The sequence below is a fragment of the Urocitellus parryii genome, chromosome 1 (assembly GCF_045843805.1).
Source record: "Urocitellus parryii isolate mUroPar1 chromosome 1, mUroPar1.hap1, whole genome shotgun sequence".
NCBI classification, from domain to species: domain Eukaryota; kingdom Metazoa; phylum Chordata; class Mammalia; order Rodentia; family Sciuridae; genus Urocitellus; species Urocitellus parryii.
Window position 1 is genome coordinate 23,415,327 of NC_135531.1, and position 134,874 is coordinate 23,550,200.

At 36.7% G+C, this 134,874-nt stretch overlaps 1 protein-coding gene and 1 pseudogene across 3 annotated transcripts; both read left to right on the top strand.

The window, feature by feature from the left end:
* The first annotated feature begins 28,289 nt into the window (after nt 1–28,289).
* Nucleotides 28,290–29,536, top strand: LOC144253435 (dimethyladenosine transferase pseudogene; annotated as a pseudogene).
* Nucleotides 29,537–45,133: 15,597 nt separating this feature from the next.
* Nucleotides 45,134–121,522, top strand: Zfr (zinc finger RNA binding protein). 3 transcript variants are annotated; one of them, XM_026390128.2, is made up of 21 exons: nt 45,134–45,259; nt 45,550–45,649; nt 63,216–63,239; nt 64,508–64,790; nt 66,801–66,945; nt 69,006–69,224; nt 76,321–76,568; nt 79,485–79,676; nt 80,706–80,997; nt 83,312–83,508; nt 85,598–85,717; nt 86,990–87,135; nt 89,501–89,663; nt 90,383–90,588; nt 91,641–91,791; nt 94,314–94,455; nt 98,984–99,081; nt 99,936–100,031; nt 112,763–112,874; nt 112,988–113,085; nt 118,596–121,522. In XM_026390128.2, exons 1-21 carry the CDS (start codon nt 45,223–45,225, stop codon nt 118,773–118,775), a joined length of 3,249 nt encoding a protein of 1,082 aa, XP_026245913.2. In that variant the 5' UTR covers nt 45,134–45,222; the 3' UTR covers nt 118,776–121,522. The 3 variants fall into 3 exon arrangements, with proteins under 3 accessions (XP_026245913.2, XP_026245914.2, XP_026245915.2); XM_026390129.2 differs by lacking the exon at nt 63,216–63,239; XM_026390130.2 differs by lacking the exons at nt 45,550–45,649; nt 63,216–63,239.
* The last annotated feature ends 13,352 nt before the right edge of the window (nt 121,523–134,874 follow it).

Below are 134,874 nucleotides of genomic sequence, written 5' to 3' on the forward strand. Positions count from 1 at the left end.
TAAAAAGAAAGTACAGTTTTTGTCTGATCCACCTCTATACATTAACCCAAGCTATCCCACCAACCAGTTCATGATATAGAAAGCAGTCAATAAAAATAACCAAGAGTTAAATTTAATTTGTTGATTCATTGTCTTTATAAACTCAAGCACTTCAACCCCAAATTCGGCTTCAGCTCTCTGGCTCCACCAGCACCCACACTTCAATCCCAGTCCTGCCTGCCTAGTTTCCCCCCTCCTTTAGGACTGCTTTTCCAATCCAACACTTATTTCTCCTGACCCCAGAATCTGCACCTTGGGGGAGAGTATATTTACACTATGGCACCTGACCTTCACCTGTCTAGCATAGCCACCCCTTCCTTATCAACTCCCATTAGGGAATATCTCACAATTCTCAGCCTGGAACCAATATGAAAGGATCTCCGAACCCTCAGCCATGAGGCTGGACACAGGAACTTCTACCTGGTAATTATAGAAATGAAATCAAGTCGGGCAAGAGAACATACAGGCAAAGCTTTTGTTAGGGCTTCTCCTAAGAGAAGGGAGACACAGCACACACAGAGGAATGTCAGTCTGTTCCCCTCCACCACCCCGCCCCCAACAAAGGGAAAGAGTGAAAGGGGAATAAAGTTTAGGAATGTTAATTGGACTGTTTCAGAGGTGTTTTCTTTTCCTCTGAGGGCACTTTAACTCTGAGGAAGGCATGGTTACTGGTCATCCTGGAGCCAAATGTTGGCTTTTCCTATCAATGCAGCATTCTGTGCAAACATCTCATCTTGTGATAAGGATGAGTGGCTGCAGCTGAGAAACTCCTGGGTGGGAAAGGGAAGAGAACACAACTCATAGCAACTAACAAGTTAAGGACCCTAGGAATTTGCCATTTCTATGACTCCTCAACAGTTTTTATTCTTTATGCTGTTGGTCCTGAGAGTCATGGAAAGAACATCCTGGTCCCAATGATCTACTGGTCCCTTAAGATGACAAGGTTGTTTAAGAAAGATGGGTAAGGCACATATCAAGCTTTAATGCTTAACAAGCTATGAATCAAGGTGGGTGAGCAAAGAAGAAAAAGGAAACTATACTATCTTCTAATGGTCATCAGGCCATGAGTTAAAGCCCTGGAGTGCATTTGCCTTTTGTCTCTATGGCGCTCTGGGTCTTCGCCAGACACTACTCACACGCAAAATTTTACATTTTCAAATAAATTACATAGAAATATTCTATTGTCAAAAAAAATCAAATACCACATACAGAAGCCATCATTATTACTTTGCAGCATGTGTTTCCACAACTTCCTATGTGTATTCATATACATAAATGCACAAAGATATAGAACTTTGTGAGTCTGTGAAGATTTGGTTTTTTTAGTATAAATTGGGTCATACTGTTAGATAGAAGTTCAGGGACACCAAGACGGCAGAGACAGGGTATAAGAAAGAAACTGCTAGAGGACAAGGAGACAAGTCATGTCCCTGTTTACAATAAATCGCATTACCATGGCAACTTCTGCTACTGAAGGCTTATCACCATGACAACTCCCACCACCGATTCGAAATTTAAAATGACCTATGGGGGAAAGTGGAGAGAGGGATATTCATGTCTTTTCTGCCATTTAAAATGACCTATGGGGTAACGACCTGTGGGGTAAAGTGGGCAGCATTTAGGTTTTCTTAAGTAACTAATGGGAGGTGTTATGGTTTGTAGGTTGAGGTGTCTCCCAAAAGCTCACATGTGAGATAATGCAAGAAGGTTTAGAGAAGAAATGATTGGGTTGTGAGAGCCTTAACCCCATCAGTGAATTAATCCCCTGATAGGGATTAACTGAGTGGTAACTGAAGGCAGATGGAGTGTGGCTGGAGGAGGTGGAACAGAGGGCAGGGCAGGGCTTTGTATCTGGCCAGTGGAGTCTCTCTCTTGGCCATCTGATCATCATGTGAGCTGCTTCCCTTTGCCACAGTCTTCTGCCATGATGTCCTGCCTGGCCTTGAGCCCCGAGGAATGGAGCCAGCCACTTATGGACTGAGATCTCTGAAACTGTGAGCCCCTAAATAAGCCTTTCCTCCTCTACAGTTGTTCTGATCAAGTCTTTTGGTTGCTGCAGGAAAAAAAAAAAAACTGAGTAAAACTGGAAAATATTCTAATTAGGTATCATAAGGTTACCAATGGAAGCAAACAGGGTAAGGTCTTCAATCAGGTCCAGACAGGAGAAAGAACGCCTCATTTCCAGACATGGAGGTCTTGAGCCTCTCTCTCTCTGCTCAGCCTACTCTGCTCTACCTAACAGAGTGCTATTTTCACCTTCAGTACATCTGTACCTTGCCTGTTACTTCTGTGTGTCTTGCTCAGTTCTTTGTTTTAGACACCAAGGACATGAACTTATTGAGATGTCTCTCAACGGTAATAATACTCCTCCTAGAAGGGGAATACCCCCAAAGCTGGATCTTCTGTGTGATGTCATGAAGCCAAAAACTGGGACTGAATGCTGAACACTGACGGCATAAGTTTATTCAACAGCCAGAGAATGAAAAAGTAGGAGCCCAACTCCCAAGTCAGCTTCTCAAGCCTTGAGGGGTGGAAAAGTCATAAATATCGACTAAAATAAATGAGGGGGAGAGGTAGGCTTATAAGGTGAGGGATATTCATGTCTTTTCTGGGATGGGCAGAAATTTTCTGGGAATATGGGTACCACCTCTTCTCACTCCTTTTATGGTTCTTTCATTTTGTTGTGATGGCAATTGTAAAGTGTCCTGCACTGGGGGGGGGGTGTCACTTAGCACACAGATGAATTTAAAAATGGAGCTTGGGGTCTGGTACAGGTCATTTAAGTGGCTGTCTTCAGTTACACTGGACTCTTTGGCCATAAACACCCTTTCCTTAGAAATAAACAATGTTGTCACAAGAGGAAGTCTGAGGAGTTCCTGGAAAGGGGGACCTCAACTCAGGACAAAGAGGTTTTTTAAAACATTGCAGAAATGAATTTCAGGATTCATAAGTTAGAGTCACAGGAAAGCAAAGATACATTCAAGGGAGGATGTGGGCTGTCTCAAGAGTGAGATGCCTTTGGGGGCTCTCAAGCTCTTTTTTGTGGGTGGTGCTGGAGATGAAACCCACGGCCTTGTGCATGCAAGGCAAGCACTCTACCAACTGAGCTCTATCCCCAACTCCTCAAGCTCTTCTTTCAAAGGAAACTTGGTGAGGGGTGAGCTTGGGAAGATAAAAGGAGATGATAGCAGTCCGGATGAGGTCAGCTCATCCCATGACGGGTAAGGACCATATGTAGTATTGGACAACCTAAGGCAGGCACGGTCCCTAAGCCACATGCTGTTGTTTAAACAGAGAGGGGGAGATGTTGAGAGCCACAGGCAAAGGGGCCCCAGCAAACTTCCAGCTGCCAGCTAATGATTGGCTCACAGCGGCCACAGCAACATCTAGCTGATTGGCTTCTCTGCGGTGATGCTCATTGGGCTGTTTCCCTGCCCTTTCAGACCACGGAGCTGCTCACTGGGGGACTTCTTTGGCTCCGCCCATGCGACCCAGCCAATCGGCCTCAAGAGCAGGAGGATTGTGGGAGGTGGAGAGGCTGGGGTGGGGGTGAGAGGCTTGTGGGAAGCCAGTGGTGGCAGTTGGGCTCTGAGGGTTTTTTCCTGAGGAGCTGTTTTGTTTGGCGTTTTTGTAGTTCTAAAAATAAAGTTAGTTTCTTTTGACAAGTGGCTCCTGAATTGTGCCCAGCCAGACTTCGGCATTTGGTGGTGATCACAAGATGATTTATGCTGGTGTTGTGGTTTGGATGTGAGGTGTCCCCCAAAAGCTTACATGTGAGACAATGCAAGAAGGTTCAGAAGAGAAATGATTGGGTGGTAAGAGTTTTAAGCCAATCAGTAAATTAATCCCTTGATTAGGGATTAACTGAGTGTAGGTGGTAGGGTATGGCTGGAAGGGGGTGGGAATTAGGGTGTGGCTTTGGGGGATATATTTTGTATCTGGCAAGTGGAGACTTTTTGCTTCCTGATCACCACATAAGCTGCTTCCCTCTGCCACACTCTTCCGCCATCTTGTTCCTGTCTCACCTGGAGCCCTGAGGAATGGAGCCAGCTGCTATGGATTGAGACCTCTGAAACTATGAGCCCTGAAATTAACTTTTCCCTCTTTAGGTTAGATCTTTTAAGTCACAGCAGCAAAAAAAGCTGAGACTAATACAGGTGGTATGGAAATTCTCAGGATCCTTTGGTTGATGTCTTCTCCATTTTCTGACCAATAAATGATGTTAGAAAAGTACCCCATACTATAAGTTTTACATCTCCCTTTGCTCAACTATTCTAAAAATACATGTTAGTGGGCTAATTAATAATGCATTGGACAATTTTCATAAGTGGGTGAATTTCCAGTAATTTAAATATGATTGAAGATTTGTTGATTTCCCAGAAATTTGGGAGTGACAGGTCTGGGAAAGGGAGCTAAGTAGGTAGATATAAGGGACTTTAGCGTTGGCTTTCTGATTAAAGTTATAGTCACCTTGTCCTTTCTTTTGTACCCTTTCTTCCTATCTTTTGTTTCTTTTCTATCCTACCTCAGAGTTAGGGTTTGGACAAGAGTTCAATTAAGCTATCTAATTTTTATATCATGTAACAATATTGTACCTATCTTCTCTTTTTTCTTTTGTACCTTGATTTTTTAAATTAATAATAAGACTTTTGTTATAAACAAATCTTATGTGTGTACATACATATGGAGCCACTTCTTTTTTTGTTTTTGTTTTGTTTTGCATGGAAGCAATGCTAGAGATCAATCCAGAGTTTTGCACATGCTACACGAGCACTCTACCTTTGAGCGATATCCACAACCTTACTTAGTTCTTTTTAACTGCTGTGTACTATACCACAGGGTTTAGAAAGCCAAAATGATATTCTTTTACTCTATTGTGGCTCAGAAAATGATACCTTAAATATATGTCTTTCAGGCATACTGAGCAATTTTTTTTTATAATTTTAAAAATATCTTTATTTTGTTTATTTATTTTTATGTGGTGCTGAGGATCAAACCCAGTGCCTCATATGTAAGAGGCAAGAGGCAAGCGCTCTGCCACTGAGCCACAACTCCAGCCCTACCCTAAGCAATTTGATCCAAAGGAAACTAAAAGGTTTTAAAATCAAGCTTGGAATCAAAGTCCCCCTAAATGTGTCTTGCTTCTCCCTTCCCAAGCACAGGGAGAAGCTTTCTACAAAGTTCCCTGTGTGCCAAAATAGATACTTGCCAAAGAAGAAACAATTACCTCTAGTCCCCTCCCTGAGCTTTCATTAACTAAATTCATATTGCAGGAAGAAAAACTGAAATCTGCCAACACACATGGACAGACTTTTGTCACACATGTTTATCCTCTATTTTGGTCCCTAGAAAATCATTTACAATCCATTATCTATTCTGTGGGCAAAACAGACTTGGTCCTAGGCCATGGCACATTCTCCAAGTTCTCTGAGTTCCCCTAAAAATCACCTACTATTCCCCTGACATTCTCCCTTCCTTTTCTTTCCTATGGCAAAGGGGGATATAAGTTTCTGAATCATGTTGGGTTATCGAATAATCACACTCCTGTGTCTTCATGCTGTGATTTTTTTCCCTTTTAATAAACTTACTGTATGTTTAATCTGTCTACTTGTTAATTCAGCCTGGTGAACATTCAGAGGGCAAAGGCGAAATTTCCCTTAAATTCTACATTTCCTTTCCTAAGTTTAGAATCAATCAATAAATAAAACAATGGAGGCGGAAAGATAAAAATTGAAAGCTGACAGAAATAAATATGTGTTGTTAACAAACTAATTAGGAAAAATGGCCTAATGGTTAATCTAGAAAAAATTGCTAATATTTTGCCCCCAAATGAATACAGACTTACCTGTTGGGCCCCAGGCATTCCTGGACATCCACTCCCTGTGTGAAACAGGCTGCTATAGAGCAGGGCACAGGCTAAAATGCACCAAGCAGACACCTTGGAAGATGGCAGGTAAAGAGCTGAACCAGAGTGCCCAGCCCCTTGTAGCTAACTCAACAATCACGCAGACCCGTGATCTTCTCATAGGGATCAATGAATGGGTAAGGAGTAAAAAGAGGATAGAAATGTTCTTCTGGACTCTGACCAAGGCCAGGAAAATGAAGATTCCCTTAAACATTTTCCTAATCTTTTTTCTTATGGCCCTTTTTTAGAAGAAAATCTGCAGGAGCATAGATGATTTCCCTTCTTCCCATGTGAGAAAGAGATCAGGCATTTATCAGAATATTCTTTTTTTTTTTTTAAGAGAGAGGAGAGAGAGAGAGAGAGAGAGAGAGACAATTTTTAATATTTATTTTTTAGTTCTCGGCAGACACAACATCTTTCTTGGTATGTGGTGCTGAGGATCGAACCCGGGTCGCACGCATGCCAGGCGAGCGCGCTACCGCTTGAGCCACATCCCCAGCCCCCTATCAGAATATTCTTGACTCTGCTGGATATGGTGGCCTATGCCTTTAATCACAGTGATGTAAGAGGCTGAGACAGGAAAACTGCAAGCTCAATGCCAGCCTGGGCAACTTAGCAAGACCCTGCTTCAAAATATTAAAAAGGGGAGGGAGAGGACTGGGGATGTAGCTGCATGGTAGTACACCCTCAGTTCAAGTCCTAGTACCCCCTCCCCCCATGCACACACCAAAAAAAAAAAAAAGAAGGAAAAAAAGAATATCTACCGTTCTTTTGCAAATCTGCCTCTTGGGTCATTTATATTTTGACCTCAGAATATTCTAATATGAATCATGACAATCCACTAACTTCTAGACCATGACATTGCCCGTTAAGGTTTGGTCTGCAATATCCCCCAAAAGCTCATGTGTTGAAGCCTTGGTTCCCAAGGCAGCAATGTTTAGAGGCAGGGCTTTGGGAAGTGATTGGTCATGAGGCTCTGACTTCATCAGCAGATTAACCCATTCATGGGTTCATAACTGAATGGACTTTGTAGGTGATAGAACTATAAGAGATCTAGCTGGAAGAAGTAGATCACCTGGGGTGCTCCCTAGAAGGGTATATCTTTCTCCCCACCCTCTACTTCCTGGTCACCATGAGGTAAGGAGCTTTGCTCTCCCACACCCTCCCTGCCATGATGTTCTGCCTCCTTCTGGCTCACCACACACCACAGCAATGGGGCTGAGCAGCTATGGACTGAAACGTCTGAACTATGAACAACAACAACAAAATTCCTTCTGTAAGTTGCTTTTCTTGGGTATTTTGTCATGGCAACATAAAGAAGGACTGATAAATTGCCTAAGCCAAATAATGTTCCCCATATTCTGTTTTCCATTGAAAGCATGTTCCATCACATCATCCAATGGTTATACAATAAAATGACAGCAAAAAGTACGTTTCTTTGTAATAATTAAAATGTGCATATGGAAATCCCAGAGCTAACATCATACTCAGTAATAAAAGCTTGAAAGCTTTTCCTCTAAGATCCAGAAAAAGACCAAGACATGTTCTTTTGCCTATTTGACATAGTACTAGAAAGCCCTTGCCAGAATATCTAGGCAGGAAAAAGAATTAATGGCATTCAAACTGGAAAGAACCAAGGTATCTGTCCATAGATGACGTGATCTTATGTGTACAAAGCTCCCACCAAAAAAACATAAAAATAAAAAGACTGTTAGAATAAATAAATTCAAAGATACAGCTACAAAATCAAGACTCAACATCAATTGTATGTCTATACATTAACAATAAACAATATAAACAGGAAATTGATAGAATAATTAATTTCACAATAGCATTAAAAAATTAGGAATAAATTTAACCAATGAGGGCCAACACTTATATGTTCAAAACTATATAAAATTGCTGAAAGATTTAAAGACAAACATAAGTGGGAGAAGATTTTGTGCTCATGGATTGGAAGATTTACTATTGTTAAAACATCAGTGCTGCCCAAAGTAATCTACAGATTCAGTGCAAATCTTTTAGCAAAATCCCAACGATGTTTTTACAGAAATAGAAAAACACATTCTTAATTTCCAATTGAATCTCAAACCCAAAAAGAAACAACCTCCAAAAAGAACAAAACAACAACAACAACAAAAATTGGAAGTCTCACACTTCCTGATTTCAAAACTTAGTACAGGATTACAGTAATCAAAACAATATCCAACTGGCATAAACATAGATATACAGACCAATGGAATAGAATAGAGAGCTCAGAAATAAACTACAAACCCTAGCGTATGTGATCAAATGATCTTCCACAAAAATGCCATGACCACTCAATTGGAAAGGGACAGTCATCTTAACAAATTGTGCTGGAAAACTGGGCATCCGCAGACAATGAATTGAACCCTTAACTAACACCATATAAAAAATTAACTCAAAATGGATCAAAACCCTAAATATAAGAACTGAGACTATAAAACTCTTAATAGAAAGAAAGCCTAAGGGGGAAAGCTTAATGACAATGGATTTGTCCAAAATTTCTTGGTTATGACAACAAAAGCAAAAATAGACAAATGAAACTATGTCAAAATTTAAAACTTCTGGTCTGGAGCCCTAGCTTAGTGGTAGAGCACCTGCCTCACCTGTGTGAGGCACTGGGTTTGATCTTCAGCAGCATATAAAAATAAATAAATAAAGATATTATGTCCATTACAACTAAAAAAAAATTTAAAAAAAATGTTGAGAATAGGAAAAAACAATAAAAATAAATAAATAAATGATGAAACTTCTCTCCATCAAAGGAAATAATCAATAGAGTAAAAAAGCAGCCCATGGAATGCAAGGAAATATTTTCCAGTCATATATCTGATTAAGGTTATTATCCAAGTTATATGAAGAAATCCCACAGCCCAACAACAAAAACAAACAAACAACCCAATTAAAAATGAGTAGAGGATTTTAATGAATATTATTTCTAAAAAGATACACAAATATCAATAAACTCTTGAAAAGATTATCAACTTCACTAATTCTTAGGAAAATGCAAATCAAAACCTCTATAAAATACCCATTAGAATGGCTTTTGTTTAAAAAAAAAAAAAAAAAAAGAAAGAGAAAATAAATTCTGTCAGGATTGGGAGAAATTCGAACCCTTGTGTATTGATGGTAGGAACATAAGATGGTACAGCATTTATGGAAATGGGGTACTCAAAAATATTAAAATTGAACTGTCATAACATATAGCAGTTTCACTTATGGGCATGTACTCCAAAGAACTGAAAGCAAGGTCTTGAATAGACTTTTGTACACCCATGTTCATAGCAGCACTGTTCACAACGGCCAAAATGTAGAAACAAGCCTCATGTTCACCAGCAGATAGATAAACAAAATGAGGTTTATACACACAATGGACTATTATTCAGCCGAAAAATGAAGGAAATTGTGACACATGCTACTACATGGATGGGTCTGAAGACATGGTGCTAAGTGAAAGAAACCAGGCACTAACTGGCAAATGCAGTATGAGTTCACTTACCCGAGGACCTTGGAATAGTCATGAAGACTAGAAAGCGGCAATGGTGACTGACAGAGGCTACGAGGAAGGAAAGGGAAATGAGGAGTTCCTGTTTAACAGGTACCAAATTTCAGTTTGGAATGATGGTTCTACAGACGGATAAAAGTAATAGTTACACAACAACACGAATGGACTTAATGTCACCAACCTTTAAAACACTGAAGATGTTTATCCATTCATCTATCTCTAAGCAGTAGGATTTGTTTCCACATTTTGACTATTATAAATAATTTTAGTGATTAAAATAATAAATTTATATTGTGCATATTTTGACACAATTTTTTTAAGAATTAGTTACACAATTTTTTTAAAAATTAGAAAAATAGCCAGGCACAGTGATGCATGCCTGTAATCCCAATGATTTGGGAGTATGAGGCAGGACAATTGCAAGTTCAATGCCAGCTTCAGCAACTTAGCAAGGCCCTCAACAACACAGTGAGACCCTATCTCAATATAAAAAATAAAAAGAGCTGGAGATGTGGCTCAGTGGTAAAGTGTCTCTAGGTGCATTCCCCAGTACCAAGAGAAAAAAAAAATCAGGAAAGTAAACCTTCACATAACCAAAACATTATTAACTGAATGTTATTTGCTGTAGGTATAAATGGGTATTACCTTGCCCTAAAGGAACATGCCCAATGTATGTATAAAATTTGGTCTGTCTTAGTCTTTTTGGTGCTGCCATAAGAGAATGCCACAAACCGGGTAATTTATAATGAACAGAAACTTATTGGCTCATGGTTTTGTAAGCTAGGAAGTTCAAGATTCAGGGTTGGCATCTAGTGAAGGCCTTCATGGCAGAATGCAGGAGGGCAAGAGAGAGCAAGGTGTGGGGGAGCCTTATAAAGGTTCCCTTTAAGAGGAACTCACTCCCCTGACAATGGTATTTCTCATTATGAAGACAGAACCCTGTGACCTAAAGTTCCCATTTCCCAACACCTCCATGTTGGGGATCAAGTTTCCAACATATTCAAACTACAGTGGACTCCTGGGAGAGATCTAGGGACAAAGAAAATTAAAGGCAAACCATAAAGAATAATAATAAGCCAGGTCTAGTCTATGTTAAATGTTTTGAATTCAGAATAACTGTTCTGGTTTGAATATGGTTTGAGTGTTTTACCCAAAGCCTTATATACTGAAGGCCTGGTCTCCCTGTGGTGTTGTTGAGAGGATGGAACTTGTACCAGGTGGGGCCTAGTGGTAGTTAATTAGGTCACTGGAGGAATCACCCTCAGAAGAGATTAATGTAGTTCTTATGGGACCCTGGCTAGTTCCCACAAGAGTGAGTTATAATTAGAGCAAGTGTGACACCTGAATCTCTCTCTGGCTTTCTATTTGGTCTCTTCTGTTTGTACTCCCAGAATGGTGATGCCATCTATCATAAGGTCCTCACCAAAGCCAAGCCAATGCAGTGTCATGCTCTTGACTCTCCAGACCTGGGAGCTAAATAAACCTCTTTTATTTTTAAAATATCCAGCTTCGGGTATTTTGATATAGTAAGAGAAAATGGACTAATACCTGTCCCCAGGATGGAATTATTTGTTGCAGGAAGAGACATTAAAATTTGTTTGTGGCCATTGTTGTTTGTTTGGAAATAACTTTCAGAGAACCCATCACTCACTGCTTTTACTTCTGTCTCTGGGACCTCATGAAAAAAATTGTAGAGGATTATGGTAGAAAAATTAACACCTGCGCCCGGGGATGTACCTCAGTGGTAATTTACTTACCTAGCACAGGTGAGGTCATGTTCAATTCCCAGCTCAGCAGGAAAAAGAAAGAATGTGAGCCAGAAAGCAAAACATACACAGAACTAAAAGCACCCAGATGCAGTGAACCGTCAGAGAAGAGTAAACCACCGTAAATAGGTGGCTAAACCGCTCAGACCCCTTCTGAAGGACTATGGAACTGCAGGGGATGATTCCAATACTGCAGAAAAAGACACAGCAGAAGAAAGTCATGCGAGTCCTGAAATCAAAGACAGGATGTGAAAAATATGAAGAGCTGAAAAACAGCCTGGGATTTGCAGCTGAACAGATGGCATTGAATACAGCTTTCAAGAGACGCTTCAGTTCAGTAGGCTGAGGACGATTCCAGCTGAACCAAATGGGAGACGTGGGGAAACGGGGCATTACCAAGGCCCGGGGCGATTTCCAGTGGATACTGGTGGCAAACCATTGGAATGGCTTTCCTGGGGCATCTATGCAGACTCTCTGCCCAGGCCTGAGCTATTCTGTAACGAGAGGAGTATGAGACCAAGAGAGCCTGTTCAGGAGCGTTGGAGGCTGTGTCACCAGACAGAGTCCCGAGTTCCTCTGGAACACAGGGGGAAGTAGAATCAAGACATTTGAAACAGTTGGATGGCTAAGAAAAGGGTCTCAATTAAACACGGCGACTGCAAGAAGGCAGGAATGCCTAAGACTCCAGCTTCCAGAGGAGGAGACATTTTTCTTTGGGGATATATGAAATGTACGGTTCTCTAATTCACCTCTGGGCGAGATGAATGGTCTGCAAAAAGCTGACCTGGAACGACTAGCTTTCTGGTAGGGTTGGAAACAAAAGGATTTCTTTGCCTATTCCCCCTCTTTCATTCCACCGTCTTTTGGTAATCATGAATGTCTAGATGATTTGGTGATCATAAATGTCTAGATTAAGCTTTGTATATTTAGAAATATCATAGGGTGGGGTTGGATGGGGCAGGATTTGGAATTAAATTTAACAAGTTTCCAAATATGGTGGGTATGGGACTGGTGCTGTGACTGTCCTGTGGATCCTATTTATGCTTTGGAGTCTTAGAGAGGCACATCAGAATCTTATTGTTGAACGAATTCAATGTCTTCAGTTTTAAAAGAACAATACTCACTCAGTAGACTTCAGCAAGTGGGCATCTTTCTGAAGTAGACTTGACTCTACCAGGCACCAGTCTGAGAGCCCTCAGGAGGAAACAGAACATAAGGAAAAAGGAAAAATATTGAATTTTATCTAAAAGTTAATCTCAAAAGAGAAAAGGGGGATTCAACATTTGGACTTTGATTTTTCTACACAATGGTCATGATAGGATGGAAATGATGCTCAAATTCTGTTATAGATATATTACTTTTAAAATTGTGATGACATTATATATAACATAAAATTTGCCTTTTTAAGAGTACGGTTTAGACACATTAAGTACATTTACATCAAGGTGCGTATTACTCTTCTCCAAAGAATTAAAAACCAATAGGATATTTATTTATTGTGTTTATTATAAAAATTTACTATAGGAATTGGCTCCTACTGCAATGGGGGCCAAGAAGTCCCATAATCCGTCACCTGCAAGATGGAGAACCAAGAAAGCTGGCGGTATAATTCAGTCTAAGGCCAAAGGCCTCAAAATGAGAGAAGTGGAGTTGGCCATGGTAGAAGTTTGGAAGCCCAAATGTCTGAGAAGTACTTATATCCAAGGGCAGGTAAAGATGGATTCTCAGCCCAGAGAGAGTCAATTCACCTTTCTTCCACCTTTTCATTCGCTTCATGTCCTTCAAAGACTGGATGATGCCCAACCATACTGGGGAGGACAGTCTGCTTTTCTCAGTTTGCCAATTCAAATGCTGGTCTTTTCCAGAAACATCCTTACAGACATCCCTAGAAACTTCCAACTATCAACTATCTGGGATCTTTTACATGAGTCAAGTTTTCACATGAAATTGACCATCACACTGTGCATTCATCTGTACCACCTCCAAAACAGTTTTCCTCTCATTTCCCAAATGAAAATATCATAACCATTAAACAATAACTCCAACTCCCCCTTCCCTGATCTTCATATATAATTCCCCAGTTGTTTCCTCAACCTAGTTCCTCCTTTGAGATTTTATCTTTCCAAATCTTATTAGAGTGTCCTGCATCCCAAATAATCTTCCTGATCTAGTAATAATAAAAACAATTCCCTTTTTCAGTCTCTTCTTTAAAGACTATTTTTAAATAACTGTTAACAAGGAATACTGATATAAGGCAAGAAAAAAATGCAGTGCTGTGCATTAACAGACATAGGTAGACCCTAAGAAAGTATTGAATTTCTTTAGGACACTGTGATTTATAAAACCGGTAGTATGTTGTACATTTTAGAATAATTTTGGTTTTAAAAAATGGTTCGAATAAACACTTTTTCATTTGAGGGAACCATTTTCCATTACATGAAAATATAAGTTATGTTGAACCCTCACTCCTCTGCTGAGGGCCATTGCCAAGTAGGTATGACGATTCGAAATCCTTGCCAGCGTACCCCATGTTAAATGGACTTGCCTTTGAAATCCGCTGTGACCTTGCATGTGTGTTTGAGAAAGGCGACCCTGCTCAAGGTGATCGAGGGTGGATCCAGGTTTGAGGAAGTATCCTGCAGGTTTGAGGAAGTATCCGGGTTTAAGATAATTTGGGTTTAAGGTGTTCCCGGTTTAAGACAATAGGAGTTTTAGGGAAGTTGGAGGTTGAAGATTATTGCTGCTGGGATTAGGGTGTTCCTGCTGCTTGTTCCCGTTGAGTTCTTGTGAGATTCAAATGGGATTTGGAAAAAGCCTCGTGGGTTAGGTGATTTGGGGCGGCGGCATATTGGAGATTTCACCAGAACGTGTTTGTTGGAGGCCGGTGTGAGTTCGGGAATAAAGAATTGCTGTTTGAATCTACAAAGCTGTGAGTGCCTCCTGATCTTGTGCCCAAGCAAGACACTGGCACTCCTCCACAATGCTGGATAAACTAAACATTGTCAAAATTCTTAGACATGAAAAGTAGTCATCACAGAACCAAGCACTGTAAAGGTTAAATTTAAGTTTTTCTTTCCTGTTAAGTTTAAGTTTTGCTTTTCTGTAAGTTTAAGTTCTGTTTTCCTGGAACCCGAAACTTATGTTAAACACAGTTACTTATGTCAAAATGTACCCTGACCCAACACCCCCTGACAAAACGCATGATTATTCTGTAATGGTTATTTTGTAACAGTCCCACCCTCGCACCCTAACTGCCATATGAACTTCCCTGTTTAAGCACTGCATAAAAACTCTGCTTAAGCTGTACTCGGGGCTTCAGTTTCTCTCAGGAGAACTCTGAGCCCCAGCATGCTGGTTCCCCCCCCACCCAATAAACCCTTTGCTTTTGCATGAGACAAGTCTCTTGGTGGTCTCTTCCTCCGACGCTTGCCCGACCCTAACAGCACATAAACCCAGAGCAAAGAAAAGTCTATCCACCTGTTTTCTGTTACTGTAACAAAATACCTGAAGCTGGGTGATGTATCAAGAAAAGAGATTTACTTAGCTCAGAGGTTTGGAGGTCAAAAATCCAAACAGCATGGCTCTGGCTCTGGCAAAGATCCTCTTGGCTGCATCACATAGTGGGTGATGGCATTATGATGGGCGTATATGTGACAGAGATAGATCCCCTGAAGAGATAGGAAGCCAGAGAGATGGGGAGGAGCCAAGCTTTCTCTTTTATAACAAACTTCTCTTGAGAACGAAGCAGGATCCCACAAAAACTATATTAATTCCTTCTGAGGATAGTGACCCCAAGGACCCATCGCTAGGCCTCATCTCTTAAAGATCCCACTAACCTTTCAACATTACCATACTGGAACCAAGTCTCCGACACATAGACCCTGGTGGGGCACAATTAAGCCATATTCAAATCATAGCAAAGAACTAACTTTATCTATAAAGTCACACAAAACGGAAATAGAAAAATCATTTTTTGTTTTTTTTTTCCTCATGGAAAGCCTGGTTGGTGCATTTTGCTACACCAGTGTAGTCCTCTGGGTTGAAGTTTTAAATCACAAGCTCTGTGTGCTCAAGTTCTTGGCCTTGTTACTTCCTGCCAGAGATAGATGTTCACGGTCCTATAATTTGAGTTTCCCTAAACTCAAATGTAAGCCTGAAGGTAAAAATCAAGGAGGTTCAAATTTTAGCCTGGAGGATGAAAATCAAGGAATTCGCCTCAAAGTGACAGTAACAAAGGCTTCAGGACCCAACTGTTCAGTTTCTTTCTTCTCGTTGAAGATGTCTCCATGGTAACTCACTTGTACCTCCAAACAGCCATCATAGGCCCTGTGGGAGATTGGATCACTGCTCTCAATTCTGCACTCCCTTCCTGAAATAGAAATTAAACATCCACAGCCTGCTCTATGTGACTTTTCGGGCTCTCCCACTCGAACGGGCAGAGTATTTTCATGACCCACTGATATTGGGCTTGACTATGTGATGTGTTTGTCAGTGGAATATTAGTGGAGGCCATCTGAGCAGAGGTTTGGAATGTGCTTGCATGGTTTGGCTTGCCTTCTTGAACCTCTGCCATCTTCCTAAAGAAGCTATTGGTTCTTAGGTGAGAAACTTGTGGGATAGGTTTGAACCAAACAAAACCCCAGCCTGAAGCAAAACCACCACTGCTAACCTGAACATGTAGAGGTGAGTTACACAAATGTGGTGTTTATGTTCTTGGAAGCCACTGAATTTTTGGTGGTGTTTCTTGTGCTTTATCTTTGTTTTTATTTTTATATAGACTCATTGCAGCAAAACCTGATTGATCCAGTTTCCTTCTTTGGCTCATCCCCAGGGTTTACTGTGTCATTCCATCCAGTGAATTGATCCACTGATGAGGTTAGAGCCCTCATGAGCCAATTCTTTTCCAAATATTGACATCTGGGTCCTGCTGCACTGGGTACCTAACCTTTAACACCTGAGCTTTGGGAGGACAGGCCCAGTTTACAGTGAGAATCAAGAGTAAAAAACAGAGTTAAAAAGCCTTCCGTGTGGCTAGAGAAGGAACCCATTAAGTGTTGAGGCCAAGAAAGGTGTGGTTGCTGAAGAGATTAACACCATTAAAGAAACCAAGTACTTAGCCCAGAGACAATAGTAAACGTGCCTTGAGGACATCTCAGGAAACAGCAAGACACCACCATAAAAGACTCAAGAGTGTAAAAGTGCAAACTCTGAAAGATTTTTCTTTGAGAGTGCCAGGGGCACCCTGCTCTCACAGGGCCACCCAAGAAGATTTTTCCCTAGGAGTTGTTTTGCGTGCTCAGCCACCCAGGCATTCAGAGGCCTCTGCAGCCATGGTTCAAGGGAAGCAGGCTATTTCTGAGTTGGCAGCAGACCTTGGCCTCATCCACATGGTGCTGTACTGCAGGCATGAAGAATGTAAGAGTTTATGGGGTCATGGAGGCTTCCACCAAGATTTCAAAGGGAGGCCTGTGAGGCCAGGCAGTGTGTCCCAGGGCCAGAACCCCTGTGAGCATTCCTTGAGGGGCGATGCATGAAGTTATAAGAACAAACCCAAAGCTTCAGTGGAAACCCCAAGAAGTTAAAGATGCCAGGAATGTGCCACGTCCACCAAGAAAAGCTGCAGGCAATGAGCAGATCCAGCCCAAGAGACAGGACATGTGATCTGCAACCAGCAAGGGTGTTGGAGCAGCGCTGCCTAAGCCTCTGGGGCCCAAATCCCCACCCCCAGGTGTCCCAGATGCTGGATGTAGAGTTAAGGGCCAATGTTTACTCTGCTGGGCTTCTGTTGTGCTGTGGTCCCATCATTCCTTTCTATGTCCCCATTCCTGCCTTTTGGAATGGGAATGTTTATTCTATGCCATTGTATATCAGAAGCATATAACTTGCTTCTTTGATTTTTATAGAGGCTCACAGCTAAGTTTGCCTTGAATCTCAGAGGAGACTTTGGACCTGAACTTTTTTTTAAAATATATATATATATTTTTAGACGTTGATGGACCTTTATTTTATTCATTTATTTATATGCATTGCCTCACACATGCTAAGCAAGTGCTCTACCACTGAGAAGCAATGGACTTGAACTTTTGAGCCGTGCTGGAACTGTTAGGGTTATGGAAACTGTTGGAAGGGACTGAATTTTGAATTGTGTGAGGGGCATGAACTTTTGGAGTTCAGGGGTACAATGTTATTCTTTGGATCTAGAATGTCTCCCAAGGAGCTGCATTGAAGAATAGGTCCCCATTGCAAAAATATCCAGAGGTGGGGGTTTGGGAATGGGTTTGGCTCTTACATTATCAGTGATTAATTAATGGATTAATAATTTGAATGGACTGCTGGTAGATAGACACTGAAGGCAGGTGGGGCCAAACTGGAAGAAGTAGGTCACTGGTTGTGTGTCTTTGGGGATCACGTCTCGTCTCCAGCCCCCTCTTCTTTCTTTTTTTAAAAATACCTTTATTTATTTATTTTTATGGGGTTCTGAGGAGCGAACCCAGAGCCTTGCACGTGCTAGATGAGTGCTCTACTGCTGAGCCACAACCCCAGCCCATCTTCTTTCTCTATCTCTCTTTTTCCTGGCTGCTATGTGCTGAGCATCTTTCCTCTGCCGTGATTTTCTGCCTCATCTCAGGCTCAGAACAATGGAGCTGGCTGACCATGGACTAAAACTTCTGAAACCACAAGCCAAAATAAATCTTTTTTCCTCTAAGACATTTATGTCAGATATTTTGGTCACAGCGTGAAAAAGCTAACGTAGTTAATACCTCAGTCTTTAAAAAAAATTGTAATCAATACACAAAATTGTACATATTTAAGGGATACAATGTAATATTTCGATACCTGTATATGATATGCAATGATCAAATCATGATAATTAAGATTTGCTTCTCCTTAAACCTTGTGTGTGTATGTGTGTTTGTGTGTGTGTGTTAGAAAGCTTTGAACTCCTATCTTCTAGTTCTTCATAAAATACCTAATAAATTATTGTGAACTATTGATCCGTGTGCATGAGGGCAGAGGCCTCAAGTATCTTGGTGACCCTTCTAGATTTTGCATAAGCTCTGGTGCCTAGCCCATATCTCTATGGCAGAGAAAGCCTCAACTGAAACTACAGCTCAGAACCAGAAGGTACCAGCCAAATCACGGCTTAGTTGCAGCCAGAGACCCAAAGTGAGCTGACAATTAACTTTGTGTTATGCATGATTTCACACCAGTTCTGCAGCCAGGATGTCAATTATGTTGTGTGGTAGGAGGAAAAGAGGGATGACTGTTTCTTAGCATTTGAAACTATCTTCTCTGTGAAACTTTAAGTTTTTAAAATAAGTCTTTCACAGTTGTTAAGATAGAAATGATCACCTGCAATCAAATTGTATTGAATACATCGTGATTTTTAATCCTTTTATTTATGGAGAATTTCTATCTGACACAAAATAGACCAAATGGTAAAATGAGTGCCCCTGATATATCCATAACCTAACCCCCCAAAACCATCAATCCATGAACTATCCATACCCTCATTTATCTACTCTTCTCCAAAACTATTTTGAAGCAAATCTTAGAAATGACATCACATCATCCATAAATATTTTAGCATGCTTCTCTAAAAGATAAGGGTTGTTTTTCTTTGTTTTTTTTTTTTTTTTTGGTACCGGGAATTGAACACAGGGGTGCTTTACCACTGAGCTATATCTCTAGTCCTTTTAGATTTTTTATTTTAAGACAAGATCTTGCCAAGTTTCTTAGGGCCTTACTAAGCTGCTGAGGCTGGCTTCGAACTTGCTGTCCTCCTACCTCAGTCTCCTGAGTCTCTGGGATTCAGACATGTGCCAACACAGCTAGCTAAAAGATAGGTTTTTAAAACATAGCCATTGTGTTAGTCAGCTTTTTATTTCTGTGACCAAAATATCTGTCAAGAACAACTTAGAGGAGGAAAAGTTTATTTGGGCTCATGGTTTCAAAGATTTAGTCCCCACAGTTGGCCAAATCCATCGCTCTGAGCCCAAGGTAAAGCAGAACATCATGACGGAAGAAAGATGCTCACCTCATGGTAGCCAGGAAGCAGAGCAGGGAGGGCCACAGGAAGATAAACCCTTCCAGGGAAGTAACCCACCTCCTCCAGTCGTATCCCACCTACCTATAGGCACCACCCAGTTGTACATTCAAACTAGGATGAACTAATTAAGTTATAGCTCCCACAATCCTGCATTAACAAGGACACTCATATCCAAACCATAACAGTGCCTCATAATTTGATTGTTACCACTCTCATAATCTCATCATTTCTTCTCTGAATATTTCTGCTAATGCAGATAATTTGGGGGATACTTTATATCCAATCATGACATCCACGCACATGTTACAAACTTTTCTAACTTTGCTTTGTAGAGGTTGTTTGGTTTTTTTGGGGGGGGGGTGTGGGGAGAGGGAAATGGGGTCCAAATAATGTCCAAAAATTTCAAATGGTTACTATGTTGCTTAAATCTCTTTTAATCATTGGTCCTTCTTCCATTTCTTTTTATAACACTTGCAATTTATCTGTTGAAAAGACCAGATTATTTATCATATATATATAGTTTTTTTCTGCTGGGAAAACAAAAAGAAAATAAAACAGTATGTTTTTCCTGTGCGCTCACACCACAATAATCAGAACAGAAGACTTTTGTGACCTTGAAATGTATGGGGACTTCTCCCACCAGCAAATAAGCAGTGCTTCAGGTGCAGACACGGGCTGGGGGTCTAATTCGACACAGTTCTGACACTATCTACTGGAGATAGCATTAGATCCCCCAGGTTGAAGGTTCAGTCCCAAGATTGTACCACACCCCATTTCAGATGCCAATCACCAGCCGGATTGTTTTTACCTGTGCTTCTGACCAACCAAATATATATTAAGTTCCCCCCACCCCCCCTCTAAGTCATTTGCTTGAGCAGCTCACAGAACTCAGGGAAACACTTCCATTTACAGGTTTATTATAAAGGATATTTCAAAGGACACAGATTAAAAGGAATCTCCAGGTGTTCACATATCCAGAAGCTCTCTGACCCCTGTTTTTTGGATCCTTCTGGAGTTATGGAGACTTCATTGCATAGGTAATATTAACAGATTGGGTGGGAAACCCAGCAAGGCCTGCTTGCTTTAGTATTCCTGTTGACCTTTCTGTGAAGAACTCTTCTGGTATGAGGAGGGTTTTATGACCTACTAGCAGTATGGGGCAAGTCAGAGAATTTCTTTATGGCCAGCTCCAAGATGGAAAATAGGGGGTGATTAGAATTTCTAATTCTAATTTCTTGGAGAAGAGAAATTGCAGTTTCCATGACCTACCTTGGGGAGGGAGTTATAAACCAGGGACAGGGATGAAATCCAAATGTATCTTTCAACAATATCACAGTTTCTAACAGTCATGGATGTTGCCTATTGCATCATGTGACTTATTTAATCATGTTCCTCTCTCATCTTAATTTTCTATAAAGTAACAGTTGGAATTAGACTGGTATTTTTCAGTATAAAAGTTTGGAAAATTGAGAAACACACAGAATAAGAAAGCACAATTCATTCAAAGTTCCAGCCTTTTAATCCCCTTTTTGAACAATACAGAGTAAAACAAGAAACACTGCATTCCCCTCCAAAATCCCACCCTTCAAGAATAACCACAACTATCTGGCATGTTAGTGTATGCAAGTAATCTCAGCAATTTGAAAGGCTGAGGCAGGAGGATTGCAGATTCAAGAACAGTTTGGGCAACTTAGTGAGACCTCCATCTCAAAACAAAAAATAAAAAAAGATGTGGGGATATAGTTCAGTGGTAGTTCACCCCTGAGTTTAATCCCCAATACCACACATACACACACACACACACACACACACACACACACACACACACACAGTAATCACAGGTAACAATAATTTGGGGCTTAGAAGAAATAGTTCTAATTTTTTTAAAGTGATGTTATGATGGTATGGGTCAATTTGACTGGGCCATGGGGAACCCAAACATTTGGTCAAACATTATTCTGGGCACGTGTATAATAGTGTGTTTGGATGAGATTCACATTTGAATAGGTATACTTAGAAAAGTAGATTGCCCTTTCTAATGTAGGTGAGCTTTGTTCAATAGGCTGAGGATCTGAATAAAGCAAAAGGCTGACCTTCCCGCTGGAAAAAAAGAAATGCCTCCTACCTACATACCTACATTTATTATTTTCCAGTCTTTGGACTCTAACCAAAACATTGTCCCTTCTTGGGTCTCAAGACTGCTGGCTTTCAGAATGGCACTTACACCATAAGCTCTTCTGATTCTCAAGTCTTTAGATTTGGACTGAACTGCTTATTTTTTTTTGTAAGTCTCCAACTTGGCCTGTAGCCTATAGATCTTGGGACTCCTCAGCATCCATAATCACATGAGTCAATCTCTCTCTCTCTCTCTCTCTCTCTCTCTCTCACACACACACACACACACACACACACAAACAGAGAGAGAGAGAGAGAGAGAGAGAGAGAGAGAGAGAGAGAGAATTATTTCTCAGTACCCATGCAGAACTGGTTCCAGGACTTTCCTGGATACCAGAGTTTATGGATGCTCAAGTCCCTTTATAAAATGATGGTGTATTTGCATATAAACTCTGCACATACTTATAAATTATCTTTAGATTGCCCATAATACCTAATACAATGTAAATGCTATGTATAAAATAGTTGTTTTGCTGTGTTGTTTAGGGAATAATGAAATGACAAGGAAAAAGTCTGTACATGTTCATTATGGACAAAACTGGGTGTGTGTGTGTGATATTTTCAATCTGCAATTGGTTGAATCCATTGCTGTATGGCCTACAGATGTGAGGGCTGATAGTCCCCCACCCTCTCTATGTATACAGCTACATACATATATATGTCTATGAGATAGATAGATAGATATGTAAATATGTATATATGTGTGTATATCTATATCTAAATAGATGGATGGATAGATAGATAGATAGATAGATAGATAGATAGATAGATAGATAGAATTGGACATGTATTCTGGAAACCCCTGACTAATACGGAAGGCTAAGTGGAGGGGGTAGGATTTGAGCTGTGCCTTGAAGAATAGGTCACCCAGGTTAGAGACAAGGGTGTTCCAGGGAAACAAAGTGGAAGAGCCTGGAGTAAATCTACTATGTGGGACTCAGAGGGGAGGTTGGGAAGCCTACAGCTGAAACTTAGGGATTTTGAGTTATTCAAGGTTTTGGAGGCCATGGGAAGAAATATGTACATATTCCTAAGAGCAAAAAGAATCATTGATGAAATGAATTCAGCAAAGTAGCGGGATATAGAATCAATACCCATAAGTCAAATGCATTTCTATACACGAGTGATGAATCCACTGCAAGAGAAATTAGGAAAACCACCCCATTCATAATAGCCTCAAAAGAAAATAATACTTGGGAATCAATCTAACAAAAGAGGTGAAAGACCTCTTCAATGAAAACTACAGAACACTAAAGAAAGAAAATGACGAAGACCTTAGAGGATGGAAAGATCTCCCATGCTCTTGGATAGGCAGAATTAATATGGTCAAAATGCTCATACTTACAAAAACGTTGTACAGATTTAATGCAATACCTGTTAAAAATCTCAATGACATTCTTCATAGAACTAGAAAAAACAATCATGAAATTCATTTGGAAACATCAGACACTCGGTATTCTGAGCCAAAGCAATCTAAGCAAAAAGAGTGAAGCAGGAGGCCTCACAATACCAGACCTTAAACTATACTACAGAACTATAGTAAAAAAAAAAAATGGCATGATATTGGCTCGAAAATAGACGTGTAGACCAATGACGCAGAAAGAAGACACAGAGACAAACCCACATAAATACAGTTATCTCATTCTACACAAAAGTGCCAAAAACATTCACTGGAGAAAAGATAGCCTCTTCAACAAATGGTGCTGGGAAAACTGGAAATCCTTATGTAGCAAAATGAAATTAAATCTCTATCTCTCACCCTGCACAAAAATCAACTCAAAGTGGATCAGAGACTTAGGTACTAGAACAGAGACCCTGTGCCTAATAGAAGAAAAAGTAGGCCCAAATCTTCACCACATCTGTCTAGGATCTGAATTCCTTAACAAGACTCCTAAGGCACAAGAAGTAAAATCAAGAATCAATAAATGGGTCGGATTCAAATTAAAACACTTCTTCTCAGCAAAGAAAATAATCAATAACGTGATGAGAGAGACTACAGAATGGAAAAAAAATCTTTATCACATGCACATCAGATAGAGCACTAATCTCCAGGATATATAAAGAACTCAAAAAATTTAACACACACAAAAAAAGCCAAATAACCCAATCAATAAATGGGCTAAGGAACTGAACAGACACTTCACAGAAGAAGAAATACAATTGATCAACAAACATATGAAAAAAAAAGGTTCATCATCTCTAACAATTAGAGAAATTCAAATCAAAACTACTCTAAGATTTCATCTCACTCCAGTTAGGATGGCAATTATCAAGAATATAAGCAATAATAAGTATCAGCAAGGATGTGGGGAAAAAGATACACTCATCCATTGCTGATGGGACTGCAAACTGGTGCGACTACTATGGAAAGCAGTATGAAGAAAACTTGGAATGTATCCACCATTTGACCAAGCTATCTCTCTATCTAAAGGACTTAAAAACAGAATACTACAGTGATGCAGCCACATCAATGTTTATAGCAGCTCAATTCACAATAGCTAAACCATGGAACCAACGTAAAGCCCTTCAATAGATGAATGGATAAAGAAAATGTGGTACATTTACACAATGAAATATTACTTAGCCTTAAAGAAGGATGAAATTATGACATTTGCAGGTAAATGGATAGAACTAGAGGCTATCATTCTACATGAAATAAGCCAATTTCAAAAAAACAAAAGCCAAACGTTTTCTCTGATCAGCAGATGCTGATCCATAGTGGGATGCTGTGATAGGAAGCAATGAAGGAACTTTGGATTGTGCAGATGGGTGTGAGGGAGGGGTGGGGCTGTGGGTATGGGAAGGACGGTAGAATGAGACAGACATTTATTACCTATATACATGCATGATTACACTACTGGAGTGACCATGTACCATATACAGCCAGAGGAATGAGAAGTTTTGCTCCAGTTGTGTACAATGTGTCAAAATGCATTCTACTGTGAAAGAAAGAGAGAGAGACAGAGAGAGAGAGGAAGGAAGGAAGGAAGGTAGGTAGGTTGGTTGGATGGATCATTGACCAATTTTAGCAAGGCCAAAGTCATTTGTGTTGAAGAAGTTAGGTGTGCATGCAAAGTAGTTCAAGGCAGCAGGATTAGTCATTGAATCACTATTCACAATAGCTAAAATGTGGAAATAACCTAAATGTCCATCAATGGATGAAGGGGTACAAAAAATGTGGCACATACACAGTGGACTACTATTCAGCTTTAAAGAAAGAAGGAAATCCAACAATATGAAACATGAAGAAAACTTGAGGACATTATGCCAAGTGAAATAAGCCAGTTACAGAAATAAAAATACTTCATGCTGCCACTGATTTGGGGTACCTTAAAATATCCTAAAATGTAGAATCAAAGAATGGAATGGTGTTTACAGGGCTTGGGGAAAGGGGGCAATGAAGAGTTACTAACCAACAGGCATAACATTTCAGTTAAGCAATATGAGTAAGTTTTAGAAAGCTGCTAGACGTTGTCTTTATAGTTAACTGCATTGTAAACTTAATTTGTTAAAGCTGGGCATGTGGCCTGAACCTGTCATTCCAGCTGTCTTGGAGGTTTAAGCAAGATGATCACTTGAGCTCAGGGGTTCAAGGACAGCCAGGGCAACATAGCAACAGCTTGTTTCAAAAAAAAAAATGTTAACAGGGTACATTGCCCATTAATTAATTTTTCTTAACTCAATAAAATAAAAATAAATAAAATCTATTTTTAAAAGTAGCAAATTTTCTAGGCAAGTTCCATTGTGGAATTCTAAAGGAGCCCATGAGTCTCATTATCAATCTGGTGCTGGAAGTCCCACATGACACCTACAACCACATTCAGGTGTCCTCTAAGATTCAAGGTAAATGAAGGTCATACAAACTGTGCCTCCTCATAATCACATGCCCATACCCTAATGGCTTGACATGCCATTCTCCTCCTGTTTGGCTCCCTGTTTCTCATACTTGCAGTGCACTGGGATGTGTCTGCTTGACTTTGGATGCAACTCTGGTTGCCAGTTCTTGCTCAGAGTCAGTTTTGGAATCTATCTATGAGAGGCTTACTCTATATTGAGTGCTATTTTTAAGTGTTTCTGGAGTCATATTGCCAATGCTTAAATAGAAGCTGTGCCTCTTTAAATAGCTGTAACCTGAGGCAAGTGCCTTAAGCTTTCTGAGTCTCAGTTTCCTCATCTGTTAAATGGGGCAAGTCATAGTGATTCAAAATAGAGTTATTTAGAGGATTAAATAATATAGCACATGTAAACACCTGACATAATAGCATAATAGTGGGGGTTTTGTTTATTTGTTTTTTTTTTGTTTTACTAAAACAAAGCAAAAGATCTATTCTTCCACAACCCTATGCCTTACAGAGCTATTGAGGTCACTAATGGCCCCCAATGGTGGCTTCAGTATCTCGTGGCTGTGTGTTGCAGTTTCAAATAGCTTCTCTGGGAATACTGGATTTTTAACACGGCTAAATCCCCAGACTTGTCCCTAATCCATTGCCACCAGCCAGTTGTGTGTCTCCCATTCCCTAATCTGCTATGGGTCCTGAGGCCTTTTCCTGGGAGTCTGAGCTGAGATAGATCAAGAAGGAGGTGTATCATAGAAATCTAAGCCAGCCTGGGAAGGATCTGGAATCAGTTACACTGGGATGGGCCTAGAGTCTGCTGGGCTTGAGCTTCTCATGCCACAAGCCACGGGGATGTGCCAGCTTCTGAGTCTCTTTGCCCTACCCTGTTTCTGTTCCTGGTGTGAATGAGGAATTCTCCGTTCCACAAGCCTGGCTTTGTTTGGTGGGAGGTTTGCCCTGCCTGTCCTGCCCTCTCTGGCTCAAAAGTGCTCTCCTTGGTTTTCCTCTTAAGACTTCATTGATTTTCCTTTCACATTTAAATCTGCAATCCATCTGTAATGATTCTGTCTCTGGTTCCAGTGTTCTGAGAGAAAGAAATGAAAATGGTTGGTATCCATTCACTGGGCAGCGGTATCTGAGTCTGATTCTGAGTCTGATTCTCATATTTCCATGGCCTCCTCTAAACTCCTCTTTTCATCACACTGGTCAGAATTGGTTTCTATTCCTTCTATTCCAGAGATCCCTAATTTTTACAGTCCCAGAAAAGTAGATGGCTCAGATTTAGCTATCTGGGGCAAAGATGGTAAAAAAGGAAGACCTATTGGAAAATCAAACGAAGAAGTACATAGATTACCATTACTGGAATTTAATCTTTCATAGTCACTTAAACCTATTCCCAGATATTGCTCAGAAATTGGGCAACATAAATAGTTATGACATTGTTTATGGTACACATACTGAGCATTGGCAGCAAAGGTTGTACACCTGGGATACTCAGGGATCTGCTGGTAGGCTCCTGTACATCTTTGTATGTTCTAGACCGTTTGTCATAAACCAAGTCCTATTACAACAGAAGAAATGCCTCAGCCACACTCAGTCTGCACCATAATGGCTGAGATAATCAAGGAAATATTTTGTGGACCAAGCTGAATGTAATCTCAATGATGCAGGTGACCACAGGACTTCTCTCCAAGCAGACTGAATGCCAAAAAAAAAAAAAAAAAGGCATTTAGCCAATGGAGGAGTATACCATTTCTCTATGCCCAAGGGTGCTTTCCCACCTTGGAGGCAGAATGCCATAATGGATAAGCTCTATCTTTGCAACCATGTCCTTGGGTGCCAATCCTAGCTCATAGTTTATTAATTATGTGACCCTTGGAATGTTACTTAAGTTCTCTGTGCTTCAGCTTTCTCATCAAAACCTAGAAATAAGGTCCTTATCCTCTTTGAGAGGACCCACTGTCTCCCTTGAGAATGACCCCTTTCTCTTTTCCTATCCTTCAATAAACTCATGCCTGTAACTGAGAAAAAAAAATGAGTGAAATGTCTGAAAACATTCTGGCATGATTCCAAGATTCAGGGTTTGAAGAGGGGGCCCAGGCTCCCTCAGCTATGTGGTAGGCCTTCTGCCCTATAATAGGTGCACTACCATCTTATCATGGGCTACCCCAGTTATTTTCTGGTTACTGTCTCTGTTTAGCCTTTTCTGAACCTATATTCTCCACCTTTGATTCTTGGGGACTAGAAGAAAAATCTTGAAATCATAAAAGTGTCTTGGGCTAGAGCTCACTCTACTAAGGGAGAAAAGATGTCTTGATTGGAACTCTAATGTTGTAACCCTCAGGGGTCTAAATTGAGGCTTTCACCCACTGTCCTTTTGGGGGACAAACTTGCCCACTGACAATTGAAGGACTCTTTACAAGGACAAACTCTTAGAGAATCTAAAAGCCAGTGATCAGGAGACTCAGAATCCCAACTCCCATTAGGATAAAGAGACCTGTTTCTCTTTCTAGTACTTTCTTATCTGTATCTTCAGACCAACTAAACGTTGAAGGGCCCCACTCAAGACTCAAATCAGTGGGAACTCTAACTCACATCTAAGTACAGTCCCCTGCCCTATGTATGCCTCATCCCATCACCTGCCACCCGCCACCATAGACCTTTGAATTGTCCTGACGCTACATACCCTTTACTGACTATTCTCACCTAATAGAGAACAAGGATACTTTTCCCTAACTTCACCCTCTCTTAGCAGGAAGCAGCCAGAGGAATCAATGCTCAAATGCCAGAAAATAACTTAGGGACCCAAGTCCTTAGTGGGGTCAGGAGAGAAAAGACAATGAAGGGTGACTAAAAACCTCAGGGAGACTTATCTGATTAATAAGCATCTGTAAGAAGGGCATTTGGCCCCACGTCTGCGTACCGGTGACTGGCAGCGTCTCTCTAGTGCTGCAGAGACTACAGCTTTCAAGCTTTGGGACTTCGCGGGCCTAGGTTCCCGCTTTTTGCAGGGATGCCGAAGATCAAGTTAGGGGCGAGCGGCTGCCGCAAGCGACAGGAACAGCGCCCGGAGCTAAAAAGCTCCGGAGGACTCATGTTCAACACGGGAATTGGGCAACACATTTTGAAAAATCCTCTCATTGTTAACAGCATTATTGATAAGGCTGCCCTAAGACCAACTGATGTGGAAGTTGGACCTGGAACTGGCAACATGACTGTAAAGTTGTTAGAAAAGGCAAAAAAGGTAATTGCCTGTGAACTTGACACAAGGCTAGTAGCAGAACTGCACAAAAGAGTTCAGGGCACACCTCTGGCCAGCAAACTTCAAGTTATGGTGGGTGATGTGTTGAAAACAGACTTGCCATTCTTTGATACTTGTGTGGCAAATTTGCCTTATCAGATCTCTTCTCCTTTTGTCTTCAAGCTGTTGTTGCATCGACCTTTTTTCAGATGTGCTATATTTATGTTTCAAAGAGAATTTGCCCTCCGACTGGTTGCAAAACCTGGAGATAAGTTATACTGCAGACTCTCAATTAATACACAGCTATTAGCACGTGTGGACCATCTAATGAAAGTTGGAAAGAATAACTTCAGACCACCACCCAAGGTAGAATCCAGTGTTGTAAGGATAGAACCCAAGAATCCACCACCACCTATCAATTTTCAGGAATGGGATGGCCTAGTAAGGATCACTTTTGTAAGGAAAAACAAGACACTATCTGCTGCATTTAAATCAAGTGCAGTACAACAGCTGTTAGAAAAAAACTACAGAATTCACTGTTCACTCCATAATATTATAATACCAGAAGATTTCAGCATAGCAGATAAAATACAGCAAATCCTAACCAGCACAGGTTTTAGTGACAAACGGCCCGTTCCATGGACATAGATGACTTTATCAGATTGCTACATGGATTCAATGCAGAAAGTATCCATTTTTCCTAGCTATTTGGAAAATAATTTTGTCAAGCTCAAGAAAAATTAATTTTAGATTTCTAATATTTGAGAAGACAAATTCTGCTTTTGCTCAATTGGAACATTATTTGCTTGACTATTTTTGTACTGTTATTTTGTATTTTTAAGGCAGTAACAAGTCTTGTTTGTTTTGAATGTAATACACGTGGCAGGGTTCAATCTATACACAGTATCTTCAAGTTCAAGAGCCGCAGATACGCACAACCTTAAACTTACCATTTCTAGCAGTTTATCGTACATCTCTTTACCATGTTCTATACTGTAAAGACCTTTTAGGCCATCGGCTCTGTTCCTCAAGTTTAAGTGTGTTCAATTAGTCACATATTAACTATCCATTTCTTATTCACATGTACAATAAAATAGTTGTTTCTTAAAAAAGAAGGGAATTTGTTATGTTAACGATCTGCCCCCCCCCCCCATAATTACATTCTCTTATGCCGAAGTCTGGCTGGGCACAAAATCACCGAGCCACCACAAAACCTTGTAGATTCAAACAGCAACTCTTTATTCCCCAACTCTCACAGACACTCTACCCACACTTCCCGGAAACACACTGCCTCCACCGGGCTCCGCGTGCCAATTCTCTCAGAACCCCACGAGAACTCAAAGGGAACTCCAAAGGAGGCAGCAGGATATGCCCTAATCCCAGCAGGATCCACCCTAAACCCGGAGCCACCCTAATCCCTGAGCAGGGTCACCTTTCAACCCAAAATGCCATGCGTCATTCCTACTTGGCTATGGCTCTCAGCACTCTTAAGAAAAATTATTGTTTCAAGATCATGTCATACCCTACCAGGTGGCAGAGAGCCTCTCTCATCAGAAACTGTCACAACCTTCAATCACTCTGGAAACCAAAACATCAAGACCCTCTCAAAGAAAGCTTGCTAAACTATTCAAAGTGTAATAAGCCAATTAATGGGGCAGGAAACTGAAGTACTCAATTCCTTAATATCTCCAGCTCTGTAAACACCACACCATCTTTTGGAGGTAGTTCATGCAGTTCCTATGCCATCAATCAAGTCAAAAGGTGGACCTGAGCAGGATTCTGTAAACTTCCGTGGGAGCCCCAAATAAATTGGAGGCCAGGAGGGGCCTGCCATCCTTGTCCTCTCTGAGAAGGCTCACGCTCTCCCTTAAGAAGGTCTGTTTTCCCTTTTCCTATTCCTTCAATAAACTCATGCCTGTTACTGGGGGGAGCAGGGGAAACCCTAGGAATAATGATAGTACCTTGTGAGAGGATCTGGGTTCAAACTTAGTAATGATAATAATAATAACACCTACCTTGTAAGGTCTTCAGAATTAAGTGAGTCTAGAATCTAGCTCAGCTTTCACATATAAATACAAAGTATTTTTGCAGTTTTAACAGGCTCTGAACTTTAAGAGAATGTCATCATTGTGCACATGGAAATATGGTAGTGCTGTGATCTGTTTAGCATCTCAGCAGATTGTTTAACCATTTCAGAGAATTACATCATGGGTGCCTCCTTAATTAACTAGTATATCACCTGATTCAGTCTCCGCTTGCCGTTGTTGTATCCATGGAGATTTTTACAGAGGGGCAAGCACCTGATATACTCAGTATCTTCTGGAAAAGTTACCACCAAATCTTTTTTTTTTTTTTCATGTTAATGAGACTGGTTTAATCACCCTACATTGTATACATGTAAACATAATATATTTTACATGTGATACATATAACATAACATTGTAGCCCATAAATGTATATAATTATTACTTTTTAAATTTTTTACTTGTTTTAATTAGTTATACATGGCCGTAGAATGCATTTATGCACTTTGATATATCATACATAGATGGGATATAATTTCTCACTTTTTTGAGTGAACATGTTGCAGAATCATATTGATCATGTAGTCACATATATTCATACAGTAATAATGACTGTTTCATTCTAATATATTTCCTATCCCCCCATCCCCTTCCCTCCCCTCCCATCACTTCCCTCTATTCTTCCCTAGTGCCCCCTGCCTTATTGTGAATTAGCATGTGCATATTAGAGAAAACATTCAGCCTCTGGTTTTGTGGGATTGGCTTATTTTGCTTGGCATGATATTCTCCAACTCTAACCATTTGCTGGAAAATGCCATAATTTTACTCTTCTTTAAAGCTGAGTACTAATCCATTGAGTATATATACCACATTTTCTTTATTCATTCATCTATTGAGGGACACCTAGGTTGGTTCCATAGTCTAGCTGTTGTGAATTGAACTGCTATAAACATTGATGTGGCTGCGTCACTATAGTATGCTGATTTTAAGTTCTTTGGGTATAAACTAAGGAGTGGAATAGGTGGATCAAATGGTGGTTCCATTCCCAGTTTTCTGAGGAATCTCCATACCGTTTTCCATAGTGGTTGCACCAATTTGTAGTTCCACCAGCAATGTATGATTGTATCTTCTTCAACCACATCCTTGCCAACGTTTATTGTTGCCTGTATTCTTGATGATTGCCATTCTGACAGGAGATGAAATCTTAGAGTAATTTTTATTTGCATTTCTCTAATTGCTATAGATGTTGAACACTTTTTCATATATTTTTTGATCAATTGTATTTCTTCCTCTGTGAAGTGTCTGTTCAGTTCCTTAGCCCATTTATTGATTGGGTTATTATTATTATTTTTTTGCTGTTAAGGTTTTTGAGTTCTTTATATATCCTGGAGATTAGTGCTCTATCTGATGTGCATGTGATAATTTCCATTCTATAGTCTCTCTCATCACGTTACTGATTATTTCCTTTGCTGAGAAGAATCATGTTAATTTGAACCCATTCCATTTATGGATTCTTGATTTTACTTCTTGCAGTTTAGGAGACTTGTTAAGGAAGTCAGATCCTAGGCCGATGTGGTGAAGATTTGGGCCTATTTTTTCTTCTCTCAGGTACAGAGTCTCTGTTCTAGTGCCTAAGTTTTTGATCCACTCTGAGTTTATTTTTGTGCAGGGTGAGAGATGGAGTTTTAATTCATTTTGCTACATATGAATTTCCAGTTTTCCCAACACTGTTTGTTGAATAGGCTATCTTTTCTCCAGTGAATGTTTTTGGCACCTTTGTCTAGTATGAGATAACTGTATTTATGCGGGTTTTTCTCCGTGTCCTCTATTCTGTACCATTGGTCTACAAGTCTATTTTGGAGCCAATATCGTGCCATTTTTGTTACTAAAGCTCTAGTTTAAATTCTGGTATAGTGATGCCTCCTGCTTCACTTTTCTTGCTAAGGATTGCTTTAGCTATTCTGGGTCTCTTTTTTTTCCAAATGAATTTCATGATTGCTTTTTCTAGTTCTATGAAGAATGTCATAGGGATTTTAATAAGTATTGGATTAAATCTGTATTATGCTTTTAGTAATGTTTGACAATATTAATTCTGCCTATCTAGGAGCATGGGAGATCTTTCCATCTTCTGAGGTTTTCTTCAATTTCTTTATTTAGTGTTCTGTAGTTTCCATTGTGGAGGTCTTTCACCTCTTTTGTTAGATTGATTCCCAGGTAATTTTTTAATTTGAAGCTATTGTCAATGAAGTAGATTTCCTAATTTCTCTTGCAGTGGATTCATCACTGATGTACATGAATGCATTTGATTTATGGGTATTGATTTAATATCCTCTACTTTGCTGAATTCATTTATTAGTTCTAGAAGTTTTCTGGTGGAATATTTTGAATATTTAAGATATAGAATCATATCATCAGTGAATAGTGATAGTTTGAGTTCTTCTTTACCTATTTGTATCCCTTTAATTTCTTTCTTTTGTCTAATTGCTCTCGCTAGAGTTTCAAGAATGATGTTGAATAGAAGTGGTGAAAGAAGATATCCTTTCCTTGTTCCAGATTTTAGTGGGAAGGCTTGCAATTTTTTTTTCCATTTAGAATGAAGCTGGCCTTGAGTTTAGTGTATATAGCTTTTATAGTGTTGAGGTTTATTCCTACTATCCCTAGTTTTTCTAGTGCTTTGAATATAAAGATGTGCTGTATTTTGACAAATGCTTTTCTGCATCTATTGAGATGATCATATAATTCTTATCTTTAAGTCTTTTGATGTGACAAATTATGTTTATTGATTTCCATTCGTTGAACCAACCTTGCATCCCTGGAATGAATCCCACTTGATCATGGTGTACTATCTTTTTAATATGTTGTTGTATGCTATTTGCCAGAATTTTATTGAGAATTTTTGCATCTACGGTCATTAGGGATATTGGTCTGAAGTTTTCTTTTCTTGATGTGTTTTGTCTGATTTTGGTATCAGGGTCATATTAGCCTCAAAGAATGAGTTAGGAAGTGTTCCCTCCTTTTCTATTTCATGGAATACTTTGAGGAGTATTGGTGTTGATTCTTCTTTGAAGGTCTTGTAGAACCCAGCTGAGAATCCATCTGGTCCTTGGCTTTTCTTGGTTGGTAGGCTTTTGATGGCGTTTTCTGTTTCATTACTTGAAATTGATCTGTTTAAAGCATGTATGACCTTCTCATTCAGTTTGGGTAGGTCATATGTCTCTAGAAACTTATTGAACTCTTCATTATTTTCTATTTTATTAGAGTATAAATTTTCAAAATAGTTTCTAATTGTTTTGTATTTCAGATGTGTCCATTGTGATATTTCCTTCTTCATCTTGTATTTTAGTAATTTGAGATTTCTCTCTTTTTCTCTTCATTAGCATGGCCAGGGGTATATATATATTATTTTTTTTTCAAAGAACCAACTTTTTGTTTTGTCAATTTTTTCAATAATTTCTTTTGTTTCAATTTCATTAATTTCAGCTCTGGTTTTAATTATTTCCTGTCTTTTATTGCTTTTGGTATTAATTTGTTCTTCTTTTTCTAGGGCTTTGAGATGTAGTGTTAGATCATTTATTTGTTGACTTTTTATTCTTTTAATGATTGTGCTCACTGAAATAAACTTTCCTCTTAGTACTGCCTTCATAGTGTCCCAGAGATTTTGATATGTTATCAGCATTCTCATTTAAATTTTAAGAAGTTTTTTATTTCATCCTTGATTTCTTCTACTATACATTCATCATTCAAAGCATGTATGACCTCATTGTGTATTATTTAGTCTCCATTTGTTACAGTAGCTTCTATTTTTTATTTTATCATTGATTTCTAATTTCATTCCATTTTGGTCTGATAGAATTCAAGGTATTATGTCTTTTTTTTTATTATTTACTAAGAGTTGCTTTGTGGCATATAATTATGGTCTATTTTAGAGAAGGAGCCATGTGCTGCTGAGAAGAAAGTATATTTGCTCATTGATGGATGAAATATTCTATATATGTCTGTTAAGTCTATATTATTTATTGTTTAGTTCAATAGTTACCTTTTTTAGTTTTTGTTTGGAAGATCTGTCTAGTAGGGAGAGAAGTGTGTTAAAGTCACCCAGTATTATTGTATTGTGGTCTATTTGACACTTGAAATTGAGAAGGGTTTGTTTGATATACATAGATGCTCCATTGTTTGGAGCACAAATATTTATCATTGTTATGTCTTGCTTATATATACTTCCCTTAAGAAGTATGAAATATCCTTCTTTGTCTCTTCTGATTAACTTTAGTTTAAAGTCTACTTTATCTGAAATGGGAATGGAAACCCCTGCTTGTTTACACAATCCATATGAGTGATAAGTTTTTTTCCCATCTCTTCACCTTCAGCCTGTGGATGTCTTTGCCCATGAGGTGAGTCTCTTGAAGACAGCATATTGTTGGGTCTTGCTTTTTAATCAAATCTGCCAGTCTATGTCTTTTGATTCATGAGTTTAGGCTGTCAACATTCAAGGTTATTGTTGAGATATGATTTGTATTCCCTGTCATTTTGATTTATTTCTGGTTTTTTATTTGTCTTAGTTTCTCATTTGATTGAATGTCCCTTTAGTGTAGATCCTCACTTTGCTGGTTTTCACTTTTTTTTCCCACTTCATCCTCATGGATGCATGATAATGTGTGACATTTATCCATTAGTGTAATACTCTGAACTCCTCTAATTATATTTTAAGCATTCATTTGTTCCTAGAGGACCCCAGCTTGGAATTTTTCAACTTTAGCTTCCCAGAAAAGAGATCCTCTGATCTGATTCTTAAAAGGCGTGTCACTTGCCTGGTGGGCAGAAGGGGGGAAGGTAACAGGCAAAGGGGGAAACTACATGGGAAGGCACAGATATAGAATAAGAAGACATTCATAAAATGTCAAGTATTCTGTATGGTTGAAGGACAGAGCACCCACCAATCAGCAACTGATGAGGCTGAAAGAAGGCACAGGAACCATATTGCTAAGAATGTTGACTACCATCCTAAAAAACTTAGATTTCAACCTCAGGGTTGGGATAATGAAAGTTTGTAAACAAAGGGGCAATTTTCTGGGTTTACATTTGAAGTTCAGGAAAATCACTCTGATTTAATAGGAGTGTGGTTTGATAGAGGAAGGGAAGGAAGATTCATTAAGAGGTAGTCAACATATTCAGATGAGAAATGATGAGGGCTTGAATTGACAATCTGGTGGGGGAATGCAGAGGAAAGATGAAGTTGAAAGCTATTAACAGAATGTTGACTAAGTAGATGCAGGATTTAAGGGAAAGGAAGAGATAAGATAATTCCCAGGTTTCTTGACTAGCTGCCTAAAGAAATTGCACCCCCTCTAGGTGAATGCCATGGTGCAGGCCTGTATCCCCATTATTAGGGAGTCTGAGGCAGGAGGATCGCAAGTTCAAGGCCAGCCTGGGTAACTTAGAAGGACTCTGTCTAAAAGGAAGGGTGGTGTCTGGGAAAGTTGCTCAATGGGAAAACATTTATATAGTATGTGTAAGACCCTGGGTTCAATCCCAAGTATCTTAAAAAAAAATAGAACCATAACTAAAGTTGGAAGAGTAGAGAAAGAGTACGTTTGGAAGGCAAGATGAGTACTGTTTTGCTCATGTTGACTTGGAGGTGCCTGAGAGAAATATTCAAATAAAGAACCTCATAAAACAAGTAAGAAAATAGATCTAGGTCTCATAAAAGTTTGATTTGACATTATCTTTGAGTTAGGAACATTCATTTATTTGCTCTTTCTTCCAAACCCACTCTTCAGCATTTGCTACTCTACTCAGGGAGCCTGAGCTGTATGGATTATACAAGCTTCTTATTAAGGTTGGCCAATTTGGAACCCAGGAAGATCAGTGAAAAGGAGAAGAGTGAGCTCAGGGCATTGACTCTCCCACAGCTCCTTCCCTTCCAGATCAACAGCTTTCTTTGTGCCCTTCACCATACAGCTCTCTTTCTTGAAGTTCCAGGACCTATTCATTTCCTAGATCTTTTATGCCAAATTTCTCAAGTTGAATGTACCCTCTGTTTTCTTCTGAGGTTCTGACTAGTACTGTATAATATACCAAGGATGGCCTAGAATATTGGAAACAGAAATGGAAAAGTAGAATTAGGTTGCTCACATATTTGAGGAGCCCACTTGTCCAGGGGAACAGGGACATGAATAGACCCTGGCATGTGATGGCATCATAGTTTCTCATACTATAACTGCTAAGTGATATGAGATGAGGTGAAAGGGCAGGGCAAGGCATTGGGAAATGAAGTGACTATTCAACTAAGAAAGGATGTCATTATTTGGAAATCACAATGGCAGTTTGACTAAGTCCCTCATCACCTGTGAGGTCATGGGGGGAAAAAAATGGCTGAAGACCAAGCCCAGGACCTAATGGTAAGGGCTCCAGAGTTTCAGCACCTATTAAGCACTGAATGTTGATAAGTGTTTAACTAAAGTTAGGTCATAGGTGGGGAAAGGAACTTTGAGACATGAGATGAGATGGAGGCATTTGGGAAGGTATAGTTAGAGCTAAGAATGCTGATCCCCAAGTCCCCCACACTTCCCTGGGCAACAGTCTGAAGAAGCCACCTTCTCCTGAATGAAAGTTTTTGAGTGTTGCATCTGGGACAGATGCCTCATGACTTAAGGCCTCTTCCAAAGACCCTCATTGGTTGAGGCACAGTGCCTGGGGGACATCCTTGGATTTTTGAAGCAACATGGATGGCCTCATGGCATTTTCCATTTACTGGGAAACCCATAAGGCTACAAATTTTGAGTGTGATTATGAGGAAGATTATGAGGAAGCTCTTAAGCAGGAAAACAGTGTGATTCAAACTGCTTTCCCGCTGGGCCTGACGACCAAGGATACAGGAGTTCTGGAAACTTCTGCACAGAGAAGCTATGCACTTCCTCTGGCAAGCCCCAACAGGAAAATCGAGGGCAAAACCCCTAAGGTTTTAAAATGAGATTGTGTCATGTGTTCCAACAGCTCTTCTACTTGAGAAGCAGTTCCTGAGAGGCTTCTAGGCCCTGGTAGAGACTGAACAACTAAGTATGAGAACCTGTATTATTCCATTGTTAATTACTATAATAAAATGTCTGAGGCAGGCTAACTTTATAAAGAAAAAAAGGTTTATTTAGCTCACAGATCTGGAGATTCAAAAGGAAGGACCTCATGACAGAGCTGTGACAGCATGTGTAGGAGGAAGAGATCACATCTCAAAATCAGAAGCCAGAAAGCAATTCAGGGGTCAGTCTTTCTCTTACAACAGCTTGTTTTCTTGAGAACTCAGGAGTCCCATGAAAGCTATCTTAATATCTTTCAAAGGCAGCTCCCCCAATGACTTAAAGACATCCTACTGGGCCCTACCTCTTAAAGGTTCCACCTCCCAACATCATCATACTGGGGGCCAAGCTTAACAACACATGAACCATTAGAAGACATTCTTAAACCATATCCAGACTGTATTATCTGATACACTGAACCATAAAATAAAATATACACAGCAACATTTCAAAATAGAAATGATACATATATAAATATATATAACATATATTATATGCAAATAATCAAGGTAGAGCAGTCCTGAAGTCAACAGTAAAGTCGTATAGCAGATGGCCCAGAATCCCATGGTACCTGTTCCAGTCACCTTGAACTCTCTTCTTCTAGCCATCCTTGTGGCCTCATGGGGAGACCCCTATGACCAGTTAAGGAAAGAGGCAAACAAGAATTAAAGGTCTAAATCATTAGTGTAACTGCATGGTATGCTGGTGTGAGTTGAAATGGAGAATTGTTGCCCTGCTGCCCGACTTAGGGGACTTGTAAACTCTAGTGTTAAAGGGCCGGTTTCAGGGAGTACACCTTATTGTCTATATCATGTGTAAACAAAGACAAATTGAGTATGGATTTACACTTATAAATGGGCACTGGCTGGTAGGCTGGTCAGCTGATCAGGGACTGGGAAAAAAACTAAAAAAAATATGAAAGAATGACTAGGGGAGAAAAGTATGGATAGACCTTCTAGAAAGTTCACAGAATGTGAAGACATTCATGTCTTGTGTATCTTTGGCCCACAAACCTAAAAGATGGCATGGCAAAAGGAACTCTCACAGATGAGATTAACTGAAGGATTTTAAGACAAGGAGAATATCCTAGATTATGAAGGTGGGCCCAAGCATCTTCCTTTTAAAAGGAAGACAGGAGTATCAGAATCAGATTTAAAAGGTAGGCAGTATCTCCCACTCTCTCATTTTATTTATTTATTTTTAACTGGAGATTGAACCCAGAGGTGCTTTAATAGAACTACATTCCCATTCCTTTTTTTATGTATTATTTTGAGGCGGGGCTGCCCTAGATTGCTGAGAGTCTTGCTAAATTGCCAAGACAGGCCTTGAACTTGTGATCATCTGGTCTCAGCCTCCCAAGTTACAGGTGTGTGCCACCACACCAGACTGAAATATAAGGGAAAAAAATATATATTTAAAACTGTTTGCTTCTTTCATTAATTGGTAATAAAGAACTCCCTATGAAGCAGAAGGAATACAACCTTGTTAACAACCGGATTTTAGCTCAGTAAGATTTCTAAACTTCTAGATGTGGCAACACACACCTATAATCCCAGCAACTTTATTTGGAAGGCTGAGGCAGGAGGGTTACATGTTTAAGGACAACATGGGCAACTTAGTGAAACCCTGTCTCAAAATAAAAAATAAACAGGGCTAAGGCCAGGTAGACAAGATGTTCCATCTTACGGAAGTCAATCAATCTCTTTTCCCAGCCATCCTAGTACAAACTTGATGGACCATGTACAAAATGTGTTTATTTATTCAATTATTACATCGAATTTATGAAGTAAGCAGTAGTAGGTTTTTCCTCCCTATTTTATAGATGGAGAGGCCAGCGCACAAGAAGGTTAAGTAATTTGGCTGAAGCAAGTTGTGCAGCTTTAGGATTTGAACCTAGATAATTGGAATCTAGTATAGCACATATTGTATACAATATGGTAACCATTAGCCAGATATGGATATTAAATTAAAACTTTAGTTTCTCTCCAACTACCACATTTGAAGTGCTCAGCAGCCACATGTAGCTGGTGGTTGCCATATTGGGCAGTGCAGAGACAGAACATTTCCATCATTAAAGAAAACTCTATTGGAGAGTGTTGCTCTAGACTGTAAGCCCTAAACCAGTATACCCTTTGGCATCTCTCATTGATAAGATCAACAAATTCCAAATAAGTTCAAATTGTGGTTAAAATTCTCTCCAAGCCTTTTTTTAAAATTACCTTTTTTAATTCTTTTTAAGGTGTTGGGGCTCATACTCAGGACCTTGCACATGCTAAGCAAGTGCTCTACCTCTTTATATCTTTAAAATAGTTTTTCCTTGTGACTGTCCTGCACTCCCACAGGTTCTTCAGATTCCTAAGAATGTGTGTCATGGTGCTAGGATTGTGGCTCAGTGGTAGCGCTCTTGCCTAGCACATGTGAAGCACTGGGTTTGATCCTAAGCACCCCATTAAAAAACAAATAAAATAAAGATATTGTGTCCATTTTTTAAAAAATAATCTAGTGTCACAATGAAACCCTTATAACATTGATGTTGCATGTTGAGTCTTGGCAGCAAATACCATGTGCTAGAATGTCAAGGGAGTTGGGAAGACTAAAATAGGCTGATTTTTGCTTATGTGCCTATTGCTATGTCAGGTGGTAGTTGGGCGAGGAGAGAAGAAGATATTAAAGACATATGTCATAAAACCATTGCCTTCAAGAAAGGGATATGAGACTAATTTCATCCACCCCACAAACACTTAAGTGTCAACTATATTCTAGGCATGGTCCTAGACATAGAAAACTTAGTGGCTGAATTGACATAGTTCCTGACCCTGTGGAGCTTAGGTTCTTTACTGCGGGGAAGATAGATATCAAGCAATAAGTGACAAGTTTGCTGGGTGTTGGGAAATGCAAAGTATGTAATGCCAAATAATTAGACAATAAAATGAGTGCTCTAGGAATTTGTAAATGAGAAATAGCCCTGTGTGCTAAAACTGGAAACACAAAGATGACTCTAGTGACTCATCAGTGACAGGACATGTTCTTACTTTTGAAAAGTGAGAATCTTTGTGAGATTTTCAGCAGGGCGGTGACATGTGGGCTGATGTGTTTCAAGGAAGCAGTATGTCATAGAGGTCAGACATCTGGTCAGATCTACTCTAAATATTGCTTGTGGCACTTATTAGCTTTGTGAACTCAGTATACTGTCTCTACATGGAGTAATCATACTAGTTTCTACCTCACAGGTTTTTCTAAAGAATAATTGAAATGATTCATTATAACATACATGGTTGTTCGTATCACTACTTCCACAATCTTATAATTGTGTGGAAGATGGGTTGAGAGGATTGGATCCTTAGGAAGAGAGATCAACTAATAGGCTATTGAATAGTCTCGAGCAAGAGATGAACTAGGACAGTGACTGTGGAAAGGAAAAGAATTTTATATATTTATAAAGTTTTTTTAAAAAGGTATACCAGCAATTCCACTCCTAGTATAAACTGAAAACAGACATCCACACAAAAACCAGTATACTGGTGTTCACAGTAGTATTCACAATAGCCAAACAATGGAAACAACATAATGTCCATCAACAAGCATTCCCCTTGAACCATGAGCACTGTCCTACCTCACTTGCCCCTTAGGAGATGAACATCTTGGTCAACCTTACCTGGTCCTGCTGTTCCCTACATGCCGTGCCCTCCCACCACCAACCTTTATTAGAACAGTCCCAGAATGTCTGGAGTCTGAGCCTGTCTGAATCATGACCAATGCCGGTGCTTTATTTTCATTTCTTTATTTATTAGCCCCAAATCAAAGACTGTAATTATGTGTCCTAAAAGAGGATCACAGGTTCTAAATGAGCTTCCTGGTCTCCTGCCTCTCTCCCTGGGCTCCCAGGAATGAAGAAACAATAGCAGTTTGTCCCTATCTCCCCACAATCCTCCATACTGCTGTTACCTATCCAGATACCTCTCATTTTACGCCTGTGTGGGATAGACCTTCCTCTCTCCATCCTTTGACCCACTTTCTGATTATGAGAAGAATGGTGGTGGTTAGAATAACAGCCTACACTCACACTACGCTTGCAACGAGGCAGGCAATGATTTAGAGCTTAACATCTACAAGAAGTAAAGCCCTACCAAAAACTCCCTCATACAGAATCTACTTTTACATCTCAATTTACAGAGGAGAAAAAAAAAAAAAGATGCATAGAGAGGTTGTGACTGAGGTCACATAGCAGGGAGTAACAGAGCTGGGATTTGAAATCAGCTGGGACCAGCTAGAATTGTTGCTTTTATTTACCTCATTATATTCTTCTCAGTATAGACTAGCTAGTATGATAAACTTTCTGACTAATATATCTATATTTTAATAAGGCCTTTCAGGATACCAGGTCTTTACTCTAAGGTGTGACTGAAGGTGATTTGATGTACAGAATTTTCAGTTGTCTAGGGACAGCTTTCTCAGGCTAGTGCCACCTCGTGGTTAACGGTACTCCCAATTAAGATTTCCTCATTTGCCTTCAGATGCTAATTGAGGCTTAAAAGTATGACCCTGAGGCACTACAGGTTTTTGACCTTCTGAATCACAAAAGAAAGATTATGTCGTGCTCCTCTGGTTTATTCCTTCCTTCAGTACTTACTGGGTACCAATCACTAGGCACCCAGTACTGGCTCTCTGCCCTCACGAAGATCATAATTTGAAGGGAGAAATGCATATTAATGGAATAGTCACACAATAAATAAGTTTAAGATTGCAGCTGTGACAAGGCAACTAAGAGGAGATGTCTGGTGCTCTGAGAGCATAACAAAGGTCTAATCCATTGAGGTCAGAGAAGAATGAGGAGGGATTGACTGAACTGAGACCTTCAAGCATGAAGATTAACCAGGCAGAGAGAAGAAAGAACATGCTAGTCACAGAGATTGTGCAGAGCCCTGTAGTGGAAGGAAGGATGATAAATAGGAAGTGAAGGTAGCTGGAATGAAGAGAATAAGGAAGAAGATGCTGAAAAAGTAGGAAGGTCAGATCTTATAAAGTCTTGTAGGCTACATGGAAGAATTTTGCTTTATCTTGGGAGGGCTGGGAAATACAGAGTTTGATCAGATTTGTATTTTGAATCATTTCTGGGCATAAAGGATACTAGATACTATAGCTAATTGCCTCCAGTCAAGTCTTTCATCTTCTGTTATCAGCCTCAAGGATTACATGCTGCCATATTGCCTAGACTGGATACTGTGGGACATATACTCTTCTGAGCAGAGCTGCCTACTTTTGGGTTGTATGTGAGTGACCTGCACAGCCATTCATTTACAAGGTTGATTTTAAAAAGATTCACAAATATCCAGGCTAATTCTTTTTAAATAAAAAAGTTAGGTGTTGCTTTACATAAATGTCAACTCATTAAGCCCCCACCACAATCCTATAAAGGACATGATATTGTTATTCCTGTTTCACAGGTTCAGAAAGATTAAATAACATGCTGGGTCAGTCCACCACTAATTGTGCAAGAAAAAGACCTAAGCCTTTTTTACTCCAGTCCTCTCCAACATTATTTCCTTAAATAAGGGCAAGTCAGGGAATGTTCAGGGTATTCCTATAGGCTGCATCTTCTTTATTTTTAATATTTATTTTTTAGTTGGACACAATGTCTTTACTTTATTTATTTTATTTTTTATGTGGTGCTGAGGATCAAACCCAGGGCCTCACAAACGCTAGGTGACACTCTACCAATGAGCCACAACCCCAGCTCTAGGCTGCATCTTTGGGGGTGTGGTTGTAAACAATTTCACTACTGCCACACCTACTGACTCCTAAGAATAGCCTCCAAGAAGAGGCAGATCTTCCTCTTTCTAGTTATGGGCTTAGGATGTGCCAACTGCACACCATCCTCTAAAGATCTGCCAAACAAAATCAGCCAAAACAAAATCTTTTCAGGTAGGTGATTCACACCTGTCTTTTCTCCCCTGGTTTTGTTCAATTAGCATATGTCTTGAGGCAAGTTACCTTTAAAAATGCAGTTTTAATATCCTATGTGTAGGACATATTTTTTCCTAGCAACACACTAGGAGCACAGATAAATTTTGCTTTAGGAAACATCAGTATTTTCAAAAACAATGACACTGTTTCTCCCCCGCCCCCCAAATGTTCTACATTTTCTCTTTTCGAAATGATTAAGAGGACATATCAGACAGGTTCTCATAACCTGTACTTTTGTAGGAGGTGTGGGGGAGCAGGGTTGGCACAAATAAGAATTGAGGCATTGTTTCTGCTCTGAAAGAGAGAAGGTGAGATAAAGCCCTGACTTTCATGGGGGAGCTCTGATTCACCCTTTGAATTTCTTTTTAATGCTCATATCCAACACTGCGCAGACACGAGTAGAAGGGGATCTGGGGGATGGGCATGGAGAAGGTAAGGCAGAGGTGAAATGGAGCACTTTGAGAGGATGAAAGCCAGAAAAAAGGGAAGGCGGCAAAACAGTCCACCAGAAGAGGGACTGAAAGAAGAAAGGGAATGATTGAAAATGAACTGAGACAGTTTAAAGAGAAAGCAGAGGGAAGGAAGAGATTTTTGCATGGAGGAAGAATATTGTTCCATCTTTACCACGAAGGTCAGGCATCCACACCAAGCACCTTTTAGAACTGGTTTGTCCCGCCACTCTGGACCTCTAGGATACTCAAAAGTTAGGTCCTGAGTTAGGACCTAACTTCCCTTTCCCAAGTCGCTGATTCCCTCACTTCCTTCAGGTCTCTACACAAGTGGTGGCCTTAACTTCATCCTAATAAAATAGCTCTGCTTACTTTCTTGCCCTATTTTATTCTTAGCTCCAATTACCATCCGATTTTCTGTTTTGGCTCAGACCCCTTCCTAGCATGTGAATCCCATGTGAACGTGGACGTGGTTTTGCTCGCGGCCACGTCTGTCTACAGCACTTACAACTGCGCCCTGCAACTCGTAGGGGTCTATATACGTTTGAGTGACTCAATGGAGAGGGTGCGGCGGGACAGAGGGAATGGCGGGAAGCGTATGTGGCAGGGGCGTCAGGCGTGTTTTTTTCGTCTAGCACACTAGCCATATTTTTTCGTTCTCTTCTCCCCTTCTCTCCCTCTCCACTTCAAAGGCCGAGGACAAACAGCAGGAATGCCGGAAATGAGGCAGAATTCTAACTAACCCAGCTCAAATTGTAACGAAAAGTGAAAGGAAGGGGAAGACTGAAACATGAGAGAACAAATGCAAATGAAAAAGTAAACGCGTGAAGAGGGCGAAAAGGCTAACAGACATCACACCCTCCGATCCCTCTTCCCGATTCCCAGTGGCTAGGCGTCGAGACGCCCTTTTCTTGCACTCGTGCGGCCGGGCCGCACCTCGCGGTCTCTACCACCTGGGAGAGGCCCAGGCTCACGGTCGCGCGAGGTGCCCCCACGCCGAGGCCTGGCTTGTGCCCGCGGGGGCTGCGAGGACTACAGCTCCCAGGATGCCGAACGCGAGTGCGCCTGCGCAGTGCGGCCGGAGGCGGCGGTCTGTTCTCCGCTGAGGAGGAGTGGGGCAGAGGAGGGAGGCAGCGGGTGAGAGTTCAGAGTTCAGCAGCAGCAGCCCGAGCCCATGATTCCCATATGCCCTGTAGTTTCTTTCACCTATGGTGAGTCTAATGTGGCCCGCGAGGCCTCTGCCCTGTCCCTTCTCTGGCCTGGGGCAGCGGGGAGGCGCGGAGGTTGGGGCTGGCTCCAGGGAGGAGGCGGCGGCCGCCACCGGGGCGTGCGAGGGAGTGAGGGAGTGCGGGGCGGGAGGCGGACGGCAGCGCGGCCGCGGCCGGGCCGGCCAGGGCGGCTTCTCACGGCGCCTCTCTCTCTCCCCTTCCCTCCCTCGGCGTCCCGGTCCCTCCGCTTCTTTCCTCCCGCCATGGGACCCGACTCTCCGTGCCCGCCGCAGTGCCCAGCCGGCTGGGGGAAGATGCCAAAATGGCGACCGGCAACTACTTTGGATTCACCCACAGCGGGGCGGCGGCGGCGGCGGCTGCGGCCCAGTATAGGTAACGGCTCCCCACTCCCTTCCTTCTCTCCCCCTCCTCGCCCCTGGGCCCGGATCCCGCCGACGCGACGCCCCCGCGGCCGCTCCCGCGCCAGCCCCCACCCGGCGGCCCCGAGCCCGGGCCTGCGGCAGGCCCAGTAGGGCCCCGCGGCTGTCCAGGCCCGCCCCGCCCCGGCCCGTCCGGCCCGGACCGCGGCGGGGAGCCGCCCCCGGTGGGGGCGGGGAGGGAGAGACAGCCGAGGTTTGGGGACGTGGAGGGCCGCTGGGGCCTTCGGCGGCCCCGGAGTTAAAATGGCCTCCTGCGGCCTTGGAGCGGAGCCGAGCCGCCCGCCACCGCCGTCCGGCAGGCCCCCAGTCCCCGCCTCCGCCTCTCCAGCCCCCACTCTTATCGTTCTCTCGCTCCGGAGATGGAGAGGGGATGGAAAGGACCTCTTGAGTCGCAGGCCCGTCGGCCTTTTCTCCGACGCCTCTCTTGGTCTTCCCCTTGTGTTCCAGCCCCCTGAGCCCAGATATATGTCGTTGTCTAGGCACCTTCTCCTCCGTCCTGTTTCCCCTGCCTCCCCCCATCCTGCGCCCCCAGTCCTGCAAACCCACTGCCGGCGTCACTGCTTTCATCTTTTCCCCTCAGTTTTCCACGCAAAGAGAAATGTTAATATGCCAACCACCTGTGAATTGTGTAGTTCACTGGAAAAGATGTGCAAGTTTCTGGTGCTGATAAATGAGTGCACAAGCCTTGTTTTAGCTACTGAGTTTAGGCTTCAGGTGGGCCAGTAATTCACCTTGGAGGTCTTTTTCCTTTGGGGAAAAGGAAACGCAATTGAGATTATACTGAGTCATTGCAATGCACTGGCTAAAATCTCTACCTTAAGGGAAGCTGTCAATTCCGAACTCTCTGTAGTTCATTATAAAGCTTTTCAAAGATAAAAACAGAAAACTGGATGGATGTTTTATTGTTATTACACTTGAGTCATTCTGACACAGTCTCTTGACTTAGACCATAAGAGCACATGGCCCCTGAGTAGTAGTAAGCTTTATAATGTATAGATGTCCAGATGTATTCGGGGTATTAGTTAAACCCAGATAGATTCCTTCCCCACCCCAATTTACTTCAGGGCACAGGTTTTGTAATGGAAAGGGGCATCAGTAGAGTCATACCATTTGAATGACAGTCTTTCTTTCTCTTGATTTTATGATGCTGGGGACAGCGTACGTCTGGGTTTTCATTTTCTCCACCTGTAAAAATTAGTACTGGGTCAACTGTGTTTTGGGGTTGAAACTTCGAATTCTGAGAAAGTTGCCCCATATTATGGAGTCTTAGGATGCCATTTATTGCAAGAGACATCATTATTATATATGCTCCTGGGAAAAAAATCTGCCAATTAAAATAAGATGCAGTGTTTAAGACCCCATTGATTTTAAAATTTATAAGGGTATGTTATATTGACAAAATTTGTATTTTACTAATTGTTGAATGCATCATCATATGTGCCATTTTACAACTGTCTTGTCTTGAGGTCTGTATTGCAAAAAAGAACTGAGAGGACATTGTTACAGCAGAAATTGGGGGGCTTTTCAAATATTATTAAATCCTTTGCTTACAAGTTGTAAAAACTATACAAAGTTTCAATAATAAACCCTTTTAGAGTTAGTAATTTTTCTGAAGAGAAAAAAAGCCATTTTATTTTTCTGTGAAACGAGATAGCTAATTGGCATCTGTGCCATTAATCTACTGCTAGCAAGTACCCTGTGTTCTAGAAAGGGCTGTTTTATGTAGTATTTTTCTGTTTTCTTAGTATCGACTGAGTGATAGATTTGTTAAATCATTAGCTGCTCACTGAATAGTGATGGGTTTTTTTGTTGCAGTTTAGAATTTTTTTTTTCTAAATGCAGACATAGAAATAAAGGGAGGTAGTATGAATTTAAAGATACTTGATTTTTTGTGTAAAATACTTACATTTATATGTTTTATCCCAGTATGTGAAACTAACTACAGATTTTCTGTACCTAATATTGTTGCAGTTCTGAAATATTTCTTATAAATACATAACTACAGATAGAAACAAGGAAGAAATATCAATTTAAAGAGATATCAATTTAAAGATATTTACGTGTGTGTTATCCCGGGATAGAATACTCTTACAAAATTTTATACCGAATATTTTGAATCCATTTCAGTAAACTGTAATAATAATCCAAATTACTGAATTGATATGTGTATGTCTTAATGAGAAAATACTAGTCTTTGAATGCATGTTACCAAAACTAATTATTAAAACTTTTTTGTCCTTGTACATATAGTTCATGAAAATTTCTTGCATTTATATAGAAGAAATCAGATCCAAGGATGCTAATACTTTGGCCAAGGAAGATGAATAAATAACATGAATAGCAAAGGCATATGCAAAAAAAAAAAAAAAAGCAGTTGCTGATTTTTCTTCTGGCTGGAAACAGTTGAACTTTCAGAGTGAAAGAACACAGCTTAGTTTGCTAATTTTGTTTTTGTTTTCTTAATTTGAAAGATCTGAAACCCAGGAATTCTAAGTACTTATGGAGTAAATGTTCTAAATTTTAATTCCAGTTCTTAGTTTTCTTGGTTAAAGTTGTGCAAAGTATTTGATTGAATTTATTTTAGGTCTAAGGATTATTTTTTGTTTTGGGTAATGCCAGGGCCTTATGCATGCTAGACAAATGCTTTACCACTGAACTACATCTCCAGCTTAATAGTAGATATTCACAGTGGCATACTGAAGATCAAGTTAAGATGTTATAAGGAGATCTTTAAATTTATTTTAATAACTTTTAGGTTTTATTTTGGGTAATGAGTATTGAACATTTTTGTGGTAAGCATTTACTTAGTCTTTGTGTTATGTCCCATCATTCACTGTTTTTTTTTTTTTTTCCTGTTTTATGTTGTTCGTAAAGGCATGTAAATAAACCCACTAAGCCATCTTTGCAAATGGAATCTTTTTATTTTCTTACCTTTCACAGATTTTATTCTCCCATGGGAAATTTTTATACACACAACACACAGATACACACACACACACATATTTGTATGTTTATTTGTATGTTTTTATAGGACATTAATTTGTGAGTGTACAGGACAGAAAATCTCAGGCCTGGTGAAAACATGGATGGTTTTCTGGCAGAAAGGGAACTTGGGTGGATAACCTACTTGAATGTAGCAGTTGTCTGTTAGAAAAGATACACTTTTAGAAATACAGGACTAATTTTATAATAAATTCTTGGGAAAAGAACTGTTTGAACAAAGAATGTGAAGGAAAATAATTCTCAATGGGAAGAAAACTTTGTAATACTTTAGGATCAAAAATCCTTTCCCCATTCCTTTGACAGGGCTACAGAATTTCTCATAGTACTTGAATTTTTCAAGGGGATTTGGGGTATATACAAATATATGTTATGAATTTTATCCATTCTATAATTAATAGGATGTAACCATTTACTTGAGAGTTTTAAACAGCCAGTTTTGTTGCATCTAATCTTTTAGAAAAACCTTGGACATTCCTTGTTATTCTCCTATTAAGTCAAGACACTTGTCTGTTACCTAGATAACCTAAATCTTTTTTTTTTTTTTTTTTTTTTTTTTTACTATTATAAACTTTTAATCAATGGCAAGATGATTTTACATAGTACTCATTGTATTTCTGTTTTTGCTCGGCCCACTATATATGGCTGAGAGAACTAAGATCAGCCTGGTTTATTTTGGCTCATGATTTCAGACCTTGGTCAACTGACCCTGTTGACTTGGGGCCTGTGCAAAGCAATAACCTAAATCTTTACCTTGTACTTAAATTAGTTTTCTTTATCCTTTATATAACTCTTGGTGTGTCATTGATGTCTGAATGCTATTCTACCTTTAACATTTTTTTTTTTACTATGTTTTATCTAGTATTTACTGAATCCAGAGACTTTAAATGTTACATAAACATGCAGAATACTCCCATATTCTTAATTTTTGCAAATGTTAAACAATTTGTTGATGGACATTTAAATTAAGGATTTGCTAGTCCAACGAAGGAATCTTATCTAATGATTTTGAGATGTCTTTTGAGGCGTATGTTCCTAAATGATAAGTGTCTAAATATCACTAAGATAACTTTGGTTGGCTAACATTTAGCTTGGGTAGGTTGGTTAGCCAATGAGTTTACTTTTTTCTTTTTTCTTTTACACTTTCCAATATAGAGTTAAGAATATTATGTCTTGAAAGAAAGAATAAAAGTAATACTAGTAAGATCTAAAAGGATTAATCACTAACTGAGGAGGTGAAAAAACCAGGTGAACAGGTTTTTGAAACCAACCATGGTGGTGGAAATTTACTGGCTTTATGAAAAAAATATTTTTCCAACCTTTAAGTATATTGGCTCTTCCATTGTTGAATCAGAGAGCCTAGAACATATCTTGTTCGGATAAATTTGAAATAATGAAAACTAACTTTCTTAAAAGGTAGTTGCTGTTGCATTTAATGATAGTTCCCTTATATGTTTTTAGAGCCTTTAGAGTAGTTGGAAGCCAGGCGAGGTAGTGTGCACCTGTAATCCCAGTGGTCCAGAGACCGAAACAGGAGGATCTCAAGTTCAAAGCCAGCCTCAGCAACTTAGCAAGGCTCTTAGAAACTCAGTGAGACAGCACTAAATAAAATACAAAATAGGACTTGGGATGTGGCTCAGTGGTTGAGTGCCCCTGAGTTCAATCCCCAGTACCAAAAAAAAAAAAAAAGTAATTGGAAAGTGCTGGAGTGTAGCTAAGTGGAAGAGCATGCTTAAAACGAAGGGTTTGATCCCCAACACTGCAAAAAATAAAAAAGGATTAGGTTTAGCCCAAATATCCCCACATAGAATGTTGAGGTGTATTTTTGAGTATGCTTCTGTACACTCCCTTATTATTTACTATGGTGAAAAAGAGCATGACTTTTGGAGCTAGTTGGTCTTGGATTTGAATCCCAGCTTTATCTCTTCTGTTACTTGGCCAGGGCACTTAGCCTCTCTACCACTGTTTTCTCACTTAACTTGCCTTGAGCTGAAAATTAAATATAAAGTTAACTAGCCTAGAACCTGGTTTTCAGTAAATATTCCAATCAATGCTGTAGTATTCCTACAAAGTTGATATTCGAATAACAATACCATAATGGTTTTTAAAAGCTCCTTGGTTAATATCGAATATACTTAATACATAGAATTTCATAATCTCACAATAAATTTTTTAAAAATAAGTGCTTCTATCCATTGGTTCTAGGTTTCAATGTAACAGAGGAGGGAAGAAAAGTTTTTCTTATATGCAGACAACATGAGATTTAAAATTATTAGACCAAAAAAAGTGAGAAATAATAAGAGCAGCACATTGGTAGGGTGTAGTGGCACATACCTACAGTCCCAGTTGAGGCAGGAGGATTGCAAATTCAAGGCCATTTTGGACAACATGGTAAGACCTGGTCTCAAAATAAAATACAGAAATGGCTGGGGTGTGTAGCTTGAGTAGTAGAGCACTTGTCTAGCATGCTTGAGGACTTTGGTTTAATCTCCAGTACTACAAAAAAGAAAAATAAGACTTTAAGTTCTCTTGGACCTAAGATCAGGCAAAAGACAGTAGCATTCCTGTTGCAGCAATATTTTAATACTAATTTATTAGACCATTAAGTTTCAAGTAAGACCTGTTTAGATATAGCCATCAAATGTAAGTAGGAATAAAACAAATGAAACATGCAAAACACCTTAAGAAGAAAATACAATCGAATATAAAAGTTGTGGAAATAAAGGTTATATTCGAGGAAAAAAAATTAGTGCCATCAAGTTATTGACTACTAGTAGTCTATGTAAAATGTAATTCCAATAAAAATATCAAGATTTTTGGGTTAACTTGGGGGACTTTTATTGTTTGTAGTGAAGAACGTAGTCCTGACAATCTGGTAAGAAATGATAAGCAAAGACCTGGAATATCAGATACCAAAACTTTATTTTTAAAAAAGTAATATTGACTCGGAGATAGACATAGATTGTTGGATTAAAACAAATTCCAGGGCTGGGGTTGTGGCTCAGTGGTAGAGTGCTTGCCTAGCATGCATGAGGCATTGGGTTCCATCCTTGGCACCACATGAAAATGCAAAATAAAGATATTGTGTCCACCTAAAATTAAAAAATAAATATTTTAAAAACAACAACAAATTCCATAGATAGACCTATGCTTAAATATATAGTTAGTTAGAATGTATAGCTACTTAGAGGTATTTGTTTTTTTAAAAGACACATTATTTTAGAAATATGCCAGCAGGTTAATCTAGAAGAGTAGTAATTGTTATAATTACTGAGATACATCTTTATCCTATATTAAAGCTGAGGACTCATCTACTGTGCTTGTTCGTAAATTGTCCTTGACACCACTGTAGGATACAATATTTGTACGTTTTTCTGAGTATGGCATTTTTAGTATTTCATGAAAGCCATGTGCAGTTCAGCTCTTCATTACTTATAAAGATCAAATGAATGAAATAAACCCTAGCCTTTTTCTTTTGTTTTCTTTATACTCTGTATATTTGTAGGCCTGGGGTCATAGCATAGTAGTAGAACTCTTGCTTGCTACCATGTGCTTCCTGGACTCAACTCCAGCACTTTGTGGGGCTGGGAGGGGGAAGCATAGTCCCTTCTCTCAAGAAGTTTACATTTCTTGGGCAGGAGGGTAGGAACAACTATTTGTACAAATAACTATGCCATGATAACTTTTTATGAAATTCTGAAATGAGAAATTGGAGGATTCTGGCTATGGAGTTTGAGATAGATGTCATGGTTTTACATTTTGAAAATGGAGGGATTGTCAGTTTAGACAAAAGAGTTGTGTTGAGCCAAGACAAGAATGTGTAAATTGCCTTATGTGCTTGAAATTGGGTGGGCTCTGAAGTTAGACTAAAAGCTGTATCCGGTTTCTTTTACCTGCCATGTAACTTTGAACAATATGGTCTCTTAGTAGTACTTTAGTTTCTTTATCTATAAATTGGAGATAATATTTTTTTACCTCATAAAATTTAAATTTTTTTAAAAAAATTAGTTGTAGATGGACACAATATCTTTTAATTTTTATTTTTATGTGGTGCTGAGGATCAAACCCCGGGCCTCAGGAGTGCAAGGCAAGAGAGATACTACTGAGCCACAACCACAGCCCCTTATAAGATTTAAAGTTTTAAGAACATTTTTATATATATAAAAATAAAACTGTACATATAAGAAGATACTGAGTATACCTGTGTAACCTGCACCAAATTAAATAAAACAAAACATTGTCAACACCGGGAGGCCTCTGCATTCTTCCATTGTGTTGTTTTGAAGATTCATTGTCATAGTAGCTGGCATACATTATATTCCCTTCATTGTCAGCCATTATTCAGTAGGTGTTTGGAAATCGGGTTCAAAAAAGGGATACAGGTTGGTAGCATAAATCTGAATATCTTCCATGTGGTGATGATCCCTACAGCTGTGACTTGGGACAAAATCAGAAAAGTGCAGTTTCCAATTTGTTTTGAATGGATGAAAGAAAAATAGGGAAAGAATAAGCTGTGTTTATAAAGTTGGGAAACATCTGTGTTTAAGGCAAAGCCAGAGAAAGGAAGAGAGGTTGTCAAGTAATGTTCAAAAAGAAGTTAAAGACATAATACTTTTTTATTTGTTGTTGAACACAATGCCTTTATTTTATTTAATCCTACTTGGGGTTTATTGGTGCTAAGGATCAAACCCAGAGTCTCAAGAGTGTTAGGCAAGCGCTGTACCTCTGAGCCACAACCCCAGCCCAGACATAAAACTTTTTTAGTTAAAAGAAAAACAAAAAAGGCCTTTAAACAATAACAATGAATTGCTATGATTTATGAAGATGGCTTTATAGCTTCTCTGACTAACCCCAACCCTGCCCACCCAATCTTTTTTTTTAACCATGAGCATAATGCTCTTTATAAAATGTAAATTTAATCATAACACTCTTCTACTTAAATTATTGTTGGAGTGTCTGATTGTTTTTCTTTTAGAGGTGTCAGTGTCTGATCCCTTTCCCACAGTATGAAATCCAAACATATCTGAAAATCTTCTATTAAGTTTTTTTTTTTTTAAAAAAAGTATAAAAACAGAATTGGTCAATTCAGTTTTTTCATTTCTCTGAATAGTTGTATCATTCCCTGAAGTGATTTTAATATATTTGAGAAATGTGTTATTCTTGAGTACAGAGTTTTGGAGCACTTTTAGTTAACTTATGGTATCCATTAGCTTTTACTCTTTTTTAAGCACTTCTATTTTCACTTAGTTATAAGGATTTCCTGTAAAAATGTTTAGGCAATTGTACAATGTTTTAGATTTTTTAAAAACTATTGTTGGACATAATTGTTGTACACAGTGAACGATTATTTAAATTTACCTTCATATTTATCGATTTTTACTTAACATTCATTCTTTATGAGATCATTTTCATTCTTCCTAAAGTAAATCAGAATTTCCTTTAGCGTTGATATAAGAGTAACTGAGTTTTTTTGTTGTTGCCTTTTAAAATCTCAATCTTTAAAAATGCCCTTGTCCTTGAGTAGTCATCATTTGGTTTCTATAGGCAATTTTTTCCTCCAGCTTTTTTTTTTTTTTCCCTCCAGTTTTTATCATGTTTACCATTTCACTTGAGTGTATGTTGGTATGAATTTCCTTTTATTTAATCCTACTTGGGGATTATTGGGGCTCTCGAATATGAAGATTATCTTTTATTAATTTGGGGCTGGGCTGAGGTTGTGGCTCAGCAGTAGAGCGCTTGCCTAGCATGTGTGAGGAAAAATTGGGGGACAATGTTTCTTTTCAGATATTTCTTTCTTGTTTTTCTCCATTTGTAGTATGACTTAGTTGTAAATTAACACTTTTTATTCTATCCTCCAGGTTTTCAGTCTCTCATGTTTTTCATCTGTCTTTGTACATTCTGGGTAGTTTTTACAGATGTTTTCCAGTTCACTAGTTTTTTTGTTAACCATGTGTAGTTGGTTATGTAATGCCTTCCTGAGTTTCTAGTTGTGATTTATATATACTACATTTAGTTTTGGAAATTCTGCTTGGTTTTAAAAAAATTTATCTGATTATTTTTGATCCATCTCTTGTTCCTTTATCTATTTTGAACCCAGTAATTCTAATACCTGTTGTCTTTTCAGAAATAAAATTTCTTTTTAATTCTGTGGATTCTTTTGTACATAGTAGCTTGTGTGCCTTATGGGGCTTGTGATTTTTTTTTTAAATTCATTTTTTGTTTGTTGGAACATTGTCTGCAACATGTAGGGAGAAAAACATATTTTGTAATCTGAAATACAGTGTAGAGTTAGATTAAACTAACTTCTTGGCTTTGATCCTGGTCAGATGTAAATCCTAGAACCTGAACATTGTGGTTAAAGGGGAAACTTTTATTTACACAGAGCCAAGGCTGAAGTTTTCTTACAGTTTTCCCTTAAAGATGGAAGAGAGCTTTTTTTTTCTAATTTACTCAAAGTGGTCATTCCTTTGGGAGCTCCCAAATTCTCTCATGTCTCTGATAACAGAAAATGTTGTTTATGCAGCAGCATACTGGAGAAGTGGGAAGATTTGGAGCTCTGGATAAGAGTAGTTGCTGCTCTAAGCAATAGATTTGGGTTCTTACTACTTGTGCACTGCCAGTTTGTTCTAAGAAATGATACTAACATCTGGTGGCAAGTTCTGCTTTTATACCACTCAAAAGTGTGGTAAAAGTGTGGTAGACTGGTGCTGCTCTTCGACCTCTTATTAACAGCCTATAAAAGGTATTTGTAGAGAATGCAAATCAACTACATTACTAAACATACTATTTAATTCAACTCTTTTTTTTTTTTTTTTTTTGGTAGCAAAATTCCTCTTGGGAAGTGATACATTGACTTAATCTCATTACTTAATTTTCTTTCCCTGCAGAAAAACAGCAGTTTGAAGACCTGTTACCTTAAGTAGCAGTGTTCTAGACCTCCAGGGATCAAAAATCAGCAGATGCCATCAGAATAGCTAGTATACTTGTGGTTTTTTGTTGTTTTTTAAAATTTTTTATTCTTTTTAGATATACATGACAGTAGAATATATTTTGACATTATTACAAACATGGAGTATAACTTATTAGGATTACCTTTGATTTTTAGCTATAGAATTTCCTTTTTTTTCTGTCCAATATTCTCACTTGTATTAACAGATAAATTTTAAAAAAATATTTGGTCCCCATTTTAGATGTCTCATAGTTGCTAATATTTTTGAGTTATCTTATATAAATTTACCTAACTGAATGCTAAATGTTCATTTGTTTTTTCTACTTTGAAAAATTGTCTTAGCCATATTAAATCAGAATGTGGGAGTGCACTCTTCAGATTTGTCAAAAAAATTAATCATCTTAGTATTTTTAAGTATATAGTTCAGTAAGCATTGTGTTCACATTGTTGTGAAACACATCTTCAGACCTTGTTCATCTCAAAAATCTGAAACTAGACCCATTAAACAACAACTTCTTTTGCCCTTTCCCTAGTCCCTGGTAACCACCATCCTACTTTCTGTTTCTGTGAATTTTATCACTCTAGATATCTCATATAAGTATTTGTTATTTTTAACTAGCTGATTTCACTTAGCATAATGTTATTAAGGTTCATTCATAGTGTACCCATGTGACAGAATTTCCTTTCCTTTTTTGAGGCCGAATATATGACATTGTGTGTGCATATCACATTTTGTTTTTTCATTCCTCCTTTGTTAGATGTTTGAGTTGCTTCACTTCTTGGTTCTTGTGAATGGTGCTAGACATAAAAATATCTCTTGGATGTTGTGCTTTTAATTTTTTGGACATATATGCAAAAATGCAATTGCTGGGTCATATGATGTGTGCTTTTTATGTTTTTTTTTGTTGTTGTTGTTGAGGTATTGGGAATTAAATCCAGGTCCTTGCACATGCTAGGCAGATGCTCTACCACTGCCAATTTTTAAATTTTATTTTGAGGCGAGGTCTCACTGAGTTGTCCAGGCTTGGCCTTGAACTTGGGATTCTCCTGCCTTAGCCTCTTTAGTAACTGGGATTACAGGCCTGTATCACTGTGCCTGGGTACCTACTTTTAATTTTTTTAGGAACCTCTATGCTGTTTTCTACAGCAGTTGCATCATTTTATAATCACATCAACAGTACAGTTTTAATTCATTTTGTTTATCTCAAACACGTGTTTAGTTTTTATAATAGCCTTCTAGTGGGTATGAAACGATATCTTGTTATAACTTTGATTTGCATTTCTCTAATCATTTAAGATTTTGAACATCTTTTCATATGTTCTTTATGCCCATCTCTCTATACTTGGGATCCAGTCCAGGTCTTATACATGCCAGACAAGCACTTACCACTGAGATATGTTCCCCACCTCTCTTTATTTTGAGAGGGCTTGCTGAGTTGCTCAGGCTGGCCTCAAACTTACAATGCTTGTGCCTCAGCCTCTTGAGTGCCTGGATTACAGTGTGTCACCACACCCAGCTAATTTACAAATATTTTCTTCTGCTTGGTATGTCTTTTCACTGTGATGGTTATACCCTTTAATTCATAGAAGTTTTTAAGTTTGATATAGTTCCAGTTGTCTGTCATTGCCAAATCTATTGTGATTAAACTTTTCCCTTCTGTTTTCTATTAAGAATTTTAGTTTAATAGTTTAAGCACTTTTATTTGGGTCTTTGATTTGTGTGTATGGCGGAGTGCTGGGCATTGAACCCAGGGCCCCATACATGCTAAACATGTACTGTGCTGCTGATCTACACCCACAGACCCTTTCATCCATTTTGAGTTATTTTTTGTATATGGAATTCAGTAAGGAGCCATCTTTTATTTGTTGGCATGTGAATGTCCAGTTTTCCCAGCCCTATTTGTTGAGAAGACTGTCCCTTCCCCCATTGAATGGTCTTGGCATGCTTGTCAAGAAAGAGTTGACTGTATGCAAGAGTTTGTTTGTGGGCCCTTTATTCTTTTCCATTGATCAATATGTTGTCTTTATGTTAGTACCACAGTGTTTTGATGACCATAGGGTTTTTTGTTTGTTTGTTTGTTTGGTTACTTTAGGTTGAAATTAGGAAGTATGAGACCTCCAGCTTTGTCCTTTTTTAAGGTTGTTTGGCTATGTGGGTTCCCTTGCAATTTGATACAAATTTTAGAATTGATTTTTAAATTTCTGCAATTTAAAGTCATTGGGATTTTGATATATATTGCATTGCATCTGTGGCTCACTGAGTATTGACATCCTAATACTAAGTGTTCCAACCCACAAACATGGGGTGTTTTTCCACTTTGTATCTTTAAATGTTTTGGCAGTGTTTTATGGTTTTAATTGCACAAGTCTTCCATCTTCTTGACTAAGTTTATTCTTAAATATTTTTATTCATTTTGATTCTGTTGTACATAGAATTGTTTTCCTAATTTTCTTTTTGGATTATTATATAGAAATGTACCAATGTTTGTGTATTAACTTTATATTCTACAACTTTTTGGTGAATTTGCGTAGTCTGACTGTTTATTTTTGTGGTATATTGTGGGATTTCTACATGCAATTTCATGTCATTTGTGAACAAAGATAGTTTTTTTTTCTTTCTTATTTGGACACATTTTCTTTCCTTTTCCTACATAATTCCTCTGGCTATGATTTCCAGTTCCATGTTAAATAGAAGTCTTTTTCTTGATCTTGAAGAAAATGCTTTGAGTCTTACTGTATTAATTATGATGTTAGTAGTAGGCTTTTCATAAATAGTTTTATTATGTTGAAGTCATTTCTTCAGTTTCTAGTTTGTTGAGTGCTTTTTATAATACATGCATTTTCTACATCATTTGATATGATTGCATGGATTTTGGCTTTCACTCTGTTTCTGTGTATTAATTACATTAATTGATTTTTGTTAAATGTTGAATTTGTCTCCATGTTGTAGACTATTTAAGAACACAAGTTTATAGAGTCGACATGGTAGCTAAGAGTACATACACTGGGGCCATACTCTTCAGGCTTCGGTCCTACTTGTTATATGATTCTTGAGATAAGGTTAAGTAATTTTCTGTTAGGTTCCCATTGATTATAAGCCATACTTCACTGTCACTGTAAGTAGTTGTTATTAATAAACTAGGCAATTTCTTTTTCTGTTGCATAATAAAAAGAATCTTTTTGGTTTAAGGGGTAATAAATAGCAGGAAAATGAATGCTGAATAATCATTACAAACTCAAAGTTAATGGATTTTGTCATAAAAATAGTTCTTTTTGGTATTAGGATTCCCTCAGACCCTTGCAATTATTGAGGATCCCAAAGGGCTTTTGTTTTTTTGGGCTATGTTGATATTTACTACATTAGAAATTAAAATTAAAATATTCAAAATAAGAGAAATAACATGCCAACCAAAAATATCTTTATGAAAAATAATGAAATTCCAAAAAATAGATCAGAAAGACTTGTTTTACATTTTTTAAAAAATTTTTAATTCTCAGTCAAAGCTATTGGATTCTTAAATCTGTTTCTGCATTTTGCCTGTTGCAGTAAATTGTTTGGATTAAAATATATGAAGGCAGTCTGGTCTCATGTTTAATAAAAAAGGGAAGAACCTCATGAACCCTTTTGTAAAGGTCTTAGGAATCCGTGGATCACATTTTGAGAGCCACTGTTGTGTAGAAACTAAAAATTTACCCTTCCCAGAGATCTTTGTCCTTAATGAAGTCTAGTTTTCTTTTGGTGTTAATCTCCATATCACTAAATAATGTGCCTCTTTTGTTATTTCTTAATTTATCAGCAGAATGCAGTTATCTTTATTTCCTGTAATCATTGTTTAAAATTTAGTGCTTACTCTTGCTTCTCATTTTTCTTCTTCCAAAATTCAGCGGTAGACTCTTTCTGTTTCTTCAGATAATACATTCCATTTCTAGCCCATCAAAGATTCAACAGTAGTTCAGTATTCTCTAAGAATTTTAAATGCTTGTGATTTTCTTCTATTCACCTCATCTCATGTTATAGTTTTACTTATGATAACATTTATATTATATTCTGCAATCAGTTTATCTTCTGTAATTTAGGTTGGTGCCAAAATTTTAAAGCAAAAACTCTTCCATTATGAATGTGTAAATAGTGTTCACTGAGGATCCAGATACCATTCATTCTATGATTACATTTCCCAGTATGTTCATTTTTACAATCTTGTACCACTTAACAAAATCTTTGAAGTTCAAATGGATTTTTCCTTTTACATACTGTACTAATTGCCCAATTGTGAACTCTTCTACTGGGATCATGCCTTTCCTGAGTAGTTTTCATATTTCCTGAAGTCTTTCATTGCTTTTTTTTTTTTTTTTTTTAACCTGCTGTCACTGTCTCGATTATATTTTGAGATTTCTAGCCTCCTTGTCTCTTATCTACTGTGTACAATCCTCTGTCTTCTGGATATCATTTTCTCCGAGATTTCTGTTCTGCTGATTCCAGTTTTTAAACCATAAATGACTGGGCCTGTTGTGTAGCTGCTGACCTATGCTTTCATCTTTCTCCACTGTTGGCATGACCCCATGATTTCTTGGTATGCTTTTTGTTTAGCCTGGAGTGTATCTTCATGGAGCTTCCTAAGAAAAGGCTTACAGGAGGTAAATTTCACTCCCTGCATGTCTAAAAATATCATTATGCTGGGTAATTGGACTGAGTACAGGAGTCTACATTAATAATAATTTTTCCTTGAGTTTGGAACAGATGTTTCCCTATTGTCTACTAGTATATCTATAAGAAGTTAATTTTCATTTCACTGTAGGTGGCTAGGTTTTTTTTTTTTCCTGTCCTCCTTTGGCAAATTGAAAGATGTTTTTTGGTGTTGCAATGTTGTAAAAAATACCATGTCTCCAAGTTTGGTTCTTTTATTCTGTTTTGCTTGCATTGTGTAGGCCCACCATTGAATTTGAAAATGTGTTTTCCTGTAGAAGTGGGGAATTTTTAAAATTTCTTTCTTTTTTTTCCCTTTGATACCTGGGATTGAACCCAGGAGCACTTAACCACTAAGCCATATCCCTAGCTCTTTCATATTTTATTTTGAGACAGGGTCTCACTCAGTTGTTTAGGGAATTTCTTTCATCTACTTTTTTTTTCTTTTCTCTCTATAATTCCTTCTACTTAGATATTAGACCTTGTAAATGTATCCTTTTTCTTTTATATTTTTCATATCTTTAACTTGACTGTATCTCTCAACTTCATGTTCTAAGTAGTGCCAAGTTCTTGTTTTATAGATACAAATTAGTTTTTGAAAATTCTCATCTGTTACCTTGAGATATTTATTTCCCAGGAGGTTTTGTAGTTAAAATAGGCTTTCTTTAAATGTCTGGTGATTTTGGTTGTTAATTAATTTAATTATTTAAAGAAAAAGCAGTAGGCTGCCTGGAAGTTCTATCTTAGGCCTCTAGCTCACTTTTTGACAAGCGGGTAGGAATCTGGTCATTAACTTCCAAGGCAAATCCAAGAATATAAAGAATGTTTTTACTGTCTAATAATTCCCTAAATACTGTCTTTTCTATTCTTTTTTGCCAAGAGAAGTAACTATTCTTTATGTCTGACTCTTGAAATATTCTTTTACCTTTCTTAAACGTTATTCTTGTGTTTGTTTCCTGGTTGATTAATTAGCTTTTCCAGTTTAAAACAGGCAAGATGATTAGACTTTCTTCACGAGGGATATTATTATCCAAATAGGAGTTTCTGCTGTACAGGATGCTTAGTAAACAGAGGTTTCATATTTCACAAATATTTTTATGACCCAATACTTGAATTTTTGTTTACTTCATGTCCTGGTTTACTCAAGAAATAATTGAAAGACAGGTACATTTTATGTTTTGTGTAGTGAGAAAATTTAACACCTTTTATTTTAATGCTTCAAACTAGGTAAAAACCTTGATTTTTACTGTCTCTTACTATGATAAAGTTTGCATAAACTAATTTGAACTTGATTTGACCTGAATTTTCTTTTCTTTATAATGCACCCTCAATCCCCAGTGTTAGGGATGAACCAGGGCCTCCCTCATGTAGAAAAGTGTTCTACCACTGAGCTACATCCCCCAGTCCTTGGTCTGAATTTTTTTTTTTTTTTTGGAATAAATTTACTTATCCACTAAATAGTTAATTGAATCAGTGCAATTAATTAGTTGAATCTGATCATCTATATCATGTTAAAGGTAATTTTTCTAAAAATGTTTGTAATTGAAAGAATTTCTCAGATGGATTTAAAATAACACACTCTCTGGGTTCTCTAACCTTATTCTGAACAGCATTCAGCTGCCCTAGTGCTTGGTGCACTAGGAATTAAAACTGCATTATCATGCTTCCTAATGCTTTTGGTAGAGATTATCATTCCAGTTCAGATGAGTACGCATCTGGCTCTACAGGGCAGAGTTGGATTAGGCAGCCTATGATATATATGTATGTGTACAGTAATTGCTAATTGAACTGGCATGTTTTCTGTAAGCTTCCTAGGAAGGGTGGTGTTAATTTATTGTTCAAACTGAGACACTTGGAAAAGTGATGGAGAATACTTTTTATACTGGGGCAGAAGGAATAAATCAGAGCATAGTCATATTCCTGTGTCACATATACTTTTAGAATTATAATCAGAGGGAATATAAATCACTTGCCTGCCTAGCTGACTTGACATTCTACTATATTCCCACTTGCTTTTTGTCATATAGGACAAACTTTGGGGACCAAGAAATGTGGACAAATACTGGATAAGAAATGGTGGGATGAATGGAAACAGTATAGTTAGCCATCTATACCTGTGTGTTCTACTTTGTGAATGGAAAAATTCAAAAGAAAATAACATCTATATTAAACATGGTGAAGTTCTTATCTTTATTTCCTAAAAAATACAACATAACAAATATTTATGTAATATTAAGTGTTACAATTAATCTGGAGATGATCTACAGTTTACAAGAGAATGAATATAGGTTGTATGCAAATATTAGAGCAGTTTATAGAAGGACTTTTGAGTATCTTTGGTTTTTGTCATCCATGGGAAGTCATAGAACCAATCTCACATAGATACTGAGGGACAACTGTATAAGAATCCAAAACTATTTGAATTTTTATATAACCAAAGTCCTTTCTATCCAATATAGTTTGGATGTGTGAAATATTACCCTGTTAGTAAATGATTAATATAGGTTTCACAGACCTAGTGTATTTATATTTAACTATAATTCTTTTTCTCAGGTCTGGGAATTTTGATGATGTATAACTTATTTGACAGTTTTTCTTAAGAATGTAGAATTGCCCACAGAAAATGTCAATTCCCAACCACTTCCCACTATTAAAATATAAAATTCCCTTTTCCTGTCTTATAACTTGGCATTTATGTAGAAAATGTTGGTTAGTTTTATATCAAAATATGGAAATCTCATCCAAATAGAAACTATTGGCATTTCTTTGGATTCTGTTCTTTGGACCCTATTCTAAGTTTTGTTTGTTTGTTTGTTTTGTTTTTTGTTTTCTTTTTCATATTGGACTGAAATCTGCCACCCTGTAACTTCCATCTGTTGGTTCTAGTTCTGTTTTCTGGAGCAACATGGAGTAAGTGTCTTCTTTTAGAAGGCAGCTATTACCTTTTCTAGACTGAATTTCCTCAGGTCCTTCTGTTTTACATGAAATAAAACCCATATCTGTAAGATTTATCTTGATTCCCCCTTAACACATCCTGGTTTTCAGTGTTTTCCATGATACAGTTAAAATATAATGCCCCCAAATTTTTATTCTAAACTGTATGGTACCATGGACACCCATGCAGAATACCCTGTACTATATCCCATGAATTCAGATACTCTATTAGTGCAGCTTCAGCTTATGTCTGGGTCCCCACTACCCACTTAGCTATTCTTAACTGTCAGCTCATTAAAACTTGTGGTCAGCTTAACTTTGCCCACTTAATAGCCATTGGGGCCCTCATTTCTACCTTAATTATTCAGCTTTGGCAAGTGGAATCGTGAGAATGTTAAGCAACAAATCTATAGGCCTTCGGTTTTAAGTGACATATGGTCTCGATTTAAAAGTTAAAATAATGGTGGGAAATTATTTGATTACTGTTAAGGAAAATATTTTTGCCTCTTGAGGTAATGATTGCAAATCATCTGATTTGGATCTCCTTCTATAACATTTTTAAGAAAAATTAATATAATGAAATGCTGCCTCTAAGATGGAATGTTTATCTAAGTTCGTATTCCAGTGGAAGTTTTCTACCCTAAGACATAATTACTCAGCCAGAGGACTGTTGACATAATTTAGGTATTTGTTTTGGGGGTGCATTTTAAGATGTCTTAACAGAATCCCTGGCCTCTTCTGCCCACTAAGTTAAATGCTAGTAGCACATATCACCATTACTTCCTCTGAAGTTTGTTCATCAAAAATATCTACAGGACTGAGGGTAGAGTTCAGTGGTAGAGTGCCAAGATTTTTTTGTTCAGATTATAAAAACTAGAATACAATAAAGAACTTCACATACAACAAATAATTCTTTAAATTCCTATTTTGGTCAGTTTTCTTTTTCTTCTTAATGATCCTATCCCAGTTTGCTGTCCTTGCTTTGCAATATGATCCATGATCTGAAACGTAATATGTGTGAATATATAATGTATTGGGATTCAGGAATAGAAATTAAAGAACAGAAACAAATATAGTGTTAAGTAGGAGGTTTATTGAGTTCAAATACTTGGCCTTTTGTAGTCTGTGACTAAATTACTTGCAAATGTGGTTTTAATTTAAGTTGATGAATAACTTTAAGTTGCCTTACTCCTTGATTTTAAAATTAAATTTTGTTATATTTATTCTTCTACTTCACAATATAGCCAGCAGCCAGCTTCCGGTGTAGCCTATTCTCATCCAACTACAGTTGCTAGCTACACTGTCCATCAGGCTCCAGTAGCTGCTCACACAGTTACTGCTGCCTATGCACCAGCAGCCGCCACAGTTGCAGTTGCCAGGCCCGCACCAGTAGCTGTTGCAGCTGCCGCAACAGCTGCTGCTTATGGAGGCTACCCTACTGCACACACAGCAACTGACTATGGTTACACCCAGAGGCAACAAGAAGCACCACCACCACCACCCCCAGCTACTACACAGAACTATCAGGTAAGAAAACTACTAGTTTCAATCACCTTAATGTGAAATTTTAGTGGACTCTCTGTATATAATATAATGCCCAAGTCAGTACTTCTCAAACTTGAGTCTTCCAAAATATATAGGTAACGAGAAAAGTGAATGGATTTTCTAGATATTTGGGGGGACAATAAGCATTAAATTTTCTTGAAATGAATTTTAGTAATTCTCCCTTACCCTGTTTATTATATGTGTGTGTGTGTGTGTGTGTGTGTATGTATACACACACACACTTTTTTTTTTTTTGCTTTAGCTTTTTAAAAGTTACACATGAATTCTAGGTTAAATATTTTGTACCCAAGTTTTTGATTTAAAAAAAAAAAGAAGGCATAGGAAAGATGTTCTTGATTGTACTAGAATGTTATTTATCCATCTGAAACATAGGTGTGGCTCGCTCTTTTAAGAATGATGGGGACTGGGGCTATAGCTCAGTGGCAGAGCAGAGTGCTTGCCTAGCATGTGTGAGGCATTGGGTTTGATTCTCAGTACCACATAAAATAAGCAAAGGCCTTCTGTCCATCTACAACTCAAAAAGATTTTTTTTTTTTTTATTCATGGGCCTAAGCTATATTGGACCAAATATATTGCATATTTTCTTCTAGGCACTTACCAAAGATGGAAATCCTGTGGCCTGTACATTTATGTTGTCAAGATTTTCTTTTTTAGTAAATAACAAAAAATTGTTCATGCTCTTACTCATGTAGGTACTTGTTCATTCTTTTTGAAGTTCTAAATCGCCTTTATATAGTATTTTGTTTGAAGACATTACTTGTTTACCATTCGCTTAATTAAATTTAGTTCTAATTTCTTTAACCCAGTTTCTTTTTGTTTTGTTTGGATTTATTTATTTGTTTGTTTATTTTGGTGCCAGGGATTGAACCCAGAGGTGCTCAACCACTGAGGTTTTTTTTTTTTTTTTTTTTTTTTCATTTAGAGACAGAATCTTGCTAAGTTGCTTAGGGCCTCGCTGAATTGCTGAGGCTGGCTTTGAATCCAAGCTGCTGGGATTACAAGCGTGAATGCGCCACTGTGCCTGACTGTTTGTTTGATTTTAAACTTTGATCCTACTGGACTTGCCCCAGATTTCTATTATTTGTGAAAAAATGAAATCAACATTACTAGTATTTGCTATTGATTTTATTTTTTTTAGTTGTTGGTGGACCTTTATTTACTTATATACAGTGCTGAGAATCAAACCCAGTGCCTCACACATGCTAGGCAAGCGCTCTACTGCTGAGCCACAGCCCCAACCTAACTTTGTTGTTTCTAATAGGGTCTTTGAAACCCATTATTTTCTGGGCCATGCCTACTTCTTCAGCCTTTCCACCCCTCCTTACTTTAGACAGTGCCAGAATTCACTCAGCTAGCCTTGATCTTTCAGAAAGAAAGAAAAAAAAAAAAAAAAGGAAGAGAAAACTAGAGTAATCACGAATCTTAATAACACAAATAGTTTGGTATGCTCTCTACCACAGAGCTACATCCTTAGCTTCATGGGTCATTTTTTCTAATGTTGTAGTATCCATCTTTAAGGCAAAATTTCCATAAGTCTTTTTTGTTTATTTTTGGTATCGGGGATTGAACCCAGGTGCACTGAGTCATCCCCCCAGTCCCATTTTAAATTTATTTTGCAACAGGGTCTCACTAAGTTGCTTAGGACATTGCCAAGTTGCTGAGGCTGGTTTTGAACTTGGTAATTCTCTTGTCTCAGTCTCCTAAGTTGTGCTGTGAATTTTTAAATGAAATTAAATTTTATTTGAATAAATGTTATTTTAAAATATTTCAATAATGGTTCTGATTTTAGAAGTTAAACATGCTGCTAGAAGTGTTTTTGATCTTGATGTGGTTCAAAATTAATTTCTTTATATTGAGTTGATTCCTTTATGTCTAGGTCTGATATTTATGTTGTTTTTCTTTTTTGTATTTCTATATAGTAAGGATTTTTTTGCTTGCAATTTTAGCAAGATTTCCTTTCATTTTCTTTAGGACTCATACTCATATGTAAGATCCACAGCTCCTGCCGTAGCTTATGATAGTAAGCAGTACTACCAACAGCCAACAGCAACTGCTGCTGCTGTAGCTGCTGCTGCCCAGCCTCAACCTTCTGTTGCTGAAACCTACTATCAGACAGGTGGGTTGTATTAACTTACACAATTTCATTTTTAACCATCAAAATATATGATTCAGGATATTTTCTTAAATATATTTACTTATTTATTTATTTATTTATTTATGTGGTGCTGAGGATCGAACCCAGTATCTTTTGCACTCTAGGCAAGTCCTCTACTACTGAGCCATAACCCTAGCCCTGATTGAGAATATTTTTAATGAGTAATCACGAAGCTTAGTAGCACACAAATGAGTCCACCTAAAATCAGTAGTTTTATGTATTTATTGAGTAGCAGGTTCTAGCCATGTCCTTTTTAACCACTGGAAATCCTTTGAGTCATAAAGAAGTTAATGGAAGCAGTTCATAATCATGTCCTTTTCTCCTGAAAATGTATTCCATTTGTGGTCTTTAGCAGATAGTTCCCTTCCTGCTGAAATAAACTATATAGAAGCAGCTTTGGTAGTAATTCCGAACACATTCTTACCTTTGTCAGAAATGCCTAGAACATTTATATTGCTGATTGCCTTTGTAACCAATGGAGACTTCATTAATGGGCTCCATATTTGGTAATTTCTTTTTTTTTTTTTCTTTTTAAAAAGGTTTGTTCTTTTTAGATAATACATGACAAGAGTGTGTATTTGTACATGATGCAGAGTTACACTGGTAGTGTATCCATATATAAACATCTCTCATTTTAATGACTGTTAGTTCTGTTATCAGCCACTGATAATGTTAAATACGGTATGTGTGATGTTGCAAATCAGGAAGTGTTTTGTATGTAAAGAAGCCTGCATATTTTTTACTTTAAAAAATGAATTTCTCATATAAATTCAATTAAGAACTTTTAAAACAAAGCTTTTTGAAGTCTGAAGTGTTGGTAGCTCCTTTAATTATTTTTGAAGGACCTGAGAATGTGAGTAGAGCCCTGGATTACTAGAAAGTAAAATTGGCTTCCAGCTCTGCCTTTACTATTAGTATGGGTGAGGTTTTTGTTTTGTTTTTTTAATCCATCTCTGGCCCAGATTTCTGTAGGGTGTCCTTTCTGATTTTACTATTTAATGAGTCTCTTCAAAGTAGTATTAAAATATTTTGAATTGTAATGACTGCTATTGTTTTGCTTGCTGCCTTCTCTGTTGATTTTGGCGTGTAATTGTCTATAATGAACTTCCTAGTTAATTAATTACCAGGCTAGGCTTATACATATTTAAGAGCACTGAATTACCTAAGAGTCAGAAGATCTTGGTTTCATCTTAAGTTCTGATATTGTATGACTTTTAAAGGCATTTAGGTCTTAAATATTAGTTTTTTCTCTGTAAAATGTTATCTTCATCTGTGTGGATCACATTTCATAGGTAACAGATAAATGTTACAGAATGATTATGGTCTTCTGAGATTTGGCTTTCTCAGAAATAACCTTTGTATTCTTTAGTGATCATTATTAAGTGATTAATTACTAATTTAGTGATTGATAATAAGGCTCATAAGATTCTTTCAAAGTGTATATTTGTTTTGTATATGGTTGAAGGCAGGAGAAAGTTTAGCAGAGACATGAGTGGTAGTTGTTTGAATTGCTGTACTAAAGCTATTGACATTTGAAGAATTAAGCCAGTAGTACCTTGGGAGTTAAGAGTTATATTGATGTTCACTAGGGTCAAATCACTTAAATGTGATGAATGGTATGTGAACATGTTCCATAGAATTAAGCCTTGAAATTTTTAATGTAAATTGAAATGTATATTTGAAGGCACTCTCAATTATGTTCCAAACATAAGTTTGATTCTCTAGTGTACTGACTAGCCCAAATACACATATACTGCTTATCTAAAAACTTTTTATCTACCAGTTGTAAGTAGTATTACTATTCCAGTTGTAATGTAAAGTTTGCCAAAGTATCATTTTGGAAATGTGTAGAAAGTATTTGGGAAAAGGTAGTAAATTATTTATGTATTTCATTCATATTGGTAATAAGAATTTTACCAAGAAGAAATTGCTAGAACCTGTTTTTGTTGGTGTTTAAGAATATTGTTATAGAAGCTAAGCTGACTCACTCTTCTCATTTTCTAATGTGTTTCTTACTTTAGCTCCCAAAGCAGGGTATAGCCAAGGTGCAACTCAGTATACTCAAGCCCAGCAAACTCGACAAGTGACAGCCATAAAGCCAGCTACACCAAGTCCAGCTACCACTACTTTCTCCATTTATCCTGTGTCCTCCACCGTACAGCCAGTAGCAGCTGCAGCTACTGTGGTGCCATCCTATACTCAGAGTGCTACTTACAGTACCACAGCAGTTACTTATTCTGGTAAGACTGATAAACTGTGTTTAAATGACTAAACAAATTACAAAGGGAAACTCTTGATATTCTGTGGAATTATCTTATTCCTGATAGCAAGAACTGAATTGATAGGCACTAATATAAATGTATTTGCATATTATGACAAAAGACCATACTCTAAGTAGTTTGGGGTTGGTGGGGTGTGTGCATGGGTGGGGGGTGGGGGAGTGGGGTTTCTTTTTTTGTTTTGTTTTAAGTGAACTATTTTAGCAGAATATAAAGTACTCTTTGGGAATTTGAAAGTCAGTAAAGAGTCTTTGACTTAGTATTGCAATTAAAAGAACAAATACCCAGTCTTCTATAGGATCACTTCCTTTCTGACTTTTTCAAATGAGTTTGAAAACTCAAGGATAGCACTAAAGGGATAAACTATAAGATGGTTATGTAACACATCTATATTTAAAATACAGAATAGCTCTATTTTTCTTCAATAATCATAAATTTTTCCTAAAGAAATTTGATCATTAAAACCTTGCTATGTCCATGATTCTTGCTAATTTCTAGTTGAGGTAATTGAAATCCCACATTGTTTATAAACTCTTAGTTTTATATTAGTGCATTGTTTCTTATTGTTTTTCATTTTATTTATTCCTTGATACTCTATCTCGTTCAATGGAGGCTTTAAGGTGACATGGGCTAATTAGTGCTAATGTAATCTATTAAGAAACATAGTCCAGGATATTCCCTATTTAAGAAGGAAGTCCTTTGTTAAGATCATAAGAAACTATTTATTATATTATTTGTATATTATTATACAAGACTTCCCAGGTACAGATTTTTGTGTATCTGGGTAATTAGTTATAATTATAACCAAAATTACTGCAATGAAATGATTGGGCACTTTTTTTTTTTTTAATGTCCACATTAGCTTCAAGAAAATAGGAAGTACAAAAGCATTCCTTTCTACTCATTATATTCCTCTTAGATAAATTCCAACCTAGTACGTTACCCTGGATTCTTCAGAAAGTATTTCCTAAGAATAAAGACATTGTTTTATGTAACTACAACAACTCTTTCAGGTAGCTTGATTTTTACCTTACCCAGTTTATAGATAATTATTAAAATTAGAAACTGTTGATTTTTTTTTTTTTAAGAAAAGTTAAACCACTATGCATTTTATATCTAGACATCAATTGTCATTCACATTTTAGTGCATGTGTGTCTACTATATTCCTTATGTATTTGACAGTATGCATATATCAATATAATTCTTCATAAAAATGAATTTGTCTTAAACATGCTATTTTGTGAACTCCTTTATTCTCACAGTGAATGTCCTTTTACATTACTAAGTATAGAGATGTAGCATTTCTTTGATTGATGCTTTTATCCAACTTTTTATTTTGGAAATTTTGAATTTTGTAGAAAAGTTGGAAAAATAGAATAAGGAATATCTGCATACTATTAACCTAGATTCAGCAATTATTAATGGTTTTTCACATCTACTTTATCTTTCCTTTTCCTTAAAATCTATTTTCATATGGTTTAGTAATATATTTTTAAGTTGCAGACAATGTGGTATTTTGCCCTTACATCTTTGGAAAGTATTTCCTTAATGTTATTCAGCATTCTTCTCTATAAAAGAGCCCCCTCCTTCTACTTTTTTTGATTTCTGTGGACTTTTTCTTTGTTATTCAATGTATTATGATCCATTACTCTTGTTGCTATCTTCAAGGCTCAAATGTCCCAGACTCTAACAGTATTTGACTCAAATCAGCTCCTGAGTCTTTTTGACATGACTACATTAGTCTTTGAGCTCTTCTTTTTTTTTTGGCACTGTAAGTTATTACAGATACATTTTGAGCTTCCCGTTTCCTGAAATGGTTTCTTATAAATGCCTGTGGTATTAGGTATTAGGCTGCATGGTATTTTATTGTATGGATGTACTATATTTTGAAATATGTATTTGGGGGCATTTAATTTTAATTGACATAATAATTTTATTAAAATATATAAAAGACTATTAGGCACAGTGTGACATTTTAATATGCATTTATTTATATTGCATAATGATCAGATTAGGGTAATGGATAGATCCATAACAACCTCAAACATCACTTCTCTATATTGGGAACATTATAAAACCCTACTAGCTATTTTGAAATGTTCAGTTAATGGTTGTCAACCGTAATTTTTCCCACTGCGCAGTATAAAATACTAGAAAGTATTTCTCCTGTTGGACTGTACCCTGCCATACCCATTAACTGTCCTCTCACTATCCACCCTTTACCATATCCTTCCCTGGGTTTGGTAACCACTATTCTATTTTGTGTTTCTTTGAGATCAAATTTTAGCTTCCACATATGAATGAGAACATACAGCATGTGTCCTTCTGTGCCTGACTTACTTCACTAAACATAATATCCTCCTGTTCTATCCATGTTGCTGCAAATGACAAATTTTCATCCTTTTTTATGGCTTAATAATGTTTTGTTTATATATACCACATTTTTGTCTGTTTTTTCTGTTGATGGACACCCATGTTAATTCCTTATCTTTATTGTTATGAATAGCATTGCAATAACAAGCAAGTACAATGCCTCTTCATCAAAGAAATGTTCATCCCTTTGAATATATAGTGAAATATTGCTAGATGATATGGTAGTTTTATTTCTAGTGTTTTGAAGAATCTCCCATTTTCCATAATGGCTGTACTAGTTCTTCTCTGTTCATATTCCAACCAACATTTGTTAGTAGCTATTCTAACCGGATGAGATACTATCTCATTCTAGTTTTGACTGGGGTTTCCCTGATAATTAATAATATTGAGCATTTTGTCATACTTGTTGGCTATTTGGGTATCTTCTTTTGGGAAATATCTGTTAAAGTCATCCCTCCAGCCTCAGGTGCTGGCAACTGAACTGTGACTGGCCAGCAAGCATATATACTACCACTGTTACACTCCCAACTCCATTTTAAAATCAGTTTATTTGTGGGTTTTGTTTTTCCTGTTGAATGGTTTCTTATGTTTTTAAAATTAATCCCTTACTGAATGAATAATTTGCACATACTTTCTCCTGCTTGGGTTGGGTTTTTGTTGTTGTTTTTATTGTTTTGTTTTTTTGTTAACAGTTTGTTTTTGGTCTTTTGTATTGTGTTGTTTTTGTTTGCTCAGGAGAGCTTTAGCTAGTAAGGACCTTTTGTGGTTCCATGTACGTTTTAGGAATGTTTTGAATTTCCATGAAGAATGTTAATAGTGTTTGATGGGAATCATGTTGAATTTATAGATCACTTTGGGTAGTATGGACATTTTAACAATATTAGTTCTTCCAGTTCATGAATATGGAGTCCTTATTTGTTTGCATGTGTTTCCTCTTTAGTTTCTTTCATCAGTACTTTGTAATTTTTGTTGTAGAGATCATTTACTTTCTTGGTGAAATTTATTTCTGGATTTTTGTTTTTTGTGCTTATTGCAGGTAGGCTTGCATTCTTGATTTCTTTCTCAACAAATCTGATATTAATGTATTAAATGTTTACTGACATAACTAGATAGATTAGTCCTTATCTTAAGATAAATTTCTACATGGAACCATTTTGTCAAAGAGGATCTACTTTTTTAGAATATGTGATATACACTATGAAAGTACCTACCAGAGAACATTCTTAGGGCTTCTGAATTCTTTTACTTGTGGGCTTTGACAATTAAAACTTAGGTTATTTTTATCTCAAAATAAGGAGTTCTAGGGGGGTTGGGGGTGTAGTTCAGTGGTAGAGTGCTTGCCTAGCATGTGTAAGACACTGGGTTCTATTCTCAGCACCACATATAACTAAGTAAAATAAAGGTCCATTAACAACTTAAAAAATAAATAAATAAATAAAAGGAGTTCTAGGGAATGGGGCTATGGCTCAGCTGTAGCACAATTGCCTGGCATGTGTGAGCCACTGGGTTTGATTCTCAGCACCACATAAAGGTCTGTCAAAAACTAAAAAAAAATAAGGAGTTGTAGAATATTGCTACCAAGTTAGCATATATTACTTGAAACATGGAGGGTTGATTGAAATTATATGTTTTTATTTCTGATATTGTACACTTAGGAATATTTCAGTTCTAATAATGTCGCTTAAAGTGAAACTATTTTAGTTTTTAAAATGGAGCTTTTAGCTGCGTGCAGTAGAGCTTATCTGTAATCCTTCCTTGGGAGTATGAGACAAGAAATAAAAAGGGCTGGTGATGTAGCTCAGTGGTAAAGTGCCCCAGTTCAGTGTTCAGTACCAAAAAATAAAAATGTCAAGCTTTTACTCAATTTATTGACAGGCTTATGTTTTCCCACAGTACTTTTATTAGAAATATACATTTGTTTGCTAGTAGTTAACAGGAGAATTTAAGTTGTTCTTTAACAGAATTCCAGAAAATTTTACCCACCTTTCAGTGTTTATTCTGTTTTTGTAAACTGAGTAATAAACTATAATTAGACTTGCCTTTTATTAGTTTTGAACTACCTGTGTGCAAGTGGAGATGACTCAATGTTAGGCTTAACCTGGTGATTTTATGGTTAGATAAGTCACTGTTAAAGGAACTCATACTCTCACAGTCTGTTTTCTCATCTGTTAAGTACAGACAGTGGTACTTATCTGCTCTGTGTCTGACACATTGCTCCTCATATTGTGAACTCTCAAATTAAAAGAATTAGAAGACCTGGTCATTCAGTACTGTTGGCCTCTGTTGCCGTTTTTCTCTTTGTTTTCTTCATAACAATTCATGAATTTATATTTAAATGGCATTTTTACATTTTCTATACAGGACTGAAATCATTTGGAAGATGTCTATTATGAAGACTTCATAGAGGCTAGGGGTATACAACAGTGATGGAGTGTGTGCCTAGAACATGCAAGGCCTTGGGTTTGACCCCCAGGATCTCCCCCCAAAAAAAGGGGGGGATTTCATGATCCTAATAAGTGGTAGTCTAGAAATAGTTTTGTTCTTAATTTATGATTTAATTTTTAATTTATTTTTTTGGTATCGGGGATTCAACCACCAAGCCACATCCCCAGCCCTATTTTGTATTTTATTTAGAGAAAAGGTCTCACTGAGTTGCTTAGCGCCTTGCTTTTGCTGAGGCTGGCTTTGAACTTGTGATCCTCCTGCCTCAGCCTCCCAAGCTGCTGGCATTATAGGCATGCACCATAACTCCTGGCTCTTAATTTATGATTTTTTGAGACAGGATCTCACCATGTTGCCTAGTCTAGCCTAGAATTCCGGGGCTTGATTGAACCTAGTGCCTCAGACTCATAAATAGCTGGGACTACAGGTGCATGCTACTCTGTCCATCTAGCTTTGTTGTTTTTAATTTAACAAATTTATTGTGTTTCTTTATAGAGAAATTTAAACTGTATCTGTTTTTGCTTATAAATTTGAAAGCCTTTATCTGTAAGTTTAATTATGATCCTTTTAAAAAATATTTTCTAGATGTTCATGAACCTTTATTTTATTCATTTATTTATATGTGGTGCTGAGAATTGAACCCAGTGCCTCACTGGGCAAGTGCTCTGCCACTGAGCCACAACCCCAGCCCTAATTATGATCTTTTTAATCACATTCTTAAGTAACAGGAGACAGTGATAGGATGGCCTATAAAGAATCTGGGCTGTGGCTCAGTGGTAACACACTTGCCTGGCATGTGTGAGGCAATGGGTTCAATTCACAGCACCACATATAAATAAAATAAAGGTCAATTAACAACAACAAAAAGAGTCTATTGATTACCTGATGTGGGTGAGGCCCTGGGTTCAATCCCCAGTTTCACCACCCCTCTACCACACACACACACACACACACACAAAAAAAAAAAAATTCTTGGAACTATAGAATTTTTCTCTTAACTACTCATATTAATTATTTTCTGTTTTATCTGATTTTGTGCTTTTCACTGATAATGTCTGCTTACTTTTTCCTACTTGATGTTAGGTATCACTTGTCTATTTCAACACTCTATCTTAAAACTTCATAAGCATTTGTATACTTTAACAAACTAACATAGACATTTGGGAATGCTTTTCTCAAAAATTGCTTGACTTCTTTCTTTCCTGGATATGTCCATTTCCAGTTACTTATGATTCTGATTTCCTATACATTTTTTCTCTTATTCTTCTAGCTATGCATTCTTCCCAGTGTGTATATATATATTGGAATCAGTGGGTTTTAAGACCTTTTATTAGAGGAGCCTACATTCAAGGGACCAAAGAGTTGAGTTCTCTTGAGTAGTATTCTTTGCCATCTTGACCACTAGGAATCTCTCTCCTGAGCCTCACTCACTCTTTGCCTGACTAGTCTCACTTAAGGAAATAAAGTGAGACTAACTGAAATACATTGAAGAGGGAGTATACCAAATTTCTGGAGATTTGGGTTTATGACAGTTAAGTTTTCCAGTGTTCAGATAGTCTTATATATAAATCCAGCAATTTTGTCAAATTTTACAGCTTTATAAATTCCAAAATCTGTAAACCGTTTAACATATATGTAGTATGTCAGTAACTTGCATAATGTGCATAATAGCTCCTATCAGTTCTTTGGTTTTATCACTTGCGCAACCCATCAGTCCGTCTTGGAGTTTATGATCTTGATATCATCTTTGTGTGTTTTTCTCTTTTTTAAATCTCTTTTATCCTCTTACCCTCTAAGCAAATCAATTCTTATTTTCATGATTTTTTGGGGGGGAGGGGGTTGATTTTTCCTGTCTAGTATCCTCCTTAAGATTCCACCTCAGATCCAATGCTTCCCAAATTTTGTTCAGAGGATTTTTGTTTGGGAAATAGTAATAGGTTCTATGACTGCATAAGTTTGTTAAACACTATTACATCCCTCCATTTGAATTATTTGAATTATAAGCTTCTTCAAGACAGACCAAATCTTGTACTTTATACCTCTGTAACACCTGGCATGTGTTGAGTCACTGCTTGAGTGACATGTAGATGGAAGATAAAAAGTTTCTGGGTATACATTATTGTAAATATTCACATGTAAATCTACCTGTATTGGCGGGATTTATTGACTTTAAATTTATAAATAATATTTAACTTGTTTTATAATTATGTAACATAATTTTTGTTTGATTTTATTTGTAAGGTACGTCTTATTCAGGTTATGAAGCAGCAGTGTATTCAGCTGCATCTTCCTACTACCAACAGCAGCAGCAGCAACAGAAGCAAGCAGCAGCAGCAGCAGCTGCTGCAGCTGCAACAGCTGCCTGGACAGGGACCACCTTTACTAAAAAAGCACCATTCCAAAATAAACAACTGAAACCAAAACAGCCTCCCAAACCACCCCAGATTCACTATTGTGATGTTTGTAAGATCAGCTGTGCTGGACCGCAGGTACTTGTGTTGTATGTTTTATCATGAATCTCAGTAGTTATTTTTGGTAGTTAAGTATGCTGATTTTCTGACTCTTGTGCCTACACAAAAAAAGGTTCACATTTTTTTTTTCCTGTTAGCTTTTAGCTAATACATACATATAGTTGGTCCTTCACATCTGCGGGTTAGCATATCCATGGTCTCAGCTAACCATGTATCAGAAATATGGCGGCAAAACACATCTATACTGAACATGTACAGAATTTTTTCCCTAAGCAATACAGTACAACAGCTATTTACGTTATATTAGGTATTATAAATATAGTCTAGAGATGATTTGATGTATACAGGAGGAAATAAATAGGACTGTGCCATTCTACCTAAGGATGCACAGCCTTGGAATTTGGTAACCAGTCTCTCACTGGCAGTAAAGGAAGACTGTATTTCTCAAATAGTCTTTTTTTGATGAGGGGTTGGGAGAAGGGGTGGGGGTGGTCTTGGGGATTGAACCCAGGAGCACTTAACCACTGATCCACATCCTCAGTCCTTTTTATTTTGAAACAGGGTCTTGCTAAGTTTCTTAGGGCCTCACTAAGTTTCCAAGGCTGGCTTTGAACTTTTGATCCTCCTGCTTCAATGTCCCCAGTTGCTGGGGTTACAGGCATGTATAACCATGTCTGACAATCATTTTTTAGAAGCTCTTTCTTTGTATTGCAATTTGAAAATATTGTTTGGGGGGAAGCTATAAAAATGATTATGAGTATAAATGAAAAATAGGAAAATTGAACTTTTTTCAGGATGGCTGCTTTGCTTATTAATTAAAAGCTAAATTCAATTTTAAAGTTTTATATTCAAATTTATAACTTTTCTGAGACTGACTTATACATGCTTTGTAGAATATAATTTATTTCTATAAATTTTCGTATAAGGACTGACTGTAGGAATGTTGGGAATAAGGAAGATATAAGCATATAAGCACACGTCTTTTTCAAAAAGAACAATTAATGAAGTATGTAAGACCTTTATTTTCTGGTTTTGTTTGGCTCCGGTTTTAAATTCAACGCCTCTCCCAGTCTTGTAGCTTGGTAGATTAAAAAAAAAAAAGATTAATTTAAAAGAAAAAAATCATTTTGACTTTCTGGTAGTTTCTTTATATTATAGCCAGCTATCCCTCTGCCCATCCAGTGTACATTTCTTTTTTATTTACTAGATTACTTCTATGTTTAATTACACATTTGAGGAGTGTTTTCAATTACTAGTACTGATGATCTCTGAGTTACTGAAACCAATTTTAATATATGTGGCTAGATTTATAAAACCATGTGGGTTTTTTGTTTTATTTTTTCCTCCCCTGTTTTGGGTATGATAGGAAAGGGTGGCATTGTGGCCACATGGTTGGGGGGGCAAGTGATTTTTATGATACAAGTAGCAAGCACAGAAATAGGAGATTTATTGACTATGTGGGTGCCCATATGAAAAACATGAAACATGGTACTATGGTGATAGTTTAACAGCACTATTTGGAATGAAGACATGAAGTTGACTGTTGATTACAGGGGGAGAGGGGAGAGTTAGATGGTTACACAAGAATGGGCCAAGGGTATTTCTGGAAGTCAGAGACTGAGCCTTAAAGTGTTAATGAATCTTAAAGAAAAATATCACTGAGATTTGAATTAGACTCTAGGTGTGGGCCAAGAAAGGGAGAGTTAAGGTGAATTCAGGGCCAAGGTTTAATCTTGGTTCTACTGCTAACCATGTTAGAGACAGACTTCTTTGAGCTTTTCTTTCCATAACAAGGATTTGTCTTAAGTAATTAATAAACTATTACATGGAACTACTTGAGGCCACTGAGGTAATGACAGGAGAATCAAACAACTGGTCCTTAAAATCTCATCCAGCTCTGAAATCCCATGATGAACATAAAATTTGATGCTTATCATTTGTGAGTCTTAAAAATAATTTTAATAATAAAACATGAAAGAAGAACCATTTGGCCACACAGAAAACAAAATTGCCTAGCAATTCTTATTGTTCTCTTATTTTAATTACCTGCCTTCCTTAATCATGTGCAAAATATCTGCATGGTTTATTGGTAATTTTACCATAATAATGGTTTTCCTTACAAATATATACATTTTTGACTCTTCCTATTTTAAATAAGCTTTTGTGCAGGTGACATGGATTATAATACAGGTAATGTTTCAGAATACATTCTGAGTTAGAAAAGTCAGTTTTATAAATAAACATGCCTATTTGTCAAGACTCTTATTACCATGCAATAGCTTTTTTTTTTTAATTTTAATAAATTTTTTTTAGTGTAGGTGAGCACAATGCCTTTATTTTATTTTTATGTGGTGCTGAGGATCAAACCCAGTGCCTCACACATGCCAGGCAAACGCTTTCCCACTGAGCCACAACCCCAGCCCAATGCAAAAGCTTTTGGTACTGGTATAAGGTACATTTTTCTTCCCTCATCTTAATTCTGTAATTAATTTGTTTGTTGAATGACCATTCTCCCTGAGCATTCTCTATTTAATATTATACATAAGCAATAAAAGATGTGAATTCTTGAAACTGGAAGAAGTTGCTTATGTTATGACTATGTATGAAAGTGTTCTGCAGCTCAAAGTGTTGGATAAATGTATTCTTGGAGGGAGGTATACCTCATTGATGAAGCGCCTGCTTAGCACACACAAGTTTCTAATTCAGCCCCCGCACCACCATGCACAAAAAAGTAATCTCAATAAAGAGCATGCAGAGACTCACGGATGTATCACATATATAGTGAATTCTTCATGCTCATGCTCACATTCTTATTCAGCTGCTTTTTAAATTTACATTTTTTAAGTGAGTATTAGAAATTTGAGAATTAAGTAATATGAAATTCTGTAGAAAGAATATCAGTGAAGCAAAATTTGCCCTTTTTGTTTAAAACAGACTTATAAAGAACACTTAGAAGGACAGAAACATAAAAAAAAAGAAGCTGCATTGAAAGCCTCACAAAATACCAGCAGCAGCAACAACTCTACTCGTGGGACTCAGAATCAGCTACGTTGTGAGCTCTGCGATGTGTCTTGTACAGGAGCAGATGCATATGCTGCCCACATTCGTGGTGCTAAGCATCAGAAAGTAGGTGGATTTTTTGGGCACACAGCCTTATGTCTTTATTTTCTTTTACCTTTTCAATGGGGATTTTAGTAAAGATGACTTCAAATTTTGAAAACATTGTGTTCTAAGCCTTACTTATGTGCTAACATATATAATTGTTTAAAGGGAAAGACTAGATTCCTTTCTTTAAATTGAATTAAACCACTTATTTCATGTTTGAAATGATATAATCACTTTCTACTTGGTCTTTTTAAATTATAGATTGGCTTGCATGTGACCAAGTTTCATCTTTCCCTGACTATTTCCTCACCTGGTAATAGATGGAATATGTATACGTACCTGCTTCACAAAGTACCTTGAAAATAATGAGTTTTGTATATAAAAGCATTTCACTTAAAAAATATGGCTCTTCAAAAACTATGCATGGAGCCACCACATGACCCAGCTGTACTATTACTTGTTATTTATCCTGAAGAATTAAAGTATTACAGTGATACCTATTACAGTGATACTTGCATACCTATGTTTATAGCAGCACAGTTCACAATAGCCAAATTATGGAACCAGCCTAGGTATCCATCAGTGGATGAATAAATAAAGAAAATGTGCATATACACAGTAGAGTTTTATATAGCCATAAAGACAAATGAAATTATGAGATTTACAGGAAAAAGGATGGAACTAGAGACCATCCATTTGTTAAGTGAAATAAGTCAAACTTGGAGGGTTCAGAGTCAATTTCTTTCATATGTGGAAGCTAGAGAGGAAAAAGGAAAACAAAGGTGGGGTTGGATCTCCTAAAAATCAGAGGGAGATCAGTAGAGGAAAAGAACCAGTGGGGGCATAAAGTGCTGGGCCAGATTATCATATTATGCATTTGTGAATGTGTAACAACAAATTCCATCAATATGTACAACTATAAAGCGCCAATAAAATGGAAAAAATATAGCAAAGAAAAATATGTTCATTTTTTTTTATAATGTCATTTAGATAAGCTTAAAAGTTTGCATTTTGTGTTTCCTGACAAATAAATGCACTTTTGTTTTGTAGGTGGTTAAATTACACACAAAACTTGGTAAACCTATTCCTTCAACAGAACCAAACGTTGTTAGCCAAGCTACTTCTTCAACGGCTGTCTCTGCTTCAAAACCAACTGCCTCTCCTTCAAGCATTGCAGCAAGCAATTGCACTGTGAATACTTCATCAATTGCAACTTCTTCAGTGAAAGGTCTTGTGACTACAGGAAATTCATCTCTTAATAGTACATCCAACACTAAAGTATCAGCAGTGCCTACCAATATGGCTGCCAAGAAAACATCTACACCCAAAATAAACTTTGTTGGCAAGTACTGAAGTTTCTCTGTGTTCCTCTTAATTCTGTCAAAATGGTGTTTCTTTTCTATTGAAAGATTAACCCTTCTACTTATGCTATTCAACTCATCCTTTATCTTCTTCAGATATCTACCCTTTTCTCTGTATCTATCCTATACTGTTTTCTTCCCTTCAGTCATAGAAATATGACCATATCTTACGTAGTTGTGGATATACACAGAGACCTTTTTTTTAGTTTGGTTTGGGGTTTTTGACACAGTGTTAGGGATCAAACCCAGGGCTTTGTGTATGCCAGACAAACACCACCACTGAGCTATATCCCTCCTGAGTCCTTACTTTATCTACTTCTGTAGTTCCTTTTCAATTCAGTCTACTATAGTGTTCCCTGAAACTGATTTCAGGATTCACCAAAGACTTAATTGCTGAGTGCAGTGGCCAGTTTTTGGTTTCATCCTATTGACAACCCCTCCCCGCCACATTCAGTACCATTGACTGCTGTACTATAAAACTTAAGATACGTCTTTATCTCTTTTTATAGGTCCACACATCCTTTTCTCAAGTATCGTTATTGGTCCACTTCCTGGATGCTCATTAAATAGTTCCTAAGATGCTGATTCTAGCTCTTATCTCACTATGCTCCATTATTCCTGGGTGGTCTCATCCATTCCGATAATGTTCGGTGACTTGAAATATTTTTTGGCAAATTAAAAACCCCGGAGTTTTAGAGCTGTGTTTTACATACTTATTCTCTGTTCATTCTCTGTATGGTTTCACAGATGATTTGCAATGTGTTCTGTTCTAACCCATAAATCTGTCACAAGAATACCACAATATAATCCCACAAAATTACTGATTTTTCAAATAAAAAAGTTTACTAATACTTTTTATTCATTTCTTCCTCCTGCTTTTTCCTGTCTTTTTAATTACCTTTGCCTTAATTTTTAGTTCTGAAGTCTCTTTCTTAGAACTTTTGTTTCTTACTCTATCCAGTATCTTCAATATGTTGTTTGATAGTCTGATCAGTCACCATACAATATATACCAAATTGTATTAGTCTTCTGCTTAAAAATTCACTTTGGCTTTTCCCAAGCATATCTGTATTCCTTAATTCTGTCATATAAGATTCTTCATAATCTGCCTCCTACTACCTTCCTAGTTTCATATCTTGTCACTTCTTCCTAGATAGTAATTTATACTGAATTATTGGCTCTTCCTTGAATTTTCCACTTCAGTTCCCATGTTGCTGTGTTTTTTAAGTACATGCTGTTGTGTTTAAACATTATTTTTTTTCTTTCTTCCTGACCAGTATTATAATCATTACTCCTCTTTCCAAGCCCAGTTCAAGTTTCACACCCTTTGTGTAGCCTTTCTTAACTGGATCAGGTTAAAGAGTAATGACTTCTTTCTTTAGCTTTCCTACAATATTTGGTTCCTACTTATTATAGCACTCTCACATGGTATTATAATTATTTGCTTTTTTGCTTTTTCTTTTTAATTTTGGGCACCTAAAAGGCATCTACAGTGTCTTCTGCCCCCAGAACACAGGTGCTTAACACTGAACTTGATCACCAACCCTCCGACCTGCCCCCCACACCCATTTTTGTTTTGTTTTTTAAAATTTCTACTTAGGGTCTTGCTAAGTTGCTGAGGTTGGCCTTAAACTTGGGATCCAAGTATCTGGGATCAATAGGCGTGTACCACCACAACTGGCTACATTCTCTTATGGTATTATCAAAACTTAGGACATTGCCCTCATTTTGTATATTGTTTAAAATATTTTTGAAAGAAAGTCTTTATAGAAAATTCACAATCAGGTACTCAGGCGTTCTCTTAGATAGTTATTTAAAATGTTAAGTTTAGTTGATAGTGGGCTGGGGTGGTAGCTCAGCAGTAGAGCATTTGCCTATTGCACTGGGTTGCCTAGCACATATGAGGCACTGGGTTCAAGTCTCACCACCAAATATAAATAAATATCCATCAACAACTAAAAAATTTTTTTCAATTTCTTTAGTAGATAATTAAAATGAAAACCATGACTTATGGAGTTTTATTTCAGTTTTTGAGATTATTCATATTGTCAGTTTAGAATAACAAACTTTTTGATTAGATTTTGGATTTTAGAGCTAAAGAAGGGGGAAGTTCAGAAATATGTTTTATTAATAGGATTTTAGAAGCCACTTATGTGGTTCTTTAAAATTCCCATCTTTAGTATACACATAGAAGTTTGACTATTGGTAGAAAATAACTTTCTATGACGTTTTCATTGTATCAGGGTTTGTCATTTTATATAGAAATAAAATTACTGTAATTCTTTGTTGTTCTAGGTGGTAACAAGCTACAGTCAACAGGAAATAAAACAGAAGACTTAAAAGGAACTGAATGTGTTAAAAGTACTCCTGTCACTTCTGCTGTGCAGATTCCTGAAGTAAAGACAGACACAGTGTCAGAACCAGTCACACCAGCATCTCTTGCTGCATTGCAGAGTGATGTGCAACCAGTGGGCCATGATTATGTGGAAGAGGTATTGCTTTGAGAATACTATAGCTCTGAAATTGGGTAAAGGGAAGATGTATGTGACTTTGTTGCAAGCATGCTCTACATGTAAAATAAAAGTGTACTTAGTTATATTTTAGATTTAGGTCACTTATGAAGGAATGAGTATTATAAAAAAAGTCCTTTAAGCTTGCCTGTTTAACTTTTTATTCTTGTTAACAGTGTCACTGAAGTGTAAGGTAACTTTCATTTATTTGCAGATATTCTTGTAATATTCTATTTAGCTATCATAAGACATTAAAATTTAAAAAATCTGCTGGGTGCAGTGGTGCATGCCTGTAATCCCAGCGGCCCTGTATCCTGAGGCAGGAGGATTGTGAGTTCAAAGCCAGCCTCAGCAATTTAGTGAGACCCTATTTCAAAATAAAAAAATAAAAAGAGTTGGGGATGTGGCTCAGTAGTTCAGTGCCCTTGAGTTCAATCCCTGGTACAAAAAAATATTAAAAAATTTAAAAAATGCATATTTTTTAAAATTCTGTGAAGCAAAAATAATGATGGAGAAAGCAAGTAGATCTCCTTTTGAACAATTATTTTGATTTATGTTTAAAATTAAGGTTGCTAATTTAACACATGACATTTATTTGGTTTCTCAAGTTGATTAGAACACTATTCCTATTTAAAGGTTAAATAAATTAGTAAATGTAGGAGCAAGGGGACATTAGACTTGAATAAATTAGGTTTAGGATTAGCGTTTGCTGTTAGCAGGAAAGAAACCATACAGTGTTGTGACACTGCTATTTACTTTCATTTTATTGCAGAGCATTGTATCATTTTTCTGAGCTTCAGTGTCCACATCTATAAAATAGGAATATTCCTCAATAAAATTATGAATATTAGATGAAACTAAGAACCTAGTACATGCCTGGAAGACTGCATATTATTTTGAGTTCTTTACTTACAAGATGCATTCTGTAATTTATAAGTAGTTTATAAACAATTCTAACTTAGCTTTATCTCTTATAAGAGTAAAATTTGAGCTGGGCACAGTGGCACATGCTTGTAATATCAGTGACTAGAGGCTGAGGCAGGAAGATGGCAAGTTCAAGGCCAGCCTCAGCCACTTAGGCCCTGTCTCAAAACTAAAAAAAGGTCTGGTGATTTAGTACAATGGTAAAGCACCCCTGGGTTCAGTATGCAGTATCACTTAAAAAATGTAAGATTTGGTATTCCTTTTTTTTTTTTTTTTTTTAAAGGAGAAAGTGAGAGAGGAGAGAGAGAGAGAGAGAGAGAATTTTTTTAATATTTATTTTTTAGTTCTCGGCAGACACAACATCTTTTGTTGGTATGTGGTGCTGAGGATCCAACCTGGGCCGCACGCATGCCAGGCGAGCGCGCTACCGCTTGAGCCACATCCCCAGCCCCTGGTATTCCTTTTTAAAAAATGTTTTTAACTCAAGCATCCTAATTTCTGATTGATTTGGATTAATAAAATACTCAAAAATTTTAGAAATTTGCATTCAGAGCCAGTCTAAATGCTTGTAATTTCAACTGCATATCCATTATTAAATTTGTAATAACATTCTTGTCTACTTATCTTTCTGATTGTACAGTTAGAAAAAAATTAATCTGGACTTTCCTTAAAGTTACATGTATAAAATCTTGAGCTTTGAGGAAGTTGTATGCTACAGTAATGCTTTTAAATATCTTCATCTCCAAGAACAATTTTGGCCAGCTTTAGGTATTCTGTACTACTGATGAGAAAATTTAAGGCATCTAGCTAAATTACAATCTAAGTGTTTATAGATTAAAATATTCAAATGAAAGAGAATTACAAAAGCAAATGTATGTATTATTTTGAAAGTTAAAAATAATTTCATTCTCAGTTTCTATCCTTTTAAAATAATATATCCATGCCATTTATGTTTTTCTCCCACTTCAAATTCCAGATGTTCACATCTGTATTAAATAATCCATGAATATTGTGTGTGTGTATGAAATTTGCAAAATGAATTACACCATTATGTACAATTACACACATTAAAAAATACAGAAACAAAGAATCTGTAAGGGTCTATGAATGAAATTTTACAATTATTTCCTGTTTTTTCTACACCAAGGTACGAAATGATGAAGGAAAAGTAATACGGTTTCATTGTAAATTATGTGAATGCAGCTTTAATGATCCCAATGCTAAGGAGATGCACTTGAAAGGACGGAGACATAGACTTCAATATAAAGTAAGTAAATTTTAACTATTCTGTTTTTCTTACAACTCATATATTTATGTAAAACAAAACATCTAACCACAACTCACCCAGTCAGTGAACTCGCATAAGCTCTTGAAAGATTCATGTAGGTACTAAATCAGATGTTTGTTTTTTATTTAGTAGTTAGTAAAACCAATATAACTATTTTCTCATCAATTTTGGTAATTGTGGAAAAACGAACAAATGTTGCTTTGATCAAGTAATCATTTAAAGATAGTTGTTCCATATAGTGTTTGGAAAACGTGTCAAATCTTTATCTACTTCCTTTAACTTGGTAGAACTCCAAATAAAATGAATTGTAAGATGATTTTTTTTGAAAAATTTTATCATCTTGCCCTAGGAATTCTTCACTGGATACACAGTAAGAATTAAGATAAATCTTTTTTTTTTTTTAATTAATTTACCTTATTTTTTTTACAACCAAAAAATATTTATTTTTTATTAGTTGCTCATGACAATACAGTGATCTTGACATCATACATTTGATTCAAATGGGGTATGAATTCTCATTTTTTCCAAGTGTACAGATTGCAGAATCACATTGGTTATACGGCCACGTATATACATACAGCTATACTAGTGTCTATTTTATTCTGCTGCCCTTCCTATTCCCCCCCTCCCCTCCCATCCCATCACCTCTCTCTATCCAATCTAATATGACATTAGATTAGATAAATATTAAGATAAATCTTAATATTTAAAGTTTTAACTAGGTTGTATTAATGAACTAGTTTCATATTTTCTCTTTAAAATGCACTGCTGGCAAAACAGTCTGTTAAATGGCAATATTTTCATGAAAAGAAATATTGCCAAGGCAGATACATAGAATGTTTCATCTATTTATAAACAACTAAAATTAAACATTCATCGATCAGTCCCACAAGTACTTTCTGTTGGTCAACACTAAATTACATACTTAGTAATTTTATATATATTTATTTTTAAATATTTTAGTTGCAGATGGACACAATACCATTATTTATGTATATGTGGTGCTGAGGATCAAACCCAGTACCTCACATATACAAGGCAAGTGCTCAACCTCCGAGCCACAAATCCCAGCCTAGTAATTTTGCATTTTAGTTAATGTACTCTGAATTATTTTATCTGATTCAATTTAGTTATGCTGATTTTTCTCTTTAGGAAATTTTGTAAGTAAAAGCCTCTATGATCAATATGTGTAGTTGTATGGCTAAAGATGGAGGTAGATTGTTGAAGGTGGCTCTTTTTTTTTTTTAACAGAAAAAAGTAAACCCAGATTTGCAAGTAGAAGTAAAACCTAGTATTCGAGCAAGAAAGATTCAAGAAGAGAAAATGAGGAAGCAGATGCAGAAGGAGGAATATTGGCGAAGACGGGAAGAAGAGGAGCGCTGGAGAATGGAAATGAGGTAATATCCTTAACTTTTAGTAGCATGATAGTGATTCTTCCTTCATAAAAAAAAGTTTCTGGGTATATGTCTTCCATTTAGAGCAATTCATATTTCTTTAATGTACTTTTAGTGTTTAGTAAGATCGTAAGTCTAGGAAAAATTATATTAAAATTAAATTATTGGGATTAGGAATTTTGTTGAAAGTGTTATCATATAAAGAATTTCATGTTATAAATGAATAAGTACCTCAATTTAAAATAGGCAAAGTAGAATGACTGGTTACCTGATAACAGTATTCTGAATATAAGGGTTTTTCGTTGTAGATGGACACAATACCTTTATTTTATTTATTTAATTTTATGTGGTGCTGAGGATTAAATCCAGGTCTTCACACATGCAAGGCAAGTGTTGAGAGCCACAGCCTAAGGGGCCCCAGCAAACTTCCAGCTGCCAGCTGATGATTGGCTCACAGGGCCCCAGCAAACGTCTAGCTGCCAACTGATTGGCTCCTCTGCGGTGATGCTCATAGGGCTGTTTCCCCGCCCTTTCAGACCACGGAGCTGCTCATTGGGGGCTTTTTTGGCTCTGCCCACGTGACCCAGCCAATCGGCCTCAAGAGCAGGAGGAGTGGGGGAGGTTGAGAGGCTTGTGGGAAGCCAGTGGTCGCAGTTGGGCTCTGAAGGTTTTCCTGAAGAGCTGAGTGGTTTGGCATGTGTGGTTCTAAAAGTAAAGTTTGTTTCTTTTGACAAGTGGCTCCTGAATTGTGCCCAGCCAGACTGCAGCAGGCAAGCACTCTACCACTGTGCTAAAAATTTCTTATTTTTTATTACTTATTTGTACACATTTCCTATACAGTATTTACTTGGCTTTTATTGTATGTTACCTTTAGTTTTTACCATTACCTGTAAACCAGTTTTTATGTGTAAGATAAAAATAAGTCCTATATTCTTTTTGGAGCTTCTGCCTTTGTAATGTATTCTTCCCTATACTAGGACTTTCCTCTCTCTAGTAGGTTATATAATTATTTTGTTTTACTTGCATGTCTAAAATTTATTAAGTACCTATTTGCTGGTAAATGTGTTACATGCTATAATGTGAACTGGCAAACAACAGTTAAATGTCCCAGCTGTTATTTTATTTAAACATCTTTAGCACTAATAAACTATTCCAAGTTGGACAGAACATGATTTTTCAGAACCTTCAAGCTGTTTTTATGGTTTTTTTGTTTTTTTTTTTCTCAAGGCCTACATCACATAACAGGATATTTGGTTCCCTCAGTCCTTCGATTACCTAAAAAGCGATGCTTATTCCCAACATGAAGAAATGAGTAGTTTGTTACAGTGGTGGTCAAGAAGCATAATTCTTTAAGTTTTGTTTAAAACTTGCTACCAAAATTTGCTTGACACATGATTTTCTTTGAGAGCTCTTACTATGCTATTTTGAAGTTGAAAGTAAAGGTTGAACCCAGAGGGAAAGAGATGGTGAAGAAGATTGTAGAATAGATTAGAAAGATGTCACCTGTACACTAAATGTCCACATTCCAGGTTCAGTTCATGGGTGTTTTATTTGGAATACATAGTAAATTTTCATCTGAACCATGAAGTTTTCATAAAAACCCTGATGACCTTGGCAAATGCATTCATTATTCCTTATGGCGACAGTTATTATGAACTAAGTCACAGCTGTTGTCTCTAGACAGGATATTTGCTTTGTACTGTACTGTAATCTCTGTTGCTCTTTATAGGTCCCCAACAATGAGACTGTCTCATTGACCTTGAATTGCCATTTATTACTATACACCATTGATTTTGCGCATATTAGAAAAGTATATATGTTGTGCCTGTATCACAAATAGAGAAATTAAAGGTATTTTAAGAGGCTTTCTTTAAGGTAAAAAAAAAAAAAATGTAGGAGAGAGTTTTAGTTTTACAAAGACCAAGAAAATGCTATTAATGTCTGTGTGCACATTGGGTGTTTTATATATATTACTGGTTGAGCCCCCTTAGGAGTAGATATTTGGGTTTCCAATCGTTGCCTTGTTTACAGTCCTTTGCCTATTCTTTCTCATTTGTCATCATAAAGTCTTGGCTGTTGTAAAATTTTAAGTTATAGAAAGCAAAATTTCAGTGGGGAGAGATTGGAAGGAACAATTTCTGTTCTTTGTACTTTGACCTTCAGCTCTGAAGTTTTCTTCTGCTTTTTGTTCTCTCTGGTTCTGTTTTTACATTGATTTACTTCTCAATGAAAGCAAATATGGGAAATCAGATAAGTAGGGAAGAAGAAAAATGTTAGGCTGACTTGGGTAGAATTTTTATGTCATCACTGATGCAAGTCCTTGGGTTGTATTTCTTCTCATAACCTTGTAATATTCTTTGTGTTTCAGACGGTACGAAGAGGACATGTACTGGAGACGAATGGAGGAAGAACAGCATCATTGGGATGATCGTCGCCGAATGCCCGATGGGGGCTATCCTCATGGTCCTCCAGGCCCATTAGGTCTTCTGGGTGTTAGACCAGGCATGCCTCCTCAACCACAGGGTCCTGCAGTGAGTGTCTTTGTTTTTTATATAAGAAATGAAAATTTAAATATTAGGAGATCGTTTGGAGGGCTAGTTTGTAGACTAAATCTCTTAATCTAATGGGATTTTTTCCATCTGATTTAGATGTTTCTCACAAAGATCTGTGTCTTGAGAGTTTATGTTCTGAACAAACTGGCTAAAAGGATTATGAGGAACATCTCATAAAAGAAGTCCAGACTACTGAAAACAAGAACAAACATTCAGCAGTTAGAAAAAAAACAGCAAACTCCTTTGCCTGTTCTTTCTCATTTGTCATCATAAAGTCTTGGCTGTTGTAAAATTTTGAGTTAAGGAAATCAAAATTTCAAAATCATCAATACTTTAAATTTATTAAGGAATATTTTCAGGGGTAGCCATGTACCTCAGTAGTAGAGGTCAAGTCCCTGGGTTTGATTTCTACTACCACATGTAGTCTTGCATTTTCATTTTACTGAAATGGAAAATTGAAATTTGTTTAAATGGATATTTTGCTTTACTGTTTTTTTTTTTTTAAAAGATATGATCAAGTGTAGTCAAAAAATAATATTTACTTTTGCTCAGAAGACTTTTTTAGTATCAGGGATTAAACCCAAGGATGCTTAATCACTGAGCCATATCCCTAGTCCTTTTTTATATTTTATGTAGAGACAGGGTCTCACTAAGTTGCTTAGGGCCTTGCTAAATTGAAGTATAACTTTTCTCTCTAGCCCTTACGTCGTCCTGACTCATCTGATGACCGTTATGTAATGACAAAACATGCAACCATTTATCCAACAGAAGAGGAGTTGCAAGCAGTTCAGAAAATTGTTTCTATCACTGAACGTGCTTTAAAACTCGTTTCAGACAGTTTGTCTGAACATGAGAAGAGCAAGAGCAAAGAAGGAGATGATAAAAAAGAGGGAGGTAAAGACAGGTGTGTTTTCAGTGTTATTTACTGTACATATTTTTAGTTTTCCTTACGTGCACTTTTTACATTTGAAATCACAATTAGATAATTCCTGTGTGAGTCTACCTTTCTTAACTATCCTTGTGTTAGATACGTAATATTTTCAGCTAAAATGAGAAATACATAGTCCCACTGACAACACAGTTTAAACCTTGGATTTTACTCATTTAAGTTTACATAAAAACATATTAAATCTGTTTCAAAGTCTCTGGTATGGTTTTCCAGTTACATTCAGCCGCTAATTTCTCTATTCTTTTGTTGGTATGTCCTCCTTGCAGTCTTCGTTTTGCTATTCTGTAGTAGCACTAACCATAAAGCATGAATAAGCCCAAACTTTAGCTCCATCTTTCTTATTGAGTTTGTATAGTAAGATCTATAACTTTTTACTTTTCCTTTTACCATTTGGAAATATTTTTGTATTAATTCAAACATGACTTTTATTAACGGTAAAGTGAAAAACAGAAGTACTCGGTATCCTTTGTTTTGCTTGTGAGAACTTAATTCTTGGGTTGGAGGGAGGGTACTGGGGATTGAACACAGGGGCACTCGACCACTGAGCCAAGTCCCCAGCCCTATTTTGTATTTTATTTAGAGACAGGGTCTCGCTGAGTTGCTTATTAGCACCTCACTCTTGCTGAGGCAGGCTTTAAACTGGTGACCCAGGGCCTCAGCCTCCCAAGCTACTGGGATTACAGGTGTGTGCTACCATGCCCAGCCAAGAACTTTGTTATTGATTTATTTTTAATCCATATTGCTTATCTAATGAAGTATAGTTTAAAATACTATAGTTTTGTTAGTGTAGTTGATGATGATTTTAATAGTATTAAAATAATTTCCTTTTAATATTGTGTTTAGAGAATATCATGGTTCTGACTGAGGGCATATATAGGTCAGTGGTAGAGTGCATGCCTAGCATGGAAGAAGCCCTGGATTCGATGCTCAGCGCTGCAAAAAAGAAAGAAGACGGGGGAAAAAGGGAAATAAATGTCATATTATAATATGAGTTGATTTTGATACAGAGCTTTGAAAGGAGTGTTGCGAGTGGGAGTATTGGCAAAAGGACTACTTCTCCGGGGAGATAGAAATGTCAACCTTGTTTTGCTGTGCTCAGAAAAACCTTCAAAGACATTATTAAGCCGTATTGCAGAAAACCTACCCAAACAGCTTGCTGTAAGTATGATGGAAAATGTTAAATTTACCCCTTGTCTGGTTCAAAAGTTTTTGGCAGGACTAACTGTGCTTCAGTTTAAACCTCAGCCAGCCTTTAAATTTTTGGCTTGACTTTCCATATTGAGTTTTTTGCTTAATTGTGCAAACTGATAAAACTATTTTCTACTTTGTCTTTTTAGGTTTTATGGTGCTTGTATTTGACATGAAGCCATCTTGCCAGTTTATTTTGAAATGTAAAATTGTAGCATATGCCCTCCTTTTCCTGTTCTTTTTCCAATACTTAAAGTGTAAGGCAGTTGATGGGAACAAAAAGTGATTTTTTTTTTCCCTCTTAACAAAGCTACCCTACCCATGCTTAGTTTTAAGTTTTTAAATTCATGAACCTCTTACTTATGTAGTTTGACATATTTTTAATAAAATATAACTAAAAGAAAGGATCTGATTTTGATTTCTTCAGTTTAATTATTAATACAATACTACCCCCTTATCCTCAGGGATGTGTTCCAAGACACCCAGTCAATACCTTAAATGATAATACCAAACTCTGTGTATATTGTGTTTTCTTTATTCATACATACCTTTGATAAGGTTTAATTTACATGTTAGGCACAGATTATCTTTTGTAGATTTTAATTGCCAGCATCACTACTCTGCACTTCGGGACCTTTAAGTAAAGTAAGGGTTACTTGAACACAAGCACTGCCATTCCATAACAATCTAATAACAGTTCAACTAAGGGGCTAATGAGTATATATAGCATGGGCTAGGCAAAGTCATGATTCACATAGCTGGCCAGATAGGGGAGGGTGCCTCAAGATTTCATCATGCTATTCAGAATAGCATGTAATTTAAAACTTATGAATTATCTGTTTCTAGAATTTACTGTATAATATTTTCAGACTGCAGTGACAACATGTAACACACTACAGAAGGTGAAACTACAGATAAGGGATGACTTCTGTAGTTTCAATTTTCTAATGTTTATAATGGTAGGAAGTACTTCTCTGTCTCCAGCAAAAAATGTTCGTAATTAAGAGAACATTCCTATTTATTTTTGGTACCAGGAATTGAACTCAGGGGTACTCAATCACTGAGCCACATCCCCAGTCCTATTTTTGTGTTTTATTTAGAGACAGGGTTTCAGTGAGTTGCTTAGCACCTTGCTTTTTCTGAGGCTGGCTTTGAACTCAAGATCCTCCTTTCTCATCCTCCAAGCCTCAGGGATTATAGTCGTGCGACAAGAATATTCCCTTTTGGTTTTACAAAACAACCTTACTTTAAAGCTTGAATTTAATTTTTTTGTGGGGAGGGTATAAAGTCATGATACCTTGAATAAATTTTATTCAAAACCTTTCAATTTAGCCATTCTGAATTCAGGGATTAAAATTTCATTGGCAGTATGGATCCTACAGTACTAAGTCAGAATACTACCTGACAGCAATATTAAAACAGATGATAAAAGGAACAGTGAAAGCACCTTGTTGAACTTACACTAGCACCACTCTAGCACTTTCTATTGTTCTCTTACCATTGTTCTAGAGAGGAAGTTCCTGTTTGTCTTTTTACCTCTTTGTTGTCCCTGTTAGGCCAATGAAAGGGGCAAAGAAAAGATTAGGGGCCTTAGAATAAAGTCGTAGAATTTGTAAGAAACATCTCCATTCTAATGTGGTGCTTAATAAAACTACAGAGCAGGAAATCCTGTATCCTAACTAAATAATTAACAGTTAAGCTAAAGCAGATAGCTCTTTCAAAGCTACCTGTTCTTAAGTGGATTAGCAAGTAAAGTAAAATTAATTCTTCATCATCATCATAGTTAACATTTACATAGTAATGGGTTTTACGTAATTAACAACCTAAGTGTTAGGTACAATTATTGTTCATATTTTACAGGAACAATCACAGGGTAAATAATTTGCCCCTCTTCACATGGCTTATAAAGTAGAGCTAAGATTTAAGACTAGACGCTACACTGTAAACACTTCATGTAATTTTTGTCTAAAAGTTTAATTTGGTCATATAAATTGTGACTTTTTACATGTCTACCAAATTGCGGTAAATCTTGGGGTTTGTTTTTTGTTCTTAAGTGGGACATCCTGCTTCCTGATAAGATGTGGATCTATTGAATTCACTGAGAATATAGACTGGGAATGGTTGAATTATGGCTGTAGGATCCAATGGTTGAATTGTTAGGTCCAGTTATTTTAGTTCCAAGTTCTGTAAATATGAAAAATAATGCCATTATTTTTTTATCTAAGAATTCATCATCTAAGAGACATACACATTTACAAATATCCCAAATAATACTGATAATGTTAAATATTAGCTTAACAAAGATTTTGAAAATAAAGAGGTACAAGAGATTAATGATACGGATATATATGGCAGATCTTATAGTAGTATATGATCTTGTCTTTATAGAATGGTTAGGGTAGTGGAAAACTAAAAGAATCATAATGAAACTGCTTTTGTCTATTAACAAATGCATTATATCCAACTAATTTCTTATAATATTTTTTACATAGGTTATAAGTCCTGAGAAATATGACATAAAATGTGCTGTTTCTGAAGCAGCGATAATTTTGAATTCATGTGTGGAACCCAAAATGCAAGTCACTATCACCCTGACATCTCCAATTATTCGAGAAGAGAACATGAGGGAAGGAGGTTGGAAAGCTGTTAAACATTCTACTTTTCTATTAACTGTTTTTTTGTTTTGTTTTATCATTATTTTCAATTTACCTACTCTTTTAAGATGGCATTAAGCCCTAGAAGGCAACATGCTGGCATTACATATTTAATAGATTTGACTTATTTAGCAACCAGTTTGGGTTGAGATCATTTCCCACAAAGTAAATGCGCTTGTTAATGATAATTTTTACATGAAACCCATAGGATATGATTGGTTTTCTTGATTTTTTTTTCTTTTCTTGCTAACCTCAGATTTCTGGAAAAAAATTCAAAATTATTTTTACTTGGCATAGTTGACTTGTGAAAAAAAATTTAAATGTTTACTAGTATAGGGGCCACAACTTTGACTTCCATTAAGAAGTTCTCAATCTTGCCTTGTCTTAAAAGAAGACAAGAAAGTTTCACAGACAAAATTGGCTAACTATTCTTAGCACTTACATTTGAGGTATTATTATATATGTAATCATGGATTTGGCTTGTTATGAGGTAAATATTTCTAGTTCTCTGAGGTTGCTCTTTGGTTTGGAGCACTTTCATAAATGTTGATCATCCTAATGCACACAGATTTTGATATTTGGCCTGAATATCATATTAGAATTAAAAATAAATTAGGCAGATACAGTTAGTGAGTTAGAGTACAGTTCAGCATTTTAAAACTTAATTTGCCATTGTAGAATATGAATCCTGCTGGTGCCAGCAATGTTGCTTTAGGGACTGTTCTGTAACATTTTTAAAGCTTCAAAAGCTTTTAAGCCAAAAAGCATGATCAGTGTCTGCAGTATGTTGGTTCTTTTGTTTTATGGGTCAGATAAAATTTACTTTGTTTCCTTTCATGTTTTTTTTATACATCTTAACTTGTTAAATATGGAATTACACTAATATTTCTTTGTGATACAGGTTGAGAAAAGCCTCTCAATTACTGTCCCTTTAAATTTGTTTTCTTACAGCAAAGCATTGTGGTTTTTTTTTTTTTAAATGGCACTGGGCTTTCTACAACCCAGGAAAAAGGCATTTTACCTAAAATGTCATTGGGAGACATGTTTTATCTTGCATACTTTGTTTATTTACCATATTAGGATTTGTATGTTGTATCTTAAGCTTTGCATCTTCAAAATAAACAAGTTTGAGTTTTGTGTAAAGGATCTTTTATGTAACATGAGTTTCCACTCAAGGTGTTGCTGGAGAAAGAGTTTGAGTCAATCTGATCAGGTCATAAGTAGCATATGACCTTTTACTTATGTAGCATATGACTTTTAACATACGTAGCATATGACCTTTTATTTAGGACTAGAAGTTTTAAAACTTTCTAATACAAAATATTATAAATGTTGCTATTTTAGTGTGAAATTATATAACAATTAACTTTGTTTCAGAGTACATTCTGTCCAATTATATTTAGACTGAATTGAATTATGTACAGTATCAAGCCTTTTTATTATGTTGCAAAAAATTAAAGTTAATAGTGTCATAAGTGTAAGTTCTTTGATAACCTATCCCTTTTAAAGGAAACAAAATTACATTTTTGTCTGACCCAGACTTGAGTTAGAATTACTGTTCTGAATTATAAAAATGAACCTGAGGGAAATGGTCAGTTCAAAATTGAAAGATTGTGCTTCAAGACACTGAGCTGGAAAGTTGGATATGCAAAAGTGTAGAAACATTGATAGAGTGTTCCTTGCTGCAGATAACTGCAGTAAATCATGTCTTTAGCTTCATTACGAAGATTGCTTCTTTCTTGCTGCAGAGTAACGGTATGTATTCTCTCTCACTGCAGCTCCCGATGCTCTGTGTCTTAAAAATCACTTAAAGCCTATAGCTTGCTTTGGGGAGTTAGTACAGGGGTTAAGGAAGGCTTTGCCGGAAGAACATTGTAAATCATGAGACTGACTACGTGCACATACTGTGGTAGCTCTTTGATGTGTAAAAGACCTGTTTCATATGAAAAAAATATTTAATAAAAGAAACTATTAAATTGTTCTAATAACTGTTAAACGCATGACAGATTTACTTTATAGTACTGTGTTTGACAGTTAAACATTTAATTGACTTAAAGCTTAAAATGTTCAAAATGCTCTAACCCTTGCTACAGAATTGTTTTCTGCAGCAAGTCAAGTATTGTGTGTGTTTTTTTTTCACCTGTAGCTTATCAGGCCCGGTCCAAAGCCTTCTAACAGAGGGGATTGATTCCTGTCAGGGGTTGCTGCCAAGACATCGGAAGGATTTTTGACCAAGGTTTTCAAAAGCTCAGTGTCACATCTGCCATTTGGTTAAGGAGGGATTTTGGATGCAGAGTCTGGCATTTATTGTCTTTCGTGTGGCTGTTTTGTTTGTTTTGTCTTTGTCTCTTCTAGAATTAAGCAGTGTTCACACTAGTTTTTAAATGGTTGAGTGGATTATATATTATGTTAATTTAAATTAATATATTCTTATTAACTTTTAATCATAAAATAGTGTGGACACAGCATGTCTTCTAATTGGTGATTAACCCCTTACATTTTTTGAATTATGTTCATGTAGAATAATAATTTGCATTTTGTTTTTATAAATTAACTGATTTCTGTTTTAACTGGGTGTTAGGCAGTAAGTATGATTTTAGCACGATATATCTAAGGGGTTAATCCACTTGAAGTAAAAAATGGGTGCAAAAATCCACACTCTAAATTTAACAGCAATTTCCTACTTATAGTTCTAATATATTTTTAACTTGAAATAGGTGTCTTGGCATCTTTGAATTTGTGTCATTGATTAAAATTTCCAAAGTTATGAATGCTTGTGAACAAAATTCTTCTGTATTGGAGGAAATTTTAAAATGGTGCATTAACATTATATTATTTAGAAACTTAAAAGGAGATTGCACACCATCACCTTTGCATTTTAGCTTCAGCAAATAATGTAAATAAGGAACATGGAAAAGATGTCCTTTAAAAGCATGTTCTAGATACTTTGGAGAGCAAGAATGGTTTGGGGAGTTGGTTTTTTTTGTTTTGTTTTGTTTTTTTCCCCCTTAACTGTGCTTTCACGTGTCTTTCTTCCTTATTTCAAAGAAGTCTTTTTCTTATATTAAAATTTATTTCTTGTTTTCAGTAGCTAGTCTTTCAAGTTTTGAAATTACGTACTAATATTTTTTCCTTAATAGTTTCTTTTTAGCACCAAATCCCTCCTTCATTGCCCATTCTCAAAATACTACATAATTTTCCTTGATTATATCTATAAGACTTCCTTTTTATAGGTCTTCTAAAAATTTTGTATCTGATTATTTGAGGAATAATAACTGAGAAAAGAAAACCCAAATGGGATGAAATTCTTCATCAGTTTTTTAACATACTTCTTTATATGTCATCTGCTTAGAATGAGGACAAGCTGTCTTTTTTAAGATTTCTTAATACTTATGATAAGATATACATTGAAGTAATTTGCATCCTTACCTTTTTCTTGTTTTATCTTCTGTTTCTTCTTTTGTCCCCAATATTCATTTGGGGTTCTCAATGAATTATATCCTGAGTGCCTCATGATTTTGCTTTCTTTGACCAAAGGACTGCTATAATTAACTGATGATATAGAAAATGTACTATAAAGTCACTGGAAACTGTGAATTAGGTTTAAAAAGTTACTATTTGCTTGCTGATAGTTTGATTTTTTTATATTTGATATATCATGTACATTTTATAGATTTGTTTAGATGAATATATGGTTGGTCCTTTGACTGCTTATGTGAGTGACTTTTTTTAGTTTAAAGTTAACTTCTTGTCCTGGTTTAGTTTCATATTTTCTCCACAAGTTTTATGTATATCATTTATGTTTTAACCAAGTTGAAAGATCCCTATGTATTATCTATCATCAAAACATTCATTCATCTTATTCCACCTTCTCTGTTCTTAATTCCATTTAACCATGCTAGTTTCTATTACCCATTTCTGCTTTACCCATTGCTTCTCTAGTTACTCTTTGGATTACATTTTGTGAAAACTTTGAATTTTAAGGGGCATTTCATATTCTAAAATCCTCTTGTGGAAGAAAATCATTGATCTCTTAGAGAAATGCCTGTTTGGGGGCCCCCCATATTCTATTGATCATTTCATATTTATCATCAGTTCTTTGCTATAATTAGCCTCAGAATAACCTTTGATCACTTAGAATACTCAACAAACTCAGTAGTTAATTGTACATTCTCATTTATTAAGGTGGATTTTTGTGTTCCCTTTGTCTTGTCATCTTTGTGCTGGTGCGCTGTGTCCAGTAATCTTTCCTTTGGATTTCATTTGGGTGGGTAGGGTTTATTTTTCCAGAAAATATTATATTATTAAATTAAGAGTTAAACTTAATTTCTCCTTTTATTCTTAAAATTGAATTATGTAAATTTGTTGAAAATAACTCCCTGGGTGTGTTAAAGTGCTGACAAACTTCAAATGGCTCATGTGACACTGATGCTACTTTAAGGAAGTGTCTTGCTCACCTGGTCAAACACCCATTCCTCACTGCATTTTGCCAATTCAATCCATTTTAGATGTAACCTCGGGTATGGTGAAAGACCCACCGGACGTCTTGGACAGGCAAAAATGCCTTGACGCTCTGGCTGCTCTACGCCACGCTAAGTGGTTCCAGGTTCGGAACATCATTTTACTTTTTTCTTGTAGCCTTATGAGAGAGTCGTTCAGTACACATGTTTAACTGTGCTTAAACATTTCAAAAGATTGCCCAAGCAATATTATTTTACATTAAATCTCAGAAAATATGTTAACATAGAAAGCTGGGTGTGAAGATTCTGCATATTGCAGTTACTATTAATTTGACAATAAACTTTCGTTTTGGGGGTGTTTTGTAGTTTGGGTTTTTATTTTTTCTTTTTAGTGGCTATATTTAAACTTGTTTAGGAACATCACATGTTTGTATATGTATTATATTCCATAAGGCTGCAGATTAACTTTGCTTTAAATAATGGAATATGTGTTTAAAGCTTTGTGTATAGTTTTTTAAGATTTTTCCCCCCTCTTTCTCTAAGTTAATAAGTGTAGGGAGTGAAAGGTGAGGAAGCAGCTGTTTGGTTTAGTGACTTTGCAGTCATGCAAAGGCACAGCAAGGAAACCAAACAGATTTCCTTAGCCTTTCAGTCCCTAGACAAACTTTTTAGCTCTTCACTATTTCTTTTATTTCTAATGTAGGCAGATTTTTTTTTTAAGTTTACTGTTTTAAATGAATATAGGTCAAGGTTCACAGGGGATCAAGAAATTTTATTCTTGTATAATCTGTTTACTTTGACCTAAATACCAACTTTTATATACTAACCCTGGCATAAAATACTGCTGTAAATGGCAGCTCATTGAATCCAACTTTTAAGTGTGATTATTTTTGTTTTTATCTGAGCTTCCATTGAACAGTGGTATTTTAATTTTTTTTCATCAAGGGATATTTTCAGTATTTCTAAGTTTAATCCAGTTGGTTTTTGTATTGCCCTCAAGGCTAGAGCTAACGGTCTGCAGTCCTGTGTGATTATCATACGTATTCTCCGAGACCTCTGTCAGCGAGTTCCAACGTGGTCTGATTTTCCCAGCTGGGTAAGTAGTATATAACTGCATGGTGTAAAAAAATAGACATTCAGGAAATATGTCTGCAGTTACTTTTACCCTTAAGCTTCTATTTAGTTATCATGGTTATCAGTCTTATTTTTATTTAGTAAATACAGGGTTTTATTGTTTATTTTTGTGTGTGTTTTGGCACTGGGGATTGAATTCAGGGTCACTTAACCACTGAGCCACATCCCTAGCCCTGTTTTGTATTTTATTTATTTAGAGACAGGGTCTTACTGGGTTGCTTAGCACCTCCTGCTTGCTGAGGCTGGCTTTGAATTCTTCATCCTCCTGCCTCAGCCTCCCAAGCCACTGGGATTATAGCTGTCCACCACCATGTCCAGTATTTTGTTGGTTTTTTGTCAATTTTTTGTTTGTTTTCTTTTGATGGGAAATGCTGGGCATCTTAGCATGTTTGATTTTTCTCAGAAGTTAATAAAGAATTATGTGTCATACTTATTTTGTATTTTTTCTTTGCCCTTTTTTTTCCTCTTCCCAGTGTTTTTTTTTAATAATACAGCAGTAATTAGTTGGATTTTACACATATAGGTATATTTAAAAGACTGAAAATGAGCTGTTAAGCCCCCTGTGCAGAATTCTGTTCATATGTTTTTAAAATAATGTATAAAGTTGAAAATTTCAAAAATTCAATAATTCAGAATGGTTAAAAATAAGTATTGAAAGCCTCCTTATTTAAAGGCATCCCATATATTTGATTTCAGTCAAGCCTTTTGTTTTTTTTGGTGTGGCAGGTATTTCTGGGGAATTGAACCCAGGGCCTTGCATATCCTAGGCTATTCCATAGCCCCTGTATTTCTTTTTTTTTTTTTTTTTTAACTTATAAATAACTGTACTGTTATATACTATTTACATCTTTCTTAACAAAATAGATTTTTTTGAAAAGCACCTCATTCTCTGTATTAACTATGTAGTATTCCCTTGTGCTGTACTTTATTTAGTATTCATTTAATAGACATTGGAGGTTTTTGCAGACTTCAGCTTTGAGTCCTCATTTTATATATTATTTTCAAGTTTTTGAAGGTAGAATAAATTGCTACAACTGAAATTCCAGATCAAAGAACATGTTCTAATTGTTCATCAGAAAGTTGGATCATTTAAAATTTCAAAATATTCTGGGATATCATTGTACTTTTCTTTTTGTACTGAGACTTGAACCCAGGGTCATTTAACCACTGAGTCACATCCCATCCCTAACCTAAAACTTTTAGTTTTTATTTTGATAGAGGGTCTTGCTAAGTTGCTTAGGGCCTCAGCCTCCTGAGCCACTGGGATTATAGGCATGCATCTCCGCCCCCAGCTCATCATACTTCTTAATGTTTAACAATATATAATAGACAAAATAAGCCATCTCATTTTTCATTTGTTTCTTTTCTTTCTTTTTTAAATTGAACCCAAGGATGCTTTCCCAGTTTTTTATTTTATTTTGAGACAGGATCTCACTAAATTACTGAGACTGGCCCTAGACAACTTTTTCCACAATAAGAAATTGGCCTTTGTCTCTGTTAAATGATATTTTCCAGTTTCTCATGTGCTCTTCAGTTCATAATTTTTGCTATATAAAAGTCTCCTAAATTTTTATAAATTCTGCTGGGTGTGGTGGCACATATGTGTACTCCCTGCATATTTAGTGGGAGGAAGGGATGGTTAGGATAAAGATTTGTAATGTTTGGTCTGAGGCTATAGCCCAGTGGCGGAGCGCTAGCCTGGCATGTGTGAGGCACTGGGTTTGATCCTTAGCACCACATAAAATAAATAAAATAAAGGCATTCTGTCTATCTACAACTACAAAAAAAAAAATTTAAAAATGATTTTAAAAGACTTATAATGTTTAATTTTTACCAGGAAAAAAACTAAGTATTACTTGTTTAGTTAAAAATTAACTAAAAAACTACAAATTGATTAAAGATGAATCCAGCTGTGTACTTTTGTAGACAGATTGCTAAATTAGTTCTATATTTGAATGGTTCACTAGGTCTTTATTGAGGTGGCTTTTCATTTCTTGACTGACTGCATTTTATCATCAGTTCTTAACAAAAAGTATGCTTTAAATTTCTTACATATTTGAGATTCTGCCACTCACCACTATTTCAATAAAAAATACTTTGTTAGGTTACAGTTTTTCCCTCTCCATTTGTAGTTGTTGCTCCATTATCTTCTGACATTTAGTATTACTAAATCTAAATCCCAGTTAAGTTTTTTTTTTTTTTGCCCTTTATCTGATGCATGAGTTTATTTAAAATTGTTTTCTTTATCCTGGAATTTGAGTAACTTAACCACATTTGTCTGAAAATCTTGTTCTTATTATCCGTATTTCTTTAAAATGTTTGTGTTTTCTTGCCTCTTACTTTTTACTTTTCTTATAGCTGAAGGTGAAGAATAATTTTGTTATGTTTGATCAATATGCTTATTTTAGGGACTCGGATTATCCTATTGTTTGGTTGCCTTTGTCTAACATATCTACTGTTTTTTTCAATTGTTTAGTCTCTGTCTTCTTTCTTTCTTCTTGTATCCCCAGTGATTATCTCCTTGGTAACAACTTAGTTTTCAGCTATGTCCTATTCTTTGCTTAGTTCTCTTAAGTTATTTTGCATTTCAGTTTGCTTTATTAGCCCTATAATTTTAATAACCTCTTAATTTTGTGCTCTTAATTTTAAATGCCTTCAATTACACATCATACTCTAGAACTCAAATGTTAGAATTTACTTTCATTCCCATAAATTAAGATTCATTCAGAACAGATTTTTTAGAAACTCTTTAATGGACTTCAAATTTTATAGCAGATTTTGACTCAGAAAAATTCAGTGAAAAATATTGAGTTCCCACATATTCTTTATCACTACACATGCACCGCCTCTCCTACCATCAACATCCTGCTCAATAACAATTGAACTACTTTGACATGTCCTTATCATCTAAAGTATATAAAGAATAGATTTTTCATCTCTATTTTCCATATTATAGGGCACAAAAGTACAAAAATATCATGCAAATCTATTCCACTTTTTTTAATGTGTTTTTTTTTATTCTTAGTTGCTTGTGGGGTAAAATGTGACATCTCGGTACATTTATGTAATGTGTAATGATCATATCAGAGAAATTGGCATGTTTATCACTTCAAACATCATTTTTTTATTCTAAGAACATTCAAAACCCTCTCTTGCTAATTTGAAATATACTTTTAGGACTAGTAATAAAGCTAAGTGGGATAGAATGATTATAGCATGTGTGAGGTCATGGATTCTATCCTCAGCACCACCAAAAGAAACAGAAGCATATAATTAATTGCTGTCAACCATAATTACCCCACTGTGTTATAGAACACGAGAAGGTATTCTGCCTATCCTGTTGGCTCCCCTGTACCCATTAACAATCCTATGTTCATTTTACTTTACTCTCCTGTACACCCTTCCCAGGCTCTGATAACTGCTCTTGTACTTTGTACTTTATGAGATCAACTTTTTTAAGTTATGGATGGACACAATACATTTATTTATTTATTTATTTTTATGTGATGCTAAGGATTCAATCCAGGGCCTCATGTGTGCTAGGCACGTGCTCTACCACTGAACTACAACCCCATCCCCCTGAGATCAACTTTTTAACTGCCACATATAAGTGAGAACATGCAGTATTAATCTTTCTCAAAAGCCTGGTGTACCTAGCAGCTTGGGAAGCTGACACAGGAAATCATGAGTTCAAAGCTAGCCTCAGCAACTTAGTGAGGCCCTAAGCGATTCAGCGAGACCCTGTCTCTAGATAAAATATTAAAAAGGGCTGGAGATGTGGCTCAGTGGTTAACCACCCCTCAGTTCAATCCCCAAAAAAAGGCCTGAGGTATTTTACTTAAAATAATATTCTCCATTTCTATTCATGTTGCTGCAAATGTCAGAATTACATTCTTTTTCATGACTGAATAACATTCTGTTGTGTTTGTATACCTTATTTTTTTTTAAATTCAGTTATCTGTTGACAAACATTGTTTTTTTTTGTTTGTTTTTGGTACTGGGCATTGAACCCAGGGGCACTTAACCACTGAGCCACATTCCCAGTCCTTTTTATTCTGGGACAGGGTTTCACTAAATTGCTTAGGGCCTTGCTAAGTTGCTGAGGCTGATCTTGAACTTGGAATCATCCTGTCTCTTCCTCCGAGCTAATGGGATTATAGGCATGTCTACTATGCCCAGATCAAGAATGTTTTTTAATATTTCTTCTTTTTCTTCCACTGTGCATTATAAGAACTGCTTTTACAAAGGAGTTGGATTTGGCTATATGCACCCTTGCTAACAGACATGGGCTATGCACTCTACTGTATCTGCTTCAGGTTTTAAATCCAAGAGCCTTTTCTCTTGCAACATCTCCATTTGTTTCCTGAATCTGATTGCCATATCATTTTAGGAACAACCTCACTCGTGACACCACTGAGGGTGTTTGAAGCCCTTATGTTGAGAGTTCATAACCATCTTTTTTGGGGTTGGGGGTACTGGGGATTGAACTCAGGAGCACTTGGCCACTGAGCCACATTCCCAGCCCTATTTTGTATTTTATTTAGAGACAGTCTCACTGAATTGCTTAACTCTTCTATTTTTGCTGAGGCTGTCTTTGAACTCAAGATCCTCCTAATTTGGCCTCCTGAGCCGCAGGTGGGATCACAGGTGTGCATCACCATGCCCAGGCACAAAACATCTTTGATGTTATTTTTTTCTCCTATTTACTTGGTACTGGCTTCATTTATTTATTTATTGGTTGATTGATTGATTTGTATTTTACCTGTATTTTAGCCATGTCTTTTTATTATTGGGCATAATTAGAAGTGAATAAGTATGATCCTTCTACTCTTTCCTGATTTCTACAAAAACTTCAGCATTGCAAATTATGCTCCCTTTTTCCTGCTGAGGTAGAAGGTGATCAGAAGAGGTTTTTCTTTTCAGGAACATTTCTTCTCCTAGAACTACCTGCAGCATAACTCATGCTACCTTTCTACAGCTCGGAGGTTATTGATGAAGTCTTTTGGATTTTGTTCACTCAGTCAACCCTATTCCTCCCTCACTTCCCCCCACCCCCCCACCCCCAGTCTGGAGAGCCCGATAAGACCAAGACCTACATGAGAGTTACCCAAACAGGGTAAGCTCTCAGTTTCTTGTAAATGTTCTCCTTCACTGACTAGCCTTTCCTGTATTTGATTCAAGTTATTGCAGTCTAGGTTACTGGCAGAAGCACATGCACATTATAATGTATTTCTTTTCTTTTTTTAACCAGGGGTGCTCTACCACTGGTTTGTAGCCTCATCCCTTTTCTAAATTTTATGTTGAAACAGTCTCACTAAATTGCCAAGGCTGACCTCAAACTTGTGATCCTTCTCCTTCAGCCTCCTGAGTCACTGGGATTACAGATGTGCACCACTGTACCCAGCTTGTAATTTATTTTTTAATCATAGTCATGTTTGGGGGCCAGAAGATCTTGGGATTTGGCTCTTGTCACTTTAATAACCTTTCTTCTTGATTTTCATAAAAGAAATTGGAGGTTCTTTATTTTTAATTTTATATAGCATTCTGATTACTTACTTTGAACAAATAATTAATAATGCTTGCTTTTATGGATTTTCACATACATTGCAATAGTATTGAAAATGGTATTCTACCTTCAAATTAGTTCTTTTGTTCTGAAGTGCAAAAAAATTCAGTGGAGTTCTTTTGTAAGGTTGGTCTGACATCAGAATTGCTATATAGTATCCATAGCTTCTTTAGTATGGTATACATGCTGTAAATTATGAATGGTGTGTAGTTGAATTTCTAAAAATATATATTTTATTGCTGAACAGTGTATTTGGATGATAAATAGTTCACACGGAAAAAATAATAATCTGTTGTAGTATAGATGAATCTCCAAAGCATTGTTTAAAGTGCAAGAAGCCGGGCTGGGCTTGTGGCTCAGTGGTAGAGTGCTTGCCTAGCATGCATGAGGCATAAAAATAAAAAATAAAGATATTGTGTCCAACTAAAAAAATAAATGTTGAAAAAAAATGTGCAAGAAGCCAGGCACAAAAAGTCATATTGTTTCCATTTGTATGAAATAATGAGAATTAAAAATTTCATACAAGGAATGTGTATCTTTATGGACTAGGGAAAGACTGCTTAAGGGGTAAGGAGTTTACTTGGGTATTTTGGAAATCTTTTAGAACTAAGTAGAGGTGATGATTGCACAACATAGTGAATAAAATACTAGTTGTTCACTTTTTAAAATAGTTAACTTTACATTCTGTAAATATTTCCTGAGCTTTTTAAGTTCTCGCAGATTGTGGGGAGAACTGTTCTAATAATACTTACTGCTCACATAATAATTGAAATATGTAATTTAACATTACTTTTCACATATTTTTTTTGTTTTCTTCAGTGTGTTTGTAAGTAATTTAGATATTAGTGCTGGTAGCAAGAGAGTTCTTGTCTATTGCTGATGGAATCAATGAAAAAAAATTAAATGATAGTATATTGATAACTCCAGGCAAAGAACTAACATTATGTTTGCTTACAAAAGAATCAGCAACTTGTACGGGAGTATCATCTCATTTACTTTAACTTAAAAAAGGGTAATAACTCAGCATTTAGCTAAAAGTAAACTTTCCCCCAAAAGTCATAACAGTTTAAGATTTTTGTAGATTTCAGCACTTTGAAGTAAGTTGTTCTGCATAAGTTATGTTACAAAAATACAACTTCCTGTGATTGGACTTTAAAAATGGAAATCTGTCACTCATGCATTAGTATTTATGTCAACTAGAATATATAATTGGCTGTTGTATATAGAATTGTTCATAGTGGATCTATAGAATCCTTTTTTAATAGCATAAATATAATCTGTAAAATGTGAATAATAGTTATATCTACCTCCAGAAGGTGGTTTTAATGGTAAAAACTAGTCAACGTATATAAAAACTGAGACCAGTGGTTACTGCAGGATAAGTGCTAAATAAATAGTAACTAAAATGGTGAAGAGAATACCTGCTACTACTATTATTTAATCAGAACTAATGCTAGAGATTTCTTCTAATCACAGATGAGTATTTTTTGTGCTTTTGTTAAGTGTAACATACTGACTTTCCTGGTTTAATTAATAATGTGCCATTTTAAGACTTTGATAGAGCTTGCTGGTTGTGCTCTAAAAATGGTTTTATTGCTTTATACTCCCACTAATGAAAGTGCCTGTATTATTACAGTCTCTTCAAGTGTATGTGTGTATGTGTTTTTTTTTTTTTTTTAACCTCTACCAGAACTAGAAATTAATGTCTAAGGAAAGGTTTGAAAAAGTTGGTTTTGACTCAGAAGAACTTAGGTGATAGCTTTATTACCTACAATAGTCTTAGACAAACTGCTTAATATCTTTTAAGGTATCTTGTTTTATATCTTTAAATTGTGGTATAATAGCATCTATGAGAATTAAATGAAATCATATATTTAAAGTGCTTAGCACTTCATGAATACTTGCCTGTAATCACAACAACTCTAGAGGCTGAGGCAAGAGAATCCGAAGTTCAAGACTAGCTTCAGCAACTTAGTGAGGCCCTAAGCAATTTATCAAGACCTTGCCTCAAAATAAAAGGGGCTGGGGGTGTGGCTCGGTGGTTAAGTGCCCATGGGTTAAGTGCCCCTGGTACCAAAAAATACTAATAATTAAATACAAGCACATATTATAATCATAGATTATTTTTATTTTTAGTAGTAGACGAACACAATACCTTTTTTTTTTAAATTTATTTTTATGTGGTACCGAGGTCAACCCCAGCCCCACATGTTATGTCTTAACATACCTAAGTTTATAATTGATTAATTTTCCCACAACTTTCTCTAGAAGTACACTGTGAAAATCTGAGACATTTTTGAAAAGCTGCATATTTTATAATATATTTTGGGGGGTGGATACTAGGGATTGAACTCGGGCACTCGACCATTAAGCAACATCAGCCCTATTTTGTATTTTATTAGAGACAGGGTCTTAATTTCTTTAATCACTGAGTTGTCAGTGCTATTCTCACATTCTTTGTAAAAAAAATTTTTATTAGTGAATATTCATATATACATAAAAATGCAATTTTATCAATTTTACTCCTCAATTCCTCCTCCCATTTCATCCCTATTCTCTAACCTAATGGTTTCCCTTCTTCCATGGCATCACCTTTTTTCCCCTGTTTTTTTCCCCTCTAACTTCCACACACATGAGAGAAATTACATAATGCTTTCTTCTTTTAATTTATTCTGCTAAAACTTATCGTCTCCAGTTTTTATCCTGCAAATATTGATTTCATTCTTTATAGTTAAAACTGCATTGTACATACATACGACATTTTATCTTTCATCTGTTGATAGACACCTGGGCTGATTCCATAACTTGGCTAATGTGAATTGTGCTGTGATAAACTTGAGTATGAATGTATCTTGAAAATATGCTGAATTTGATTATTTTAGAGAAATATGTAGATCATATAGTAGTTCCAATTTTAGCTTTTTGAGGGACCTCCATACTGATTTCCGTAGTGGCTATACTAAGTTACATTCCCACTAACAGTGTATAAATAGTTTCTCTCCCCACCCCCCATCCTTGCCAGCATTTATTATTTATATTCTTGATGATTGCCATTAAACAGAGTGAGATATAATATCAAGGTTTGAATTGCCCTGATGGCAAGAGATGTCAAACATTTTTTTTTTCAGGTATTTTGTTGGCCATTTTTACTTCTTTTGAGAAATGTATGTTTAGTTCACTTACCCATGTATTGGCTGGCTTATTTGTTTTATTAGTGTTGAGTTTTTATATATATATATATATTTTTTTTCTAGATATTAATTCTCTGTAGGAAGGGCAACTGCAAAGATTTTCTTTCATTTTATAGGTTCTCTCTTCACTGTGTTGTTTCCTTTGCTGTGCTCTTCAATTTGATGCCATCCCATTTATTGATTCTCTTATTTCCTACCTAAGCTGTAAGGTTCCCAATCAGGAATTCTTTGTCTGACCCTATATGTTGAAATTTCCCGGGTTTGTTTGTTTGTTTGTTTGTTTTTTGGGTTTTGTTGTTGTTGTTTGGGGTTTTTGTTGTTGTTGACAATTAGAAAATTTTAGGTCTTACACTTGATTCGTTTCACATTGACTTTTGTGCAAAGTGAGAGGGTTCTAGTTTCATTCTCATATATGAATATTCAGTTTCCCATCAGAGATGGTCTTTTCTCCTTTGAATGTTTTTGGCACCTTTATAAAGAATCATATGACTGTGTGGGTTTTTCTCTGTATTCTGTACCATTGATCTACATGTCTATTTTTTTGCAAGTACAGTGTTGTTTTGAAATTAGGTTAGAAATACTCTGTTTCAAAACATTATTTACTATATGCTGGCAATTTATGCTAGTTTATGAAATTCAAAATAAATATCTACCTTAATCTCATTAAAATAAATATCTACTTTAATAATCTCAGTCTTTTGGACATCTTTAATTTCTTCGGAAATGAGAGATATTCCTTTCACATGTATGGAGTTTTCTAGATGATTGAAGCTTATTCTTTAAAACACTAAAACCCTTAAATGACATTCCTTTAAAAAATGTCTTCACCATCTTTCTATATTCTTCAACTGAATAAACTGAGCTATTTTAATTTTTTTCACTGTGATTTATATTGTAAGCATTTATCATTTTCAGTCTCATTTATGCAAGCTATCATTTTTTCACAGCCATTAATGTGCAGTTTCTATAAGTTACACTTCTCTTGAAGTGTATTCCTAACTGGAACTATATTCTCTCTGTGTCCAACTTTTTCATTTTAGATTTTGAGAAATGGTCTTGAAGTAAATAGTTTTTACCTCTGTTCTCTATGAGTTTTTTAGTGTATAACTAAACATGGAATCTTTTTTAGCTCCCATATCATTTTAAGGATTTCTTTGTAATAGTTTCATAAAATATATTTTCTTTGGGGATGTGCTGTGGCTCAGTGGTAGAGTGCTTGCCTAGCATGTGTGAGGCACTGGGTTCAATCCCTTGCACCACATAAAAAATAAACAAAGTAAAAGTATTGTGTCCATCTAATTTTAAAAAAATATTTTTTTCTTTGAATTGTTATTTGTGGTTTCACTTATAATTTAAATAAAAGCCACAACATGAATGAAATCTAAGTATTATTCTAAGTGAAAGAAACCAGACTTAATGTGGTTCCACCTGAATGAAATGTTCAGAGTAGGAAAATCTGAAGAAGTTGAAAATAGGTTGGTGGTTGCCCAGGGTTGAAAAAAAGGGAAATGGAAAAAAGAACAGTCTTTTGGATATGGGGTTTCTTTATGAAATGATGAAAAGTTTTCGAGAATTAGATGATCATGTTTGAACAATTTTGTAAGTATACTAAAAGCCACTGAATTCTACACTTTTACTTTCAAAGGGTGAATATCACTGGGCATGGTAGCATTTGCCTGTAATTCCAGCTACTCCAGAGGTTGAGGCAGGATTGCAAGTTTGAGGCCAGCCTGGAGGACTTAGCAAGATTCTGTCTCAAAATAAAACATACTGGGGATGTAGCTCAGTGGTAGAGTGCACCCCTGGGCTTAATCCCCCCAGTACTATACAAAAAAAGTGGATCTTATATGTGAATTAGAAAACAGTTTTTAATATTTTTGAAAACACATTTTTCTAATTAGAGACCCTTCAAAACATGTCCCGAGTTGGCTGCTTTTTAATTCTGTACTTTTATTTTTGTCTTCTATTCATTGGTTTAGATTTTGAGTTTCTTAAATGTAATTTTATAGTGATTGTATACTATGTATTTTCCTCAGATAATAGAAGTTCAGTTATACATCTAATGGAAGTATAGATGATACATGTATTTTGTAAAGAAAAAGCAGAAGTATTTTCAGTAGAATATTGTCCTAATTTATAGCAGCATCAATCTGTTTTAATTAAGCCATAAGTTATAATATAAAATATGTATAACACACAATACATGTATGTAATAGTTATGTATATGTATGTATGTACATATATAAAGAGAAGCACAATTTTTTAATTAGTTGTTCAAAACATTACATAGCTCTTTACATATCATATTTCATACATTTGATTCAAGTGGTTATGAACTCCCATTTTTACCCCGTATACAGATTTGCAGAATCGCATCGGTTACACATCCACGTTTTTTTAAAAATGTAGATTTTATATTGTCTTATTACTTTTGGTGTTTTGGTTTTGGGAGATGAGATCTTGCTAGGTTGCCCAGGCTAGCCTTGAATTCCTTGGCTCAGTAGTTCTGCCTCAACCTCCCAAATAATTGGGATTATGAGTACATATTACCAATCCTTTGTTTTTATTTCTTTTTTAAAAAAATATTTTATTTTTTAGTTGTAGTTGGATAATACCTTTATTTTACTTATTTTTATGTGGTATAGAGGATCGAACCCAGGGTCTCACACGTGCTAGGTGAGGGCTCTACTGCTGAGCTACAACCCCAGCCCCTATTTTTATTTCTTTATTTGTATTTAATTTTTAAAGTTCTATACTATATTATAAATTTCTTTTATTTTTAATTTTTAATTTTTTAACTTTATTTGTTTGGTGCTAGGGATTGAACCCAGGGCCTTGTGCATGCAAGGCAAGCACTCTACCAACTGAGCTATATCCCCAGCCCAAATATCTTTTTATTTTATGTAATTATTTTTATGTGATGCTAAGGATTGAACCCAGGGCCTTGCACGTGTTAGGCAAGTGCTCTACTGCTGAGCCACAACCCCAGTCCCTATAGTATAAATTTCTATTTTCTGTTTTTGTGGCTTATTTTATTTATTTATTTTAAAATATTCTTTAGTTGTCAATGGACCTTTATTTCATTTATTTTTATGTGGTGCTGAGAATCGAACCCAGTGCCTCACACATGCTAGGCAAGCGCTCTACCACTGAGCCAAACCCCAGCCCTGTGACTTATTTTATGTAATATTTTTAAACTTTAAATTTTTTCTCTTTTCATTTTTACCCTTTATTCTCTCCCCACCCACTTAGTACTAGGGATTGAACCCAGGGGCACTTTACCACTGAGCTACACCCTCAGTTCTTTTAAATTTGACAGGGTCTCATTAAGTTGCTGAGGGTCTCACTAAATTGCTGATGCTGGCTTTGAACTTGGGATCCTCCTGCCTCAGCCTCCTGAACACCTGGGATTACAGGCATGTGCCACCATGCCTGGCAATCTAATATTTTTAATGACAACCAGGAGTGGTAGCATGTGTGTGTAAGCCCAGCTATTCAGAGGGCTGAGGCAAGAGGATCCCAAGTTTGAAGACAGCCTCAGCAATTTAGCAAGATCCTATCTCAAAATAGAGCTGGGGTCTGGAGATGTTGCTCACGGGTGAAGTCATCCCAGGTACTACATGCCTGGTACCACCAAAAAGTATATGTATTTTTCATTCCAGTGTTTGAAAATGAATTTTATTTATTGGCTTGGTGGCACATGCCTGTAAATTACAGCTATTCAGGAAGCTGAGACAGGAGGATCACAAATTTGAGGCCAGCCTTTGTAGCCTATGTCAAAGTTATTTAAAAAAAAAAAAAAAATTGAAGGGATGGAGATGTAGCATAGTGATAGAGCAGCCCTGGGTTCAAGCCTCAGTAGTACCAAAAAAGGGGAAAAAAGAATAATTTCTTTTATCTGTATGTTATTAAACATATTCTTGTTTTTGTTTTTAGGCAATGGAGTTATTAGTAGAGAAAGCAATTAGTAGTGCTTCCAGTCCTCAGAGCCCTGGGGATGCTCTGAGAAGAGTGTTTGAATGCATTTCTTCAGGGATTATTCTTAAAGGTATATTTCATTTTGTTCTTAATGAAGTAAAATTGTATGATAGTTAAATAAAAGTTCTTCTCTTACAGATGGGTATTGCTAATACGTTTGTTTCCTTGTGGTAATGTTTGTAGGTAGCCCTGGACTTTTGGATCCTTGTGAAAAGGATCCCTTTGATACCTTGGCAACAATGACTGACCAGCAGCGGGAAGATATTACATCCAGTGCACAGGTACTAGAATTTCTAATCCCAGAGCTTTGTTGGGTTACTGTCTTTAAAGTTTTATTTTTTCATAATTGTTCTTTAGATGAAGTCACTGTATAATATTTTGCTGCTTTATTAAGTTAACCTTTAAAAAAGACTTACCTTAAATTAGATTTTGCTACTAGAATTTTCAATTAAGAACGTTATGTACTATAAACACAGTATTTTCAATGTTTCGTTAAATCAGAGTATTAGAATATATATATCAAGATAAGCAGAAAGTCATGTTTTCTCATTACATGGAAGTTGTAGGGTATCTGGTTTTAGACGTTATTGATATAATTTAGCCTTTCCTAACAGTACACAATATAATAAGTGAAAGTATGGACTCCGGGGTGAGACTCCCTGGGCTTGAATACCAACTCTGCCATCTTGTTTATAAAATGGGAGGAAAGCAGTTTCTAGCTCAAACAGGATCATTGGGAAGATTAAATTGGTTAATATATGTAATTATACTACTAGGTGTATTGAAAGATCTTAAATGTTAGTGTCATCATCAGTTATCAATCTAAAATTATTATAGCTATCCATAATTTTTATGATCCCAGAAATGTACTGAGTAGGGGGGAAAAAAACATTAGCTGTGAACAGCAGTAATCCATTCTATGGTAGATGAGAGTTGTTAAACTTAAGATCTTGATTTATTGCCTCTACTGTCAAGGGTAATTTGGAATTTCAAAGATGTCAGGCATTAGTGAATGTTACACTGGAAAGTATACTGGGTGGGAGGCAGTAGTGTTAGAACATTAGGGATATTTTATAGACTTAAAATAGAACCAATTCTACAGTATTAAACTAGTTTTGATTTCCTTGATTTACTTTTCGAAAGAATTAATTGTGAATTTAAGTGAAAAGAAATTTGGGGTTAGGAGCAGGCATTTGAAAACTCACTCTGCAAGCCACCCCCTCACTCCTCAGTGTGCTAGGAATTGAACCTAGGGGCACAGTACCACTGAGCCATGTGCTCAGCCATTTTTATTTTGTGACAGAGTCTCTTTGAGTTGCCCACATGGTCCTCAAATTTACAATCATCTTGCCTTAGCCTATCCCAAATTGTTGGGATTAAAAGCTTGTGCCACTATGACCAACCAGAATTGACAATTTTAAAAAGTACTTTTTTTTTTTAAAGCAGCTTTGAAGAAAATTGTCTAATTTTAGGAGGTAGTTAGAAATGTTCTTAATAAAAGTGATGGAGTTACAGAATCCATAATTCAGTTTATTAAACATCCTTGAAATTGCAGTTAAGAAGAGATTAGTGAATCCTGAAAGTTAGGGCTAGGAAAAGAGAACATTGTAGCTTTAAAGGGAATCTTGTGCTCATGATACAGTTGAATATCTTGATTATGATGGTGGTTAAATAATGTACAGCTACATATATAATAAAATTTAAGAGGGCTGTACATATATAAATAATGAAATCTGAATAGTCTCTATATTGAACCAATTTTCAGCTTGTTTCTTCATGTCCATGTTTTATGTTTCTCTTTCCTTCCTTTGTCCCTTTTTAGGACTATTCCTCTTTTCCTTCCAAAAACATTCACCTTCTTGTATGCCATTTTGAAAAATAAGTTAACGGTCCCTTAATAAGTTATACATAAATTATCCTGTGCTTCATCAATTCTTTGATTCCTGTTTATAAACTCATGAAATCAGAATGCTGTGACCCTCTCTTCTCTGTCAGCCGCGGCCATTAATTAAGGTGATACCAGACATAGTGGATAAAGAAAAGACAGACAGACACACATAGGAAGAAAAAACTGGAGCCAGGTGTGTAGTCAAGTCCTGGTGAGGCTTGACTGACTCCGGAACTAGCCAAGCAAGTTTTATTATACAGGTTTCATCAAAGGTTTTATTTGTGGGAAAGTTTCAGCAAAGCAGGCAATCTGAAGGATGCAGGATTGGCAAGACATTAGGGTCATCTTGTTTTGCTCAGAATTCACTATCCCTGGGAGAAGGTGCTGAACTCAAGGCATCCGCTAATAGAGCCACATGCCTTCTCACATAGCCCACCTCCCCCAGCGTTACCACAGCAACTGGGCATCTTGACCCACACCTTCACACAGGCAGCTCCCAGCACAAATGCAACCACAAGAGTCAGATAGGCCATGATTTAGATCACCTCTCTACATCAGAAGAAAAAATTCCATATGAAAACTTGTTCACAAATGTTCATAGTAGCATTATACATAATAGCCAAAAAGTGGAAACAACCTAAATGTCCATCAATTGATGGGTTGATAAATGTAGTATATTCATACAGTAGGATATTATTCAGTCATTAAAATGAATCTTGAAAATCTTAATGCTAAGTGAATGGAACCAGACACACACACACACACACACACATTATTTTATGCAAATTATTTTAAATAGGCAAATCTGTAAGATACAGAAAAATGTAGTTTAGCTGTGAGGGCCTTAAAGTAGAAGGCTTAAGGAGTAACTGTTGTTGGGTATAGAGTTTCTTTTTAAGAGTGATAAAGGTTTGGGAATTAATGGAGACAGTTTAACAACTTCATAAGTATTAGTAAAAATGACTGAATTCTACTCTTTGAAAGTGTGAGTCTTGTGTTTGGGGATATAGCTCAACAGTAGCATATGCAAGACCCTGGGTTTGATCCCCTTTGATACTAGAAAAGGAAGAGGGGGTTAACCTTATGATGTGTGAATTATAGTTCAGTCTGTGGTGCTGGGGATTGAAGCCAGGGTGTTGTGTATGCTAAGCACACACACTACCAATGACCTGTACCCCAGCCCAACTTTTAAGATTTTATGAAATCTTGCCATTGGTGCCAAAGACACCACTATTCACTATAGACATAGTCATATAGTGAAAATCTTTTTTATTCATGACTAACAAGGATTTTTTTTTTTTTAAACCATGGGGATATCAGTGTCATGCAGTGTTTTTATATTCTTGGTAATTATGTTTTCACAATGACAGAAAGTTGGTTTGCGTAATGGTTTGATGCTTAATGATTATTCAATAACATGTTATGAATTACCCAGAATTATTTAGGTTTTGTAGTTTAGCCTTTTCCACTGTGTTACTAGAAAGTAGAATTTGTATGTGTGTGTTCCAAGGGATCATTTGGGGATTATCTGTTGTTAGGGGATTGTTTCAACTCATTGAAAACCAGCTACAGTAACAGAACTTTATTTTAAATATCTTTTTCTTTGTGGGTGGACACATAACTTTATTTTTATTTATGTGATGCTGAGGATCGAATTTAGGGCCTCACACATTCGAGATGAGTACTCTACCACTGAGCCACAGCCCCAGCCCTAACAGAATATCTTTAAGATATCTTATAGTGAATAAACATAAACAAGCATACACCCAAAGGACTTAAAATCAGCATAGTATAGTGATGCAGCCACAACAATGTTTTAGCAACTCAGTTCACAATAGCTAAGCTATGGAACCTACCGAGGTATTCTTCAACAGATGAGTGGATAAAGAAAATGTGGGATACATACACAATGGAATATTACTTGGCCATAAAGAAGAATGAGATTGTGGCTTTTGCTGATAGATGGAGTTGAAGAATATCATGCTAAGTGAAATAAGCCAGTCCCCAAAATGCAAAGGCCGAATGCTTCCTCTGATATGCGGGTGCTAATTCACAATAAGGATGGGGCATTAGGGAACAACAGAGTTAGTTTAGATTAGGTAGAGGAGAGGGGAGGGTATATGGGGATAGGAAGGATAACAGATTGAAACAGACATTGTGACCTTATGTACATGCATGCCTTTATGACTAGTGTGATTCTACAAAATGTACAATCAGGAAAATGAGGAAATATACCCCATTTATGTGTATCAAAGTGCATAAAAACATTCTGTTGTCATCTGTAACTAATTAAAACAAATTAAAAATGTATAAAGTAAAAAAGAGGGGATGAAGGGAAAGGAGGGGGATGGGAATAGGAAAGACAGTAGAATGAATTGGACACAATTTTCCTATGTTCATATATGAATCCTCCTGCTCAGCCTCCTAAGCCACTGGAATTATAGGCATGACCAGTATAACTCCACATCATGTACAAGCACTAAATGGGAAGTATCATACATACTCCATGTAAGAGGCAGGTGGGGGTGGGGTGCAGTGGTAGAGGGACAATGCAAAAGGCAAGTTTGCATGGTTCAATATGAAGTTTGCCTGATCTTACAAAAAAAACGGTAACTACCAGATACCAAAATATCCAGTAAACCAAGTATGGTGTCATATACCTGAAATCCCGCTACTCAGAAGACTCAAGGCAGGAGGATCACAAGTTCAAGGGCAAGGCTGATCAAATTAGCCAGGCCCTGTCAAAATAAAAAATGAAAAGGCTAGGAATGTAACTCAGTACTAACGTGCTCCTGAATTTAATCCAAAAAACCAATAACTTTTGAGTATAACGGCAGTTCCAAAGTTGTACTTTATACCAAATGTCTAGGAAGGCTGTCACCAACCATTATATGAAAGCAGTTAACCTGCATTTTTTTGTTTTATATATCCTATATATTTTTTGATGTATCATAATTTATAGTTAATTTATGTTTTAGTTTGTTTTCATGTATCTTCACTAAATAGTAAGCTTCGTGAAAGCAGAAATGTTATTTATATTCTGGCATAGTAAGTGCTTACTTAGATATCTAAAAGGAACAAGCATATGAATGAATGGCTGAATGGGAAAGAAATTGAAGTACGGTTCACTTTTGTAAAGCCGTATATGTGTGTACAACATGTGCCTTGACAAGGCCTGTGCTCATGGGTATCCAAAGAAAAAGTAGTAAAATATGTAGATATGAACAAAAGAACAGTTTGCTCATTGAGAAAGAGACCTTTTATTTCAGGATGTTTTTTTTTTTTTCCAGTGAATATAACACTAAATTTATTAACAGTTTATTTTTTAACTGGCTGTGGTTTCACACCCCTGTACTCCCCGCTACTCAGAAGGCTGAGGAAGTAGGATTTAAAGTTTGAGGTTAGCTTGGGGTTAGACCCTGTCTCAAAATTTTAGAAGGGATTGGGGGCTTGAGGTGTACCTCAGTACTTTTTTATTCTTTATTTATTTGGCACCTGGGATTGAACCCAAGGGCACCTGACCACTGAGCTATCCCCGGTCCTTTTTAATATATTTTTTATTTAGAGACAGGATCTCAGCTAAGTTACTGAGGCTGGCTTTGAAATTGCAATCCTTCTGCCTCAGCCTCCCAAGCCACTGGAATTATAGGCATGGGCCACTGCACCTGGCTGGTAATTTGTTTTTTAACTTAATGTTTCAGAAAGCAACTTGCACATACAAAATCCTGGGGGAAAAAACATCAGAGCATATAGATGTCAGTTCTGATGATGAGTTATGAAACTAATTAATTCAGCATGTGTATTTCATTAAACCTGCTTTTTTAAAGTTGTTAAATGGAGGGAATAAACATAAGAATATGTTGGTTTTAATAATTAATTCTAAATTCTGACTCTTTGTTACAGTTTGCATTGAGACTCCTTGCATTCCGCCAGATACATAAAGTTCTAGGCATGGATCCATTACCCCAAATGAGCCAACGTTTTAACATCCACAACAACAGGAAACGAAGAAGGGATAGTGATGGAGTTGATGGATTTGAAGCTGAGGGGAAGAAAGACAAAAAAGATTATGATAACTTTTAAAAAGTTTCTGCAAATCTTCAGTGTTAAAAACAACAGGTGCCGGTTTGTTGGCTCTTTTTCATTCATAATAATGTCTACTTTGAAAATTTTATCAAGAATTTAAGAATTTCATGGAAGAACCAAGTTTTTCTATGGCATTAAAAACAATGTACAGTGTTAGGTATTATATGAATGGAAAGACACCAGAAAAATTGTGTTCCAACTAAGGAAAAACAGAGGTTCTGGGTTTTTTTCTCCATTATTTTGGTTTTATTTCCTGATTGCCCTAGCACCCCCTATTTTTGTGTCTTATTAACTAGTGCATTGTCTTATTAAATCTTTACTGTATTTAATGCAGGATTTGTGCTTTAGTTGCTCTGTGTATTTGGATATTTTTATTTAGAAGTTTTGTTTGCTTTTTGACATTAGTTGTTAAGTTACTTTGTGTTATAGATGATATCCTTTACCCCTTAATATTTTACAGCAGTACGTTTTTTTGTAACGTGAGACTGCAGGATTTTTTCCTTTTGTTACTGTATGTGAAGGATTACAACACAAAAAGTTATCCTGCCATTCAAGTGCTCAGAACAAAATGTTTCTGCAGATCTTGTGGCATTTGTCTCTAGTGTGATATATAAAGGTGTAATTAAGACAGATTTCTGTTAATCTAATCAAGTTTGCTGTTAGTTGTGCATTAGCAGTATAAAAGCTAATATATACTATATGGTCTTGCAACAGTTTTAAAGCCTCTGCATAATTGATAATAAAAATGCATGACGTTTTTGTTTTTAATAGACTTTTAAAATTATAATTTTAGGTTTAACACGTAGATCTTTGTACAGTTGACTTTTCGACATAGCAAGGCCAGAAAATAACTTTCTGAATATTTTTTTCTTCTGTATAAGTGGAAAGAGCATTTTTCACATATAAGTGGGCTATTATTTTCAGAAGAAGTTTATCATTGTGCAACTAACAACTAGCCCTTAATTATGGTGACAGTTTCTTTTTGGTGTGTGTGAGATTACTCTAGCAACTATTACAGTATAACACAGTTGAATGATTCCCCCCCACACACACCCTATCACCCAGATAATTTACAGTTCTATTAACAGTGAGGTTGATAAAGTATTACTGATTTAAAAAATTAAGATTATCTAAGGAAAAAAAAAAACAGAAAATTATTTGGTGTGGCCATCTTACATGCTAATGTCTTCTACAAATAACTAAATATTCTAGCAGTGGTGTAATGAAAAGTTACATCTTACTGTTGATGTATGTATGCTCTGGTACACAGATGTCATTTTGTTGTCACAGCACTACAGTGAAATACATAAATAAAAACTTAAATTCATATAATGACTTAACTGTATTATATGTTAGAATTTATATCATAAACTTCTTTTGCTTTTAAATGACTTATGCTTCAGTAAAATTATATTCAAATTTCTTGGGTACTACATATCGTTATTCCTAACGTAAGTGCTACCTTAGTGCATAATTACCAGAAACTTTTATAGTTCTGTACTGTATTGGTTCATTTTAATTCTAGGCTCATGATTTTCCCCCAGACTTCTACGTCACCAGGTAACTGTAAGACACAACTGGGGAAATAAATAGGCTTCTCTCCCAGATATGTCACAAACTATCTGTATAACTTTGTCAAGCCTCTTTTTTTTTCTTCCTTTTTTCCTCCCTTTTCTTTTCTCTCCCCCACTCCCCAAGTCTACCCTAGTAGTCTTCCACTATAATTTTAGAATTTTTTTCCTTACAGTTCTCTTAAGGGAAGGATTTTTTTTTTTTCCCACTGATGACAAACACCGTATTAGCTTTTTTCTCTTTTTTTCCATGTAAAACTATTCATAACAAAGTCTCATTGTTAAGAGTGCTTGCATAGCATGCTTGATGCCCTGGCTTCAGTCTCCAGCACCAAAATATAAATCAATAAACCTATTCATAGTAAGTGAAAGTACCATACTACTTATTTTCCACATGAGGAAACTGAAGCCCAGAATAAAAGATCATACATCTTCAGTATTAAGTGACAGTTGAAATTAAGACCCAAATTTCAAAATTTATGGTCAACAACATTTTGTCAGACTGGCCCCATTATTGCAGTTATGTTCAAAAAATGTTTTCAACCCATGTTTCAAAGTTTTGCCTTTGGTTTGGGTGCCTTTATCCAGAAATACAATTGGTCCATTTACATTTTTTTGCTAAATTACTTGTGTATTGAATTTTTTTTTTTTTTTTTTGGCACAGCTTAATTGTTGTAGTAACTATGGCTAAACCCATAGTAACCATCTTGTATGAAAGAATAATTTACTCTGTGGTATAAAGAAGCATTGATTTTCACCTTAATGCATGCTTGAGCTAGTTATTTCATCAGCTGGTTTATTTACCAGTTATTCTCTGCATCTCAGACTGGCTTTCCCTGTTATTACTGCATGCTTATTTTAAAATAATTTAATGGTAAACCAAATAAATTTATTCTTTCTCACCATGCCCTAATGATATAATGCATTCCAAATTAGATTATTTTCTTTGTCTTAAGCACTATTATGTTTCTGTTTCTTTGGGTGTTTTTTGTCTTTTTTTGGGGGGGTGGTACTGGGGATTGAACTCGGGGCCTTGTGCGTGCGAGGCAAGCACTCTACCGACTGAGCTATATCCCCAGCCCCTGTTTCTATTTCTCTCAATAATCTAGAATTAAAATGCAAAATTACATAAACAACTTAGCAAAGAATCCGTTTTTTTCTTAACTCAACAGTATAAAATCATTTTTTTCCTGTGTACTTTAAAAAAAAACTTTTGTTATGAAATTTTTAATTTTTTTTAAATTTAAAATTTTTTTCCCAATAAAAAGCAAAGATTTTAGTGTCATAAAGATGATAATATTCATAGTAGTCATCTCAAATTTTTTCATGAGAGTCACCTGCAGAACATTTTAAGATTAAGATTTCTCAGCCCTAATTACAGATTGTTACTGAAGAAGGCCAGAGTAAGCCTGAGAATCCTCATTTTAAGATGGATTTCTGTCAGGAATGGTAGTACATGCCTATAGCCTATAATCCCAACAAGTCAAATGATGAGGCAGTAGGATGGCAAGTTTATGGCCAGCCTCAGCAACTCAATCCCTAGTACTGCCAAAAAAAAAAAGTCCATAAGATAACTTTTTAATATCTATTTGAATGGATAGCACATACACATGACATAAAAGTCAAAAAGATGTAAAGTGGTATATGGTGTAAGTATTCTACCTCACCTTACCTTTAGTTGTCATTTTTCCAGGAGCAGTCAGTATTGACTCTTTGTATTCTTTCATATTCTTTCACAGATGATTGCTGCACACATTATCACAAATGTATGCTTCCTTTGTTTTGTACACAAATGACAGCAATGCTGTGTACATTCTGCAACTTATTCTGCAGCTCGCTATTTTTCATTTGATGTATTTGGACATCTTTCATATTAGTAAATTAGACTTTTTTTTTTTTTTTTTTTAGTTGTAGATGGACACAGTATCTTTATTTATTTTTAAGTGGTGCTGAGGATCGAACCCAGTTCCTCACACATGCTAGGCAAGCACTTTACCACTGAGCTACAACCCCAGCCCCAGACTTTTTCTTTAATTGATGTGGTTCTCATACAAGTGGCCTGTGGTTCTTTCTTTAATAAACATTCTTCATAACATTAACTTTAGTCATTATAGTAACTGGCCTTTATGAAATGCTTTCTAAAAAAGCAGCAATCTCCTGTTGATCAGAAGTATAGATGATTAATTTGATCCCAAACCTACTAATTACTTTTAAAATGGATGAATTTTTTAAAAGCGGGGACTGGGAAGCAACATATTTCACTTGAATAAAAATAAGCCTTGTAAAATATAGGATGTTTCCAAATAAAAATAAAAATGTTCTTTATGTTAATGGAATGTGATGGACATCATTATCCAAAGTACATGTATGAAGACCTGAATTGGATGTCAACATACTTTATTTACAAACAAAGATGAAAAACTGTGGTAAATAAGTGTAATAAGAATTGTAATGCAAAAAAAAAAAAGATTTTTGAGTTGTTAAAAAAGTAAACTGTAAGCCTGGGGGTGTGGCTCATTAGCAGAGTGTTTTTGCCTAACATGTGCAATCCCCAGCACCACAAAAAATTAAAATAAAAAAATAAAAATAAATAGCTGAATGTGGTCATCCACACTGGCTATAACCCTACTTTTTTTTTTTTTTTTTTTTTTTTTTTAATGTGTGTGTGTGTGTGTTGGAGATTGAACCCAGGGCTTTGTTCTTGTAAGGTGAGCACTCTCCCAACTGAACTATATCCTCAGCCCTAACCCTAGCTATTCTGGAGGCTGAGGCAGAAGGATCTCAAGTTCGAGTACAAGCCTGGGTGATATAACAAAACCCTGTCTGAAAAATTTTGAAAGGGCTAGGGCTGTAGCTTAGCGGTAGAGCATGTGCCTAACATGCACAGGCTCCTAGTACAATCTTTGACTTATAATGTAAACAAATACAAAAGACCTGACTTTTGGTAATATATGTTTTGAGGGGTCGTAGGGTAGTTAAAACTTCTGTTGCCAGTATCCGCTAAATTAGTGAGCTAGCATTGGAACAGGAAGAGTTTCCGTGTCTGAATAACATCAAAATGATGGAAGTACATGATAAAGTCCTCCTACACTTTTGACATTGGTCACATCAGATCTGGAATATGGTGTTCCATTCTGAGCATTAAGTGTAAGAGATGCTCAAGAGAGAATGACTAAGTGAATTTGTTTCCCTCCCTTTTCCCCCCTGTAGGGAATCAAGCCCAGGGCCTCAAATATCCTAGGTGAAGGTTCTGCCACTGAGCCCCCTCTCATAAAAAGGGCGGGGATGTAGTGTGGTGGTTGAATTACCCTGGGTTTAACCCCCACCCCACAACCAAATGGTTTCATGGCAGCTAAGATACATAAAATTTTGGGACAATTGGTGCTGGTTTTGCTATTAACCTTAACACTTGTCTTGGCACTGAATTTTCTGTGTGTGTGTGTGTGTGTTATTTTTCCTGCCTTTTCTGTTTCTAAGTGGTACTTTTCGTTCTTCTGGTACAGCGTTTTTTCTACATGTATGTGGAATTTATGACCTATCTCATTTCTCTTCCAAGCTTTATATTCTCCCTTATTTAAATTATTTTCAAATCCTGTTTTTATTCAAACTCCAGTCTGTACTAATCATCGTACAGCTCTTGTATATTCCTTCTAATTCAGATTACTGCTACTTTTAGAAGCCTTTATGGCAGGCTTAGTGGTGCAGGCCTGTAAACTCAATCTTTTGGGAGGCTGAAGCAGGAGGATCACAGGTTCAACTCCAGCATTGACAATTTACCAAGACCTTGTCTCAAAAAAAATGTTTCAAAGGCCTTCAGACAGCTGCATCATGGCTCAACAACATATATTATTTCATACTCATAGTATTGCTATGATAAGTATTCATTATATATGAGCAAGCTGAGGTTTAAGGCTATGTAACTTAATGTTGGTATAATAAAGGATCATCCAAATGATTCACATCATCAAAATGCTTCATAATTGGGGAATTCTGTTGACTTTAAAGCCTGAGCTTTTAACACTAGGTACCTCTTATAAATGTCTTTTAACAAAGCCTTTTTCTATATAGGATAGTAATGCTTTTTAAGTATTCAAGTAGATTTCAGATATTCCAGTTTTGATCTGCTCGAAAGTACTACCTACCCATCAGCCCTTTTTTCTCTCTTCATTCTAAAGAACCTACAAAGCTATATCTCTTTCCAAGGTCAGTGGTTAAATAAGGTTAGGGAAAAGGAGGGGATTCCATTAATGTTCCGCATTTTGATCTTTGGTCAAAAGTCAGAAATTAAATACTTCAAATTTTAGTGTGTAGCCAAATCTCTTGGGCATAATTGCTAAAGTTATTCTTAGTTCTGAAATTCTTTAGTCAAGGGATCAGATGCTTGTTATGCATGAGGATACTTAATGTTCCAAATTTAATGAGAGAAACCACCACAGAGAAAGAATGATATACTTCCTTCACAGTAAATTCAAGACAAATGTGGGGAAGGAGGGTTCAAATAGAAGCAAGATAGAACCTTAAGAGGGAATCTTTTATTTCAGGTGAGACCAAAACCACTCATCTCAATAAACTCAGTAACATTAGAGCAGCCTGCTTGTCTTCATGTCTGGGGGAAAAAATAACACTGGCTATCCCTGGGTTATGAGATTCTTCATGACTTTTTTCAACTAATTCCTATTATTTGGAAATGAACATGAAACATTTTGGTAATACTATAATATCAGTTTTCTTTAAAAGGGTAAATGTACAATTCCACAATCAGACAATTCTCAAAAACATATTCTCAAAATATAAGTGGCTGATAACTTATATGAAGTCGGTTTTTTAACCTTACTAGTAATCAAATAAGTATAAGGGCTTTTTTTATTAAAGGTAATATTGAAAATATTAAGGTCTGAGGAATACCAAAATTTCAAAAAGCACAGCAGAGTTAACAAATTAACTTTAAAAAAAAATACAGGGGGCTGGGGATGTGGCTCAAGCGGTAGCGCACTCGCCTGGCATGCGTGCGGCCCGGGTTCGATCCTCAGCACCACATACCAACAAAGATGTTGTGTCCGCCGAGAACTAAAAAAAAAAAAAAAAAAATATTAAAAATTCTCTCTCTCTCTCTCTCTCTCTCTCTCTCTCTCTCTCTCTCTCTCTCTCTCTCTCTCTCACTCTCTCTAAAAAAAAAAAAAAAAAAAAAAACATATAGAGCCAGATACAGTGGTGCATGCCTGCAATCCCAGCAACTTGGTAGGCTGAGGCAGGAGGATCAAGAGTTCAAAGCCAGCCTCTTCAATTTAGTGAGGCCCTGAGCAACTTAGCATGACCCTGTCTAAAACATTAATAAATAAAAAGGGCTGGGGTTATGGCTCAGTGGTCAAGCGCCCCTAGGTTCGATCCCTGGTACCAAAAAATTCCCAGATACATGTATAAATTTATAAGTTCTAGTATATTTACTGATACTTTATCAGCATAAGACCCTTAAACAGTTGAAAAATCTGTTAAGGAGTTCAGTGAAATACAGCCCAACCAATTAAATGATATTATAGACCAGTGATTCTAAAGGGGAAAGTCCCATCCTTACAACCCTTTCCTTGTTACTCAGGAATGTTAGGTCAAGAAAAGTTGAAAAAACTATGTAGTACATTCAATGAAAAAAGTAGAGTAAACGCATGTGTATTCTCTTGTTTTAATATGTGTGCATTTATATGCATACACACACCATTTTTTTTTTCCCAAAATGCTTCCAGTTTGGCCCTTCTTCTGTTTGGAGTTTTTATTTTTTGTTTTATTTATTTATTGGTATATTTTGAGACAATTTCTCCCTAACTTGTTTAGGGCTTCACTGAGTTGCTGAGGCTGATTTTGAACTTGAGATCCTCCTGTCTCAGCTTCCTCAGTCACTGGGATTATAGGCATGCATCACTGCACCTGACTTTATTTTATTAAGATTTACTGTTGGGCTGGGGATGTGGCTCAAGTGGTAGCGCGCGCACCTGGCATGCATGCGGCCTGGGTTCGATCCTCAGCACCACATACAAACAAAGATGTTGTGTCTGCCGAAAACTAAAAAATAAATATTAAAAAAAATAAAAAAAAAGATTTACTGTTAAGTGACAAAAGTTAAAAGCCAGAGATCATTTCTTAAATTATACTTAATAATTTCTAAAGTCAGGTAAGGTGGTATATGCCTGTCATCCCAGCTATCTGGGAGGCTGAGGCAGGTGGATCATAAATTTAAGGCCAACCTTGACAATTTAGGGATACCAGTCTCAAAATAAAAATAATAATAATAAATAAGGGCTGGTAGAGCACTTGCCTGCCACATTTGAGTCCCTGGTTTCGATTCTCAGCACCACATTTTAAAATAAAAGAACTGGGGGGTATAGCTCAGTGGTAAAGTACTTCTGATTCAATTTCCAATATTACAAAAAATAAAAAAGATGTGAAGACCCTTCTAAGGATAGATGGCAACACACAACAATAAATTGCAGAATCCTTTGACATTCAAGGCCCATAAATGTACCTCCAGCCTGTCCTTCCAGTCTTCAGCACTCTGCATTATGACCCACAGTATAGCAACCTCCAGAGCCAACTGCTCTCACCTCTACATTGCACATGCTGGTCCTGGTCCTGGTTTTTCTTTGAGTTCAGCCTGAGAAGCCTTTGTGAAGTCCTCTTCTGACCAAGAGTGGCAAAAGCCTTTCCTTTGAGGTGAGGAGAGGTGCCACCCTGATGATACGAGAGGACCAGGAAGAAAGTGGATCCGACTTCTGAAAATGAATGGGTTACTTCTGACCTCTTGTGGTTTCAATGATTTTCTCAGTATTTTATCAAATGAGTTGAGAAGATGAATTGATTTCCCCCCAACTCTTTCTGGGTCTTCAGGTATTTGTAGTCTGAGATTTCTAGCTTTTACTTGGCTGCCCTCACAACCTATTCCAAAAACCGGGTGAAAGAATGCTGAATAACACTCTAGTGTTCTGGAGGTAGGTATGGAGGTGGGAAAATGGCTTATTTGTTCAGCTGGGCTCAAGCAGAAAAGTTAGTCTGTAAAAAACATGGAGATATTTCTTTGCAGCTTAGCAATTCCTTATGTTCTCTTTCTGCCTTTGGACAATTTTTTTTTTCAAAAATTTTCCTTACATCTTAACCTTGTGACAAAGGACAATTTCTAACATAAATCAGGGCCTTTTAAAATCCCTGTTTTTCTTTTACAGACACCTGAACAATAAATCTTTCAGGTTTTCAGAGAGTGAGAACGGTGAGCCAAGCTCAAAACAGGCCTGATTGTTCTTTGAGCCTCAGTGCAGACGAATGTCTAGCTTGTTTTTAGTTGAGAAAGTGCTGGCACTTAAGATTGCAACAGCTTTCCTCATCTAAAATCATTAGGCTCAGGGCTGGGAATGTGGCTCAAGCGGTAGCGCGCTCGCCTGGCATGCATGCGGCCCGGGTTCGATCCTCAGCACCACATACAAACAAAGATGTTGTGTCCGCTGAAAACTAAAAAATAAATATTAAAAATAAATAAAAAATAAAATCATTAGGCTCCAAATACCAATGGTCCTTTACTGTAGAAAAGAAGCACCCTCCCATTCTTCTTCCATATTTTAAGCCATATTGAGTACCAAATTAAACTGATGGCTGCTGGTGCCTCGTGATCCCCTGTCCAGCAATACCAGAAACTTTTATTTTTTTGGTTGTAGATGGACGCAATACCTTTATTTTATTAATGCATTTTTATGTAGTGCTAAGGATCTAACCCAGTTCATCATTCATGCTAGGCAAGCGCTTTACCACTGAGCTACAACTCCAGCCACCAGAAACTCATAAACTTAATACTTTGATCTTAGTTAACATTCAAGAAGGAATAACACATTATTTTTTATTTTGATACACAATCTTCTTAACAGTTGTGATATCACCCAGTAGCAGTCAATGATATGTAAAGTGTCAAGCTGTTAATGATTTGAGATACATCAACAGCTTTTTTCATTCCTCCTTCCTAGAGATCATCCCAAATTGGATGCCAGATCTTGACTTCTATCATCATGAAATGAGTCCAGAGAAATTTAAATGGAGGGCCAACCAAAACAACAGGTTTTATTGGCCTCCCTTTTGTTAGGTAGTAGCTAGCAATGAGCAGGGAAATGCATGGCAAGTCACAAGTGTTCTTTAAATTAGGATCTTCTTTACTTCCAATGTAGACAAGAAAGCAAAGGGTGGTACTCAATTTGTAGAAAATAAACAAAGGAGCTAATAGGAAAATGTGTCAAAAGAAAATGGAACTAACTCTTGACAGGGTCCATTGATGTTGATATGAAGCTAGAAATTATGGCTATAGGTGTCTCCATTTGCCTGGGAAGGAAGATTCCTTTAGTAGTGCAGACGCACTGAGGTAACTTCTGACCAGCTACTGACCCTGGTGCCCACATTAACATGGGATTGACTTGTAGATGAAGCCCCCTAAATAGGATGATCACCGTGGCAGTACCGGAGAGAACCAACTAAGGTCAAAAACTACACTGCCCTGTGTGCGGGAGTTGTGACTCAGTGGTAGACCACTTGCCTGGCATGTGTGAGGCCCTAGATTCGATCCTTAGCACCACGTATAAATAATGGATTGACAACTAAAAAACAAAACTACACTTCCCTACATGAAGAAGGAGTCCAACAACTGATCAGCAAAGGGTATAGATGATGATTCCCCAGTTCTTCCCGTAAACAACAAAGAGTAATAAATTTGGAGACAACATCTGATCAGAGATGGCTCGCGCATGCGCGCTCGCACCACCACCCCCTCCCAGCCTCTCTCTGGTGCTTGCTTTTGGTGCCTGACTTTAAATTTTCTTTTGTGGGAGCACAAGGACTGAGTATTGGAGTTTCAGTTCCCCACTTTCCTGTGACACTTTAATTCTTCCTCCCAGCACATACACACCCCAGATACTGAGGGCTGTGAGCTAGGGAGAGAACTAGCTCTGAACACAGAGGACAGAGTAAGGACCAGAGAGTGTCCATACACTTAATCACCTACCTGCCTTACAGTTTCCCTATAATTTGTGGGAAACTGCAAGAAGAGTGGGCCTGAGTCTTACATCCTTGTATGGAAGTTTAGGAATGTGGTAGCCCTGCTGATCCTAGCCCAAGCCCCCAGCCAAAGTACTTGAAATGGTGGCATGGCTTTACCTGGTGCTTGCTTCTGGGTCTCCCAAGTTTTCCATGGCCCTCAAGTATATGGAAGGTAATAAGGAGAGAAAACTAAGGTGCCTAGCAGAGGAAAAAGGCACATCCAATAAAGGATATGCATAAACTGCCAAGGGACAAGGACTCAGCTTCATCACCGAGGAAAAAACAAGCTATTGAGCTATATAGGGGCAGGAGGAAGTGTCTGTACTTCCTGAGTGAGCACTTTCCAGGCCTAGAGACAGATGAGATAAGCCCCTGGGACTCAGGTCAGGGATGCTGTACCCCCAACCCCCCACAGGGACTTTGTGCACTCCTAGAGCCCACAGTTCAGCTCAGTTAATACTCCATACTTTATGTGATTGTAGCTGAGCAGAGGAAGCCTGGTGACGGAATGCTAGCAAGAAAGGAATGTGCGCCAACTCCTTTAATGTTTTCCCTATGGAGCTAAGAAAATTTCCCAGTTGACTGAGAATACCTTCCTCTCACCACTTTTTAAATAGTCCTGTAGAGGGTGCAGTTTCCCTGTCCCTGAGGCTCGCATGATCATGCAAGTCCTGAAGACTTTGCCATTCGACAATATATTCAAAGCACTGAGGACTCTTCTGGAGAGAATAAAAGCATCCAGAAGCACAGGAGGGGCCTCTGACCTTGAGGATCTCCCAGCATACTCTGAGGAAGACGATAAAGACACGGACTTAATTCCAGTTATCCCAAGCATGTACAAGGCACCATGCAGTTCTAGATGCCCAGGAATTCAGAAAAGGTCTATCCTATTACTGGCCATCTTTGGGAACATATCCACAGAGGCTTGATATTGGGAGTAGGCTGGAGGAAATGATAAGAGACCTATGCCAAGACTGGCAGACAGAAAATGGCAAATTCTTGAAGGACCATGTCTTTAATATTCAAATTGTTCAGGGTTAGCTTTGCAGCCCAGTAGTAAAACACTTGCCTAGCATGCAGAAGGCCCTGGGTTTGATCCCCAGTATCACTGAAATAATTCAAATTATTTAAAGTTTTCACTATAAAATGGCTAATGTGACATTCACCTCAGCAGGCTGAGGAAGCTACACTGAGATAGCAACAACCAAAAAAAAGTTTTTAAAATTTTATTTATTGTTGAAGCTAAATAGTAATTCTCATGGTTCAGAATCCAAAGGTAAAAAAGTGTGTACATTAAGAACATTTTATCTTTTCTTGAAATACCCAATTTCCCTTTCTGAAAGCAACTGGTGTCATAGGATTTGTGTGTGTGTGTGTGTGTGTGTGTAGTTTCTTTTGTAACTATCTGATGATGTTCTGTTTTTAATGCTCTCTTTTTTTTACACAAATAATCTTATCTACTACGCATACTGTTCTGTACCTTGCTCTAATCATCTACCACAAGCGCCAACACTGAACACTTAACTCATTTAATTCCCACAACAATCATATGAGGTAGATGCTATTAATATGCTCATAACCCTTATTTTTTTTCCTTTTTTGTTTTTTCTTGTTTGGGTGCATAACACATATGTATTGGGAATTGAATTCAGAATCTCATGCATGCTAGGCACATGCTCTACTACTGAGCTACACTCCCAGTCCCTAAACCTCATTTTTAGAGGTGAAAAAACTGAGTTTCAATTAAGTTAAAAATTACAGATCCAATAATTGGTGTGGGTCAGACTTGAACTCAGGCAGTCTGATTTCAGAATATTTGTCTTTAACCACCCAACTTTACAATTTCAACCTAAAGAACTTTCTAATTCATTTTCTCAGCTGCATAATATCCCTTTGATTGGCTGTTGTAAATTATTATTACCTATTGATAAACACTTAGGTTTTTCCCAATCTTCTTCCGTTATGCTATAGTGAATAAGCTTGGACACGGGTTTCGGAGACTATTTTTTTTTTACTTACTTTTTAGTTGTAGTTGGACACAATACCTTTATTTTATTTAATTATTTTTATGTGGTACTGAGGATCAAACCCAGGACCTCACACGTGCCCCTTCTGAGGCTATTTTTGATAGACTTTTTAAAATTGCCTTCTCTCTTGCCCTACCAATTTACACTCAATGTACACACAGAGAAATAAATCCCCAGAAATTTTCTCTAGCAGATCCTTATATTATGGCACCACAAGATTAAGAATGATCTAAATGCTTCTTTCTTCAAATTTATCCCTCACCATCTTCATAGGAGAATCAAAACACCCTTTGTTATAGCCAGAGGCTAAGGAATTTTCTATTTCCTGTGAAAGAAGAGGAAGGTCTGGAGATACCAGACCATTTGCTAAAGTTGAAATTTGGCAAGTAGCCACTAAACAGCACTTTCATTTTAGTCCCTGAATATATATGTATGCATATATCTTGCTTGCTTACTAATCACAGCCTTGTCTGCTTTTCATCCAATGCCATTTCACTCACTCAAGTGCAAATATTTATTGAATTCCTCCTATATTTAGGCACCTGTTAGATAAAGATGAGTAAAATGCACAAATAGGCTGTTTCAAGTGGCTCCAAAACGAATAAATGCAAATGGCTAGGCTTCAACTATGTGCCAGAATAAAATGTTGCTCCCATCTGGGAGTATGCTGCTGCCTGTCAGTTTCTGGGAAGAAACAGGACTGCCTTTGATCTGGCATACTTTTTCTATGTAAGCTTTGTTCCTATTTATAATTCTCCCAGAAATTAAGGCAGCATTGCAAGAAAGAGTGGCCTTCTGGGGCTGGGGCTCAGCGGTAGCGCACTTGCCTTGCATGTGTGAGGCACTGGGTTCGATTCTCAGCACCACATATAAATAAAGATCTATCAACAACGAAGGGAAAAATATTTTAAAAAGAGTGGCCTTCAACTACTGTGTGTGTAAGTTATTTCAAATTCCAGGGGCTACCATCAGAGTTTATTAGTAGGTAACGTATTATTTGACTTCAGCATGACAGGAATTTTTCAGTAGGCTGGGTAAGACTTTTCTGAGGTTAGAACTACACCCTACGAGCATCTAAAAATATGCTGCTGGGGAACCTTAAGAGCAAGATGGGAACAGATTTTATTTTGTTCAAAATAACTTATAAATAATGGAAACTTACTTCTCACCGTTCTGAGTGCTGGTAAGTTCCATATCAGGGTACCATCAGATTCTGTCTGGTGAGGGCTGCTCTGCTTCAAGGATGGCACCCTCTTTCTCCATCCTCTCAGGACAATAGGCAAGGGAATTCCCTCCAATCTGTTTATAAAGGCACTAATTTCATTCATGGGGGCTCCTCCCTCAAGGTTAAATCACCTTCTAAAGGTCCTGCTTCTTAATACTATTGTGTTGGTGATTAAGTTCCAACATGACTTTGTGGGGACATAAGAGCTGGACTTTCATTCCTTAAAAACTTTCTGCATTTGTTAGCTATAGTTTTCTGCAAGTGTATGGACCTTGTGGTAGGGTAACATTTCCATAATCATTACATTACAAACCAACATGACCACAAGTGAATGGTGAAGTTCAGGGTAAAGTAAGCATTTAATGCAGGGTGATTTGAAGGAAGGAAAATTTGCTTGAATTTCTATTAAAACCCATTATTTCTGGTTCAAGGATTGGACCAGAAGTTAAAAACAAAAACAATGCTGGGGGGCTGGGGTTGTGGCTCAGTGGTAGAACGCTTGCCTTGCAGGTGTGAGGCACTGGGTTCAAGCCACATAAAAATTAAATTAATAAACAAAGATATTGTGTGTCCATCTATTACCAAAAAAAAAAAAAAAAAAAAACCAATGCTGGGGATATAGCTCAGTTGGTAGAGTGGTTGTCTCATATTCACAAAGCCCTGGGTTCAATCCCCAGCACCACAAAAATAAAAATTAAAAACAAAATCTGTTTAACAGGATCCCACAGCTGAAGAACAGGGAGGGGTCACTTTTCTCTCTTTCTGCCATTCCTGAAACAAAGTAGGTTATGTCCTTTTTGTTGAGAGAATAGCCATCATCTCTTTAGTTCTTATCTACCAGCTCTCGGTGGGATCAACTTGTTTAATTATTTTATTTTGCGGTGGGGATTAAACCCAGGGCTTTACCCATACCAGGCAAATTCTCTATCACCAAGCTATATCCCCAGCCCATTTTAAAAATTTGAGGCACGGTTTCATTAAGTCACCCAAGCTAGCCTCAAACTCGAGATCCCCCTGCCTCAGCCTCCCGGGCCACTGGGATGACAGGTGTGTGCCACCACACTTGCTTCACTTACATTGTATATTTACCCAGAGTGAATTTGTGAAGGGGGAGCACCTAAAGATTAATTGGGTAAAAAGCAAGGTCACTGATGTGACTAATGCTTAATTATAGCATAATACCTGATACTTGAAACTTAACTGCAAATATTTATCAGTGTTTCCCACTACACTAAATTTCTTGGAAGGTGGAGCCCATCTTACTCATCTGGAATTTATTATTATTATTATTTTAATATTTATATTTTAGGGATTGGGGTTGTGGCTCAGCAGTAGAGCATTTGCCTAGCATCTTCGAGGCCCTGGGTTCGATCCTCAGCACTACATAAAAAATGAATAAATAAAATAAAGGTATTGTGTCCAACTACAACTAAAAAATATTTTTATTTTTTAAAAAAATACTTAATTTTTTAAAAAAATATTTATTTTTTAGTTGTAGGTGGACAGAGTATCTTTTTTTTTAATTTTTTTTTTATTTTTATGTGGTGCTGAGCATCAAACCCAGTGCCTTAAGCCGGCTAGGTGAGTACTCTACCACTGAGCCACAATCCCAGCCCTATTATTATTATTATTATTATTTTACAGTGCTGAGGGTCAAACTCAAGCCCTCATGAATGCTAGTCAAAAGTTCTATCATTGAGCTATATCCCAGCCCCTAAAGGTGAAACATAAATTTTGAGGTTTTTTTTTTTTTTAATGTAATCTTGACTAAAAATGAGTTTGTTGTTAACTTGAGAAATAGATAAGTCTCTTTAAGGGTTTTTGACATTCTGTTAGAAACAAACGAAAAAGTTTCGGAAAATGAGGTTGACAAAATCTTTTTATCAGGGCTGAAGCTGTGGGCTCAGCATGTGTAAGGCACTGGGTTCGAGTCTCAGCACCACATATAAATAAATGAATAAAATAAAGATCTATCAATATTTAAAAAAAATTCATTAAAAATCTTTTTATCATTGCTCAAACCTATTGCTTAGTGTCTGTTAACTCTTGGTTCCTCTTCCTTTTAAAAATAATAAAGCTTGAACGCTATTGATTTAGACTTGTAATTCATACGGTCAGACTCTATTATACATCACACTTCTGGACGTTTTATTACAAAGCGGCAAGCAACGGAAGGGAGCAAAGCCGCTGAAAAACTGCTCACAACAACTTAGTGA

What these genes read in the sequence shown, in the direction of transcription:
- Zfr (XM_026390128.2), top strand. Translation starts at nt 45,223, where the DNA reads ATGATTCCCATATGCCCTGTAGTTTCTTTCACCTATG. An exon ending in GTGGTGCTAAGCATCAGAAA is followed by an intron (nt 79,677 to 80,705) that starts GTAGGTGGATTT and finishes TTTGTTTTGTAG; the next exon opens with GTGGTTAAATTACACACAAA. An exon ending in GCCACGCTAAGTGGTTCCAG is followed by an intron (nt 99,082 to 99,935) that starts GTTCGGAACATC and finishes ATTGCCCTCAAG; the next exon opens with GCTAGAGCTAACGGTCTGCA.